Below are 131,013 nucleotides of genomic sequence, written 5' to 3'. Positions count from 1 at the left end.
AAGAAAGTCTCCTCTGCACCCCCTTTTTGTTCCTGTTTCTAACCTTCCCTAATATCTCTGCTGATCTCACAGCCCTCTTCTCCGGAGCAGTTCCCCCCTTGGCGTGCCACATCGTCATGCCACCTGGAGCACGTTGTGAACCTGCCTTTCAGTTTCCTTCCTGTGGAAGTTTGTAGAGCTGCAGAGTGTTGTCCACTCTCCCTAGGACTCCCATAAAAGCCTTCTGTGGCCAGAAGGTTGACTCTGCGTCAGAGGCCTATATCCAACAAGCTTTATTGTCCTCTTAACTATACAAACCAAATCCCTTTTCTGGCATGCTGTTTATGCCACGCACAGTGAAGCTATACTCGGAGACAGCGCATCCACAAAGAGAAGGTCACCTAGAGCTTGGATGTCCTGGAAGCAAGCCTTGTGATGGTGGGGTCGGGGTTTCACACGGAGACTTTGACGGTCTTGGCCGATACACCTGGAAGGAAGTGAGGCAGGCAGAGCCGAGGAGAGTGACTCACAGTCCAGTGCCACTTCATACAGCTCGAAAGGCAAGGTGTCTGCCTTTGAGAAAAGTGGGATGGGACATTTGACCTCAGCGTCAGCTTCATCCTGAAGGCGGGAGGAACCCTGAGCAATGCAATTTTTTTGTGAATAGAGCAAGGGACCCCCCCCCCAAGGGACACACTGACCAATCACCATCACATTGTCACATGCAATTGGTAAGTCTCCTCAGCCTGGTCAGGAGTGCATCAACTCCATCTGGGAAGACACCCGTTGTACACCGTGGAGCCCACTGTAAAGCAGTGGCTCCCTTTTCTGGCCACTCAGGGCCACAGTCACTGACGTTCTTCACACTAACAGACTTGGCCATCAGGTGGGTCCAACTGGGCTGGAAGCAATGGCTACCGCACTCAGACATCCAGACTCTGGTCCTCCCATGGCCATCAGGAACATGTCACCAAAGCATGTTTTTCAATGCCAAGAGTAATTTACTGCTCAACAGAAAGGGCATGAGCGAGAGCCCTGGGACACAGGCGGCTCCTAGTTTAGCCATACAAGTCTCCCTGCAGACTTTCCCAGACAGAGCAGCCCATGAAAAGGCTGATCCAACGTCTGCAAGGGGAAAGGGAAGAGCTTCCACTTCCATGGTGCCTCCCCTCCCCTCTGGAGAGCCTCCAGGTGTATCCTTGACTTGTGTCCAACCAGTCAATTTCCAGGATAGCCCCGTTTTTCTGGGTGGTTTCCACCTGTTTCAATTGAATTCGACAGTGGAAGAGCCCTTCCTGGGCCACTGTTGGGTAAAGAGGAAAGCCACAGACAGAAGATTCATCTGCTCATTGAACTATAAGACACTTGCTTTGGCTTGGATATGGGATGCCCCACACAAGCTCGTGTGTGACACGCTTGGTCCCTGGTGTTTCAGGTCTGAAGAAACAGATCCATGAAGGGGTGGAGTTCAGGGCCAGCAAGATGGACGAGCAGGTCAAGTTCTTGCTGCCAAGTTTGATGACCTGAGTTGGATTCCTGGGACACACATGGTGGAGAGAGCAATCCAATTCTTTAAAAAGTGTTTTTTTGACTTCCACACATGCATACATTCGAGCATATGCGTGAACATGAACACACACACACACACACACACACACACAAAGTAAATAAATGTAATAGTTTTTTAAGAGGTTAGGTCTGATGGAAGGCAATTAGGTTGTAAGAGTTCCACCCTCATAAATTATTAGGAGAAGGCCAGGTCTCATGAGAGTGGATTAGTTCCAAAGAAATAGGCTGTCAAACAGAAGTAACCCTAACCCCTCCCTTGTTTCTTGCTTCCTATTTCTCTACGGGACAGCTCTCATATGTTTCTGCCTTGCAATGAATCCCTCAGCAGGAGCCAAGGCTAACTTCCGTATCCTCAGGCTCCTGAAACCAAGAGATGAAATGAGCCGGGCGTGGTGGCACGCGCCTTTAATCCCAGCACTCAGGAGGCAGAGGCAGGTGGATCGCTGCAAGTCCGAGGCCAGCCTGGTCTACAAAGCGAGTCTAGAACAGCCGAGGCTACACAGAGAAACCTTGTCTCGAAAGACGAAAACAAAAAACAAAAACCAACAAACAAAAAAAAAAAAGAGAGATGAAATGACTCTCCTTCCTTGTAAAGTGCCCAGCCATGGGTACTGCACTGAAGCAACAGGGAAAAACAAACAAACAAACAAAAAGATTAGGGCAATACTTGCAGTCATAATTTTAATAACCTAAAAATGCATTTTAGTGTACGGCAGGATGAATGCCAATTTTACTCCCTTACTCAGCATCCACACTTTATCTCAAACACCTGGAGTGCTCTCATCCCCCAGGTGCATTTTCATGGTGTGCCCAAGTTCAGTGCACCTCAGTATCTGCTGACAAACAGACAAAGGCTTAGCAGTCCCCTTACCACCCATTGTAGGGTGAGCCCAGGGAGGCAGGCAGCCAGTGTCTGTGCTGTGAGTGCTAGTGTCCATAGCTACCAACCATGTTTTCAGCCTTTTTACAACTGCTTTGCCTCTTCAGCCTCTCAGCCTTGATGGTGACAAAGCCAGGAGAGATCCACCTGTGGGGAGTGCCTATCCACATTTTCTTGCCTTCTTTCCAACATTTACCCTTTTAGAATTCCTAGTGTCATTAAAAAAAAAAAAAGACCTCCTGAAACTTGAGGAACCCCTGCATATCCTAGAAATACTCCATCTAGAAATTCTAGAAAGCCACTCACTATAGCTGAAGGACCCCCCAGACATGTGGGTGTCTCGACAGCCTGATACACCTTTTGGCCTTCATCTGCTGCCAGGGCGCTGGACTGACAACATGAAAGAAATAGCCATCCGTCCCACCTGCCACTTGTTGGAGTTTTTTTCCACCTGTGGGGAACCACACACATCCTTTGTGCTTCCCTGGAGACAGCAGGTGCCATTTAACGTCTGTCCATTTGTGTCAGGCGTCCCTAGCAACTCCTCTATCAGGAGTGAGTAGTCTTACCGCTGACAAAACATTTACACTTCTGCCAAACCGGTCGTATTATAAACGGTTTTCTTACTGAGTTTGAACTGAGATTGATGAGGGTGAAGGTTATCCAAGGAGGAGACAGAATATGCCCTGTAGCCATAGGATTTTGACTAAAATTTGCAGGCAGCAGAAACGCATTCGGCACTTGAACCCTAGCCCAAAGCTAGAAAAGCTTCAGCCTGACCTAGCGGTGTCTGGGAAGTGAGTTCACGCTAGCCAGTGCTTTCCTGGAGCAGAATGCAGTGTTTTCACACTAGGAAACTGGGCGCGGAGAGTGACTGGTGTGTTCACTCATGGAAAACTTTGGAATGCTTTACTCCGAGCTCTGCTCCGGGCTTGGTTGGTGGTTAGAGGCCACTTGCAGGTCCTTGTGACTTACAAAGATTGAGGATGCTGAGAGGGGTGTGGGAAACAGGCTCCAAGAGTTGCCAGGGTACTTAGCTTCAGCAAACCTCTTCTTAGATGACCCATGTCTCCTGCTGTGTGTGTTAGGTGAGGGTTAGGGGAATACTCATTTTAATGGAGGCATCAGCTGATAGACTCTTGCTTCTTGCTTTGTGTGTGTGTGTGTGTGTGTGTGTGTGTGTGTGTGTGTGCTCAAGCACATGTGCCACAGCACTTGTATGGTGTCAGAGGACAACTTGCAAGAAGGGACTCTCTCCTTCTAGCCTGTGGGTCTTGGGGAGCTAGCTGAGAGGTCATCGGATTTGGTAGCAAGTTTCTTTCCCCTCTGAGCCATCTTACCATGGCCAGGACCTTAGGTTTGAATCAGAGAAGCAACACACTTACAGAGACTGCAGGGGCTTGGGAGTTTGTTGTTGTTTGTTTGTTTGTTTACTTGCCTAATGAAACACACAAATCAGCAGAGTGGTGGATGGCAGGAGGACATGACCTTATAATCCCCAATATGACTCCTGCAAACTGAACGTGTGGCCCTATCTGTGAGAGAAAAAAGACCCTACGAGTCTTGAAACTGCTGCCCAAGTGCAAATGGCATTAAGGAATTTTCGTGGAAAGAGCTCTTCAAATAAAAAAGGAAATGGAAGAAAGAAAGATCACCACACACTAAAGGATTTCAGAGCCAGGAGCCTCGCAGTTCCAGAACCTTCGCTCTGGAAATGCCATACAGGCTTTGATTTCAGTCCGTCTCCTGCGATGGTTACTGCTTTTCTTTCCTCAGAGCCAGTTCGTGAGGGAGAGCAAAGAAGAGAGAGGAGTGCAGAGTGGGAGGGGAAAGAGCAAGCTGGGTAATTTTCCACTGACTCTTGTAGCATCTCAGTACACATGTGAGCTCATGGCTCCTCTCCTTGGCTCCCCGTTGACCCCTGAGCGATCGAGCGAGCGATGGCTCCACGTCCTAGAGATTAGGTTTTATTAGAGACAAGGCTGGGGGCATGTCAACTGTGGCTTCAGGAAGGAACAGGTGCTGGATGGGGATCTGAGGGAAGGTGTCCTTGTTACAACCCTAGTGGGTTTTATGAGATCCTGTGCCGGCAAGCATCCCACAGGAGCAGGATGGTTTTGTAGAGAAACGAAGCCAGCCTTTCACACAGAAGCATTTATTCAGTGGAGAGCGAGCCTCAGGATTTCCCAGATAAGCCGTGGGAAAGGACTCAGAAGAGCTAGCTGACCAGAAACTCCTCAAGATCAGAGTTCATTTAGTTTTTGACAGCAAACAAAAGTGATGGTTTCAAGCAGTGGAGCTAAGCGCCCTCCCCCACTGGGCGCTGTCAGTTTACACAGAGCCACTGCGAGTCTGCTGAACCAATGATCAGATACCCGAGTGAATGAATGAATGAATGAATGAATGAATGAAGATCGGATACATGAATGAATAAGCCCAGAGCACTGCTGGAGTGCTAGGCTTGGTTCCAAGCATTGTATTCTGAAAGGCATCCTAGTAGGTTCAGAAGAACATAATTGGATTGGTGTCAGGATATAAAATTAACGCAGGGCCGGGTGCGGTGACTCACGCCTTTAATCCCAGCACTCAGGAGACAGAGGCAGGTGGATCTCTGTGAGTTCAAGGCCAGCCTGGTCTATAAAGCGAGTCCAGGATAGCCAAGGCTAACACAGAGAGACCCTGTCACTAAAAACCAAATAAATAAATACATAAACTAAAAAAAAAAAAAATTAAGGCATGAAGAAGAAAAAAAGCTAAACTAAACTGAAGAAACCAGAGGAGCCAATTAAGCTAGGAAAGTGAGATCAGAACCCAGACCTCAGGTAGAAGGAGGCTTGGACATTTTCTGTGCTGTCCCAGGAAATCCGCAAGTGGTCAGATTATTGATGCCTGGCAGCTCACTGGGCTGTGGTGGGATTTCTGTCCTGGGAAAGGCTGTTTGGTGAGGAGGTTGTAAGAAGAACAACCTGTGTACCAGGTACCCCTGAGATCCTGGCCCCTCCCCACTCCCACTCATTCTTACATACGATATGTATGATCATATTCATTTCCTCTTCCCGCCTACTCCCACCAGTTCCAGCCCCACCCTCATCCCCAGAAATCCATTTGTGAACCTTAAAGATTCATCTCTGGGGGTTAGAACAAGAACACTCTTGGGAAAATTCATGAATGAAACACAATGAATTACTCACTCCTAAAATGAGTAACTTTGCTAATTTCAACAGATTTGGGTATTTTTGTTTTGTTTTGTTTTATCAGAATAATAGAAAAAGGGGAAACACAAAACAAAGAGTTTGGAGACACCCGGGAAGGGGGGAAAAGAACCTCTCTTTTTCTACTTCTAAGTGTCATATACGTTTGGTTCTGCCTCTGTGAAAAGTAAATTCCTTTGTGTTACACTCTGGACCTCAGCGATTTTGCTCTTCTCTTGGAATCCCTTTGAGAGTGGAAATGTGCATCTCGTTGCCTGGGAAATGAGCATCCTGAGAAAGATCTGCTGCTGCAGAAGCAGAAGGGCATGCAAGGAGGGTGACATGTCTGCACTGCTTCATTCCCGATAGCTTCCCCGACTCAGAAGTGAGTCATCCAGGAATGCCGGGGGCAGGGGACAAATCTTTTCTTCACATAGACTAGGTCACGCTGTTATCTTACTTGATTACCAGATAAATATGTAATTTAAAACAAATGTCACATTATATACTATTCATTTTATATAAATAATATTATAATATGTATACTCAGCTGTGATTGCTCTAAGGCTAAGACAGTAAGAGCATAGACTTCCCTGCACATAACGTGGCATAAGGCAGCAAGTGTGAGTTGCATTTTGGAGCAATGGGGCACCCTGACTGTAGCTTCATAATAGTCATGTGACCTTAAATTGATTGAGACACAGAATCTTCATCTTCAGGGAAAATTAAGAGCTCCCTTTTTTGTTGTTGTTGTTTTGTTTTGTTTTTTAAGGATTTTATTTATTTTATGTAAATGAGTGCTCTATGTGCATGTATATTTGCATACAAGAGGAGGGCATTAGAGGGTATAGATAGTTGTAAGCTACCTTGTGGTTGCTTGAAAATGAACTCAGAAACTCTGGATGCTCTTAACTGCTGAGCCATCTACCCAGCCCCCAAAAGTGCCTTATTTGCAGAGGTTTTCTAAAGTTTAAATAAGCTAAAGCCAGCACATACTAGTCCACAAAGAACTGCCAGTTCACACAAGGGATCCCTTGAAGACAAAGCTGGCTCTCTGCCTGCCTTCCATTCCCTCCTTACTTTTTAAGAATACACATCCTTACAGATTTTGTGACAACCAAGAAAAGTTGTATCAGCATGCCAAATAATATTCCAAATTTTGCTTTGGTTTTGTGTGTGTGTGTGTGTATTTAATATATCAAAAGACCAATACTCCCTTGAAAAAAATCACCGTTGTAGAGAAGTCTGTGGGTGGGCAGATATATTTCAGAAATACTTGGGGAGGGGGGAATGCAGCAAAAATTATGACAAAGAGAAATGCATACAAGTCTCCCAGACATAGTCATTTCTCCTGGCTGAGCTATACCTCTATGGACATTTATTAGGGCCTTTCCCATAGGAGAAGGGCTCTGTCCTCTGAGTTTAAATCATTAGCTGGTGGACCAGAGACCAAAGCTGCTTGCCTCCATGCCCAAAGCTGAATGGTACAAATACAGACAAAGAAAATAAATCAACAAAAATAGCCAAGAGGCATTTCTAAACATGTCTAGCTGCAAAATTTATGGCCATTAGCTCTTGGAAAAAGGTCATTTCAGATAAGACAACTATTTATACAGAAAACAAAAATGAAACATATATTGATTGGTTTTCAGTGGACCCTCCCAGTCCTGGGAGAAGACTGTATGCCAGTGCTATATATATATATATCCCCTAAAGTTAGAACTACACAAAGGAATTCAGGAAAAACTGGCCGTAAGGACTTCATGGTTACATGGATTATCTCTTTTTTTCTCTATCATTGTTTTTATAAATTACCACAAATTATAAAATAAATGTTATCATACCAAAGACATAAACAACCTTTAAAAAATAATATTTGAAGCCAGGCATAGTGGTGCATGCCTTTAATCCCAGCACTCACAAGGCAAAGACAGTGGATCTCTGTGAGTTTGAGGACAGCCTGGTCTACAAAGTGAATTCCAGGACAACCAGGGATACACAGAAAAGCTCTGTCTCAAAAAAAAAAAAAAACCCTGAATAAATTTTATTTTTGATTATCTGTGTGGGGGAGTAGGGGAGGACATTTAAGTGCAGGTGCCCAAATAAGCCAGAGGACTCAGATATCCTGGAGCTGGAATTAGAGGTACCAGTCTGTCACCCAGTATGCATGCTGGGAATTGAACCCTGGTCCTCTGCAAGAGCTATGTAAGCTCTTAACTGTTGTGCATTGTCTCTAGCCCTGACAGAACATTCCCGAACTATGGCTTCCATAGGTAGACAATCTTTTCTATGGCCAAGTGGGAGGGCTGATACACAGAAAGGAGCACTGATCTGTGGCAGAAATTCTTCCATCAAAGAATGCAAAGCTTCTCTCTGCTAACAGAGGCCAGCCGCTGGACCTGCTTGAACATTGTATGACCTTGAGACACGTCCCCTCCTCTGTGCCTTTGCTTCAGGGCCTCTTTCAACTCTGCTAGTGTCTTACTTATCTTTCTTATCTCTGCGAAGCAATTTAGAGGAGGAAGTGTTTATTGTGGCTTGCAGTTTAAATGGGTAGAGTTCATCCTGTTGGGAGCAACACAGCAGTAGGTGGTTGCCTGGTTACAGCAGTGTGCTTGTGGGACTCCTAATCTCACATCTTAGTGTCATAGGAAGCAAGTGACGGCCAGCATGGAGACACTCTTGAAACCTTAATACTTGTCCTCAAAAAGCCAGGAGTGGTGGTGCATGCCTTTAATCCCAGCACTCAAGAGGCAGAGGCAGGCAGATCGCTGTGAGTTCGAGGCCAGCCTGGTCTACAAGGGAAGTCCAGGACAGTCAAGTCTACACAGGGAGACCCTGTCTCGAAAAACCAAATAATAATAATAATAATAATAATAATAATAATAATAATAATAATAATAATAATAACAGCAATAAGAATAATAAAAAATAAAATAAAAAAGATGTGTCCTCAAGTGACCTGCTTTCTCTAGCAAGGCCCCATCTCCTAAAGATTCCAATCCAACATGTCCTCTGGAGGGGGAGACCTGGTGGCACTCAGAGGAAGGATAGCAGGTTACCAAGAAGAGACTTGGTACCCTATGAGCATATACAGGGGGAGGAAATCCCCCTCAGGAACAGTCATAGGGGAGGGGAATAAGGGGAAAATGGGAGGGAGGGAAGAATGGGAGGATACAAGGGATGGGATAACCATTGAGATGTAACAAGAATAAATTAATAAAAATTTTTAAAAAAGAGTCCAGTCCAAATATTACCAACACTTACAGATCAAGGGTTCAAACATGAATTTGTGGAAGACACTTCACTTTCAAACCATGACAACTAGTCTATTGGGTGTAGTCTTGATTTACAGTCTTGAGACAGTGAGACCCTTTTCACAATCACAAAATTTACATATAAAATATTATTTAAGAAAATGTTTAGTCATTTATCACAACAGCTAGCCCACTATCAACTGAGTAAGATTTTTCCAATCTAAATGAAGAGTTTCACACAGCTGTTAAATAGCATCAAAGAAAAAGAAGAAAAAAGAGCATCAAAGGAAACAATACTTTATAGTGATCATCAACATATGGAGGCCTCTTTATTGTGATACATTTTGTAGATGCCGATGTAGATGATGGTGGTGTGATGTAGATGCTGGTGTGGTGCAGCTGAGGATGGTGTGACATAGATGCTGGTGTGGTGCAGCTGAGGATGGTGTGACATAGATGCTGGTGTGGTGCAGCTGAGGATGGTGTGACATAGAGGCTGGTGTGATGCAGCTGAGGATGGTGTGACATAGATGCTGGTGTGGTGCAGCTGAGGATGCTTGATGTAGATGCTGGTGTGATGCAGATGCTGCTATGATATAGATGATTGTGTGATGTAGATGATGGTATGATGCACATGCCAGTGTGATATTGATGATGGTGTGATGTCGATGCTGGTGTGTGATGCAGATGCTGGTGTGATGCAGGTTCTGGTGTGATATAGATGCTGGTGTGATATAGATACTGGTGTGATGTATATGATGGTATGATGTAGATGCTAGTATGATGTAGATGATGGTATTGTATATATGCCAGTGTGGTATTGATGATGGTGTGATGTAGAAGATGGTGTATGATGCAGATATTGGTGTGATATAGATGCTGGTGTGATGCTGGTATGATGCAGGTGCTGGTGTGATGCAGGTGCTGGTGTGACATAGGTGCTGGTGTGATGCAGGTGCTGGTGTGATATAGATGCTAGTGTGATGCGGGTGCTGGTGTGATATAGATGCTGGTGTGATGCGGGTGCTGGTGTGATATAGGTGCTGGTGTGATATAGATGCTGGTGTGATGCAGGTGCTGTGTGATGTAGGTGCTGGTGTGATATAGATGCTGGTGTGATGCAGGTGCTGGTGTGATATAGATGCTGGTGTGATGCAGAGGCTGGTGTGGTATACATGCCAGCTTGACTGAAGTTCCTTGAGAGCCATATAAACATCTCTCAAGCTATCGTTTATGCTGTGATAAGATCCATACTTTCAATAAGATGACTGCTAATTCCTTTTCTCTTGCTCATGAATGTTGGCTCTGTTCTTCAATGTTGGAACAAAATGGACTTGTGTTCCTTGAATTCGTCAAGTGTGATAAAGTTTTTGCACAGAGTATTCATGAGTGTGGTGGAATGGGTTGAGGTCACCACTCATGTATCACAATGATATGAAATTTTCAAACTGAATGTTTTAATTTAAATTGTGAGGTTGGGATGGTTGTTTCATTGCGTGTAAACCTCACTATCAAGTCCTCTGATTTTTTTCCCCCTAGATCCTTTTATTTCTCTTTCCTCCCCTCTCTCTGTATTTTTTGTATTCTACATCTTGAGAACACAGAGTCCCATGTTTAATTCTAGTGGGGCATATTGCCAACCATTTCATGTGTGTCTGTGTGTGTGTCTGTGTGTGTGTATGAGAGTGTGTGTCTGTGTGTGTGTGTGACTGCGTGTCTGTGTGTCTGTGTGTGTGGCTTTGGTTCACCCCTCCTTATGTTCTACCTTCTGTCCTAAGCAGCTTATCAAAATGTTTTTCCCGAAGCAATGCTATTTTTTCCTCTAAGAAGAATTCTGATACCCAATAATAGTAGTAATAATTTATTTGCATTACATATAAAGTTCAGTGTAGAAAAGCTTCCAGATGGAAAAGTTTAAAAAAAACCTATAAAAGACTTTCCAAGCAAGTCTAATGATGATTTTTAGCTACTGTGAGAGCTAGTTTCAGTCTGGAGTCACCTGGGAATAGGGTCTGAATGAGGAATTGTGTAGACTAGTTGGACTCTGGGTATGTCTGGGGTGATTATTTGATTCTGTTCATTGAAGTGGGGATCCTGCCCACCACGGGAGGCGTCACTCCCTGCTCAGGAGATTATAAACTAAGAGTGGAGAACACAAGCTGGGGGTGAGTATGTGTGCACCTGTTGCTCTCTCCTGACAGAAGACAGAATCTGTTCAGTTGTTTCAGACTCCTGCTCCTGTGACTTCACCAGCGTGAGGGACAGTAAGTAACCTGAAAGGCTGAGCTGAACAAGCCCTTCTATCTCCAGCTTGTCTTCGTCAGGGTATTTTACCACAGCAATAGAAGTGAAACTACAAACAGCTTCATCTGCTATACCGCAAATGACTAACTTAAAGTCTCCACGTAAGGATCTAAGCTTGATCTTGATGAGTCAGGAGGCATAAAATACAATGTGAAAGCAGAAGCCCAGAGGAGGTGACACAGTGATGAACTGAGAACACAGCTAGAGGACTGATGTTGCTTCGCCTTGAGGCTGAATACAAGTGACAGTGATCAGGACAGTGTATTGCTGGACAAAGAACAGAGACAGGTCAGCACAATAGCACACAGAGCCACATAAATGTCCCCCAGAAACATGGTCAACTGATCTTCAACAAAAGAACAACACAGGTAATTTTATGGAAAAGGGGGCTTTTCAGCAAATGGGACAGAAACAATGAGAAAGAGAGGGGGCTTTTTAACACAGTCATAGATCTACTTTTCACAAAGTTTAGCTCAAACTAGATCATAGACCTAAATATAAAATGCAAAACCATAGAACTTCTGCAAGAAAATATACAAGAAAATCTATACAGCCTCTGGCTTGTTGTTTTTAGATACCACATCAAAATAGTAACTCATGGAGGGGAAAAACAGATGCTATATTGCATTAGAATTAAAATTGTGTGCCCTGTGAAAGACGTGGCTAACAAATGCAAAAGAAAGCCACAGACTAAGAGAAAATATTCTATCATGTATATGGTAGGACTTGTGTCCAAAATATATGAAGAATCCTTAGAATTTAATGAGGAGATAAATAATCCATTTACAAATGAGAGGAGCTCACACTTGAACAGGCACCTCAGCAAAGATATACAGATGGCAGACAGGCACACCAAAAAAGCAGTAAATATCACTTGCCAGTAGAGAAGTGCCACGCAAAACAATAATGAAGTATTTCTATGTGCCTATCAGAACTTCTCAAATCTAAAAAGGTTACAGTATCAAGTACTGAAGAGGGGTTGAAGGAATAGAAACTTTGTTCATTGTGTGTGGTAGAATGCAAAAATGGGACCATTATCCTAGGAGGCAGCTCTGCATTTTCATACAAAGCTGGGCTCCCAGGTATTTACCCAGCGGACCTGAAAACTCACGTGCACACCAAAACATGCACACGAGTGTTTCTATCTCTGCAATGCCTAATTTCCAAAGAGCGGAGACAACCATGGTACATCAGTGTGTATGTATGTGTGTGAGTCTGTGTGTGTGAGAGAGAGAGAGAGAGAGAGAGAGAGAGAGAGAGAGAGAGAGAGAGAGAGAGAGAGATGTACTTTTACTGGGGATTAAACTGGGCCTCATACATCCTAGGCTGTTCCATTGAGTTTTATCCATTTTTTTTCCATTGAGCTATCTCGCAGTCCCCCTTGTTTATATTTAAGAAAGAAGATCACTGAATTGCCTTGGCTGGCTTTGGACTTACTCTTGAGTCTAGCATGGACTTGACCTGGCAATGTCCTGCCTCAGCCTCCCCAGTAGAGGAATTATGCACCTGTACCAAGCTTGGCTTAAATATGTTTTTAATTATTTAAGAAGGCAGGAAAGAATATTTACACTGTGAAAAAAGCTAATGGCATTATAGATCTATGAAACAGCATGAGGACAGAAACGCAGATCGAAGTGGCCTTGGAGAGAACGCAAACTGTCACGGCGAAGTTGGGGTGAAGCCAGAGCTTTAAAGAATGACCTTTTGTTTGTTATTAACATTGAGCTCTTAAAAATTAAAATGAATGTGCTATGTTAGAATATTAAAGAGTGACTATGGGAGATGCAAACCAGCTAGAAAAAGGAATATATAGAAGAGAAAATGATACAAAATAGTTTAGTGCAAAAAATTAACTTAAAAGCAGACAATTCCATAAAGGAATGGGGAGAGAGGTCTTGAAAAAGCTGTAAAGGTAAATAGCAAAATGACAAAAGGTCTTCCTCAGTAATTATTTTAAAATATTAAGTGGATTAAATGCTAGAATCAAAAGACAGACTAAACTAGGGAGTTGACTCACTTGGCAAAATGTTTATCATCTGAGACCCTGAGTTTAACTCCCAGGAGCCGCTTTAAAGAGCGAGGCATGGGGGCACACCCAAAACACACACCAGGACGCTGGAGGGCAGAGCCGAGGAGAGGGTGAGGTACGATGGCCAGCCAGCACTGCATCGTTGGTAAGGCCCAGTCTCCAAAAAGCAAGATAGGTGGCAACTGAGGAACAAGACCCAAGGTTGATTTCTGGACTCCACATACATGGGTATGCATATGTATACACTCATGTACTTCCATAAAACACGTGACTGTGGTGTGGTGGGGGAGGGGATAGGAACACAGAGTTCGACAGAATTGAATTAAGGAGACGACATGAGCCAACAGTTTGTTGTTCAGGAGGCTCATTTGAGATCCAAATGCATTAATAGGTTGAAAGTGAAAAGAGAGCACATGAAGGCCCTTGCAAGCAATAACCAAAGGAAAATGTCGATGGCTCTGCTAGCATCAAAAGAACAAGTGACAAGGAATATTATGTACTCCTAAAGAAGCTGATACAACAAGAAAATATAGCCGTGGTAAACAGTTATGCACCTAAGGAGAGATTATCAAAATGCACTGTCAACAACTGACAGGAGGGAGAAGCAGACACTCCTATGGTGATAATGCAATATCTAATGCTCTGTAATAGACAGAACAAAGACAAGGATGTAAAAAAAAAAAAAAATAGAGGATTTGTGTCCAGGTCAAGGCCAGCCTGGTTTGCATAGTGAGGCTACCTTGTCTCACAAAAAGGGTGGGTTCACTAAGAACCTACACCATCAAGAATAGAAGGGGGGGGGGGACATCCCTCAAGCTACAAAGGACCGTTAGGACTCCAGAACTCTCCTGAATAAAAGAATAAAAGAGAAATGAGTTTTTAAGTTTGAGTTGGAAGTATGGTTAGATGAGTCTAGAGGTCAGAGGCAGAGGATTCTGGCTCTGCAGGAAGGCTGGAGCCATTTAAAGGAAGGGGAGCTCTGTGACCAGAAGCATGGGACTGTGAGTCCAGAGGAACAAGGTACAAAGGCCTCAAGTAACACAAGCCACCTTCTACGCCTAAGCATCATATGTATCACTGGAGATGAATTCCATGAGCTAATCCTCTCAAAAATGACCTCAGGGAGACAAGAGCCCTAGGAACCGTAAACTCTGATGTTTATATTGAAAACTTGAGTCTTAGAGAGCATCAGTACTCTTTCAAAGGCCTTTGCAGACCAGGAAATGATGCAGCCAGGATTAGTCACCAATTTGCCTCTCTCCAGAGCCACCCTCGTCAACGTGACACTCTCTTGCTGAGCAGAAGAGCTGTAGTCTGACCCAGGGGACTTGTGAGTACTGGATTATAGGTCCAATATTTTTAGCTATATACCTCAGTGAGGCAAAGCAAAGCCAGAGTGGAAGGTTTATGCAAGATGGTGTCTTCTAACACCGAGCAGCACATTCAGCACCAACAAAACTTTTGTTAGTACCAAGCATGTGCTTGTGTTCTTTGAGGACAATGGTTCTATCATGAATTATCTACACAAAGTCCCTTTGTCATATAAGTGACATGTTTACTGAATGTAAACATTAGGCTCTGGGCATCTTTATGGGGGGGGCTCAATTTAGGGGACCATTATTCAGTCTATCTCAAGTGACACAATTGTGTTTTTAAGGGGTGTTTGTCAAGGTAGAAATAAAGAGAAAAATTAGGAAGCCATTCCACACATCCACTTGAGAACTGATGGCAGCTCACTCACTCCAGGACAGAAGCAACAAGGGTGGGAAGATGAAAAACAAAAAACAAAAACAAAAAACAAAAAACAACATGTGTCTGTATTTGGTAGTAATGTCACCTCTTGTTGTCTAGGACGAGGCGTGTAAGGAGAAAAAGAGTCAAGGTTTTCATTTGAGCCACCAGGAAGCCCGAATTCTCATTGGTTAGAGAGGGAAGACCATGGACTAGGCAAACGCTAAAGCGGTCAGGTTTGCACTTTGAGGGGCAATGTAAATTCAATATGGCCACACCTTTTCTCAGCCCTACTTCAAATTCTTTGCAATTCATTGCAAAGAAGGCTCCACCTTCATGAAAGTGAAGGCTGTTTCTTCATCTCTCAAGCCCGGGAGATCCCTGTGACTTACTTTGACCAATAGAAGGTGGCAGAGGTGACACTAAGTGGCCTTCAAGCCTAACCCTCCAGAGACCCTACAGTGTCTCCTTCGAAACTGTCTGGGGAAAGGCCACCTTGTGAGGATGCTGCTGCAGATGAGTGGAGCAGAGACTAGCATCTCACTGTGACCTTCCAGTTCAAACAGACAGCAGCCACCAACTACCACCTGGCCTATGCTGTCCTGGTCCATCCAGTCCAGTGGAGTTCTACTGGGATCAATCTGTTCATCTCTTTTTTTTTTTTCAACCTCTGTTCCTCATCCAACATTGTCTTTAAGATGTGTCTGCAGAGGACTGTAGAGACTATAGAACTAAACTGAAGACTTAAGTTCGATTCCCAGCACTCATGTAAACAAACAAAAAAATCATGTACTTCAGATACAAGGCCCAGAGGCCCCTGAGCTGGAACTGGCCCGAATGACTCCTCTCTGAGGGCTGTGCCAGGCGAGCCTCCGCTATGATGCCTGTGAACCACAACGACCAACATGGCCCAATGACACTAAGAATGCCGTAGTGACACGCATACCTTGCTGGTGGCTAACAACTCTCTAATTGGACTTAAAACCCGCAAAACAAGAGGGGCTGCTGAACTAGCCAAACTACTCTGGGTTAGTGAAGTCAAGAATCTTAGGGAACTTACAATTACCATGTTACTAAGCCAGAACAATCCCTAACTCGGCTGTAAATATCTGTCCTTAGACTCACAGAGAAGCGTAGTTCTCGCCCCTTATCAAGGACATGTCTCTTTGCCACAGATAGAAAATCGTTACAGAAAACCACAGCCAATTAAAACGAAGAGCCCAGTCCCAATGGGTACGTCTGTAAAACAACTCATCATTCCTAAGGCTCCGGGAATACTGTAGGGGAGGGGCCAGGAAGACTGTAAGAGCCAGGAGAGACTGTAAGAGCTGTGAGACTGTGCCTCCAAGGGCTGTCAGAAGCCACACCCAACGTGATTGCCTTAACATGATCGGGACAAGAACAACAGCCGTAGACGTGGGAAAGTGGACAGGGGAAAGCCTGCAAGGCCTCAACCGTACTGCAAGCAGCTAAGGGATGCTGAGAGTGACAGAGAGAGGTAGTCTTCCTCTGGGAAGAGCACACCAATGGTTATACATTACCAACTGGTCACTCCTGAAACTATGCATATAAATAACATTAAATAGATCAACAGGTCATATGAGAGAGAGAGAGGAGAGAGAGAGAGAGAGAACATTAACGACAGTTAATGAAAAGAGAGGCCATAAATTTTTGAAGAGAGAAAGGAGTGGTAAAAGCGAGCGTTTGGAGGGAGGAAATGTAAGGGAGAAATGGTGTAATTATATTATAATATCAATAATAATAATTTTTTAGGCCAGGCACAGTGGCACATGCCTATAGTTTCCAGGCTGGGGATGCAGACACCGGAGATTCCTGGGACTCCCTCGACGGCCCATTCCAGGTTCAGTGAAGATTCAAAAAGTAAGATAGAGTGTAATTAAGCATTCCTGCCTATGATAGTGTGAGTTTCTTAGGATGGACACAAAAAAGTTTAACTGCAGAGTTGGGGTACTTTGGTGATCTGATGACATTTGGCAGTGACCGATTGCTTTCTGAAGTAGCTTTTTATTTTTTATCTACCTGAAAAAAAAAACAACTCCTTGAATTAAAGAAAATCTTTATGTTCTGTTCAGTATAAAGGGAAAATACATACCTATTTCAGAGTCTTAGACATTTAAAACTGGAAGAATCTTTGAGGATGATGGATTTTACTGCTTTGTAGTGGCAGCCATCCACATGACAGGTCCAGTCATCCCTGGGGGCTACTTTGTTGCTCCTCTTAATCTGTTATTTGAAGAAGACAGAATTGACTGTCCTTGAGGAAAGCCCTCTTCCCAGGAGACTGTGAACAGCTAACGTGGAACCCATCCACGGAGGCCCAGGACAGCTTACTGCAAAACTTCATTTATGGTGCGGTCTTCTAACTGGGGCCATTGTTCTCCCAGCCTTGACCCTAAGCAAGTATTTTTGTGTGTCTCCTCAATGATAGACAAGAAATGCAGAGGCAGCCTTGGCAGGGTCATTCTGAGAGAACTTTCCAGTCCTGTGCTGGCCAAAAACTCAGCAACCAAGGTTAACTAACCACAACCTGGGATGTCCCGGGGGTTGCCTATTGGCTTGTACTTCTGGTCTCTTCTGAAGGAGGAATAAGATTTGATGAGGACCACATAGCCACCGCACCCTGAGAGTGGCTTAGTAAGTAATGTGAAGTCTGAGGCTCTACAGGCAAAGACTCCAGCAGAAGCAGCAGAGGTCCCAGATCACCACATGGGTCTCCAAGCTTCTTAAGAGTGTTCTAGAAACCAAGGACCCGGGAGACGGAATCAACTAGTTCCTACATGCCATTCTGGTAGGGTCAGAAAACAGATATTCTCTTACTAAGAAAGGGGGTGAGTGGGGAGGGGGAGAGAAGAGCCTGCTAGTCTTGGCTGAGTGTGCTGTGGTTTTGAAGGAGACACAGTAGGAGAATGAGACTCCATTTCACAGTAGTCAGGAGAGCTCTGCCTGCCGTCAGGACTGAGCTGTACCCAGAGACAGCCCATGTGCTTCTCAAAAACACTGAAGGATAGCAAGTGCCAGAGCCCTCAAAGGCTGCGGATAGGGGGCATCTGCATAAAGAGAAGCCCCCTGTTTCTAAGGCAGGCAAAGGAAGCCTGGGGTCGGAACTGTGATTGGAGAGTCTCTGAACCCGTCCACTCTTCACTCCTCTGAGGGACTAAACAGCCAGCTCAGCAGGTCATACACTCTGAAAAGTGTGTCTCCAAACTTCCCTTGCACTGCTAACTTTTCACAAACAGATTACACTTCTAAGCCAGCTGTGGTGACTCACATTTGAGGTTTTTTAATCAATTTTTTTTCATATAATACATCTTGATCATGTTTCCCCCCCCTCTTCCAACTTCTCCCAGGCCCTCCCCACCTCCATACCCACCCAACTTTATATCCTCTCTCTCTTTCAAAAAATTTTACACAAAAATGAAAGTCTAAGTAAACAATAAGACAAAAAATATGCCCAAATAAAACAAAAGGTTCGCAAAACAAAAACAAACAAAGAAGCAAAAAAAAGAACACCAAAAACCATAGAGATCCTTTTGTGTTGGCCAACTACCTTTGGACACGGGCCTGGCCTGAAAGCAGCTGATATACCCAGTGACACTCCGCTGTAGAAAACTGATTTTGTCCCCCACCCCATCCCCCACCCCCACCCCCACCCCCATTGCCAGCAGTTATCAATCGCAAAAAGTGTGTTGGTTTAGAGTAGAACCCTGTGTCCACGCCCCCTCTCAGTGCTGGAACTCCATTTGTCTTGAGCCCACACAGAGCTTGTGAGTCCTGACACAGTCCTTGTGAGTTCATACGTGTATCAGTCCTGTCTGGCTCTTACAAGCCTTCCACCTTCACTTCCACATAGATTCATGAGTCTTGAGGGGAGGGGGGGTGCTTGGTGAAGACATCCTATTTAGGACTGGGCGCTCCAATGTCTCTCAACTCTCAGCGCATTGTCCAGCTGAGGCTGTGGGTCTCTGTGTTAGTTCCCATCTCCTGCAGGAAGAGACTTCTCTGATGAGGTGGAAGGAGGCACCGGTCTATATCCAGCACTATGTCACCAGGAGTCATTTTATGGCTATGTTCCTTCAGCAGAAAATAGCATTAAGCTTTTTGCCTAAGCTCATAACCTGTCTAGTTTTAGGTCCTTGACCATTTAACAGTGTCAGGATGGAGCGGGACTTAAATTTGATCAAAATGTGGTTGTTTCTATAGCATCTGTGCTACTATTACACCAGCACATCTTGCAAGTGGGTCACTGTTATAGACTGCAGGGGTTATAGCTGGGTGATGTGGGTAATCACCCAGGAATAAGGAAGACCATGCCCCAGTGAGATATCCCATGCCACCAAGTGCCAGGATATGGTATATCCTTTTTGAACCATTGGTCCAAAGGGTGCCCATGGAACCCCACGCACAAACGTCACAGGCTATTGCCAAAGACACTGGCTTCTCTCTACACCCTGACAGTAAGTCCCCATTGCTCAAGATAATACTTACTTACGTCATCGTACACAGCGAAGTCAAGCTGGTGTCCAGCTAGACACTTCACACTATTGATTAGAATCCCGGGGCTGGAAAGTACTCTACATGCTACCAAAGAGAGAGGTGGCTCACACTTGTCATCTCAGCACTTTGGAAGCTTAGGCGGGAGGATTACTGTGAGTTTCAAGCTAGTCCTGGATGCAGAATGAGTTCCAGATAAGCCAGGACCAGAGACCCTGTCTCAAAAAGAATTATACATCTGTATGGGTATATAGTCACTGTCCTATTGCTGTGAAGAGAGACCATAACCAGAGCCACTTATAAAAGAAATCTTTTACTTGGAGAGTTACTTACAGTTTCAGAGAGTTAGTCTGTGATCATCACGGTGGGAAGCATGGCGGTAGGCAAGTGCTGGGACAGTACTTGCTGAGAGTTTCTATCTGATCTGCAAGATGGAGGCAGAGGCAAGGGAGAGAGACAGAGAAAAGGAGAGAGAAACAGACAGAGAGAGGGCCTGGGCACCTGAAATGGGCTTTTGAAACGTCAAAACCCATCTCCTCAGTGACACACCTCCTCCAACAAGGCCACAACTTCAGATCCTTCCTAAACAGTCCACCAACTGGGAACCAAACATTGACACATATGAACCAATACATTCATATAAAATCTAGATAGACAGATAGATAGATTTCTATATATCAATATATTATATATTATACATACAACAATTAAATATATATAAATTGCTCTATTTTCTGCTTTCTCTTCTTCTCCCTTACCTTCTCTTCTCTCTCTCCCTCTTTCCTCCCTCTCTGCCTCTTCCTTCCTCTACCTAATTAAATCTTTAATGTATCTTACCAGTCACTGATAAGTGATTCTCAGCCTATAGGAACATGGAGAATGTGAAGGCAAAGGTACAAAGGAGAAACATCAAAGTCACAAAGTCTGGCTACAGGACACCCCTTAGGAGTATCAGGTGGCAGCAGTCACACTGTGTGTTATCACCTTCCTAGAGAAAAGCTACTGAGTGGTTGGGTTTTTGTTGTTGTTTGTTTGTTTGTTTGTTTGTTTTTAGCCCCAGAATCCCTCACATATTCTTCATTTTTTTTCTTTCTGCTGCCCTTTCCTCCTGGTTTCATTTTCCGTCTCCCCTCTTTTCCCACAGCAAATTCCAACTTTTCCAGCTCCCTCCCAGTGACTCTCAGAAAAAGGAAGACGGTGGGGAAAAGTGCCCACAACAAGCTTTACGTTTAACCCAAGTAGAGTCATTCTGTGGTTGTGACATATTAAAAGAGAAAGGATACCTAGCTTGAGTGGGTTCCTGGGTCTGATCTCTAGCACCAAATAAACCAGTGATCCCAACACTCAGGCGTGGAGGAAGGAGGATCAGGAGTTCAGAGGTCATTCTCAGGCTGTAGAGGGCGTTGTCTCGGGTACCTGGGATCCAGCCTCAAAGACAGAGACAAAGGAAAAAGACTGGGGCTGATAGAGGGCAGAGGGGTCACCAACTGGTCCTGTGGCTTTCTTCCAGCCTGCTTGTGCTAATGGAGACAGACTCTGGGTCCCTGTGTGTCTCCCATTTCCTCTCCTTGTCCCTACCTTGAGAAGAAAGGGGAGTTTTGTTTTCCCAGAGGGTTCTGGGCTCATTAGTAATCTAGTCATTAGGAATGAAAGCAACAAAGAGAAATGTTTCAAGGAAAGGAGGCTGCCGGGTGTCCCAGCCACCTATGCCATCACCTTGTTATGTCATTCCATTCTCTTCGATGTGAAAGGAGGATATGTCAGCAACCCACATGGCCACACAGGGCAGTGGGAAGAACCAAACTGAATGTTATATGTGAAGCTTGAAAAGTATCAAGCTGCCTGCAAATAGATGCTCTTGTCAATATGAAGTGGCTGTTTGACGAGCCTCAGGAGAAATAAGTTCCAGAAAGAATCCTTTACCTACCAAAGAGTTTGTGAGCAAACCAGGAGACTGTAACACTTGGGCAGCATGCTCAAGGGTCAGGCTTCCATCTCCAGAGCCAGGAACAAAAGCAAACAACAGAAAGGAAACACTTCACTCGGGGCCCAAGTGTTAGCAGTACTGAAAGAGAAATTAGACACAAGCCATACAAGACACAGTAACATGTAACAAATTGTCTAGACAGCATGCATGATGGGAGAGGAGTAATCACTGTTTAGTTGCTGCAGAACCAGGAACTGTGCGAATAAAGAATGGTGAAGGCTAGAAAGGTTTATAACTTTGTTTTTGTTATTTAAGATAAGGCCTCATAATGTAGCTCAGACTGGTCCTCAACTCCTCATCCTTCTGCTTTAGCCTTCGTACTAATGAGATTACAGATGTGTGCACCACCACACCTAGTGACAAGGACCTATTGAAGAGACAAGACCTACGATGGGATGGATTGTGTCTCAAGAGATATGTTGAAGACCTTCCCTTCTCCCTGTCCCTCCAGTAACTCAGACTGTGACCTTCTTGGGCACAGGATCCTTGAGCATGTAATTCGGTAAGATAACACCACATCTGATCAGGATGGAGGGGGGGGGGCTAATCCAGTAGGATTGGCATCGTTTTAAGGAGGATTGAGAGAGATGTGGTGAGATAATGCCACAGGAAGACAGAGTCACACAGACAGAAGAACATACAGGTGGCATGGAATTTCAGATAGGCAGAGATTTCAAGATGTCCAAGCACCACCAGCAAACAGACAGAAACTAGCAAGAGGCCAGGAAAGTTCCAGATGGAGAGTTGGCCTTGACCACACCCTAAATTCAGGCTGCTGGCCTCCAGAGAGGGGGCAGGGCAGGTGAATGGGAGAATGTGACCTTGCATTCTGCTGTGTGTGATTCTTCGTAATAGCAACTACAGGAGAGAGCTACGTGGGCTGCCGTGGGCCTTCCTGGTAAGGTGTTCATAAGGAAACCAGAAAGGAGGTGACTCTTTGTGGAACACTACAACACAACACAGGGTGAGCTTCCCCGGGCCGGTTCATCCTCTCTTAGGATGCTGTCATACTGTTGGTGGGACTGGGCTCTACACATAATCAGAAGCTCATGATTCGCCTGATTATCGTCATGACTCTGCTGCCGCCTCGGGTATTTGGTTTGGCTGTACACACTCTCTTAAACTGACTTCTTACCCGTGATCTATTTACTGTCCGTGAAGAATCATGCTGACCCTGTTCCCGTTTGTTTTAAGGGGCGCTCTGCTTTCATGTTTATGGATATTCAGTTTCTGACCGGGAGCTTTGGCGAAAGCCGTTTGAAATAGCTTTGCAAGCAGCTCCCAAAACACTGTGTGCCCTGCCTGGCGCTCAGCACACTTTACTTCAAGGAAATCCTGTCCTTTGAACCAGTGGTTATGGTCCACTGGGCCAGAAACCCATCCTGAGAAAGCCCGAAGAGCCGGATTTACATGTCCCACTGTCTTAGGTCCAAGGTTGCCATTAGAGATAGTTAGGTAAACAAAGTCACCACAGATGTCCTGAATACATATTTACAGGATCAAAGGCTAGGGCAGGAGTGTTTCCCTTCATATAGGACTGTGTGTGTGTGTGTGTGTGTGTGTGTGTGTGTGTGTGTGTGTGTGTGTGTATTGTGCAAGCACGTGTGCATGCTAATGCATGCAAAGGCAACAAAGTAACCTCAGTACCACTTCTCAGGCGCTGTCCACTCTTGTTAGCCTGAGACTCACTCAGTGGGAAGGACTGGCCAGCAAGTCCCTGGATCGCCCCATCTATACCTTCCCAGAACTTAGATATACTTAGATTACAAGTGGATGTCACCATGTCCAGAATATTTTTGTTGTTTTTCAAGACAAGGTTTCTCTGTATAGCCCTGGCTATCCTGGGACTCGCTCAATAGACCAGCCTGGCCTCAAACTCAGAGATCTGCCTGCTTCTGCCTCCTGAGTGCTGGGATTCAAGGCATGTGCCACCACCACCTGGCAGAATTTTCTCTTTTAATATATAGATCTGGGAGATTGAACTCGGGTCCTGAAGCTTGCGATGCCAGCACTTTGCTGATTGGGCTGTCACTCCAGAGCTAGGCGCAGCTTTTAAAAATGGAGTTTAATTAGTGCAAGTGCACTAAGCAGCATTAGCCCATTTCTATGTGTTATCCAGGAATGTGTCATGCTTGTATCTGATCATGTCGCCCCATCCTTTGGAGATCTTTCACAGGATAGGATACAGGTAAAGCATTTAGGGTAGTGTCTAGCTTACAGTCAGTTCTAATACATGCTGGCTGGTGGCACTCAAAGGAAGGATAGCAGGCTACCAAGAAGAGACTTGATACCCTATGAGCATATACAGGGGGAGGAGGTCCCCTCTAGTCACAGTCATAGTGGAGGGGAGTAGGGAGTAAGCAGGAGGGAGGGAGGAATGGGAGGATACAAGGGATGGGCTAACAATTGAGATGTAATATGAATGAATTAATAAAAAATTAAAAACAAAAAAAAATTTTTAAATAAAAAAAGAAAGAAAATGCTGAGGGCCTCATGATGCAGAGGCCATGGCATAGAGAGCTTGTTCTCTCCTCTTCTTATGAAGCCACTAATGTGACCATAAAACCCTCACTCTAATGTCCTCATGTGACCCCACAGCTCCCCCAAGGCCACATCTTTTAGTACCACCAGACCATGAGGTTTCTAGCACTCTGGCCTGGACCTCACCACGTAGGTGAGGTAGGTTGACCAATGAGCCCCAGAGATTCACCAGCCTCTGTCTCCCAGCCCTAGGATTGCAAGAGCGTGTTGCTATACCAGGCTTCACCTTGCTTGAGTTCTGATGGGGCAATCTCATGACCTGATGCTTGCAAAGTAAGCACTTCACTGACTGAGCCATGCTCCAGCTGCTTGATGTCTGAATTCTGTGGAACAGAATCAACGGTCAGGAAATAAGTTGAGAATAAGAGGGGAGAGCTACAGACAGTCTGTTTGCCATTTCAAACATTTCCCAGAAGGAAAGAACTCGTAGACTTACTTAGGGTTAACTTGTTGGACTATTGACATGATAGCCTCATAAAAAGGGGTTTGTTTGTTCTCAACCCCATTATAGATAATTATCAGCAAATTAAAAGGTACAGCGATAAACCAATTACAAAGGAAGAGGTAGAAGAGCCATAAAATGCAGGCACAGTGAAGCAAAAATGATTCTGATGCCAGAAACAAATTGTCTTCTGCACAGATTTCAGTGGGTCCTTAGGCAGCTACTGTATTGGAAGTGACTACCACTGCAAGTTTCCATGAACGCCACCCTCAAAAACATCAATTATTAGTCGTGACAGCCCACCCCTCACCCTACCCCCGCCCAGACATGCCCACAAGCCAATTTCATCTAGTGAATTCTTCAATGGAGATTCTCTTTCTCAGATGACGTCTTAGATGGTGTCAAAGCAAACTAGGACGGAGCCTTTCTCTGTGTATAATTAATCACTAGAGCCCACAAATTCCCGAAGATTCTTGTGATGGTCCTCAAAGACTCTGATGGCTTCTCCCAAGTCCCCACTGTGCTCCCATCTCCTAATGTCCTTGCTCCTATCTCTGGCCCATGTTGAGCGTGAATCGTTTACAAATTAGCTTAACTTTGACATCCCACTGCCTCTTCTCTCTGATGCTCTCAACCTCAGGACTGACTCAGATGATACATTTTCAGCGTGTCAGTAGGACACTCTTTTTTGTAATTACCGTTGGTCTTCTTACAAATTCCTGTGAACACTCGGAGATTTAAAGATTCAGACACTTTGGTGGAGTGTCACTGAATGCTTCAGAATGACCAGAACAACATTTTAAAGGGCAAAGGGGGCTCATCATTTAACTTCACCACATCTGTGGAGTCGCCCTCTATGCTTCGCCTTCGCCTCCCACTTGCAACCTAGTTAGTTATAACCGTTCTCCCGATTCTTCCCAGTGTTCAGGGAACCCTCCTGTTATTTCTCTTCCACGTGTGGTAGAAAGATATATTTTCATCCCCCTCCCCTTAATCAGAGGTGATAGACAACAAATCCAACAGCTGGTTCTTTGCAAAGATAAACAGACATTTTGTATAGTTAATAGAGGAGAAGTGGGGGGAGAGACAGAGACACAGAGAGAGCCCCAAGTTAATGTAACAGAATCAGAGATGAGCAGGGTAATATCAGGCACTGAAGAAAAGCAGAACATTATCGGAATAATTTGAGAAACCCTACACGTCATGCAGTTAGAAAACCTAAGATAAGTGGGTGAGTTTCTAGATTCATCTGAAACATCAAGGTTAAACCAAGAAGAGATGACTCAAGCAGATCCATCCAAACAAGGAGACTGAAACAGCAAGAACAGGCCTTCCACTCAGGACCAGGTGGATTCACAGCAGACCCTGACAAAACTACCAAAGAATCACAACTAACACACATTACATTATTTTTTTAAAGTTTTTTTAACTATGTTATTTTATATTCACATGCTAAAAGAAAGGCATCTGATACTCCTCCGTGTAAGAAGACTCCTTACTATATAACGATCTGAGAGCAATGTTAAAACACTTCAAAATGTGCACATTGCTATGGAGTGTCTAAAAAGGACACCAATGGCATAGGAATGAATCAATAAATGGTACTGATTGAAATTAAAAAGCTTCTACATAGTAAGGGAGCTAATTACTAAAGTGAAAAGACTCCCTACAGATTAGAGAATCAATCTTTGCTAAGTTCAGATGGAATGAGAAATTGTTCCATCTCTGTATAAAGACCTGCAAAAATTAAACAAATAAAAAAAATCACACCAATAATCAATCAATGGGCTAATGAACTGAATAGTGAATTCTCAAAGGAACAAATTTCCAATAAATATTTATTTGAAAACATGCCCAACATCTTTAAACATCAGAGAGACATGCCTAAGAACAGTTTCTCATTAACATATATTGACTATACATAATCAATGGTTCATTATGACATCTTCATACATGTGCAAATGCTTCAGAATTCCTCTTACTGAGTCAGAATGGCTATCACCAAGAGAAAGAAAAAAAAAAAAACAACACCGAAACAGATACTGGTGAGGATAAATAAAAAGAATAATTGTTGCTGGCGGTAATGTAAACTTTTTTTTTTTCCGAGACAGGGTTTCTCTGTGTAGCCTTGGCTATTCTGGACTCGCTTTGTAGACCAGGCTGGCCTTGAACTCACAGCAATCCACCTGCCTCTGCCTCCCGAGTGCTGGGATGAAAGGTGTGCGCCACCACGCCCCGCTAGTAATGTAAACTGTTAGAGCCACTGTGAACATCTATGTGACAGTTCCTCACAACACTGAACATAGAACGACCATATGACTCAGCCACAAGACTTCTGCTGTATAAGCTGAAGGATTCTAAGTCAACAATGCCACACAGCCAAGCTACTGTCACACCGGTCATATTGACTAAGAACTGGAACCAACTATGCCCATTAACAGATGTGTGGATAGAGAAAATGTAGTATGTACCAACTAAAGAGCAAGCATGGACTGGTCCTAGGCCCCCTGCACATATGCAGCCGATGTGCAGCTCGGTCATCATGTGGGTCCCCTAACAATGGGAGTAGGGGCTGTCTCTGACTCTGCTCTCTGCCTTTGGATCCCTTCCCCCTAGCTGGGCTGCCTTGTCAGGCCTCAGTGGGAGAAGCCAAGCTTAGTCCTGCTGCAACCTGAGGTGCCAGGGTAGGTTGGTACCCATGGGGACCTCCTCTGCTCTGAGAAAGAGGAGAGGGGCAATGGAGTATAAGAGTGGGACTGGGAGAAGGGGAGGGAGGGGGCTGGGGCCAAGCCTTAAAATGATTAAATAAATAAGTGAAGAGAAAATGTGGTATGCACATATCATTGTTTTTCAAGTGTAAATAAAAGTAAAATTATATGTGTATGAAAGTGGATAGAGTTAGTTTTTTTAAAAGACTTATTTGTTTGTTTGTTTATTATGTATACAGTGCTCTTCCTGCATATACATCTGCAGGCCAGAAGAGGGCATCAGATCACGTTATAGATGGTTGGGAGGCACCTTGTGGTTGCTGGGAATTGAACTCAGGACTTCCGGAAGAGCAGTCAGTGCTCTTAACCACTGAGCCATCTCATAGTGACTATTATGTTAAACAAAATAAGACAAAGTCAGAAGGAAAACACACTTCTTTAAAATCTTCTTTCCTATATATATTGCATCCCAACTGCAGTTTTCCCTCTCCCAGCCTCTCCCCCACCTCCCCTCTCCCCCAGATCTACCACCCCTCCACCCCCATCTCCACCTGCACTCAGAAAAGACCAGGCTTCCCAGGGACTTCAATGCGGCATAACAAGCTATAATAAGACCAGGCACATCCATCACATCAAGGCTGGACTAGGCAACCCCAATAGGAGGAAAACGGTCCCACAAATAGGAAAAAGAGTAAGAGGCAGCTCCACCCCCACACTGCTCCCACTCCCACTCTTAGGATTCGCACAAGAACACCAAGCTATTCAGCAGAGGATCTAGGTCAGACCCCTCCAAGCCTCCCTGAACTCTGAGAGCCTCCATGAGTCCCCCTCAGTTGACACTGTGGGCCTGTTCTCCTGGTGTCTCTGACCCATCTGGATCCCCCGTTCCTTCTCCCCCCCCAACTCCTCAGCAGAACCCCCAGAGCTCTGCCTAATGTGTGGCTGTGGGACTCTGCATCTGCTCCCATCAGTTGGTCCATGAAGTCTCTCTGGTCTCTTTGATGACGATTCTGTTAGGCTGCAGCCGCAGCACACTCTGCAGCCAGGACAAACTGTAGGGTCAAGGAAGGTTTTGTGGCTGGGTTGGTGTCTCAGTCCCTCCACTTGATGCCTTGCCTGGTTTCAGAGGATGACCCCGCCCCATTACTAGGAGTTTTTTTTGTTTTGTTTTGTTTTGTTTTTTGCTAGGGTTACTCACATATATTCCATGTGAGTACATTGCCCTCAATTCCATTAGTTTATCTCAGCGTTTTCTCCCGCCCCCCCCCACATGATCCCTGAGGTGGGAACCTTGAGGGAAAGGGGTGAAAGGTGTTGGAATTCATAAGACATGAAAACAGAAGGGGGTCCAGTTGAGGAAAGGAAGAGGACCAAAAAATTGGAGGTATGGGATATAGGAAACGGCAGTGGGGGAGGAAGATGAATAAGAACAAAGGCACAGGTGTGTGTGTGTGTGTGTGTGTGTGTGTGTGTGTGTGTGTGTGTGTGTATGTATTTATGTATGTATACGTATGGATATAAAGATGAATATATACCATCATAGAGCTAATCACTCTGTATGCCAACTTGAAAAAATTGATAGAAGGAAAAGAACGCACACATGCACGCATGCACACACACACACACATGCACGCATGCACGCACGCATGCCTTCCCTCTGATGGTTTATGCCTCCGTGGAAGAGAGTGGTGTAGCGAGAAGCCACAGCTAAATGAAATCTCTTCTTGGGAGGACTTGGGGAAAGTAAGTGTTCCTAGGATCAAAACTTGGCTTCAGTTAAGTCAAGAGGGCAGATGGGATAGTGTAAGAAGCAACTGCAGTGGTTTTGAGAGGGTGTGATGGAACTTAGAGTCAAAGGGTAGACGTCTAGGTGACAGAGAGATGGCTCCAAGCAAGAAAATGGATGCAACTGGATGTAATCATGTTAAGTGAATTAAGCAAGTCTTAGAAAGACAAATATGTTTTCTCTTAGCTGTAGTTTCTTGATTTTATATCCATACACAAATATATATATGTGTGTGTATATATATACATATATATATGATACATATGAGGATGTATGACATTAAAGTGGAAGCTGAACTGTCTAAGGGGACAAAGGGACCTAGTGCAAATCAGAAGGAGGGTGGAGGGAACATGTTTCATACAATATGTACTTGTATGAAGATGTTATGTAACATGGCCATGTACAGTGGATACATATAGTGATTTTTTTTTTTTAAAGAAAACCTGGGGCTGGAGAGATTGCTTAGCAGTTGAGAGCACTTGCTGCTCTTGGAGAGGACCAGAACCCATATGGAGGTGGCTCACAACCCCCTGTAACTTCAGTTCTAGGGACTCGGCGCCCTCTTCTGGCCCCCACAGGTACTACGTGCACATGGAGCACATACCGACAGGCAAGAACACAGAAATACACATAAAGATAAATAGGGGGAAAAATATTTACATTGACAAAAATTTTACTTGTACATTATTAGATCCATTTTATTCATAATCACCCCAAGAGTGGAGCAATATAAATAAACTTTTATTAGCAAATGGATTAATAAACTGGCATATTGGCTAAGGCAATCTGGAAAAGGCAAGTCTGTAGAGATTGAGGACAGTTTGACAAGGGTTAAGGGCAGAAGGAGTAACCTGCAGTGCCAAGGCATCACAAGTGAATTTTGAGAAGTGGCAGCAGTTTTGTGCCTTGGATATTATGGTAGTTAGACAACCCTCAACCTAATTTTCAAAATCAGAGCTAAGACCAAAACAGTGACTTATTCTTATGCAAGTATAAAATTTTAATGTATATTAAACTTTTTACTTCATGTGTTCATCTCTTCAAACAATAAACAATACACACAATATCTAAGTGCCTTGTCATTTTTACGGCTGTGTTCACAGCTTATGGTCACTGTGCCTGAGCCCCAGGGAGCCAGACCACAGCCACACCCTTCCTACCAGCCTGCCAGCTTGTGGACTGCCCAGATGTGAGGTGCAAACATGAGGTCCGCGAGAAGGAGGAAGTCCCCTTTGTCTCAGTACCACCGTGCTCAGCGATGTATGTCAGAGATGACACCTGTTCAATGCACCAGGTAAACCCTCCACTCCTGTTCTTGGCTTCTTTCAGGCCGGAAGTTAGCTCAGGTGCCTCACCTGGCCAGCCTGTACATCCTGGGCACATCTCCTCAGGCCTCGCTTTCCCCCAAGCTATGTTTCAGGTTCAGTGGTTCTTCAAACACTAGAAGACACCTCTGCCTCGGCCCCCTCCTAGGAGGGTGTTCCTCACTTTGCTCAGGAACTTCCTGAAAAAACAGTGGGCGCAAATCTCATTGTTACAAATCACAGAGCATAATAAATGGGCAGGGAGTGCCTCGAAAAGTAAGCCCCGGGTGGTTCCCTCTACAACTTGAGGTCTCTTTTTGTAAAGGAACAACCTAGGCCCCTCCTGAACCACAAACAAGCACGCGCTCACATGCTTGCCAAGCCTTCCTGCTACCAAGTCCACCTTAGCACAAAGCATTTTGGGGGTGAGTGGACATTCAGGTGGATGTTAGAACCATTTCTAGGAGCCTTGGTCTGGCAGGAGCCTCTCTCCTTTCTGTTCCTCTTACCGCTACTTTCTACCCAGGAGGCCTCACAGATTCATCAGGACCCTACCCACAGAACATAGCTTCCCTAAAAGAGAAAATGGGACCATAAATCCATTGTGGAATAATACACTTAAAGAATACATATATATTAAAAAGAAATCACTAGATTGTTCGGACATATAGGAATGGACACTACCAAGGTTTATTTTCTTTCTTCCTTTTTCTTTCTAGGGTAGGGTCAGTGGCTACTGAACTTTTAATTAACATTTTAGCTTTATTTGTTTTTATTTTATGTGTTTGAGTGCTTTGCCTGCACGTATGGATGTGCAGTGCCTGAGGAGGCCAGAGGAGAGCATTTGAGCTCCTGATGTTGGAGCCACCAAGTGCATGCTGGGAACTGAACCCCTGTCCTCCGTAAGAGCAGCAAGTGCTCTTAACCACGGAGCCATGTCTCCAGCTCCCTAGTGAAGGGGTCACCTGGTTCTCAGAAGGGGTACAGTCCACACATGCACTGGGAATCTTTTCTTCCAGAGGTCTCCTTTTGGACCTCTTGTATATTGGACAGTGTTCTCCGCAGTTAGAGTAGACCTCTCTCATCACCCCCAGTCATTACCCCATATGTCACATCTCTCTCTGGAAGCACCCCCACAGATGGACCCAGAGAGGAACTTCACCAGTAACATTGACAACCAAAACAAATACAGAAGATGATGAGGTAAGGAGGGTGGAGCCTTCATGAATAAGATTACTGCATTTACAGAAAAGAGCTGAGAGAGACTCATTTTCCTTTCATGTGTAGATGAGGAGAGAGAGAGAGAGAGAGAGAGAGAGAGAGAGAGAGAGAGAGAGGGAGAGAGAGAGAGATGCATTTCTGTGAGCCTTTAGCAGATGTGACTCTGCTGGACCCCCTGGTCACCTTGAAACCCCCTAGCCACAGACTGGTGCAAATATGTTTCTTTTGCTTATAAACGTGTGACTGCAGCATGAACAGCCCAGTGCTCACCGTACACTACTTATTTTTCCACTGGTCCAAGAAAAAGGCTAGCTCAGGGAGACTGAAACAATCTAATGAGCTTTGCCAGCCATAAGTTCAGAAAGCTGTTTTATCAACTTCATAGGCCTGTGGGTGCCCTATGTTGGAGTCTTCATCTCACAGCAGAACAACATTTTAAAATTTACCCATTCGTCCCCATGCAATACAATTTCTGTGTGTCTGCCTGATAACTAGAAGCAGTTATCAAATTGATAAAATGTTTCGTATGCATTAACATGAAATGGTCATGAGTTTGGCTTTTTGTTTGTTTTCACAGTCTGAAACCCAGCTATATTCTTTTTTTGGTTTTTCATTCATTCCTATTCTCCTCTGTAAATCTGTTATTCCTAAGTGCTAAACCTCTAGTGCACAAGGCAAGCAACAGCCTTGTGCACAGGAACCCAGAAATGGACCCTTTCCAAGGCCCAGTCAGCTCAGTGTGCTTCAGCCAATGGTGCCCACACCTTTGAATCAAACAGAAGCCAGAGTTCTAATGCCTGTGGCTGATCTCTTGCACTTGTATTGTTCATCTTCCTTAGTGATACAAGCTTTTGAGCTGGGAACAATTGCCCCTTGCGGTAGCACAGAGGGAAAAAATAAAGCACAGAAATTCGTGAGGGCTCGCCCAAAGCCTCTTATACCAGAAAGCGGCCATTCAGACCCAAGCCTCCTGGCTACAAAGCCCAGAGCTAACACCTCACAATTCCTGCAGTTAACAGCAGACAGATCAGAGCTGTGCCTCCTGACATTTGGGGTGGCGGTGGGGCTGAGGAGATGGCTTACCTAGGAAAGTACTTGCCACATGTGCACAAGTTCAAGCCCCAGAACCATAAAAATAAAAAAATAAAAAAAATTAAAAAAAAACAAAGAAAGAAAGAAAAGAAACAGGTAAGATGTGACACTTCTACACTCAAGGGCTCAGTGGTCTGCCAGCCTAGTTTACTTGGTGACTCTGAGGCCAATGAAAGACCTTTTCTCAAAAACAAGATGGACATCAACTCTTCTAGTTTGCGTTCAGTTGCTGTAATAAGCACTATGACCAAAAGCGATCTGGGGAGGAAACGGTTTATTGTGACAGGCTACAGTCCCTCATCAAGGGAAGGCAAGACAGGATCTCAAGACAAGGAACGTAAAGGTTAAAGCAGACCCAGGGAGGAACGCTGTTTACAGGCTTGCCGCCTGCTTCAGCTCACCTGCTTTCTATGTACCCAGGACCACTTGCCCAGATGGCACTGCCCACAGCACGTTGGGCCCTCCTCCATTAGTTAGCAGCCAAGAATAAGAAAAAAAAAAAGTCCCACAGACAAGCCTACAGGCCAATCTGACAGAGGCGGCTTCTCAGCTGAGGGCCCCTGACCCCAGGTGTGTCACATTGACAAGCAAGACTAGCCACCACGACATCCACAGACTACCCCCAGAGGCTGTCCTCTGGCTTCCCTATGTCCACACGCACATACACCTGTGACAATACACACACACACACACATGTGTACACGAAAAAGATCAGCCTGTCTCAATGGTTACATAACGTTCTGCCACTCATAGCTCTCCTCGTCACATTTAGAAGCTGTTTGTTCTCCCTGGTCTATAATTTCTCACCCAAAATTTCCTTTCCAAGAACATCCAGATCAGAGCTGGACATGGTGGTGACACTTGCCTGTAATGCCAGCATTAGAGAAACTGAGGCACAGCCACTATTTTAAACCAGCAGCAACACCCAGTCCACCTCCACTGTGAAACCTTTCTCAGCCATGCAGTTCACTTACTTTAGGCTCTAGCTCCGTGTGGTAACATTACCATGTCAAGCACCAGGCAGCTCTTAAGAATCTTTTTTTTTAATATTTTATTAATTTATTCATATTACATCTCAATTGTTAGCCCATCCCTTGTATCCTCCCATTCCTCCTTCCCTCCCGCTTTCCCCCTACTCCCCTCCCCTATGACTGTGACTGAAGGGGACCTCCTCCCCCTGTATATGCTCATAGGGTATCGTCTCATCTTGGTAGCCTACTATCCTTCCTCTGAGTGCCACCAGGCCTCCTCATCAAGGGGACGTGATCAAATATGGGGCACCCAAGTTCATGTGAAAGTCAGTCCCCACTCTCCACTCAACGGTGGAGACTGTCCTGTCCATTGGTTAGATCTGGGTAGGAGTTTGATGTTTACTTCCTGTATTGTCCTTGGCTGATGTCATAGTTTGAGCAGGACCCCTGGGCCCAGATCTCCTCATCATAATGTTCTTCTTATAGGTTTGTAGGACCCTCTGGGTCCTTCTATTTCCCCATTCTCCCATACTTCTCTCACCTAAAGTCCCAATAGGATGTCCTCCCCTCTGACCCACTTTCCTGGTAAGTGAAGACTTTCATGGGACATGCCCCTTGGGCTACTGTCTAGATATAAGTGAGTATATACTATTTGACTCTTTCTGATTCTGGATGAACTCACTCATTATGATCATTTTAAGGAATATCAAATGGCTGAGAAACACTTAAAGAAATACTCAGTGTCATTAGTCATCAGAGAAATGCAAATCAAACTGACACTGAGATTCCATCTTACACCCATCAGAATGGCTAAAATCAAAAATTCAAGTGACACCACATGCTGGTGAGGATGTGGAGAAAGAGGAACACTCCTTGATTGCTGGTGGGAATGCAAACTGGTACAACCACTTTGGAAATCTATCTGGCGCTTTCTCAGAAAAAATGGGAATAGGGCTTCCTCAAGACCCAGCTATTCCACTCCTTGAAATATACCCAGAAAATTCTCCACCACACAACAGGGACATATGCTCAACCATGTTCATAGCAGCCTTATTCATAATAGCCAGAACATGGAAACAGCCTAAGTGTCCCTCAGTAGAAGAATGGATAAAGAAACTGTGGTACATTTACACTATGGAATACTATTCAGCTATTAAAAACAAGGAATGCTCTTAAGAATCTTAATCCCTCATGGGGCAAGGGGTGGAGGGAGGGACTGGGGGGAATAGCCGACCTGGGTTCGGTTGCCAACACACACATGATGGCTTACAAGCATCTGTAGCTCCAGTCCAGAGGATTTGATACTCTTTCCTGATCTCTGCTCGTATGTACATACATGCAGGCAAAATACGCATACACATAAAACAAGTAGATCTAAAAAAAATTTTAATTCCCCCATAGATCTAGAGACCTTACGCCGAACACAAGTCTAGAACAGACAACTGGACTTGTGTGCTTTCTTTTTTCTTCTTTCTTTCTTTTTTCTTTTTTCTTTTTTTTTTTTTTTTTTTGGTTTTTTGTTTGTTTGTTTTTGTTTGTTTTTGTTTTTTTTTGTTCGTTTGTTTGTTTTTTGGAGACAGGGTTTCTCTGTGTAGCCTTGACGGTCCTGGGCTCGCTTTGTAGACCAGGCTGGCCTCGAACTCACAGCGATCTGCCTGCCTCTGCCTCCCGAGTGCTGGGATTAAAGGTGTGCGCTACCCCTGCCCGGCTTGTGTGCTACATTCTATGGTCATCTCATGTGTATATCTTGTGTATACCCAGCTGGACCATCAACTTCTGAGAGGTCTCCTCTGGAAAGTCCCACTCACAAGGTAATCAGTGTGCAGCTTGTCATGGGCACTTGTAAAAAGTACCAGATGCTTCTCTTCTAGGCTGTAAGAGAAAGGCTGTGACAAATAACCAAGGATGAACTAAAAAACATTGCAAATACGTATGTGTATCTTACCATAGACAAGATTGACCCAATACAAGTCTCCTCAACAAAAAAACGTGTTAACCAAATTTTCTTTAGAAATTCTGTCACTTGAAAAAGAAAACTGAAAAAAAAAAAAGGAAAGAAAAATCTGGTACAACAGGGTATATATAGAGAAGAAGTGGGTTGGATTTGAGTGGGTTTTCCAGGTTGAGCTGCAAAAGATGAGGTGCTTGATTTTAGCATTAGTTGAAGACTAGATACCACCTTGTGGCCAGACATAGAAATTTAGGATTGAGTTGGGAGGCAAATATGAAATAGCAATCCATAAGGCACATATACTAACCATCCCAGTGAGAGCAGTGTATAACCAGACTGAAACCTCCAATACGAGCTGTACCACTCATCTGCCCTGAGGTGGTGTGGGTGTGGAGGAGATGCCCCTCCCCCCACCCCCCACTACCTGTGGCAGTGGAGAGACCTGACTGGGGAATCAGGAGAGCAGGCCCTGTCCCTCACCAGCTGCAGCACTCCAGAGAGTGGTCCCTGTATCTTGTCTGGGCAGCACAGTAGAGGTAGCCCTGGTGATGAGGGTGACCTCATGGCCCCCACGGCATGAGAGCAGAGCTGGTTCTGCTCCTTGTCTGCTGCATGGTAAGCCAGCTGGGGTAGGGCTGGAGAGCTGGCCCTGGTGGTATGGGTCTGACCAACTCACCTACTATCCAGGCCCAGACCCCAGGGCTTTGAGTTGGCCCACTCCAACATCTACTTCATCTATGAACTGCTGGATGTGAAAGGGCCAGTCCTGCAGATCCAAAACTACAGGATCTCCATGGCCCAGGGCAACAAAGAGGATATCTGAGAGGGGTCCCAGTGAGGATCCACTATTGTTTGTTTTTTGAGACAGGGTCTCTCTGTGTAGCTTTGGCTGTCCTAGACTTGCTTTGTAGACCAGGCTGGCCTTGAACTCACAGAGATCCATCTGCCTCTGCCTCCTGAGTGCTGGGATTAAAGGTGTGTGCCACCACGCCCGGCGGAGGATGCAGTATTGATGGTGTAGCAGAAGCCAGTGGCCTGGAACCAGACCACTGCAATGAATATTTACAAGTAAAGATGTGTGGACCAAAGGCTATACTGTGGGACACACTGTGACACACTACGGCTTCCACAAGATGTTTATTATGTTTTGTTTTGTTTAAATTTTCATTTGGAAGGGATGCAAGGTCAGACAGCGGACACAAAGGGAGGGACAGGAGATGAGTGGGATGGGGTGAGTGATGTGAAACTAAGAATCAATAAAAAGTTTTTTTTAAAAACCTCAAATATCTCTCTAATATGTATCCCTTTACAGTCATGTTTTTTGTTTTGTTGTTGTTGTTTTTGCTTTTCTTTAGTTTTGTTGGTTTTTCAAGACAGTATTTCTCTGTGTAGCCTTGGCTCTCCTAGACTCACTTTGTAGACCAGGCTGGCCTCAAACTGACAGCAATCCACCTGCCTCAGCCTCCCAAGTGCTGGGATTAAAGGCGTGGGCCACCACGCCCAGCAGCCACAGTTCTTAATGCACACACATTTGAAAGCCCCCTAAACTCCCTGCATTTATCTATGGATGAGTCCCGACTTCCACTTCCAACTGTGTGGATTTACTCATGACAAAAACTCAGAGGCAATGCTCCCGTCTGTGAAAAAGATGACACCACGCATGCTCCCGTGAAAATCAGGAGCAATACAATTTCAGTGTGCAGTATCTCAGGGGCAAAGGAATAACTATCAACCAACAAGTTGGCTCTATGAAACAATGAGGTTGGAATAATTCAGAACACTTTGATGGAAAAAGGATTTAGAATGCTATACAAATTCAGCAAAATGTACTGATAAATTTTTTGCACTTTCTAAACTGTTGTATTAGTAGATTTCATTTTCATGAGCCCTTCTGGTCAAATGAGCACTTATGATCAATTTTTAAAATCAGTATCTGGGAGCTGGAGAGATGGCTCAGCTGTTAAGAGCAGTTGTTCTTGCAATAGACCCAGATTTCTTTCCCAGCACCCACACAGTGGCTCACAAACATAATTCCACTTTTAGGGAACCCAACTTTCTCCTATAACTTCTTAGGGTACAAGGCACACAGTGGTATACATACATACATACATGCAAAAACTCATACACATAAAATATACCTAAATTATTTATTTTAGTCAACGTACTCTGTTAGATATCACGATGTTTTTGAACAAATGTGTCTTGTGGTTCTCTTCCCCGCCCTATTTCCTCATCTCTCCTCTACGCCCCTTTTTTTTCTCCCCACCCCACTCATGTGGGGCGTGGATACGATATGACAGAATCGATCCCACAGTCACATGTGTTTCCCTCAAATCCAATCCTGAGTGGTTACGATGCACCTGAAGCCTGTGAGGAGAACGGAGAAGTTGGTCCCAATCACGCGTGATCTGGGGGAGAGCCGAGAAATAGGAGCCAAGAAAGCGAAAGCAGGAGCCCTCAAGTGCGGTTACCGGAACACAGAAATGACCCGAAGGATCTCAGCCCCTCTGCTGCCACCTGCTGGCCCTTTCAGTACGCTCCCCCTTCCCTTCCGCGGTGTTTCTCAGCGAGCCCCATAGCCCCACCTCCCGAACCTCCTGTCTGTGAACTTTGTTCAGCAACTCAGTACCTGATATTCGGTTCCAGGCGTCTCTGCCCGCCTCTTAGCCACCCTTCTAGTACATGTCATTATGTCATCAAACTACTGAGGACAAACAACCCCACTCACCTGTGACTTCTGTCCCATGCTTTCTCCGAAGACCCTCAGCATCTCCCCCCAACCCCGCCCCGCCCCCCCCCCAGGCTGTTACTTAAGAATCAAACTTCTTGCAAAGGCAATACTATGATTTGAATGTGAGATGTCCCCCTGCAAACTCAAGTGTTTGAACACGTGCTCTTGGGCTATGGCATTCTTGGGAGGCTGGAGATTCTTTGGGAGGTGGAGCCTACCCGGAAGAAGGGGGTAGGGTTGCATCAAGAGTTCAAGCAGCTACTTCTTGCTCTTCACATCGTCCTAAACCGTGAGTCAAAATAAATCTATCCTTCATTAAGAGTTGCTTTAGGCGCAGTGGCGCATGCCTTAAATGCCAGCACTCGGGAAGCAGAGGCAGGTGGCTTGCTGTGAGTTCGAAACCAGCCTGGTCTACAAGGTGAGTTCAGGACAGCCAGGGCTACGCAGAGAAACCCTGTCTCAAAAAAAAAAAGTGCTTTAGCCAAGTATTTTATCACAGTGAAAAAATGAGGAAAAGGGGGTGAGGAAGAGCACAAGGATGGGGAGAAGCAGGAGGAGGAAGAGAAAAACGAGAGGGGAAGAGGAAACAACCAAGAGGCTACAAAGCCGGTCCTGTGGGTAAGAGGGCACATTGCACTTACAGGGGACCTCAGTTTGGTTCCCAGTACCCACAGTGGATGGCTCCCAACTGCCTGTGACTTCAGCTTCAGGAGAACCCAATGCTGCCTTCTGGACTCCAGGGGACCCTGAACTCATGTGTACATACCTGTCCCCCCTACACAAAATTGTTTTAAAATTAAAATGTAAAACTGCAGGCTAAATGCTGATTACAGCTTACTGGAGACAGAACTACCAAGCAGTGAGGACTTTGCTTTCTTCTCCCAAGTCACACTCCCTCGAAGGCTACTCCCCGCATTCAGGCATAGACCAGACTGGATACTCACTAGGTAAGAATTCTCTCCTCCTCCACGGGCCCTAGACACACACACACATACATGCATGCACGCGCACAAACACGCAGCTGAGTCTTGTGGACAGTACAACCTTCTCCGCTAAGACATCCATCCCACTGAGGGCTCCCCTTAAGGATCAGCGTCGAGGTCTTCCCAATAGAATAGTTAACCCACTAAGAGTCAAGCCAGGACATGTTAGCTGGGGGGGCTGGGAGGCTGGGAGCAGGGAGAGCGAAACCTTCCTTTTAAGGACTCTTTAGGGCAGCAGTTGTGGTATTCTGGAGAGGGCCAGTAATAGGAGAAAGGCCAGGAGTTAAGAGAGGCAGCACTAGCCAGGACCCCAAGGTGAAAACTAGCTTTATCCCTCTCTACAAGATGGGTGCTACTACACACCAAACGTGTGCTATGGGCCAGCCTGGTGCACTGTCCCCTCTCGGAGAAGCAGAAACCCAGATCTGTAGCAACTGCTAGTTTCTGTGGTGAACATAGCTCCGCTGGAGCAGATTACAAGTGCAACATAACATCCTGCATGGGAAGAAGTGCATTGTGAGGCCCGGGGAGCAGGCCGGAGCAGCGTCAACCTCCACCACCATCTTGGGGAAAGGGGACTATAGGGTGTCAAGAAGGTGCTAGAAACTGAACCCAGGATCTCTTGTACATGCTAGGCAAGCACTCTGCCACTCAGATTAGCCCTGGATCCCTTTAAACATTAAATACATTTATCTATTTATTTTAAAAGACTTATTTATTTCATGTATATGAGTGCTCTATCTGCATGTAGACCTACACACCAGAAGAGGGCATCAGATTGCATTATAGATGGTTGTGAGCCATTATGTGGTTGCTGGGAATTGAGCTCAGGCCCTCCGGATGAGGAGGTAGTGCTCATCCTCCATCTCTCCAGCCCTAAAAAAAGACTTTTAAATTATTTTCAGTTATGTCTTTGTGCATGAGAGTGCAGGTATCCATGGAGACCAGAGGCATCAGATTCCCTAAAGCTGCAGTTCATGGTGGCTTTAAGCCACCTATGGTGGTGGGAATGGAACCTAGGTCTTCAGCAAGAACAGTAGGTGCTTTAAATCACTGAGTCACGTCTCTCACCCACATACCCCATCCAACTTTTTTCTTTTCTTTTTTTTTTTTTTTTTTGAGACACAGTCTCACTAAATTATTGAGTAGCCTTTTTCTTTGTCTTTATTTCTTTCTTTTTTTTGGTATTTCAAGACACGGTCTCTCTGTGTAGCCTTGGCTGTCCTAGACTCACTTTGTAGACCAGGCTGGCCTCGAACTCACAGTGATCCACCTGCCTCTGCCTCCCAAGTGCTGGAATTAAAGGTGTGCACTACCACACCCGGCCTTGAGTAGCTTTAAACTCACCCTTTAGTCCAGGCTGGGCTTGAATTTGTCACCTCCCGCTTCCCAGGGAGCTGAGATTACAGGCCTGCACCAACAGGGCTGGTGATCTTCGTGTTCTACTAGGCCGTGTGGTCTATGAGGGCAGGACGTCTCATGCTTGCATCGCCCAGCTCCAGCATGAATTGTGTTCACCAGTTCCCGCACATTTGCTGCCAGATGCAGGCAAGCACGGGTTGAATGAGAAGACACTGAACCCGCCCCACACCCCACACCAAAATGCAGCAGCTCAGATAGGCAGTGGGTAAGAGGAGACAAGGCAGAAAGCTGCCCCCCAACACTGTCTGCCCAGCACCTTTGCCCACCTGCGTCCAAGGCTGGATCCCATTCTAACCTTGTACCTTTGGTAGGGACTCAGCAGTCATACTGGGCAGATAGTTGGTGGATGGAGTCCAGAGTTCTCAAAGCAAACACTTTTCCTTTCAGGCTTCCTCACTTACACCTTTTAGGAAAGTTCTTCTTCCTTCCTCCCTCCTTCCCTCCCTCCCTCCCTCTTCCTCTCCTCTCCTCTCCTTTCTTCTTCTTCTTCTTCTTCTTCTTCTTCTTCTTCTTTTTCTTTCTTTCTCTCTCTCTCTCTCTCTCTCTCTCTCTCTGGCTTTGGCTGTGATATTTTGGGAGCGTGAACTCTGGGGCTTTCTATCTAAGAGGTTCCTGACTGACTCTCCACATAGGTATGTGCAGAGAAAAAAAAAAAAAAACAGAAAAGAGCCATCCTTCAGTTCAAAGCAAGCAGGAGGCCTCCAGCCAGTGTGGTGTACATGAGTGCCCTCTGCTGGCCAGGTGGTGACACGCTTCCAGTTCCACTAGTTCCCAGCCTAGCTGTCCTTTTCAGTGAGGTCTCTCCTGTCCCTTCTGTATCCCCACAAAGACCACACAAGGCTTTCAGGATCAATGCTTTATTTTCTCCAGCTCCAGTGTCACAACTGTAGCAGCACAACAGACACAAATGCGCGTGAACACACTGCTGCTCCCCGTACTCAGAGGTCACAAGGCAAAAACAATCTGGACCACAGGCACTTTAAGACATTCAGAAAGTAACATTGGGCCACTCGTATCCCACACACTGTGCGACTGGCAGCGGCTCGTTTGTTGTTTACAGACACAACTATCCATAAATAAAGTTAAATAAAACCTTAACGGCGTAGCAGTTGTGTTGGAGATACAGCCCTGGGGTGACATTAGAGGACAATAGTTTTAAGAGTCAAGACAGAGAGAGATGGGGGCAGGGACCAACAAGTGCACATAAAAGTAGCTATATTTAATCCAATTTTTAAAAAATAGTCATGAATTAAGACTATCCCATTTTAAAAAGATCAATGCTTTAGTCTATAATAAATTAACACTCATTTATTAAGTGGTTGACTGTCACATGGCCTGAACACACACACACACACACACATACACACACAGCTAAAGTGTTAACATTGTACCCAGGTGGCATGGTCCATCCTCGGATGTCACCCCAAAGATGCTGATGATCAAGATAAATTATGACTCTATTAATCTGATCGATGGGGGCAAGGGAAGCGTTTTCCTACTTAGAACTTTGCGATGCCAAAAACCACAATCAACACACAGGCAACAGTGTGCATGGGGGTGGGGGTGGGGCGGGGTGTCAAGGACAGTACCGACTTTGGAGCCAAGGGTGAGAGGAGAGAAATGTGCTCCCGCAGAAGCAACAATTTTGCCCAATGCTTCACAACTTTTTCAGATACATCACTCGCTCAACCTTATGGTGACTGGATGGGACAGGTGGATTAAAAAGCTCCCCTCCTGAAAATCCACCAACCATCATCGGGGGAGAGCCAGGAATGGACCCCTGGACCTTAACTGGCCCTGACCAAAGAGGACACTCCAGCAGTAGATAAATGTAAAGAAAATCCAACAGAGAACGCTGCTTGTGCAGCAGGGTTAGCCACCAATGTACCAGAGGGCGTTAATGTTTACAATTTTATTTAAATCTTACTTTAGACTCTATGGTCTGATTTTCTTCTCCACTTATAGAATTTAATGCAACTCAACACTAGCAGGGTGAGGGCAGAAACATTTTCAGTGGTGATGGGGCACCAGCCAGCCTAGGACACCACTAAGTCCAGAAACCTGCTATCCCATGGTATGGCAGGTCTACAAGCAACCAGGAAGCCCTCAAGGAGCACATGTAAATACTTGAGGTGGCTCCCTCTCTCTCTGGCAAAAAAAAGGAAGCCAGCTGACTATCATGTAACTTCCCACAGCTGCTGGACAAAAAAAACAAAAACAAAAACAAACAAAGAAAAAAAACCCCAACAACAACAAAAAAACAAAAACCCATGTCCAAGGGGTAGCTCATGGTTCCAAGATGAAAATTCTCCAAGCACAGGCTGAATTACTCTCAGGCAGCGCAACCATCCATAGGAACTTACGGATCAAGCCTCCCCTGTGACAGGGAGCATGCTAGCTGTGGCTTCCTAATGAGACCAGGACCACCGAAATAAAAACACAGTGTGCTCACTCCTCATTCACAGATAAGCCAGAAAAGGGAAACTGAGTCCGTTCTGTCATCTCCAGGAGAGTAGCAGACTAGAAAGAAACACAGGCTTGGGTTTTCTCTCAAGAGAAAGTTTCTGACTCCACTTCAGAAAACGAAGCAGAGAAGACACAGGTTCTCAAGTGACACAGGATGAGAGGAGGCTACGGAGCAGCTCTGGCGGAGAGGCAGAGAGGATGGCAAGCAGGCTTCAGCCCTGACTAGAGGGCTAGCCTCAGGAAGGGCTAGCCTCAGGAAGGGCTAGCCTCAGTGCAGAAAGAGGCTGTGACGCGGGAAGGGCTGGAACAGGACAGGGGGCAGACGAGTGCCAGAAATATTCTAGCAATGACTTTCAAAGTCTCCAGACTGCAGGGAAAGTGGGGACTAATAAAAACACATACAGATCGGGTTAGGAGAAGTGCCTGAGAATGAGGTCACTACAGAAATCAGTCCTAAGACTGATTGTCTCTGATTTGCTAGGCAAATGGTGGCATTATTCCCAGTGCTAAGGAGCTGACCAGGGAGGCGCGCACTCACATCACTCGCGTGAAAGGTTAAGGCCAGCCATTCTTATTCTACTGGGGTCACTATCACACAGTACGGACAACCAGGCTGCCGAGTACTGTATGGGTGTGTCCAAATGCTCCAGGACCACTATTACCGGTCCTGGAAGTTTTAGGAAAGAAAGAAAGGCACACAGGGTGATTATACTTAAAAGAAAAAAAAAAAAGTCCAAGTAATAGATTAATTATTTTGACTTGACTTCATCGTACCTTTTCCCCCCCATGAAAAGAGAAATTCAAAATATAGACTTCGTATTTATTATTTTACATTCAAGCTAAACTCCCACGGGAGGGGTGCTATACACAATTTCAGGCCACAGAAAGCCATTTATTACTTTGGTGCCTTTTTTCCTCCTGTTTTGTTTGTTTGTTTGTTTTACTTCACACGATGGAAGAATTTTACTCTCTTATTTAAAAAAAAAAAAAACAGGTCCATTGCCCCAACTCTAATACTATTTATGGACATACACAAGCACACACAATTTCAAAAATCTCTATGTAGAAAAATAAAGGATAAACATTATCCACCTATTTGAGACTGGGTAATGGTACTTTTATGTACATAAACTTTTTCTTCACTGGGTCACTGTTCCCCTCTGCAGTGGGATCTAAAGATCGAGGGAGGAGAAGGCCACAGTGAGGCAGAAAGGCTACATTCCTTTCTCAAGGAAGGGAGGAGAAAAAAGCAATTTCTCACTCTCCCCAAGTTTTCCCCACCTACCACCACCTCAGATGTGTCCACAGACAGCATACTGATGAGTGGAGGCCGGTCCTCCCTTTCAAAGGCACCAGGGAATTGAAGGGCCCCCTGGCGTGAGCACCCTGCAGGACAGGGCCTGGGTGCAAGGAGGACAAGGGCGTGAGGCAGGAACAAAAGATGCTGGAACCACTTCCCACTGCCCCCGTTCCTTTAGTACGGAGCTCGATTCTCCAGCTGCCGCTTCGTGAGGAAGTACTTGAAGAACTCATAGACGGACCAGGAGATGGCGGTGGAAGGCATCTGGTAGATGACTCGAGCCTGGATACCTTTGAAGTAACCGGCAAGGCCATTGAGCTGGTACACCGTCCGGAAGGCATTGGCCATGCCTGACAGCCGGCCGCTGACATTGGCCAGGGAGAGCGCCATGTTCTCCTGTGTGTTGAGGAGGGTCTTGCAGACGTCCAGTGGGGTGGTGGCAGCCGCGGCCAGCGCACCAGCCAGGCCTCCCGAGATGATGTGAGACTGCGGGTTGTAGTCCCGGCGGGGGTTGACCTGCTCCTGCAGAAACTCGTAGGTGATGAAGTGGATGGACTGGAAAGGTACGTTCATGGTCAGCTGTGTGGTGTAACTCCTGTAGAAGGCCCCCAACCCCTCGGTCCGCCACACCGTCCGGATACAGCTGAGGGCTGACCGGTGTTGTGAGTTGTACATCTGTAAGCGTTGTTTCACCACTGTGGTCCCGGTGGGCGGGGATGGGCAAGCAGCAGGCAGGTGGTTGGTTTGGCCCCCATCCCAGATGGGAGTGGGATGGGAAGCCAGCCAATAAAGAGAAACAAGCATGTTAGAACACACACAACCGTTGACAGGAGCCAACACAGCACACGTACAGCCCCCAGCCAAGAAGCCATGGAGGGCCAGCTCCAAGCAGCCCACTTAACTCTCTTTCATTTTTATCTCCAGGACCCTGGGCCAAGAAAACGGGTGCTTCTAAAGAATCAGGCAGTGGCTTCAGGCTAGATTAGCTGGCTTGATCCCCAAAGTCCTCCCTAGCCTTCGACACACTCTTCCCCAAATACCTCCTTATTCCATCTATTTACAGTGTCCCTGAGCTGGGAACGGTGACCTACGCATTAATTCCAGCACTAAGGAGGCACAGACAGGTGGATCTCTATACGCTTAAGGCCAAGCCTGGTCTACACGGGGAGATCCAGGCCAGCCAAGACTACACAGTGAGAGCCTGTCTCAAAACGACAAGTCATCTGCCTTCTCGGGTTTTAATGTATATCACAGTGCACCTGGGACAACCCTAGGATCACGTCTGTCCAAGTTGAGTGGCGTCCCCCTAGGTGCAGATCCTGGCTTTAAGACAAAATAAATGAATGGTCCACAGGATCAGAGGAAATGACGTGTGCTCCATAGAGCTTTAATGGCACCCGCACACTGCCAGGCCCATCCCCGTGGTGTGCTCCGTCTTTAAATCAAGAGCAATGCCAAGTGGGGACGGGGGATGAGCCTCATGTAAGTCTTACAAAATATACAAACAGGGGGGTGGGCGGGGGAAGGGGGGTGCTGTTCAAAGTCAAGACCACCGGCTGCTCTTTCAGAGGGTCTGGATTTGATTCCCAGCACACACTGAGGCTCACAACAGTCTCTAACTGCAGTTCCAAGGACCCCCATACCTTCCTCTGGCCTCCGTGGGTACCATGGTACATATAAATACATGCAAACAAAACACTCATCCACATAAACAAAGGTAAGAATATAAACATCCAGGGCTGATAGCGTTTACTTATAATCCCAGGAATCTGAAGGCTGAGGCAGGGGGATAGAGATTTTAAGACTAGCCTGGGCTATATAACTCAGTCTTATTTTTAAAAACACATATATATATATATATATATTCTAAATAAAAAAACTCTTTGCTTAGTTAACATAGACCAAGTGATTTTCCTTGTCAGGTCCCTGTCTGAATAGCTTTTATTAAGAAAGAAAGAAAGAAAGAAAGGGTCCCAAGATATATACAGCTAGTTAGTCCCTCTATACCATGATTCTGTATCCACAGATTAAACTAACTATATATCAAAATAACCAGGAAAGAAAACAGTTTGTACTGAGCATATGCAGATCTTTTTCTTAGCATTATTCCTTAAGGGACATCAAACAGCATCCACTTACACTGTAATAAACACTAGAAGTGAGCCGGAGATGAATTAAGCATGCATAAGGTTGCAAGGTGGGTTATAAATACTGCCTTATTTCATAACAGGACCCCCGAAATTCAAAAGAAGTAAGGTAGCCCCCCTCAAAATGGCCACGTATTGATCTTACAAGTACACAGGGTTAATAATTCTATACATTCTCTTTTTCCTGGAAATTTTCCATAATCATTACAAATTAAGAAAAATATTTTTTAAATGGCTGGGTGTGACGATGTACGCCTATAACCCCCGGAATCAGGAGGCTGAGGAAGGAAGGCTTGGAGTTTGGGCTAGCCTGAGCCTCGGAGAGAGTTGCAGGGCATCCTGGGTTGAGTGGTGAGATTCTACATTAACGGGGCTGGGTGACGTAACTCACAGTGAATGGGATGGAAACAGTTCCCTCTAAATTGACCCCGGAAGCAATTCACAGGGTCAGATGTGTCTATACGTCTACTAGGCACACCCTTGAACACACAGAGCGTACAGAGGTAAAAATCATACAAAGCAATCCCCAGATACGAAGATTGGTCTCTAACTCCTCCTCACAGGATGCTGCAGGCAAGCTCTGCCTAGCTATTTCCACAGCAGGAAGCTCTTAAAGCCCCGATGCCCCCTGGCTTTCTTGACACTCCGCCGCCCCCCCCCCCCAAGCGCTGTAAAAGGGATGCAGTGCTCCAGCAGGCCCTGATGAAACCAGCCCTTGGCCACCTTCCTCCCCCAGCTCCTCCGGCCTGTCTAGCTATCCCGCACTGTCCCTCCCTGGGGACGCACTGTCCCTCCCTGGGGACGTGGGACATTACCTTCTGCTGGGTTCATTACGGCGTCGTGGAGCAGGGTGGCCATACTCCCAGCTATCCCTGCAAAACAAACTCCAGAAAATTACCCACTGACACCCGGCGTTCTGGGAAGTTCCTTGAACTTCAGTCAGAAAAAAAACTCTGGACTTGGCTTTCTAAGGCTCAAAAGTGCCTCGCAGCTCAGCCCAGGGGAGCAATATTTAAAGTCCCCAAAGAGGTGGCGGAAATGCTGAACTAAGGAGAGTGGCTAGCCAGAGCATTGCTATAGCATCTAAGCCTCAGAGGGTCTCTTTCTTCGTTCTTTTTTTTTCTATTGTAAGTCAACTGTGGGAAAGGTGAGAGCCCAGAAACCACACTCCAGGTGTTCCCTACTGCCTAGAGTTTAATTTTCTTGTCTCAAGCCTTCGGGTACAGAGAGCTCTGTGTGCCCTTAAGCTAAGGACACTGAAGGGGATAATGTCACCCATATGGCTGCCTTAGTGAACTCCAAGCACTCTTAGGACCGGCCTTGTGAGTGAACCACTTCATCTGAGGTCTCCTCCAACCTGGCTTTGAAAGCCAGAATCGGCCCTGGAATTTCTGCTTCTGGCTTCCCAGTGCCTCCCAGGGCAGGCAGTGCAGCTCATTACAATAGCCGGCGGAAGGTGGAAGGTGGAAGGAATGAGGGCCAGACTAGAGGTCACCTCAGGAAGGGACCTAGCAGCTCCCACCTACTGCACACATAGACACACACTCAGTTATCCCCGGAAGGGTGACAGCGACTACAGCACCTAGCACAATGTGGCAGGGATAGCACTGGGAAGACTCTAGTGTGGGACTGGGTTTTGTCAAGTCTCCTTTGAGGAGCTTGGCTCTTGGTGACTGAAGCATTTAATACAAAGGATGGTCACCAGCTGAAAAGCCAAAAGATATCAACAAAGCAGCCGAGTGCAGCTCGCTTCTAAGGCTGGCTGATGGTAGGTGGCTGGCTGGCGATGCCACCTCTGACGGTGCCACCTTTCTTCTGGGTAAAATAAAAGGCAAAGGACAGAATTGCCACTGACCACGCCCACCTCTCCACTGCCTCAGAATGAATTTTGTCTTTCAGCTGCTCTGCTTTCTAGTCCCTTCCCACCCACTGAAAAGTTCCGTTAAAAGTCCCGCCCCATGCTACCAACAGCCTGACCCATTGACTCCTGCCTTACATAAGAGCTGCCCACGAGTGCCCAATTCCCACCCACCCGCCCACCCTAGAGCAACCACAGGAAACTAGTTCAGCCCTGGCTTGCAGAAAGATGCGACTCAGACACACGGATGAGGCTGGGGGGCGTCAAAGGCCCGAATCTCCTGAAGCTTAAAGTGGGGAAGGCCTTCCGCAGTGGCACGAGAGTCCTCTGTCAGCATAAACCGTCTTGACCTTTCAAAGCTTAGTTAGATCCTGGCGCTGGAGAGACCTGATGTACCAGTTTTTAAATAGTCTCAAGGAAGCTGTCCTTTTCTGTTTTGGTTTGCATCCAGCATTCAAAAGAATTTTTTTTTTCCTATGACTGATCAGTAATTGTTTTGAGTGGTTTTTTTTTTTTAAGGAAAAAGGAAAAAAAGGAAAAAAAAAAAAAGACAACACAATAATCAATACCAAATAAATACCAAAACACCTCTACCACCAGCTTCCCCCAGAGAAAGAGGGGCTGAATAAAACGTGTGTGTGTGCATTCACGTGACCCTAGAGTTCTCTGTTCCTGAGCAAGCTGCTGCTGCTGAAGACGAAGGCTGCGGAGTCCCGGGGAGGAAGCCCCGGGGAACAAGCACTGAAGAGAAGAGCTTCCTAGCTCCAAACAAACGCTTTCAAAATACCATTAGCTAGGTGGCTGTTTCCTTGGTGGCTGAAAACATCATTTAAAGTCCTTTTCATGTTTTCATAGCAGGCAAAGTACATGGCGTGTGCAGGCCCCGCACCCATCATCATCACGTTCAGACCCCGCAGAGGCCTCCAGAAGCCTTCCGTGTGCACGATCCTCTTGAGGGCGCCATAGATACTTGTATACCGGGCTTTGGGATCTGGATTCAAACTCTGCATTCGTGTCTGCGGGAGACAGAAAATATGTATGAATAGGGAGTTAGTATGTATGATAAAGCGGAGAAGGACAACCCAGAAAAATAGAAGGGAGGGGGAAGGTTGGTTCTCACAACTTCTTAGTGAGGGAAAAAACTATATATGTATGTATGTATACACACACACACACACACATACATACACACACACACATACACACACACACATACACACACACACACACACACATACACACACACACACATACACACACACACACACACACACACATATATATATAGCATTCCATCGCCCATCAGTCTTCACAGCTTTGCATTTGGAAAGCCTCACGGCTCACAGAAAAGATGAGCAAAGACAGGAGAACAGGGAAACAGAATATGAGTTCCCTGCTGAGCCCTGCCATGGGTAAGCCGTGGGGCTTTCTTCTGGTGGAGCCTTTCGCCACTCCGGGCTTTGGGGGTCTTAAATGAAAAACCACATTTGTTATAAGCAAGCACTAAAATGATACCTTTGAAAACCCTCCATGAGCTCAGATTCTTGGCCCCCCACCCCCTCCGCTCCCAGGTCTCTTTGGAAGGGCTGGTCCCCACGAAGGATACCAAAACTCATGAGCATTCAGTCATGTATAAAATGCTATTAATGCTTACGACCCCTGCACATGTCCAGATGGTATCTAATGTAACAGAAGTGCTACATAAAGGCCTTGGATGAGGCTCTACTGGGAGAATGTTCGCCTATCATGCACCAAGCCCTGGATTTGAGCCACAGCGCCACATACATGAACCATGCACGGCCGGACATGCCCGCCATGGCAGCACTTGGGATATGAGAGAAGGGGCAGAAGTTCAAGGCCAGGCTAGGCTACACAAGACTCTGTTCTCAAAGAACAAAACTGGCAAGCAACAGCAAGAAAACAGCTAACGACAAGAAAGCCGCTGCCACCGCCAAAAGAAAGTGCAAGCAGCTCAGGGGCTAGCGGCAAGCCCTTGCAGGCTGAGCTTGTTTTGTATGGTTGCACACTTCTCTGTATATTTTCTTAAGTATTTTATTTTATGCACATTGGTATGAGGATGTCAGATTCCCCTGGGACTGGAGTAACAGACAGTTGTGAACCGCCTGCCATACGGGTGCTGGGAATTAAACCCAGGTCCTCTGGAAGAGCAGCCAGTGCTCTTAACCACGGAGCCATCTCTCCAGGCCCCGTTTTTCTGTATTTGTGATGCACAGCTGGCTGCAGCTTGCTGGTCTGGAGGAAGCCAAGTGAGTTATCAGCACCCTCCTGGTCTACTCTGGTTCCCAAGTCTTGTGCACCCTGCTATTCCCTGAACTCTGTGCTCTTACAATTATTCCCCAGGTCCTAACAGGAAGTCCCCCCAGATCCTCTGGGCCTCGGCCGTACCATCACCTCTAAGTAGCTTCTACACTATGCTTTTTTCTAAAGTAACACTCAATAAGTTCGGCCTCACTCTGACCTCTTCCCATGCACAGAATGCTCTCTGGGAGAATCAGCTATGGCTTTCCTGGCCTGCTGCCCTCCAACACTATCCAGTAGGAGAGTTAGTCTCATATTTCAACCTGGCTAGGCTGAGGTACCCAAATACCTGATCAAACATCAGTGTACTCTAGATGACTCTCTAATGTTTGCTTTGTTTTGTTTTGTTTAGATAAAGTTAACGTTTAAAGTCGGTGCCTGCTTTAGTCAGGTCACTTGCGTGCTGTTGTTAGCTGTCCAGCTTGCTGGCCTGCCCTGCAAGCTAAGAATGTGCAGCCCTCTGGCGTTGGGGGCCAGTTACTTAGACCAAATTTTTCAGCCTTGTTGTCTTTCTTCTCTTCTTTTCTCTTCTCTTCTCTTCTCTTCTCTTCTCTTCTCCTCTCTTCTCTCTTCTTCTTCTTCTTCTTCTTCTTCTTCTCTCTCTCTCTCTCTCTCTCTCTCTCTCTCTCTCTCTCTCTCTCTCACTGAGATTTGTGCACACATCCTTCTTGGCCTTTTCCTCTGGAGAGTCCTCTTTATCACATCAGTAGGAGATGCCTGAAACACCTACTAAATATGTTCCTTCTTCCTTCCTCCCTCCCTCCCTCCCTCCCTCCCTCCCTCCCTCCCTCCCTCCTCCACCCACCTCCCCAGCCTAGAGGAAGGGATCTTCACACTTTGGAGGCAGTAACCTTCCATTCCCAAGCACGACCATATATAACACTCGATTTATAAATTGGAAGTAATACAAAGGGCCTTGGGTTCCACTGTGGTACTTCTCTTCCACTTCCCAAAACAGAGTCCCACCTCCCACCACCCCCACCCCACTCCCCACCTGGCACTCTGTCGAACATTGTAAAAAAAAAAAAACAATAGCCTAAATTAGGGGCCGTTTTCAGATTTCAGAACTTTCTGGCCACTAAAATTGCAGAGAACATGGACACACTCTTGCCAACCAAGACCCAACAACAGAAGCATCAGTTACCACTGCCTCCGCAGCACGTATCATGTCCTCAAGAAATAAAAGCATCTTTAATGCTTAATAGAAAGGAAGGAAGGGAAGGACGAAGGAAGGCAGATTGTAAGGTCTGTAATGCTAGCTACTCTGAGGCTAAGAAATGAATATCCAAAGTTCAAGGCCATCTATCCGGGATTACACAGTGAGTTTAAGGACAGCTGGAAAACTTAGAGAGACTCTGTCTAGAAATAACAATGAAGAAGCTGTGGATACAGCTCAGTGGTTGAGCACTACCCAGTATGCACTTGGTCCAGCCCTCAGCACCACAGGAAAATAAGCAAGAAGGCTGCCTCTCAGTGCCCCTGGTAAAACAGCCAAGTTAATCGTAACCTTTCCAGAAGTTCTCCTTTCCCTCCCACAGGCTGAGGACAACATCTCTGGCCCACCCTGAGGAAGCTGCAGCATCTGGGTGGCCCTGAGAGTGGACAGCCCATGTTTTATATGTTGATTTTTGGTGTAATTAGAAAGTCCATTATAAGCAAACAAAACCAGGAGGAAGAGATAAGCAAGTGGGTATGACAACCAAAGGGATAGCGGAATCACCCCCAAAGTTTCAAGTAAATGAGGCCTTATCTTTCACCAGGCTGTCCTATGGCTGTTGGTGACAAAAAAAAATTCCAGTACAACAGATGGTGCAACGCACGGTTTGTGGCTCTGGGCCTTGGCAGCATAGGACTAAGAAGGATTCAGATCTCCTGGCTCTTGTTGCAAGCCTGGTCAGTCAGCTCATCTATCTCCTCCCTGAGAGTGGCTGGGGAAATGAGTGACGTCATGTCTATTTCCATCTCTGTGGTTAGTGATAAAGGCGTCACTGAGTCGGCTATATGAAGGGGACTAACATGGATCCAGGATATAATCCCCCAAAGAGCTGAGACACCATCACCCCCTAACCTGGCTTCGAGCTCTCATTCACGGCGAAGGACTCAGCACTGTACATGTACTTAATCCTGTGTACCCAACAAATATTTGTCGAATGAATAGATACAGGAACTGATAATGCAATAGGTTAAGGGTTCTCCATTTCCTGGGCCACCTTCCCTGAGCAAGAACCACGCTGTTGGGGACTAAACCCATCCTTCGCCATCTCCTGCACCCATCCATCCATTTCCTAACTGATGTCAAGTGGACAGTCCACCGCGTTCCTCAAGCTGTGGTGTGCCCAGCTGAACAAGCTTGTCCCTGAAGACGAATCTGAGCTTATGGAAAAAGAATGACTCTGCTCAGGCCTTGTGGAGGGCAGAGACCACACCCCCCCACCACGCCTCCAAGAGTGTCTGGGAAGAGACACCCCCCCTCCCCCACATGACTCCAAGAGCATCTGCTGTCTCTCCTCAGAGAATGAAGTACTGGCTTAGGCCCCGGGTTACCACCCTCCTTCGGCATTCCTGGCCTAGGGCAGGGTCCTGCCAGGAGTTACCATAACCGTTTATGGTGGATGACCTCCTTGTGGCCAAGCAGGCAGAAACCACAGAGCCGGGGCTGAGAACCGGAGGCGACGAGGTGAGAAAACAGGGGCATCCGGAGTAGCTGCTGCAAGTTCTCAGACTAGACAAGATGCCGGTTCTGACAGCCACAGGTGAGGTTCTGATCTGTCCTGTTACCAATCTGGTCCCCAGCGTGTGTGGTATGCAAATGAAAGGAAGAAATGATGCAGGGGCTGATTAGCAGAATCACCTGGGCAAGAAACTGTGGCAAGATCCACTGGGTGAGGGGGGGGTTACCCCCCCCCCAACACACATGAATTCAATTATGTTTTTAGTTCCTAAATCCCTCTGACGATTCCAATCACTGCAGGGTAGGAAGACCCATTAAAGGACGCTTTAGGCCTCGCCCATCACCCCCCCTGCCCATCACCCCCACCCCCCACCCATCCTACCCCCCACCCCCCCCACCCCCACCCATCCCCAACCACCATCTATGTTATTTTCTAATAACAATCTCCACAGTATGGGATTCACCTCTAGTCCTGTGAGGGGTTTGGGAGGTGGCTGAGGGATGGCAGTGGGCACAGTGCCGAGCAGGGTGACTAACAGCGGGGCCCACAGTGTATGCTTCAGAACCAACCTAAGGCAGCTTGCCCTCACATGCGGCTGTGCTCAGCTATAATAACCCACCCCCACCCCACCTGCAGAGCTCCTGGGGAACACATTAGAATGGCTGTCGGTCAGCAACTATACCTCCTTCACCCCCTTTTATACATGCAAGATCACCCCCAGGCCTTTTCCTCTCCGTGCATATCCTTGTCAGCTCACTGGACACAGCACCAGCAGGGAAGTCTGGGGTCGACTTTGCACCCCTCACCCCCTTTTCCAATAAAGGCGTGGCACTTATGCCAAACACTACTGAACCTAAGCGCGCCAATCTCCAAAGGAAAAAGCCAGTCAACTGGGCCTCTCTGCACTTGGGTGAATGTTTCAGCCCTATGGGGGCGTGATTTGATGACACTGAGTGCCACGGGTGTACAGCAGGTGGCAGTGTGCACGGAGCAGGCCCCAGTCAAGCCCTCACTAACCTAAGAGCAACCACCCAGGCCAGACAGGGGAACAGAAAGAGAAAAAGACTTGGGGAGCGGGGCTTGGGGTCGAGGAGAAAGGGGGAAAAGGCGAGTAACAAGAAGGGAAGAGAATAACCGAAAAAGAAGCTCAGAATGGCCCAGAGGTGACATGAACGCCATCAAAGCATCAGAGGAGAGGCTGGAGTCAGGCGGGAAAGGAGTGAGGCAGAAAGGATGCCAGGGATGGAGGGGATGTAATCAATGTGACTTCTTCTTTTAAATTTTTCAGTTAACTCTGTCCATAAAATGTAAACGCGAAAGCTGATATTCTTTATCTCACTGGCCAGAGGAGGAGAAGAAGTGAGTATAAGCAACTCCACGGGGGCACTGGGCTGATAGGAGGGGCCTACCCCCGTCAGCTCCATCCAGGCAAAGCAGAGAGTGTACAGCCAGAGGCTGAGGGCAGTGGATGATGGGGACTGGTGTTTAATGGGCACAGGAGTTCGATTCTGCAATAGGAAGCGATCTGTAGATGGGGAGTGGGGGTAGCTACAAGCAACGTGAATGTACGTGACGATGCTGATCTGTGTACTTAAAAATGCTAAAACTGGTTTTAAAAATGCGTAAAAGATGTGTGTGCGTGTATGCGTACATGTGGGTGGGTAGGTGTGTTTGGAAATGCACACAGTCCACAACAGGGGCATCAGAATCGTCACCTATTGTCCTCCGCCTATTCCTTTGAGACTAGATCTCTTCTTGAACCTGGGAATTTATATTTTCTCAGGCTGGAAGATTACAAGCCCCAGCCATCTTGCCTCCACCTCCCTCGGAGCTGGGGTTGCAGGCATGCATAGGATGATTGTCTTACGAAGTGCATGTTGGAATCCAAGTTCTAGAGCACATGATTGCAGAACAAATGCTCTTAACAACCGAGCCATCTCTCCAGCCTCAGCTTAAAAAATTGTTTAGACAGGGAAAATATATATCACATGTATAATACATACATGAGATAGATATGATCTATGTGTTATATATGAAACTACAAGTTTTAAAATAAAAAAAATGAGAAAGGAGAGAAAAATGAAGAAAATAAACAAATGAGGTTACATGAAGAAGAAAAAACACACACAAACACACTCCAGAAAAAGAATTTGCCTATCTGGGATGATGATGATGATTATACATTTATTTGTGTGTATTTGGGTATGTATGTGGCCAAGCATGTGCCAAGGTAAACATGCGAACGTGAGAGACAAACTTGTAAAGATTAACCCTCTCCTTCTACACAGTGGGTAATAGGGATCAAGCTCAGACCACAAGGCTCCATGATAAATATCTTTATTCACAAGACCATCCCCATCTGGATTTCTGCTCCTAATTTAGACCTAGCTCGCCTTTCCTTCCACTCAGTGCATGGTTTGAGCTGTAATTCCTACCTCTTAGGAATTCATTACACACATCAACATGTGGCAGGCTCTGAGAAGCTAGTTTTAACCGGGCACTTCCTAAACATGTGTCTTTGGCAGCACACAAAGGTTGGGTGGTTTTTTGGGTTTTTTTGTTTTGTTTTGTTTTTTACGTTTAATAAGCAGTTACACTTGGCCAAGCACCCTCGTGAAAACACAGCTGGAGCCAACAGGCAAACCTCTGAGGCGGGAAATACAGAAGGTATGCACGTGTCAGGGAGCCTTATGCGGGCCCCTGTAAAGGAAGGCTAGGGCGGTCAGTAGGGAGCAGTCTAGAGACACCAGGGAGTGTTGAGCAGCAGGTGCACTCCCAGCTGCAGCGGAGCTGTCTCCAGCCTCCTTCTGCACCACTGCCATTCACTCTCAAGGGGGCAGCAAACAGCAGAGTGCTCTGGGGCTCTGGCCTAGCTCTGTCAAATAGAGTGTGGCACACTCAGGCAGGCCCCCTTGGGAACCAGACACTCAAGTTATAAAAGGGATTTAGGGTAATGACACATGCATGGGCCAGGTTCCTTCCACAGGCTTCCAGAGAGATTAGGAGAAGGGCCATGTCTTTCTCAAACCCTCCCCAGGACGGAAAGACAGGTAGACCCAGCCTGTTCTCTTACCCGAGGGAGGGGGAGGAGGAGGGAGAGTGGAAAATGTGTGTGCTGTCCCAGGTGAGCTCGTGGATCATATAACCAGAGGCAAAGAGCCGTGGAGTTCAGCCCTGTCTTTAGATAAGAAACTGGGGACCCTCCCTGAGAAGCACCTTTGCCATCACCTGATGGGTGGGGAGAATGTGGAAGTTGGGGTTCAGCCCCAAAGAAAAGAAAAAAACCTGGAAGGAAGCCCTCAGATCTCCCTAAAGAGCCTGCTCAGGACGCTGGCCCAGCCCAGGGACCAGTGTGTCATCACTAAGCCACTGACTCCCTGCCCGACCCAGAGAAGCTGGCGACTTTCAACCTTCCATCTCACATTTCTCAAAAGAGGGTGGGGAGCGGACCTTACCTTGTTCAAAGTCCGTGTGGCACTTCCAGGATAATGTGAAAGCCAAGACCAACAGGGATATGGCCAGGGTACACAGGCTCCCAGGGCCTGGTGGGAAATACATACAACTTCCCGAGGGATCAAAGCAGAGCTAAGAATGCCTGACAGCCTGTGTTCCAGAGATGACTCTAACAAAAAGAGGGAAGGAGAGGCACCCAGAAAGTGCTAGAAAAAGACCGGACAGCTGTAGCTTCTATTGCCAGGGTCAACTTGGGAATACACAATCAGACAGGTAACTTCCTGTCTGAGACGTGTTACTATGTCCAGTCTCACACACACACACACACACACACACACACACACACACACACACACACACACACTCAGCTCATGCTCTGTACTGTGTTCCTGCCAGAGTGAGGGCTGAGGCTTCTCTGCAGACACACAGGACAGCTTCCACCAACAGTCACCCACAACACAGAGGATGGGGCCCAGGAGCCCACCCCAAGGTGAGACCTTCCCATGGCTCACCCCTACAGAGCACAACCCAAGGTCAGCAGAAAGAGGCTCCTCTGGCCAAGGGTTCTGTGGGAGGTAAAGTCTTCTGGAGTGAAACTATAAACTCACCCAGGCCTTGGAGAGTCATGTCCCTTCTCCTGGAATCCTCCTGAAGTGCATACTACAGATGTGCAACTCCAAGACACAAGGAGCAGCATGTGCAGTGAAGCCCTCAATACCCAGGCTCAAAATACAAATGCCCCTAACATAACAACACCCCAACACATCCACACCCAATAGCATCCCTAACTCACTGCTATCCCTAACTCACCACAATCGCTAACTCACCGGCATGCCTAACACACTGGAATTCCCTAACTCACCAGCACCCCTAACTCATCAGCCATCCCTAACACACCGGGCATCCCTAACTCACTAGCATCCCTAATTCACCGGGCATCCCTAACTCACTAGCATCCCTAATTCACCGGGCATCCCTAACACACAGGCATCCCTAACTCACCGGGCATCCCTAACTCACCAGGCATCCCTAACTCACCAGCATCCCTAACTCACCAGCATCCCTAACTCACCAGCATCCCTAACTCACTAGCATCCCTAATTCACCGGGCATCCCTAACACATAGGCATCCCTAACTCACCGGGCACCTCTAACTCACTAGAATCCCTAACTCACCGGGAACCCCTACCTCACTAGGCATCCCTAACACACAAGCATCCCTAACTCACCAGGTATCCCTAACTCACCAGGTATCCCTAACTCACCAGGTATCCCTAACTCACCACCACCCCTAACTTGGAACCCACACCCTTTTCATGCTGCTTCACAGAAGACAGACTCAACGGAGCTTTTTAATGGCCTCATCCTGGTCCTTTGAAATCCTGTGCAAGGAGCCACCAGCCAGCACCATTCTCACACACCCACTGAGAGTGAAGAGCGCACTAAGTCCTGAACACACCCAAGTTTACCCAAGGGCTCTGAACTCCAACTCATGCTTTGCTGTTTCTTAAAAGTTAATTTTTAAAATTAGCAAAGAACTTTTATTACAGCACTTACACACGTGAGCCAATACACGTTGTTTTAATTCATCCCCTGAGCTTTGATTTTATATCACCCAATGTAGAAACCACACACACACACAGAGGAAAACTGTGTCCTTTGTTGTCTACAGAGCATCAGAAAATGACTACCCCAAGAGTGGTCACTACACAGCACACATAATGGGCATTCCAGAACATGCATCCCACGCATGCTGACAAACCCCTCCTGAGAACCTCTAGTTGGGAGCAAACATAAAGGCTAGTGCACCTGCAGTACCAACCAAAAGGACAGAGTCACATAGAGAGAAGAAAGGAGGCCTGAAGGAGGCTGAAACCTCAGCAATGTCCCTGAAATTGCTTCAGGCGGCCCCAGGGTCAGGAGGCAGCTGAGAGAAAGTGGGTTCATGCACAAACCGTGGATGTTCTGCTCTTCACTCACGACCAGCAGGAGTTCGCTGTTCCACAGTCCTGCCTTCCTAGCTACCTATGACTGCAAAGTACCCTCACGCCTGCTGCTCACCAGGTAGGAACAATACTGAAACCTCCAGGGCCCAGTGGGGGTGCGTTTTAAGAATTACTACTAGTTTTGTCGTGTTGCTCTGCTTTGTTGGCGGTGCTAGGCACCAAACCAGGGCCTTGTGCATGCTAGGCAAACACTCTACTGACTAAGCTAGATCCCCAGGCGAGACCCTCACTGCCTCTGGAAACAAACTGTTTCACGTGTGGGATGGGATTCCACCTTGTCGAGGGTAGCAAAGCTCCTCAGGCCGCTTGAAGGACCCACAATGCAAGCCTGCTTCTCCTCCCATGGCCACGGCGGGGGGGGGGGGGGGGGGGGGGAGGGGGGGGGAGGGCGCACCATGGTACAAAGACTCACACCTCTAAGGTGGAAGGAGGCCAGAGAGAGGCCACTCAAGCTTCAGCTAGGAAAAGTGACAGGACATCAGGCTTTCGGAACAGAGCCATCACTGTAGCTCTTTCTATACTATTTTAATTTTAAGTCTGTGTTACTCTGAGAAAAATGTGAGGAAAGCCCAGTCGTGGAGAGTAAGGGACACGTGGACATGTAGGGGTGTTTGGGGAAATAGGACCATATGGCTCTATGGAGCTATCTGGGAAACAAAATCATGTGACTGGGCAGTGTGCAGGGATGCCCCGGTCCCCCAGGAAGGTGTGGGGAAAGGGGCAGCACCAGCCAAGACTCAGAGAAATGGCTGCAACATTACATGGGCATCTGAAAACGGCTGGAAGAAAGGCAGGTTAGGACCAGCCATGCAGAGCAGTGCCAGAACGGAGCCACTGAATCTGGAATTTAATCAGGAGGCTTTCCGTGCTTGGCTCTAGGTTGCTTATGCCAAGGACAGGATAGACCTCAGGAAACGTCAGACATTTAGCTAGGCAGGCGGGTTCCCCTGAATCAGAAGGCAGCCACAGTCAACAGAAGCCCTCCCTCCGGGGTCCCCAGACAGGTTGCCTGCTCTGTCCAAAGCTGTGGCCACTATGACATTAGACCACTCAGGTTTCTCTACCTAAGGCAGCACTTACAGTATGCCTACGGCTCCAAAATTACGGTTCTCATTCCTGACCCCAGGAGCCAGATTTAGGCTTTTCCCTAAAATCTTCTCCAGAAGGACCTACAGCACGCAGGAAAGGATTTAAAAAGTCCCATGCCTGGCCCAAGTCCAGTTTACTCAGGACACTCTCAGAACATCCCACGTGAGGCACACCCCAAGGATGAAACGATTTCTATATCGGCTCTTTAGGTGGGGCAGATTTCCCAGGATAGCCAAGAGCAGGGCTGGGATCTCATGGGTGCAACAGTGACCTCACTGGGGGACAGAAGGGAAACCGGAAACACAGGTCATCACTCCTTCCCACTCAGAACAGGGCCTCTAGTCCTGCCTCTGTCACTGGTAGACTCTGAGCCCTTTGTATCTCTACTTACCAAAAACACTAATAAAAACAAGAAAAGGAATGGCTAGTTATCCTCATTTTATAAGTGGGGAAGCCAAGGTAGTGAGCCAGGCAATATGGCTCCAAATTCCTGCCCGGTCCCCAGCATGCTCGTCTTCTGTGGTCACAATAAGTTACATGCCCAGTGCTGGGGAATGGGAGAGCAACGCCGACTGTCAAAGTCACCCAAAAGGTCTCCCAAGTTCAAGTCCATGCAGCCCTTAGTAGGCTCTGTCTATGCCCGGCCTGCACCAGTTCCCTCACAGGCCAGGTACGGAGCCACTGCCTCCGAAGACCTCATGGCCACACATCGCCAACAGAACTAGATCAACGCACCACACAGTCTCCTGAAAAAGAATCTGAGCCAGATGGCCACTGAGGTCAGGGGCAGGAAGGCTATCCGGGGGCATAAACACGTGCAGCTGAATGAGTAGCTTTCTCAGTCCATCTTCTGCTATAACAAAACGCCTTTGACGGAGTGTAACGACAGCAGTGTTTAGTTGGGGGGTGGGGGGCCACAGTGTCACAGCTCTGGGAATCCAAGAGTATACCCCAATATTTGGGGGGGCAGGGAGACCTCTGCATTGTGGAAGGCAGAAGGGCACATACATGCAAGGTGGTAAATCAGGCCAAACCTACTCTTATCAGGAACTCATCGCTCCCATGGTAACTGACCTATTCCCGGATCAAGGGCATTCGACCCGCTCAGTAGGTCAGAGCCCTGGCTGGTCTCAGCCTTCCCCTGAAGGACGTGTTTCCCAGCTGTGCGATAATAGCAGTTCAATTTCTTCTCTTTCTTGCAGAATGTATGAATGCCTTAGTGTTTCCACTGTCAAAATGTATGGTCTTAGTCTTCTTCCCTTCTTGCCCTTGGACAGGGCCAAAACACACACCCTGGCTACTTTGTGTGTAGCCTTAAAGCAGACTTCAGGAACATCGCCTACCGTGTGACCTTTTCGACCGAATCCAGCCACCAAAACTTCATGGTTTTCCTCAGGGGAGTCCAAGCAGCCGTCACTGGGCGCACACACTGCGGCCTTCTTGCCATTCTTGATGAGTTGCTCCTGACGCACTTTCTGACAGCAGAGTTTATACATTTGACGTCAGCCCCTACTTTTCCCAGCAAATTCTCACTGCATGAGAAGCACCTGGAAAAGGCCTGGCCTTGAGGGCTATGCCCAAGAGGGCCTTCTTGTATTGTTTATCACACGGCTTTGGACTCTGTTGGTGACTGGAGAACTTCCGGGCAGTACGGAGGCCATGATGCTTGCCCATCTTGCCAACGCCACAATTCAAAGAGCATCGGTCCAATGTCAACGAATTGTTTTTTAAACAGGATATTAAAACGTATTCAAGGGCTAATGCTTCCAAGAGACACAGCGTAGCTCCATGCTAATAAAGTAAACTTCTGAGGCCTGACTCAGCCAGTCTCAAGGGGTTGAGTGGCTTGTAAACACTCCATTCACAAGTAAGGACAAGACGTCAAAGACAAACTGGAGAAACAGCGTGTTACTTTCACAAAGCACAGGTAAGCTTGGCGTGCCACAGTGAAGAACGAATTTAACACAGGAGTCCCCATGCACGCGGCACAGGAAGTCTACCATGGCAGGGCTACCTTCAGAGTTTTCATTTGACTTCTGAGTTCTGCCATCCACAAGCCTCTCGCTTTGTTCTACTACGAAGGGAAAGTAACATAAAGCCAGCCAGGGATCTTACCCTCCGCCGGTCCTCCAACTGTATTTTGCAGGAAACCCAGAGTCTAGCGGAAGCCTGCTTCAGCCATCCCCACAAGGCCTGTCAGAGACAGCCACAGCTCTCGAGGTATTTCAGCCTGTCTGGGGACACTCTCCTATTAGATACCTCAGTGCCGTGAAGTTGGAGTTGGCTGGAACAGAGACGGGGTCAGGAGAGGCCTCATAGCCAACGATGGTGGCATCGTTCTGAGTCACTGGGCACACGGCTGGGGACAGTGGGACATGGAGAACAGGTGGAAGGTTGTTACCGGAGTTAGGACAGACCCTGAGCCCAAAGAAGGCCCAGCAACCTCAGTTCAGGCACCTGTCCTCAATGGGCCAATTAAAGAAACTACTAATTGGGGAAAGCAGAGGAAAGGTGATTTATTCAATATGGCCACGATGGGGAGAGAGACACAAGAGGTCCAACAGCGCCCTTTTCCATCTCCAGGGTCCTGCCGTGAGGTCTAGACGTAAAACAGATGATGAGCAACACACAGGCAGACGTGTCAGTCACTGCCTCAGCTCCAGGCTCCCGCAAGGCGCAGGGCGGTCTGACAAGTTGTCAGAACTGTGTGAAATCTCTTCCAGGGAGACAAGCTCCCACTCTGGCTGGCACTGGCCCTTCAGCTTTTTCCTTTCTCCCAGCAGGAGACTCCTGGGAGAAATCCCAATACCTTAGGCTGCATTATCTCAATAGTCTGCCAGCCAAAGGGCGGGCCCAACTTGGTTCCTTTGACTATCTTCGTTCCTGGCAGGGGCAGTTTCAAGTTCACCTTGCACTAATCGCCTTATCCATCAGTTGTAGAGTGAAAAGTGATTTGAGGCTGCGTGAGTACCCAGATCAAGATCCAAGGATACAAAGATGACACAGCCCTCCACCATCCAGACATCGGAAGTCCTAACTCAGCTCCGTAGCCCAGTAAATTACTTCACCTCTCTGGCAGCCCCTCCTGTCCATGAAGGGATGAGGAAACGGAAGCATATTGATCAGCTAGTACAGTAACCAAGTGTTTGCTAAGGGTCTGTCTCTGTTGCAGTTACCTGAGAGAGGGAAAGCCACCTCTGTTAATATAGATGCCTGGACTCCACCAATACTACCTTCACCTTGCCTGAAGGAATTTGTCTCTTAACTGGCGACAAGACGCTTGGCATACAGGGCTTCAATGACAGGTTTGAACAGAATCCCATTAGACTACAACATAGTTTGACAATAAACCACCCAACCACCCAACCACCCAACAGACTGCCGACCACAGGGCCCCGAGAGGAGGGTGGGGGTGGGGAGGTGCTCCAGGCCTCAGCATTGATTTACTGTCTTCTCTGACCAAGAGAGCTTCCTGTTAGGCAGCCTCCACTTCCTGATGACTGCAGACCCACTGGCCTGGGGCCTCCAGGCCAGCCTCTAGAGAGGCATCTCCTTCTGGCTTCTTCCTCCACCAAGTGTAACCTCAGGCAATGACTTAGCTCCTCAGCGTGTTTCCTTGTATGTGTGGGGTTCCCTGCAACACCTACCTTCTAGAAAGGCTATAAAGATTAAGACCTGGCAAGCAGTTACCTAATGCTCCTGGGTTGGTTTTTTATTTTGGGGGGGGGGGAGGGAGGGATTCCTAGAAACTGTCATCTGTGCTAATTCCTTCCTCCAACTCTCCTTGCTTGGAGAAGGATGCCCTCAAGATGTGTCCTGGGGGATGGGAGAGGACCCACCCATATACACTGCCAGCAGACTCCAGCAGATCTGAGGTGCCGTTCCAGTCTTGCCATCCCCAAAGGGATTCACTCACCGCTGTCCGGTGAGAGGCACCGACACGGCCACAGTCAACCCTCTTCTGTGTCATCTCTGAATGAAGAGATAGAGCTGCTTAAATTAACCCTGGTTATGTAACAAAGGAAACTCGGACAGCTAACTAGCATGATGGGGTGGGGGGGAGGGGCTGGGGGGTGGGGGGAGGGGCTGGGGGGGCTGTCAGTAATACCAGTTTACATGGGCTAATTAAAAAGTCGCCAACAAAAGTGCTCCAGGAAGTTCACTCTCCTGACCTCCTTGCTCATCTTTACCAGGTACTCAAGTTCCAGCCTAGGACGGGAGAGGGTCCTTGAGTACCAAGACCCCCCCTTTAAACTGCTCTATGGTCTATTATAACCAAGCTCCTCTCTGTGTCAAGCCCTTGGCCTCACTCAATGCCTTCCAGAGTATGGGGAAAAAACAGCCTCAGGGTGGCAGCCAGGTGAAGAAGGTCCAGATCAGCTGCAGGACTGAGCCCAAGGGGAATCCCCCTCATGGCCCATGGTCCCCTGGGGCCTCCCCATAATTACCCAGAGGTGGGATGCAGGTGCTCTGGCCTCTGAGGTCCTCTAGGGATGCACACCTGGTGCAAAGGCACAGCCAGCGCCAATGCTGACACCGTGGGAGTCACTTTGCCCAACAGACAGTCCTCCAAAGTGTTCTGGACATTTGGAGGCCTAAATTCCTGTGCAGCGCGACCACCACAGGGGCTCTGAGCAGTCACATCACCTCTCTTGGGCACCCACTAGCACAGACGCTTGACAGGTGGGTTCCTGGTGCTTTTGGTCATTATGCATTACAACTACAAGCTCATGTTGAATGCACAGCTGGGGCTACTCCTGTCTCTAAGGAGGCGTTCTGAAAGTCAAACACCAGAATCTATGTAACTGGTAGTGGCATCAATAAAGAAAAGTACACCAGTGTGTAAGAGAGCTTAGTTGAAGGAGGTTAAACCTACTAACATTAATTATATGTACACTGGACCTAGTGGCAGCTTTAAAATACCTGTATTTAAAAAAAAAAAGCCCACCTGGATAGGTATGGTGGTGCACATCTAAAATCTCAGTACTTGGAAAGTTAAGGCAGGAAGCATATAAGCTCAGAGCCAGCCAGGGAGACATATAGGGAGACATGCCAGAAAAAGAAAACCCCAAAGGTAGCCAGGCATGGTGGTACACGCCTTTTATCCCAGCACTTGAGAGGCAGAGGCAGGTGGATCACTGTTGAGTTCGAGGCCAGCCTGGTCTACAAAGCAAGTCCAAGACAGATAAGGCTACAAAGAGAGACCCTGTTTCGAAAAACCAAGAAGAAGAAAGAAAAATAAAAAGAACCAAAGGCACAGAGGGGTTGAAAACTAGGGGGGGGGGCAAACAAACAAATAAACTCTTGTGCACTTGTCTTAGTTTTTGATCTATTACTGTGAAAAGACAACCATGACCAAGGCAACTTATAAAAGGAAGCATTTAATTGGGGACTTGCTTATAGTTTCAGAGGGTCAATCATCACAGTAGGGAGCAGGGCGGCACGCAGATAAGCATGGTGCTGGAGCAGTAGCCAAGACCTTACATCTTATCCTCAGGACAGAGGCAGAGAGAGCGAGACTGGGCCTGGTGTGGGCTTTTGACACCTCAAATCTTCATTGACACACCTCTTTCACAACGAGACCATACCTCCTAATCCTTCCCAAACAGTTCCACCAGTTGAAGACCTAACAGTCAAATACATGAGCCTATGGGGGCCGCTCTCATTCAGAACCACTATTGGTAGGAATGTAAAAAAAAAAGGACACCAAAGCAGTTCTTCCAAAAGTAAAAAGCACAATTTTCAAGGATCCAGCAATTCCACCTTAGGGGATGCACCCAGGAGGACTGAAAGTAGGGCCTCAAAGAGATATGTGGATGGGAAGATACAGCTAAAGATAATGTGGTCTTAGCCATATAATGGAATACTATCTAGCCTTTAAAAGGGTGAAGTTTCTGACACAGGCTCTTTTATGAATGAACCTAGAAGGCATTAAGCTGAGCGAAATTAGCCAATTGCAAAGGGACAGCAATAACATGATTCTGGTGACAGTAGGCCCTTAAAGGAACAGAATCAAGAGGAGAATGGAGAATTCTGGGGTCTGAGGGAAGGAAAAATGGGAGTTTGTTATTTAAGAGGCGGGTTTTAGTTTTGCCAGGTGAAAAGATGCCTGGCCACATCATAAAGCAGAGGTACTCAACACCACTGAGGGAAAAGGCTTGAAAAGCGCAAGCGATGGCTCAGTCAGCGCACACTGTTTGCCGGAGAAGGACAAGAACGCAACTGCAACGCCCCACAGCCCATGCAGAAGGCAGGCACAGAGGCACACAGGTGGAGAAAAGTGGCTCCCTGGAGCTCTCTGACCTGACAGCCTAGCAGTGCCAGGTAAAAGAGGCCCCTCTCTCAAAAGCCAAGGCGAGGGGGCTGGAGAGAGGGCTCCGCAGTTGAGAGCACTTGCTGCTCTTGCAGGGGACCTGGGTTTGGTTGCCAGTATCCACATGGTGGTGTACATCTACGTGTAACTCCCGTGCCATCTCCTGATCTCTGTGGCACTCGGCACACACAGGGCACATAGCCATAGGTACACGTGGGCTGGCAAGATGCTCGCCATCAAGCGGGGACAATCCGAGTTTGATACCTGGGACTCACATGGTAGATGAAGGTCCTCGGACCTCTCCACGCACGCATGCTGCATCCATGTACATAAATAAAATGTATTTCAAAAATTAAAAAATAATAAGGCGAGCAGCTCCCTGAGGAACAAGTCAAGGTTGACTTCTGGCCTCCCCACACATGCACATACATGCACCCCACACAGGAACACACACAAACACGCGTGTGTGCGCGCGCGCGCGCACACACACACACACAGTTTTAAAAGGGGGGAAACAACATATTTTGTGTTTATTTAGCCTCAATTTCAAAAAGATATAACCTGCAGTTTGCTCCGAGGATATATCTTAGAGTTTGCAATCAGAATTCCCTGAGGTCCCCTGCAGCCCGTCTGAGAGCTGGCCTTTTGTTCGCTATCGGCATGGATCTCCACAGTGTCAGCCCCAGGACAATTTACTGTCCCTGGCCCAGGAGTCTGCTATAGAGGAAGCCTCATAAAAGCCAGGCCCAAGGACTCTCAGAGTTCTGCACAGGAAGATGAAATGCTCAGGCCACAAAATTAAAGTCCTGATCCTTCCACAGGCCAACCTGGCTAGATGACACAGCACTTCCTCTCCAGTGTGTGCCAGCCTCTTGCCACCCCAACAGACACCCTCCCAGAACACATCTCAGCTGTTCAGGCATGAGGGAACCAGCTATGTGTCTGTGTGAGAAAGTCTGGTGGCCCGAAGACACAGCCCTTGGCATCGATACCGAGGAAGGGAGAGAGCCCAGGATTCAGTGGGTACAGCTCGGTTGAAATCCACACCGGACTGGGAGCCAGGCACCCTGTGTGCATGCCTCTGACTTGGGTGCGGCCCTGCCAGCTCCTACAAGGCCAGCTTCCACACCCTTCAGAGGCCACACCTTCTAAAGCGTGCCCAGTGATTAGTCCATTAAACAGAGGGGAAAAAGCAGAATCCACAGCAATCCTGTCGCCAGGCTTTGCTTGCTCATCCCTCTACTTATAATTATACCGGGTGATGCATCCGTGTGTCTGTCTCCTGTAAGCATCGTCCATGTGCCTTACTGAAACTCTGTAGCAATGCCCCCAAGGAGTTGGGGGGCAGCGGGGGCTTCACCCACATGCACAAGGCAGGGCCTTGAGCCCTTCCCCACACTCTTATCAACAATGAATCTGTGTGCCCCTGAAGCCATGTGCCACATACAATTTACTCCTGATACTTTGGAGTAAGACGGAGTTGAGGTTTCTCTGAATGCAAACACAGCAGAAAAGCCTCCATTATGGGTGAGAGCTGAGGGTCACTAAAACCCTCTCCCTGAAAAGGAAGAACTAAAGTGTGTGAGTTAAACAGGAGATGAGGGACCAGGGTGAGCATAACTCCAAATTCGAAGAGGTCCCAGCAAAGAAAATGACATTGTTCTGCCAGAGAGAGATTTCCACAAACTACCTATTAGTGCCCTGCTGGGGGGGCGGGGGGCGTCGGTGGCGGGAGGGGGGGTCACAGCAGGGTATTGGGGGCGTCTCCTGGTCTTTGAGATATTTATGACCTAGTACAGGAGAAAGAGGAAACCCCAAATCATGTCCAAACTCTCCATGTCCTAAACAGAAGGGACTGTGAAATCAGATGCAAGGCACTTAATTTAGATTTTGGAGGGACGTCAGCACCAAGGCTGAGGGAGGTGAAGCTGGTGATGTGTAGGAGAAAGGAAGTTGCATGTGGCTTGGGATATAGTTCAGTCATTGCTAAAGCACCTGCAAAGGATCTGAGTCAGATGCCCAGAATCCACATTTTAAAAACAAAAACAAAAAAACAAAAAAACAAACAAAAACAACTAGTCATAGTGATTCACTCTTGCAATCCCAGCATTGGGGAAGAGAAGATCAGTAGGCCTGCCCTAATGGCTTAACCCTAATGTGACTAGCCTAGTGAGAGTCCGTCACAAATAGACAAGGTAATGCTAGCGGGGCTGGCACAGGCCTTTAATCCCAGCAATCATGACATAAAAACAAACAGATCCCTGTGAGTTCTAGGCCAGCCTGGGCTACATAATGAAATCCTGACTCAAAATAGCAACAGCACCAAGGCCGGGGAAGGTCAAGTACAGGAAACACACACAAGGTAGACAGCACCTGAGGAATAAAGGCCAGGATTGTCTTCCGGCCTCTATGAACACATGAGACGGAAAAGAAAGGGACTCAGGCACATGGTGTGTGGCATGTGGAACAGGAATGTGGATGAGTGGCTGAGGGGACTAGTGTCTCATAAACCTGCTAAGTAACAGGACAGGAGCTTGGGAGCACAGCGCAGGGACAGAGGGCCCAAGCGGAACTCCAAACATGAGACACAGCAAGGCATTTTATCCCCTGTACTGTGTTTCTGTTTGGTTCTGACCTTGGCCTTGAATCCAAAGAAGAAGGAAAGAAATGGAGTGAATGAATGAAGTGGGAGATGGTTCTTCGGTGTGGCCCACCACCCCCAGCCACCCCACCCCAGAGGGGCAATGCTAAAGGGACCTTGAGCTCATTCACTCTGTCATTCCGACACTGCTCCCCCCACAGATGCCCAGCCAAGCCCATCTGTGCTGCTGGCAGCAGTGGGCGACCTTTGATCATGCTAGCTGACCCCTGGATGACTCAGCTTCCTGGTGATGAACTTGTGAAAAGGTCCCCAAGCAGGAAAGAGTCAGAGAGCTATAAACAGGGCCCTCCAGAAACATCAGGAACATTCTCCCACAAGGTTCCAGGGCGAGGCTAGAGTCATTCAACGTTCTGGGGCGGCCCGAATGAAGGATCTGCGATCTTCAAGAGCTACTGGTGATTTCAAGCCAACAAAATAAGCTATAATTTCAAGGCGGGCACTCTGGAATTCAGGGACAAGGCAAGCCCAAAATGGGACATGAGCAGTTGGCTCCTCTCCCAGAATGCACTGCAAGCAGCCCTCCCTCCTAGTTTTCATCTCAAGGCAGAATTGCTCTGGTTGGGAGTCTACATTTATGGCCAAGTCTAAACAGAGCACCTAGAAGTCACACTGTCCTGAGGAACAGTGACATCATGAGTTCACACTTGCTGCTCAGTCAATGCACCCCTGGCCACCTTGCCCTGTAAGTAAATACAGGCTTCACTTTTCCTTCTTGGGGTCCCTCCCTCCCGCTGAGCTCCCTGGTCCCTTCTCTCTGGTTGCACTGACATGTATTCTCAACTGTGCAGCAGCTTCTGAGGACAGCCAAGTTCCATAGTAACTTGGTTTACAGGGTCTGAAAGGGAATTTCAAGAGCTTCTTTAGAATGTCATTGTCAGAAAATACAAAAAGCAAGAGGTCTGGGTCATGTCACCACACTGATTCGGGGAGGGGGGGGAGGCTGCTCACAAGCCTGAGGGGAGAACCCTACATTTGAGGGTCAACAGACCCCACTACTACCAGTACTCGTGGCGCTATGCACCCCATAATAGCATATTGCATTTTCAGCTTCCCCAACTCCAATCCAAACTTGAAAGGGTCTGTTGGAAGTAAGCAAGTAGCTAAGAGTTAGTCCAACACGTTGCTCTATTTATAACTGAACACCATTTCTGAGCTGACATTTTCAGAGCTCTAAGATGCGTGTCAATCTTCCATAATTCTGGAAGGGAGTTTGTTGATCCCTTACTCCCTTCCCAGAATGCACAAGTGCCTGGAACACAGATGTTTCTGGAAAAGCTAAGAGGTCAAAGAAAAAAAAATTGCATGGTATACAGTTTCACTAAGGGGGTGCTTTAGGGCTGTGGGGTAAATGGCTCCATGGGCAAAGTGCTTGCCACACAAGCTCGAGGACCAGAGTTCAAGTCCCTAGAATCTTCTGTAAATGCTGGACATATGTGGTGGCCCTCCTATAATCTCAGCAGGTAGGAGGTGGAGACAGTGGTTCCCTGGAGCAAGCTAGATTAGCTGAATCGATCAGTAAGCTCTGGGGGTCAATTGAGAGACCCTGCCTCGATATATATAATTCGGTAATTACAGAAGTCACCAGATATCAACCTCGAGCCTCCGTAAAAACACACTTGGATCTGGCAAACACATATGTGCCCACTCACATGCAAACATGCATATGTACACATGTATACCATATACATGGACAAGAAGGGGTGAGCGACTCCCGTCTTACACAGGTGCTTTCTTGGGCTCTACTTCAATCAGACTAAATCTTTCCTCCTACCACTAGTAACTAACTAGTCGACAGAGAACAGGGTCTGTTCCTAAATACAGTACCCAGAAAACAGGGCACCTCACAGCTACATGGTGGTGTGGTCAGTAGATCCATGTGCATGTTGCTGGATTGGCCTCCAGGAGAAACGGGACTCAGTTTCCATCAAGTGCATGATGTTTCCGGTGGTCTCCAACCCAGGGTTGATCAGCAGGGAATCCTCCTGCACTTGACCAGCCCAGCTACCTGCACTGAATAGAAGGAGCTAACAGGAAATGACGTCAGCCAGACCATAACCTTCCAAGAGGACCAGGAACCTCATAGGAGTCTCAGCCTCCAGAGCAAGCCCCCAGGCGACTTGGCTCCTGGCAAGGCACCCTTGCATCTTCACTGTCCCTTCTCAAGTCTCTCTTCTTCCAACCACCTGGGGCAGTAAAGGTCACTTAGGCAAATCCTAAACTTCATGGCCACTGCTGCTTTTACTGTTTGGAGAAACAGTGCCTCTGCACAGGGGCCTCACAGACCCTTTCCCTCCTTTTGAGGCTCAGAGTCCCTGAGAATGGTCCATCCCCTTCAAGGAACTGATGTAACATGCATCTATCCTCTCGGGCATCAGAACATCCATCTCACAGTAAGTAGCACTGCGGATAGTAGCCAGAACATAAAGCATCTTCACGGAAGACCTTATATCTCCCCAGGACTCCCCAGAACACTGCCATGAATTGAGGGGGGCAACAGATTAGAGACTACAGTAGCAATCAAACCCTCAGATTATGACTGTGGAAATCTACCTCTCCGTTTCTTCCTTGAAATGCACCTGGCTCACTTACATACCCCATGCACAGACACACACAGACAACACCACACACACACACACACATACACCAGCAACAGCAGCAGCAGCAATCTTTCAGGTACATTTTTTTTAATGTACATTGGTGTTTTGCCTACATGTGTGTCTGTGTGTCAGATCTTGGAGTGACAGACACTTGTGTGGTTCTGGGAATTGAACCCCGGTCCTTTTGAAGAACAATCAGTGCTCTTAACCACTAAGCCATCTCTCCAGCCCCTCAGGTACAACTTCTTAAAGCTAATTATCTACCAGCCACCGGGCACTTTTAATCCAGGCACCAGATAGCCAGGGGACATTGCTAACCACCTTGCTGTGTCCTGACAGAGAGCACCCGGAACTCAGGCCATGGCTGAGTCAGAGGCTATGTGGGCAAGTCTTGTGTCCCCAAAACTAGCACTCACCCCTACCTTCAGTTCCTGATGCCAAATACCAGCAAAAAGCATGAAGAAAAGGAGGTCAGGGGACCCTGAGACAGTGACACCCATCTCTATACAAGCAAGCTCAGAAATCAGGACAGGACACAGTATGAGAGACAGATGATCTGCGGGGAGCCCTCCCTAAGACATTCCCAAACTCATTTGCCTGGTGCTCCGGAAGACAGACTCAAAATTAGAATGGGGGTGTGCAATCACAAGCCTGAGCCAATGGCCTTGTGCATTCTGATGGTCACCCCCTCTTCCCTTGGGTCCCAGGTGAAGACACCAGCAGCCAGCTGAGGACTCAGGTGGGTAAGAAGTCACAGCCCAAGGCCACAGCTCCAGGGAATCTTACAGTCCCACAGGCACACGGGGCTGGCTTTCCCCCTTTCCCTAGAGCCATTGGACAAGAAATAGCATGGCGGAGCAACCTGCATAGAGTTTAAACGCTGTGCTCCCAGGCTAAGAGGGTGGCTCGGTGAAAAACCACTTATCATGCAAGTAGTGAGAACCTGGGTTTTTGATCCCCAGACCCAACATAACCTCAGCGCTTCTACTGCAAGATGAGGGGTGGAGACAGGGCAATCTCTGGAAGGTTCCAGGCCAGTTAGCCTGGTGTGTGCAGTGGTGAACAAGTGACATTGTCTCAACAATGTCTCAACAAGAGGGAAGGTAGGGAATCAACACCCAAAGTTGTCCTCAGACCTCTGCAGTTACTAAGGAGGAAGAAAGGGAAGGAGGGAGGGAGGAAGGGAGGGAGGGAAAGAAAAAATTGTGTTCTCTGCATGGAATGGCAATACATGACTTTAATCTCAGCACTTTTGAAAGCAGAAACAGGAAGACTGTGAGTTGGAGGCCAGCCTGTACTACAATTGTGAAAGCCCAGTTTAAATTAGAAAAAAAAAAACGACCACAGGGCTGACAAAAAAACGGCTGCATCATTTTTCTAAGATGCAAATGGACCAAACGGAAGATAGGCAAGGCATGACCACTCTTCCCAGTATCAGATGAGATGCCTACAGCACAAAACTCTTAACACAGTGCTAGTCCCAACAGGGCACTTTGACACTGTAGTGTGAAGAAGAGTTTTCAGACCACTCTCAAACCCAAATCTGTATGCTGAACGCTATAGCAGCGTGATGAAATGAGAAAGGGCCAAACTGCAATGTGTCCCAGAGAGAGAAGGCAAATGGAGCCAACAATGTCTTATGGCCATAAACCTTCATCCTCCGCCTCCCCATGCCTCCTTCCCGGAGCACATGACTGAAGATTTGGCCGTACACCTGAACCCCGCCTTCTGTGAAAAGACTTCTTGCTGGCACCCCGCTGGCCTCTGGTTCTGCCCTTCCAAGCTTGCTCTTGAGCTTCATCATGAAGGCCAACCCTTTCTGCTGATCCATGAGGACCCAGAACAAGAATGCTTACTCTGAATGCCCGTGTCTTCACTTCATACTGTACCTGACTGCCACCCTGCCTCAGTTTCCCACCCCAGCTCTGTAGCAGAAGAAGGGCCCATGTCCCAGGGCCCGTGAGTTTTCTGAAGCTCCATTTGCTCTCACTTATGAAAGGAAGAACAGCACCTCACGTCTCATGTCTCGGAAGGACAGCTAACAGGATGGAATAACAACACAAACATGCTACAGTGATCACTGTATCAGCAAGATTCCGCCGACGGACAGGCAACACACAGCCAATAGAGGGCTGGCATTCTGGCAAAAGCAGGTTCTCAGAAACGAGCATGACGCCTGAGGGTTCTGCAGGAGCCCAAACCAGGCTCTCCTCGCGGCATCCCGTGTACCGAGTCAACAGTTCTCTCATAGCAGCGTACTCTGAAATGTGTGTTCTTATCCCTGTTTTATACATAAGAGATGGAAGGCACAAGGAAGACTGGATTAGGTTCTTTCTGGCTGCAGAGCTGTGAGTCTGTCCCTAGAAATAAGTCTGAGCATCTCCAATCCATAAACACATTATAAACTCAGATATAACTTGTCCTTACTCTTTGGATGTTAAGGCTCACAAAAGCCATTTACTAACACGATCTGGCCCAAGGCTCCCAACAGCCTTGTCAAAAAGGTAAAGCAGATTTCTATGTGGTTCCATGAGAAAACCAGCTCAAAGAAATGACTTGCCCAACACTGAAGCTGGTTAATGGCGAGAGCAAGAATTAAACACTTACGGCTGTCTCTTGGTTGCGTGGCCTCAACACCAGCATAATCGGGACACGGACACACCTCTTCTGAGGCCCTGCCCACAGATATATCTCAGAAGAACCCTTCCTGGCTGTCCCAGTGGACAGCCAGACCTCAGGGTTCTGGAACTTTCTGAGGCTCTGCCCAGCCACGTCTGTTGGACCCAGCAGCTCATGGGACACAGGAACTGCCATCAGTGACACAGGCTAAGCTTGACCATCAAGGGACAGACATTTCCTAAACCTGTTATGCAACTGTTGCCTCAAGCAGGCTGGGATTTCTCCCAATTTCAACACATTTTGTTTTCTCTGCAAAGAAGACACCAGTTTAAGGCTGTGGCCCCTCAGTGACTAAGCCAACAGCATCCAGGCCTGTCTGGGATTACACATAGGGTAGGGGATATTTTCAAAGGCACCTCTGTGAGCCAGTATGGGCTTCTAGAATGACTAAAGATCACAGGGTGGGAACAGTCAAGACCAACCATCTCTGTCTCTATTCAACAGTGTCACCAAAGGAAGCCAGTGACCCTGTTCTAAACTCCAAGTTTAGGACATCAGCAATGGCCACTCAGAATCTGACAACTCCCATCTCATTCTTCCAACCCAAGCGAAAGTATTGCCTTTTGAGGTTTCTGCACCTTGAGCAGAGGTTGGAGTCAAACTGGTTAGAAAATATTAAATGAAAAATGCCAGAAATAATTTATATGGTTTTTTGGTGGTTTTGTTTTTTATTTTATTTTACTTTACTTTATTTGGTTTGGTTTGGCTTGGTTTTTTTAAACAGCGTTTCTTTGTATAGCCTTGGCTGTCTGGAACTCACTCTGTGGACCAGGCTGGACTCAACTCAGAGATCCACCTGCCTCTGCCTCCCGAGTGCTGAGACTATATTTATAAGTTTTTTTTTTAAACTGGTTACTTTTTAAACTGGTGTCTTATTATAACTGCTCTGTTTTTACCACTGGTTATTGTTCATCTCCTAAGGTATCTAATTTATAAACTACACTATATCACAGATGTGCTCTTCACTGTGTCTCCAGATATAGGCAGACTATCTTAGATTGCATCCCCACACGCTTCCCCAGGGTAAAGAGGGCTGCTGTACACATAGAAACAAGACTTTTTTCTTTAAAAGAAGCCGACAAACCCTTTCCCCTGCTTAGGGTCCAGTCGCAGGGAAAGAGCAAGCCTACTTTGGGAATGAAGCCCAGGAATTCTTCTTCTTGTAGCCTGGTGTTCTGTGCAAGGTGGAAAGAGGGGGCAATCAGCAAATATGGAGCAAGACCAGATGAAGGGACAGTCTCATGTCAACCGCCTTAGTTCTATTGCTGTGAAGACACACCATGACCAAGGCAACTTATAAAAGGCAGAGTTTATTGAGGATTTCAGACAGTGAGTCCACAGCCATGATGGCAGGGAACATGGTGGCAGGCAGGTCGGCGTGGTGCTGCAGCAGTAGCTGAGAGCGTCTATCTTATCTGAAAGTTGGAGGCAGAGAAGGAGAGACTGATCCTGAGGTGAGATGTTGAAATCTCATAGCCCATCCCCAATGACTTACTCTCTCTAACAAAGCCAGGCCCCCTAATCCTTCCCAAAACATTTCCACCAACTAGAGACCAAGCACTGAAATATATAAGCCCACGGGGGCCATTCTTATCCGATCATTCCAAGGCAGCTACTCCCAGGTCCTACTGAGGAAAAAAGGAAAGGACCTTAACAAAATTACTAAGGTAGTCTCTTTCTGTGGCCAAGCTACATGGTGATTTCAAAAAATATAAAGAATAAGACCAAGGCAAAGCTAGTGTGTGTTTAATAATGCAAGGTATTTCTGTTTGTTTTTCCTTCTGTTTGGTTGGGTCTTGTAGCTCTTTAAAACTGCCATGTCATGCTTTCATTCACCTGGCCAATACTCCAGGAAGGTCGTTCCAGGCCTCAATCTGGTGAGCAAGTGGGAGGAAGTGGGAAAGAAGGGTCACTGCGCCCATGGAAGCCACACACTCAGCATTATGTCTGTGAATGGGCTGTCAGGTGTGGGAAGACCCCGGTCACTGGGAATGAAGTGCAGGAAGGCAAGGCTACTCCTCACCAGCCACGCCCCCACCCCATCCCCCTCCTACCCAGGGTCTGTCTAGCACTGTGAAAACCAGCTAGATGAGCAATGGGAGCCAACCTTATCTTTGCAGCAGGCTCCCACGTTGACTGTCATAAATACCACAGACAGCCCCCCGCCACAGAACCTTCCCTATTGAAAACTACTGTGCCTGGAATCTGGGTCATGGTGTCTGACCGGATGAGACACACACACTTCCGGTGCCGCCACTCTTCTGATTGCAGATGGACAAACCTGGAGGGCTCGGAGGCCAGGTGCACAAGGGCAGCTATGAAGGGTGGTCTCTGCAGAATGGACCTCAGAAATCCACCCACCAAATGGTTACTAGCACCTGTTCTGGTCATGGAAATGTGGAGCTCAAAGAAACACAAGCCCCGCCTACCGGTGGTAGATGTTAAGTCACGTGACCTAGGTGTACTGTAAGGACTCAATCCTGTGGTATCTCGGTGCTTTAGTATCACCCCTCTTTGCCATTATCAACTCTCCATAGAGGAACAACCCCCTGTTTCCTTACAATGGGGGCTGGGAAGCAAGGGAGCTTGAAAGCCACAGACTGGAAGATGAGCCCATCTGGGGTCCTCGTTTCTCTGTAATCTAGGGAGAGGCGCTCTGTGGCAATGAAGAAAGCAAAGGCAGGCAGGTGGTCAGAAGCAGCCAATGGGCCTTGGGAGGGCAGACCAAGAGCTCAGAGGCCACAGGGTGCCAATAGGGACAGTGTTGAACTACTCAAAAAGGCTCAGCCAAGCAGTAGGCAGAGGAGTTTCCAGGATTAAGTGTAAAGAAGCAAAGGCAAAGAAGCTGGGGGCCTGACAGCGCTGCACCAAAGGTCTAAGGCATCAGACAGCAAGGCAGGCAGGTTCTGGGTCAACAAGGACCCCTGGGGGGGGGGCGCAACCAGGGTAGTGAAGGCCACTGATCTCCAGGGTGCGAGGCATGGGAGCGTGTGCGACTAGGTAGAAAGATCAGTTGGCAAAGCACTTGCCTTGCAAACATGAGGGCCTGAATCTGATCCCCAGAACCCAGGCTTTTATCCCAGCACTCAAGAGGCAGAAGCAGGTTGATCTCTATAAATCCAATGTCGGCTCAGTCTACATGTAAGTTCTAGGACAGCCAGGAGTACACATTGAGAGCTTGTCTCAATAAATGAATGACTAAAAAATAAATAAATAAATAAATAAATAGGGGGAGAGAGGAAGTGGAAGAGGAAGCAGGAGAGAGGGAGAGGGAGAGGGCGCAAGAGTGCTAGGTGTGGTGATAGGTTTGTGATCCCAGTGCTGGGGAGGCAGAGGCAGGCAGATCCCTGGGGCCTAGCTGAATCGGCAAGTTCCAGGCCAATGAAATCCACACGCACATGTATGTGCTTGTGTGCTTTCATTCACACACACACACACACACACACACACACTTGTGTGCTTTCACAAACACACATACAGAGAGAGGGAGAGGGAGAGGAGAGAGAGAGAGAGAGAGAGAGAGAGAGAGAGAGAGAGAGAGAGAGAGAGAGAGAGAGAGAGAGAGAGAGAACAGGACACAGATATACTGTCAGGTTGTGTATCCATAGAGGGCTGGAGAGAAGCAGATTGCCAAGTATCCAAGCCCTTGGTGGAAGGACAGTGACTATAGCCATATTTCTGAAAGGGGAGGAAGAAGAAGCAGGCTCACTGTTGGAGAGCATTCCCCTTGTACCAACTGCTGTCCCGAGCAATTGTAAGGACCTCACCCTCCCACCAACCAAGAGAATAGCGTCTTCTTTCTACAAGTGGGAAAACAGCCCAGACAGGCTAGGAAACTATTTCAAGATTACATAGGTGAGAACTGGGGCTCGCTGCCAGGCAGATGGGTGAAAGGTCCTCATACTTCCTGACCACTAGGAAGAGAGATGGACTTCTATAAGGACAGCAAAGGCGGATAGGAAAAGAATGGGAATGGAGGTATCCAGGTAGCCGCCTTCTCTGACAGGGGATGATGTCACCCAGACACTCCCACAGGGTCCGGCGAATATGATGTACGGAGAAGCAATCAACGGACAGCGGGGCCAGGAAAGAGAAAGCAAGACAGAAATTAGGGTTCCCGCTCTATAGATAAGGAACTCAGAAGTCAGGAAAGCTAAAGTCTTTGCCTCAGCCATGTGAAGCCCGACACTGGGAGGTGAACTCCAAGAACAGGAAAAGTCAGTCTAAGGTGAGCTTCGGGGAGTGCAACGAAGACAAAGCAGGAAACTGCATGGCCAGACCACAGGGCTGCCTCGTGCTGGGGTAACACTGATGGGGGCCAGACAGCTTCAGATTAAAAACAAACACCAATGCCCCAAAAGGAAAGATTGAGTTAAAAGGGAGATAGGAAGAGAGATAGGCCTCCAGAGAGGCCCGGACAGGCTTAATGAGAAGAGAGGGGAGGGGCAAGGAGGGATGAGGAGTGGGTAACTCACCCAGTGACCCAGCAAAGGCCATCATCTGTACCCGGAAGGCAGAAGTCCAGTAGCCATGATAGCTTATGCCTGTAATCCCAACAGCACTCAAAGGTGGGATGGACATGGGTTTGAGGCTAGCCTGGGCCACCTAGTGACTTCCAGGTAAGTGTCAATTGTGTCTCAAAATAATAAAAAAAAAAAAAAGGTGAGGCAGGGAAGTTCTGGAGAGATGACCTGCTAGGACAAGAGTTTGGTCCCCAGCACACATGTTGGGTGGCTCACAATCTACCTGTTAAGTCCAATTCCATGGAATCTGATGCCTCTAGATTCCTTGAGCACTTACACTCATGTGCACATACCCACACAAGCATATTTACATACATATACTTTTTAAAAAATCTTTAAACACATACATACATACATACATACATACATACATACATACATACATACATATATACATACACGCACATTCAAGGCAAAGCAAAATGGCATTAGATACCTAATGTAGGTCACTGCAAAAGAGACAAAATGCCTCTTCCAAGAAGAGGTGGTCAAGGTGACAAAGACTTGGCCAATAAAAACCAATAAAAAGTTTAAGCCCTGAACACCTATGTGACTTAGGAAACATAGCCAATTAAAACACACACACACACACACACACACACACACACACACACACACACACACACAACTCCAAATGCACAGTGAGCAAGATGACTCGGCAGGTAAAGTGCTTGATGCCGAAAGTTCCATCCCCCTGAAACACACATAAAAGTGGAGGGAGAGAATTGACTCTACAAAGCTGTCCCCTGACCTCCGTCCATGTGGCCACCCTACCATGATCGTGCCCACATTCCCATACCATACCCATGAGTAACAATAAAAAAATTTTAAAGACCTCAAATGCCACTCCACACTAAAAAGCTAAAATGTCAAAGTGTGCTGGCTAGTCTTATGCCAATTTGACACAAGCTAGAGTAATCTGAAGGGAAGGAGCCTCAAATGAAAAAAAGATTCCTCCATAAGATCTAGCTTACATAAGGCAGTTTCTTTTCTTTTTCTTTAAGATTTTATTTATTTATTGTATATGAGTGCTCTGTTTGCATGTATACCTGTAGAGCAGAAGAGAGCATTATATCACATTACAGATAGTTGTGAGCCACCATGTGGTTGCTGGGAATTGAACTCAGGACCTCTGGAAGAGCAGCCAGTGCTCTTAACCACTGAGCCATCTCTCCAGCCCAGCAGTTTCTTAATATTTTAAGAATTAAAAATGGGGAAAGGCTCAGGCCATTGTGGATGGTGCTATCCCTGGACTGGTGGTCCTGGGTTCTATAAGAAAGCAGGCAGAGCAAGCCAGTAAGCAGCACCCATCCATGGCCTCTGCGCCAGCTCCTGCCTCCTGGTTCCTGTCCTGACTTCCTTCAAAGATGAGCAGTGTTATGGAAAATGAAAGCCAAATAAACCTTTCCCTCCCCCAAGTTTCTTTGGGCGTGGTGTTTAATCAGAGTAACAGTAACCCTAACTAAGACCCTGGGCACCCACCTTTATCCCAGCACTCTGGAGGCAGAGTCAGCCGGATCTCGTGTAACTTTCAGGCCAGCCTGGTGATCTACATAGTGAGTCCCAGGCCAAGGAGAGGCTAAATAAATTAAATAAAGTTTATGTATAAACTCTGGGTGCTATCCTCCAACTGTTATGCCCCCTACCCAGCCTGTCCCCTCCCTCCATTCCCGGGCAGGGAAACGCGTGTTTGTAAGTCAAGTTCCAACTTTGCGATGGGATGCAGGCAGCGGACCCAGTCATCAGTAGTCATGAAAGAAAGGAAACACTGCAGTTGATGGGAATCCTGTTTTGACCCGAGGTCCGCTTATAACTCACCTGTCTCAAAAGTGTGTCTCAGTGAAAGGCCGGGAAGAGAAGACAAAGGGAAAGAGAAAGCAATATCATGTTGCTCCAGGGAATAGAGTAATTTGGGACTTCATGGCTTCTTGAACTGGGATCACCTGTCCTACACTTTGTCCTAAAGCATGAGGAAGTGGGAGAGAGGCTCTGGCAGCTGCTAAGCACTCCCTACCAGTCAGCCAGAAAGACTCAAAGGCTGTGGGGTGTCCCCGAAGGTAGCCCAGGCCCATGCCTCAGGCTGTCCCCCGCCCCGCCCCCCCAGAGACCCAAGAGAGCCACCTGAGAAGCTCTGGTAGCACTGTCAGCTCAGAGGGCTCACCCAGGGAGAGTTAGAGCAGGGCTTTTCCTGACAAGCCACTCAAAGAAGGGCTGTGAAAGGGTCAGCGGAAGTTCCCCCCACTTCAAATCTTTCCTGTTTCCTTTTCTTCCCTGTACTTACCAAGCAGACTTGCATGGTCTCTGCCTAATCTGGATGGAATTTCCTCCTCCACCCACCTGGCATGCTCCCTACACCATGGGCTTTTGCTTCCACCCCACGGGCCAGTCTAAGCCACCACAGCACTCCCCACCAGATAGAGGCTCCAGGAGTTAATGCTGCCAGGCCCAGGTTAGAAAGAAGCACAGCTGGGCAAGAGGTCGCAGACAACCCACATCCTAGATCCCTGGCGTACTAACCCTCTGTTGGTTGCTACAATCATGGGGGCTCTTGGCGCCCCACTGGACTGGCTCTTTTTAAATGAAGCATTCACATCTACCGCTAGCTGTGAAAACTAAGGGAAAGAGAAAGAGGTTGGAAAAACCGATGCAAGTCTCCCCCATAGGAACTTAAACAACTGTAGGCTATTACTACTGGGAGAGAAATTATGGACCATCGGAGTTTATGATGCTCTGACTTAGTCTTGCTAGGTAGCTCAGGCTGATCTCAAATTCTCCATCCCCCTCATCTCAGTCTCCAAGTGCTAGGATTCAATGCATACACTATCTGACCTAGCCAGATCACCCTGTCTTGGGGGAACATGACCAAGCAGAACTTCAACAATGTTTCTTCCTACCCAAACCATACCTGCTTATGTATCATACTGCCGCCAATCTGTCTTCCAAATGCTCAGGGCACTGCTAGATCAAAACCCACAGTTTGAAAAACACCAGAGACATTAAAGCGGCATTGGAGGTGGCAGAAGCTCAGTACTAGAACAGTAAACACCCATAAGCCCTCTTTCTGTACTTAGGACAACAAATCCAAGGAGCTCAGCAGGCTTTGAGTTGCAAAGGACCTGCCCTGGGTTCCACAGCTCACATATCCTAGGATAACAAGTCTGAAAAAAAGCAGATTGACTCAACACGCACTAACAATTACAAGTTTTTTTTTTAAAATGCTTTTCAAAAAACAAACAAACTTTTTTTCTCTCCAAGATACGATTTACATGCATTTGGTTTCAGTTGTAATAATTACCATGAAAGGACAAAAGGTGTGCCATAGAAGTGGGAGGAGGGGTTAAAGGTGAAGATGTACCCATTTTCCCCACAACAAAACAAAGGCACACATCCCTGCTTGAGGCCAAAGGGCTGCAAGCCCAGCCCCAGGGCTCATCACTCAATTACTCACTCTTCGTCATCCAAAATATTTAAGAGGGGCGCAACTGTGGTCTTCCCATGTGAAGCGTTTCCATGACTGGGGCATACCTGTGTCTCTGCCATCTCGGACACAGACAACTGGGATGCTCTATCCAGTTAGACTCTGGCCCACCTGCGCTGTGCGTCTAAGAACTGCCGAGTCAGAGGATCGCTACCGGCAGCCAGATCAGTCTCAGAACTACAAGACCTTGCTGACTGGCAACAAAAAACTCCATTTTGCAAGTGAGTCCCATAAAGTGGATACTTGCTATTGACAGTCAAGATAGTGCGCATGCACGCGCATGCACATGTGCACACACACACACGTTCATTCACTCTCACACACACACAGGTATATGCTCACAGCTCACACACTCACATACACACTAACAGCTCACACATTCATTCTTTCCCCCACCACACACACACACACACACACACACACACACACACACACACATTCATTCACTCTTACACACGCACAGGTATATGCTCACAGCTCACACACTCACATACACACTAACAGCTCACACATTCATTCTTTCCCCCATCACACACACACACACACACACACACACATTCTCTCTCTCTCTCTCTCTCTCTCTATATATATATATATATATATATATATATATATATATATATATATATGACTTATATCCTATGTATGTCCATCCAGAAATGGGAAATTCTTTGGAAAAGACTAAGTACACACTTGAAGTCTGGATCAAAACAGGAAGGTGAAAGTGTGGGAGAACTAAACACAAAGCGTACTGCTTACACAGAGGAGACAAACGCAGTGACTGTCAAATAAGAAGGCGTCAGGCATTGTTTCTAACCTTCAAAGTAAGCTAAAGTGATGCTTGGGCCAGAACCCATGGCAAAGAGGCACCAGGCCTCACAGGTGGAAGAGTTCCTAGGGTGGAATACCATCTCCAGTATGGCCTGTTCAAATTAATAGCTCCTAACTTTCCCCCGTCTCTAACCAGGATACATTAGACTGCAGAAAATGCCATTACATTTGATCTGTTCTTTCCTATACTAATGCCATCGAGTAATACGTGTCCCAGGCCTTTCTGAAGTGATTTTAAGAATCTAAGACAAATTTCCCCCACTCACTCCTCAAGAGAAGCAAGCAAGGAGTATGGCACGATTCCCCACTAGGACAGTGAAGGGACAGAAGTGATGCCTCAGGCCTGGTGCTGAGCTGGAAGACAGGCCTTGCCTTATGCCCAGTGTCTGTTCTCACTGGACTTAGCCTGTCCAGCCACTGACTGACAGCTTCGAAAAAAAACAAAAACAAAAACAAATATTCACACCTGCTCAGATAGGACCCGCATCAGCAACAAGGTACTCTTTCGTGTGTAAAGACCTAGATCTCTGCCTTACAAAATAACTGCCACTTAGTGAGGTCCCCCCAAGTTCCCCAAAGCACACTGGAGCGGAAGCCCAGAATTCGGGTGCCTACGCGTCAGAGCAAGCTCCTCTCTGTTCTCCTCCCCTGAGCCTTGGTCTATTCATAAATTAACTCCCAGAGATGCCCCCATGAGATGAGTTCCGCTTCTAAAAGTGCAAGGTCAGTACAGGTATTACTTCCTGCATCTCTCGCAGGGCCTCTCCAGGTCCAGCATAGGCAGCTCTACCAAATCTCACCTCTTCAAGTCGCCTCTTGACAGAAGCGCAAGCGAAACTACCTGGGAGAAGTGACCAGGTCAAACTGGAAGCCTATTACACAACCCATAGCCATATAGTACAAGTCTGTAGGTCCACCTCGCAGCAGGTGAAAGACAGCAAATGTCCCTGTATGTCCCACTACCTCCCAGTAGAACTGAGTGAGAAAGGGAGGCCTCACATGGAGCGTCTCAGATCTAGTAAGCCCAAAGACTGTGCAGCTGGCTCGCCCCCAGCCTCTAAACCACCCCCAGGGTAGCAGGCACGCGCCGGGGCCAGAGAGCGCAAGGCCGGGGAAGGGAGGGGTGTATGTTTCTAGGAGGAGCTCCGCGAGCGCTTCCCCGCCACCAGCTCCTTCGGAAGCCGCGCACGTGCAGCGCCCCCGCAGTCGGACAGCGCAATGCCACAGCCACCACTACGCACAGAGTGCTTACCACTTGTCCCCCGCGACCGCGGCGGGATACAGAAGTGCGGGACTCCCTGGCGGGATCTGGGGACACTCCCCCAGGGCATCATAGAAGGAGCGACAGGATTCTCTTCCCAGAGCCCATACTGCACGCGCCCAATCCCGGACAGACTCCTGGCCTGTCGCCGCGTCCCGGGGAACCAGCAGCGTGGCTTCACGACGCTGCCCCGGGCTGGCGCTATGCGGGATGCAAACGCGCGCCGCTGCGGCTGCTCTCCAGGCTCCTTTCCCCCACAGTCCTCCGCGAGTCTCACCTTCACGGAGTCCACTGGGTACATGACGGAGTGCTCCAGAATCCCGGCCATCGCTCCCGCTGTCATGTGGGTGGACACCGAGGCGCTGGTCGGTAGGTTCTCGTAGTCCTCCGACCCGGCGTCCTTGCTGCCGCAGCCGCCATCACGGCAGTCCCCATCCATCCTCCGGCCCGCAGCCTGGCTCCCCACGCCGCCGCGGCGGAGCTCCATCCGCGGCCCCGCGGGGCGCGGGAGGCGGCAAGAGGTGGGCAGAAGGGGGAGGGGGAGGAAAACTTCACTTCTTAAAGTGGGAACCTCCTCCCCCGGGTTGCAGCGGCTGACGCCATGGCGGGCTGGGGTGGAGCCGAGCGGCCCAAAGCACCAATGGCTGGAGAAGAAGAGGCCGGCCGTGGCCGTGCTATTGGTGCGCCGGGCAGCAGGCACCCACCTCCCTATGTGACGTTTCTGCCCGCTGCACATTTCCAAGCAACCGGACGGGGGCGAGAGCAGACATTGGGGTGTCCCGGGAAGTTGTACTACCTACGGGGTGGTGACCAGCTACAAGGGGCAGTCAGGTCCCTGGGGAGAGCCAACAGAAGGGATATGCGCAAAGCTGCAAGATCAGGACCAAGGGCTGTCCCCAGAACCCGTGGTTTTGCAGCCACTGGTCAGCCAGCTTTAGCATTCCTAAAGCTGGGGAGCTCATAGGAAGGGGAGGACAGTTAACTGGGAATGTCGATTTTGAAGCAGATGGTTGACCTTAGAGTGGTCATTGGAAAGGGGTGTTCTAGAATCAAGGACACACCTGGATATCAGTGGTTGCACCTTTTGTGCTCCTAGAGCACATTTCAGGGAGTCAACAGTTAACACTAAGGTCCTCCCTTCTAGACAGCTTTGCTCGGGGAGAAGGTAAATGTGTTTCTCTTCCGAAAACAACAAAGGGCTAAGTGTGTTCTGCGTGTTCTCTTGAAGGTCCAAGTCAAGTCCACCTTGTCCTGCATTGGCCAGGACAGCAGCAGCAAGGACAGCACCCTTCACTAAGCAACCCCCAGAGTAATTTTCTTTGGGTTTGTAAGATCCTGAGCTGATGTCACAGCAAGAGTGCCCAACTGACTGAATAAAGCTTTGCAACATAGACTGCCTGCCTTTGAAAGACAGTCCTTCTCAAACCATCCCTGCTGTCTCCGTCAATGAACTGGAGCCCAGGATGTTTTATGGTAGCTTAGTATTGCCTTGCTCTGTCTGAAGTTAAGAATAAAAACCAAAAAAACCAAAAAGCAGAGAGATCTGCCTGTTGGTGGGAGGCCTCTGTCTTTACATGCAGTCGGACTTAACCCAGGGCTGAGAGGCTGGTCGGCCTGCCGCCCCTAGGCCTCCCTCCCACATGTAGAGGAGACTTCTGAGCAGCAAGGCTGGGCAGTGAGATATGCAGAAGTCCAGGAGAGGATGTAGATACTGTGCCTGCCAAGCTTCAGGTCAGCACGTCCCAAGCAGCTCTCAGGGACCTGAGACTCCTCAGGGCTGGGCACACTCTTAAGAGGACAGTAAAGGTGTCAAAGCCAAAGGCACTATTTGCCAGTCTTGGGTAGCTGCCTTAGTAGCTTCCAGGTGAATCCTAAGACTGTGAGAGCAAATCCCTGTTTAACAGAGGAGACACAAATGTGGCTCCACTTTCAACAAAGGCGGGGCTTAAGAACTGTGGATCAGAACTTGCTGATACTGGCAGGATGTACTCTAGCAATGAAGAGCCTGAGGCAGGGGCATTGCCACTAGTTTGTGTATATGGTAAGATCCAGACCAGCCTGAGATCAATGTGAGACCCTGTCACATACTTTTTTTTTAAAGTAGACATCTTCAACCAATACATATGAACTCCCCATCCCACTTCTGGATTTGAGACATGAGGACCTGAGACATATAGAGCTTTTTTGGAATCATTATTTGTAGTAGCAAATACTTTCAAGCTATTTAAATAGTAAGTAAAAGGGAAATGAAGAAACGATGATGCGTGTTAGTGAAATACTACACATCCCCGAAAAGCTGTGGTTCTATTAGGCAATCACAAGGGAAATGATTCATATACTGTTGGGTAAAAAAAAAGCAAAGCCCAATCTTGTGACCTTTACACTAACAAAATGTCTGTGCACAGAAAAACAAAACAAAACAAAAAAACTCAAAATGACTTGTGTTGATGACAGATTACGGGCAACTATTTTAACTCCTGTTTTTCAGACTTCAGTTAAGACATTATTTCTGCCATTTAAAAATAAAAGGATTTGTATACCACCTCCTAATGGATGGGGAAACGTTTGAAATCTGCAACAGTGGCATTGGTGGAAGGAATTCAACTTACCAATGACTAAGAATATTTTTGGGGATTTTCTTTAATTAGAAAAGGTTCGTGGGGGCTGGAGAGATGGCTCAGAGGTTAAGAGCACTGACTCCTCTTCCAGAGAGAGGTTCTGACTTCAATTCCTAGCAACCACATGGTGGCTCAGAACCATCTATAATGTGATCTGACGCCCTCTTCTGGCCTGCAGGTGTACATGCAGGCAGAACACTGTACATATAATAATAAACAAATCTAAAAAAGATTCTTGCAAATGTGACTATGACTATAATCTTTGAAGAAAGATGGGTTTTAACTTTTTTCTTTAAAAATTCACTATGGTGCAGCTCTCAGCTCTCACCGAAGAAGCTTCTCTTTGAAGCAGATGGAGACCATTACAGAAAGCCACAGCCTGTCAAATTACAAAGAGCAACCAACCACGAGGGTACCCAAGCCCAACTGATACATCTACAACATAAGCCCTACACCTAAGGCTCACAGAACACAAAGGCAGAAGGGACAAAAAGACAAGAACCAGAGGACCAGGACATGGGCTGGGAGACCATGTCTTCTGTATGACAGGGAAGTGACACCCAAGAAACTACAACAACATGACTGCCTAAATGAGACCTGAAAATGACACAGTTTGTTGACGTGACAGCACGGATGGGGGAGTTCTCACATAGCTCCACTCCTAGATGAACTACAGGCAATTAATGGTTGCTAAGAGACAGGGAATCACTCTTCTCCAGGGATGAGCTCCCTGGTAGGTTATTCAGTCCCAAGAGGTCATCCTTAAACACATATGACCAACATGAAGTGATCTCAGCAGGTTGTATTTATAAGTGAATATGCATATATGTAATTATAAATACAATAATGAGTAAGAAGCTGGACCTAAAGAGATGGCTCAGTGGTTAGGGGCCCATGGCTACTCTTCCAGAGGTCCTGAGTTCAATTCCCAGCACTCACATGGCAACTCACAACCACCTAAATGGGATCTGGTGCACACATAATGTACATGCAAAGAAAGCACCCATATACATAAAATACATAAATCATTTTTATGAAGGAATAAGTGGCCATGATTTGAAGTGTGTGTGTGTGTGTGTGTGTGTGTGTGTGTGTGTGTGTGTGTGTTGGGAAAACTTAAAAGAGTTGGAAAGAGGAGGAGAAAGAGAAATGACATAAATATAGTACCTACATATGAAATTCATGTAAGATAAATATTAAAAACCAAAATATGAAAAGAATTCAAGTCATGCCCAACTGAAAATTTGTGGGGGACTTCTTTCTACTTCTTTATATACTGGACTGTGTAACCAATGCTTATCTTATGCTCACTGTATTGCAATGACCACATTTATAAGATGCCCTTGCAGCTAGGGGTCTAGATGTGCTGGTCTACCAATAGATGAAGGGGAAAGATCTGGAGGGCAAAAGTGTGGCCAGAACCATTTTCTGCTGCTCGCTGTTTTCTGCTCCCTGAGAAGGCTGCATACATCTCAGATAGGGGTGTTGGGGAGGGCAGTGGCTTCCCTCTGCAATAGCATTGCAATGTCTGGCCACCAGACACCAGATACCAGACACATGGTTATTGAGAGTCTTTAATGGCAGGAGTGATGGCAGCCTCCCAGTGCCTTCATGATAGCATCATCTATGACCTCCTGATGCATCACCCTCGGGGATGTAAGAATTAGCTGTTCTCTTGAGAAGCCATCTTGGCCCTGTGCATCTGAGAAGCATCCTCAGAGACTTATCCCTAGCCTGGAGCCTGCTCTCCACATCTCCAACAATGTCGTGCATAACAGTAGAAGGGCCTGATGGTGGAGGACTCACTCCTGGACATGGAGTCTGGCGGCCAGCCCTGCTCCTCCACTTCTGGAGGAAGGCCTGTTGGGACAAGGTACACATTCCTGCTCTAGAACCCTGTGTTTCAGACACACCTAGCAGAGAGGACGCTGTTCTTTCTTTGAAAGGCAGGAGCCCAGGAACCAAGAAACAGAAGATCGGCTGCTGAAAGGACACTCTCTCCAGGGTCAGGCCAGGAGACTCAGGGTGATGATTCTACTGGAGTCTTGCATAAAGTTCCTGACCGTTGAAGGCCTGAAGGTGTCAGCATGCCATCTGCCCCAGCTCAACTGCTTAGCTTAGAAAGAGGAAGTTGCTGAGCACGCAGGGTGCACAGCTTCTAACTTTGGCTCAGAGACCTGAGCCAGCTCTGATTCCACCATTTACTGACAATGAGGCTCTAGCCTCTGGATTGGCCTACTTCCCCCAAGGGCCACTGCTGAGGATATGTAACCACATATTCAGTAAAATACACTGGGAGGTTAAGAATGAAAGCAGCCACGTGCCAGCTAATTTTAACTCAAGTATACTCATTAAGAGGACCACAAATGCCGGCCGTGATGGTGCACAACTTTAATCCCAGCACTTGGGGAGGCTGAGGCAGGCAGACTGCTGTTAGTCCAAGGCCAACCTGGTCTACAAAGCTAGTCAAGGACAGCCAGGACTACACAGAGAAAGCCTGTCTCAGGAAAAAAAAAGACCACAAACACCTCTAAACTTATACAGTTCCATATACAGTCCCTCATAATTGCACATGTCTAGTCCTATAATCCCAGAATCCCTTGCTTTTCCAAGGACAGTACTATTTATAGACTCTTGCCCTGTGACTCATCCTCCAGGATGAGTTTTCCCAAGACACAAAAGAAGAAACAGACAAAAAGAAGAGGTGGGAGAGAACTGCCTCTGTTTACCAGGCTTCTTTTCATAGCATGTAGTGACAGGCACGGATTAAAGTGGCAAAATCCATCAGCTTGTTGAGGGCTGGGCCCTGTTAACCTACTGTACCTCTCAAGAGCCTGCCCTTTCTCCTAACTCGGCCACTCAAGCCCACACATCACCGTGACATGTGACATCAGCAAAGCCCAAGTGCTAAGAGATGGTCCTATTGTTCTGTTCTTGGGGATGCCTAATGCTGCATGACCTGTAGACACCAGCTTGGACCAATATTTTCTGCATCCCTGCTGTCCTTTCTGACACTCCAGAGCCAAGCCTCTATCAGGATAAAAGCCCAGGGTGGCCAAATGGGATGGGATGGCAGTGCAGTGCTGGTGTCAGGGGAGGCAGAGCAGCAAATGTACTATTGTCTGAAACAAGTCCTGCATGTGCCTTTGTGTGGTGGACCACAGGCCACCCACTGGCCATCACTGTGTCAGCTGACATCCATCATCTTTCCCCCTTCCAGCCCAATTCTACAAACATACTGCTACCTCCTTTGACTAATGAAATCTCTCTTCCCAGCTTCACAATTTAAATTGTTACCAATCCCCCTTCCCCCTCCTTCCCCCCCCCCCAGTATCAAGGTCCTTGTAGGAGTTGCCTCCTGCACCTCACTCCCGCATGGCACACTTTTCAAGCCTCTGCATGGTAATTTTTTTTACCCCTGCCGTTCTCTGTAGGTTCTCAATCTTAGAAGATTCACTGATGACTTCAATACCAAGTCAGCACCTGACCCCCAGCTCCTGTCACTGTCCTGGCGGGGATGGAGGGGTTCCACAGGCGTGCTTATATTTCTCCATTTTGCTATCAGGCTGTTGAAAGGATTCCCAAGATATAATAATAATAATAATAATAATAATAATAATAATAATAATAATAATAATAATAATAATAATAATAGAAAGGAAGGATTCCTAAGATGTTGGGATCTTCCCCAGGAGTCTCAGGCCAGTTGAAGGGAAAGGCTGGGGCCTCCGGTTCTGATTAGAAGAAGGGTCTTGCATCTCAGAAAGAGATTTCACACAACTCTACCACGTGTCAGGCCACCTTCCAGAAGAGACCAAACTGGGACAATGATGGTGGGCGAGACTGTGCTTTGTCTCTTGCTCTTTATGTCAGCACCCAGAGCATCAACTTGGGGAGGGAAGGGGCCCCCAGGGACCTCTTTGTTCCTCTCCCCAATGTGGTCACATCAAGTAGGTCTTTTTCTGCTTTTCACTATTAACTGTGACAAGAATGAATGGGGCTGTTGAAGACTGGTGGCCAAACCTAGCTTGATAGGGCTGCCAGGGCCCCAGCCCAGCCCCTAACAATTCTGGTAGTGTCCACAGCATGAACTTCGAGCTCCTACCTCTGGACATCCTCCCTCACTTCCCACTCTTCCATCCTACCTACTTGACCTCTTGTCCCTCTCTGGTCTCCTTCCTTCCCCGTGGTCCTCCTGCCCATCACAACAACCAAGCCCAGCTCAGTTTTACATCCTCCCCTAACCTGTGCCCCCAGACAGCTCCACCTGCATGTTCTACCATACCAGCAGCTCAGAGCTGATTGGTTGGTGTGTCTTGGACCTGCTATACCAAAAATGCTGCTAGGAGAACAGCTGGAAACAACAGATGTTTATTATCTTCTAAAGGGTAAAGTCTAAGGTCGAGGGAACAACAGGGTCTTACTCGCTGTGATAGCTGTCATAGAGGGTCCTTGCTGGCCCCTTGCAGCTTCTGGAAGCTCCCTGCCACATTGATGTTTTCAATGTGAGGTCAGAAAGCAAGAAAGACAAGGGAACCAGCCACTCCTCGGCGGCACTGGCCTGGGGAGCAAAGATCTCTAGTATAAGAAACCAGAGAGTCCACGTTCCGCTTATAATCAGGTCACTGAAAGGGTTCCTTCTTTGGGCTCCTCTTGACCACTGCTAAGAGTAGCTAAGTAGCTAAGGTGAGTGGCGGATTAAAGAATGCCAGGTGATCTCTCGTGGTCGTCGTGTCTCAGGGAGAGAGTTCTGACTGAGAAGGCAAAAAGGACTTGAAACTAGAAAAATCAGTAATTTTAGCTCTGGAAGCCAAATTACTTTAGATTCTGGAATTGTCATTCATACGAACACTGTGGCGTGGCCATGACTAATACCCCCGACTTCGTTTCTATTAATTGGGTAGAAAGGAGGGCATAGCTGGTGCTCACACAGCTTCTTCCTGTTACATAGGAATGGTATCCTCGTCTGGGGGGGCTTGGGGTAGTCTTTCATATCGGAAACTTTGGAGGATGCTGTCCACATGCCTTTTGGTGGTGTCCTGGACAAAGGATCCAAGTCTCTGGGACACAAAGCGGCTTAGGCAGTTAAGAAGACAAGACCCGAATGTCAGTAAGAAGAAGATGAAGAGAAGAGGTCCCAGGAAGGGAGCCAGCCAGGGCAGCCAGCGTCCAGCGTCGGGCCACAGGCCCCAAGAATCAGAGCGCTGGCCAAGTTCAGACGCTCGTTCTCGGAGTTTCCTTGCCGCATCTCGGACTACTCCAGACTGGTTTACATAGAAGCAGCACTCCTCCTGGAGGAAGAAACAGGTGCCCCCTTTCTCGGCGGTGAGGAGGTCCAAAGCTCTGCGGTTTTGGAGAACAACCCCTGCAAGTGAGTCTATTTGGTTCTGGAGGGTAGTGATAGAGGTGGCTATTTCATCCAGGGTCTCTGAGAGCGCCTTGGAAAGCTGCTGGAAGTAGAAAGTGGAGGAGGCCAAGCCAGCTATGCCTGTGCCTAGGGCAGAAGAGATACCCAGGCCTGCAAGGAAGGGGAGGAGGTGAGGGGACCTCTTTGGGCGAAAAGCTGAGGCCGAGGAAAGAACTGAAGCAAAGAGGGGGACGGGCACCGTTTGGTTATTGGGGAGGAGATCAATATCCGGGTATTGGAAGACAAGGGTACAAACGCCAGACCAGTTGGCTGGGAGACAGACATAAGTTGAGGTTCCACAGAGGAAAAACACCCCCGAGGAGTTGAGACAGAAGGCGTATGAGAACGTGAGAAGGTGTGAGAATATGTCTGAGGTGGCGTCCCAGCTCTCTTGGATAGTGATCTCATTTTCCCAGACGGAATATTGTCCAGACAGGGCAGCTCCTGTGAGGGGCTGGTAGTGGGAGAGTGGATAGGGGTCTCGGTGTCCCTGGAGTTTGACCTTGAAGTGGATAGGGTCCACTGACATAGTAATGGGGCGGGTTAAATTGTCCGTTTCAAATAGGGTAAGGTTATAGCAGGTGCCAGAGGGAGAGCGAGGACAGCGCATCCAAGGAGTGGCTGGGGAGGTGTGGCAGTATTTGATGTCTGTTGGGCAGGGATAGTAAGAGGGTTTTGAGAAGATTAGGGAGGGGGGTCCCGAAAAGCGGAGCGGGTTTTTCCACTTAGCATCTGGCCTTTTCATTGCTTGTTTGAACGGATGGATGGTGGACAGATCTAGGTTTTCATGACCGGAAGAAGGAGACATATGAAGGGTGTGGTTACAGAGAGAGGGAGAGAGGGTGCCTACAAATGTGGCGTAATCTGAGACCTTGAAGAGGCGGGATATGCAGAGAGGGGCCTGTGACGTGAGGAGAGTCTCAGAAAAGAGTGGTCCCCATAACGGGCGTTGGGCAGATTCGAAGAAATGGTCCTTATCAGGGTATATCACAGACGTCAGCCGGGTGATGATCGGAAATATGCCCGTTGAGCTGACGAGTTGAAGAAAAGCGATAGCCCTTCGGTCAGGATTGCGGAAGGAATAGGAGGCAGTCAGTGGGTGGGAGAGGCGGAGGTGCCTTTCAATCTGAGTAATAGGGAAAGTGCCAGAGAAGGGCTTGGCTGAGTAGGTAAGGTGAAGCTTCATGGCTGTGTCTGTCCAAGTGGACAGAGGGGCTGGCACTGCTAGGGACCGTTGGGTTTGGGTGGACAGGCAGACCCAGCAGTTGGAAAACAAGGAAGAGTTGCTATCCCGTAGGATGCGGTGAGTAAGGTTTATAAGAGGCATCCAGCTTTCGGGATAGGACAAGGAGTAGGGGAAAAGGACAAAACAGAAGACCCAAAGGCGTGTCATGGTGCTTTGGGAGTGGCCAGCGGCAGTGTGCGGGGGCGCAGACAAGCTGGTCCTGTGGATTCTTCAGTCCTGAAACTTGTTCGGTATGGGTGTTCAAAGGTGGCTGGTAAGTCGGGGTGGCTCCAGGCTCTGCAGACTGTGCGTTGAGAGGTCAGACCTATGCAAGAAGATGTACAAGTAGGGGGAAGGTCACCAGAAGAGTTAAGGGTTTTAGAGTTAGGATCTAGAGCTCTTTCAAGATCATAGTAATGTAGCCAGTGACAGCTGCCTTTTACCTTCACTGCTGTTGGAGTAGTCACACTTACCTGGTGAGAGCCCTGCCCAGAAACCTCAGGGTGGGCATAGGTTTAGGAAGGCATTTGTGAGCCAAATGATTGTAGAATGTGGCTAGCTAGATGCAAAACATCCAGACGTGGGGGTGAGGTGAAGGGAGAAGGCAGCGATTCGCCAGCTGTGCTCGAGTTCCGAGAGGCTGAGGTTAACGGGCTTCTCTGGGGAAGAACCTGAAAAACGGAAGAGAAAAATAGTAGAAGAGCCAGCGGGACAGCTTGGCTTTAAGCAAGAGCTAAGTGCTCTTCAAGAAGAGCGTTGGTGCCGGCCGTGGTGGCGCATGCCTGTAACCCCAGCACTTTGGAGGCAGAGGCAGGTGGATCTCTGTGAGTTGGAAGCCAGCCTGGTCTACAAATGGAGTCCAGGACAGCCAAGGCTACACAGAGAAACTCCGTCTAGAGCCACCACCACACAACACACACACACACACACACACACACACACACACACACACACACACACATAGAGGAGAGAGAGGGGGGGGAGAGAGAGAGAGAGAGAGAGAGAGAGAGAGAGAGAGAGAGAGAGAGAGAGAGAGGAGAGAGAGAGAGAGAGAGGAGTGTTGGCAAGAGCCCCCTTTCCTGAGGACTGGGGTCTATGGAGGATATGAAAAGAGTATTTGAGGCCTAAGGAGGGAGCCAAGCATCGAGATCCCTTAAAAATAAAAAAAAAAAAAAAAGGAGGTCCCCTGTCAGGTGGTAGAAATGAAAACAAGCCAGCGCAAGGAGTGATTTGAAATGGAAGGATTCGAGCAGCCTCTTGTGTCCTCTTAGATCTAGTGGGACAAGCCTCTGTCCATCCCAAGAGAGTGTCCACCAGCAGAGCAGACAGCAAGAAGGCAGCACATAGGGGAAGTCCATCTGCTAGTTCTGTCCCAGGAGATGTCCTGGGGCTTGGTGAGTAAGAAAAGGAGCGTGGTGTGGAAGGTCTGGAAGTAGAGACAGGTCTCGAGTAAGGTGAGCAGAAGTGAATTGCCCACATGGGACCAATGATGCAGGGTGGAAAGGGGGCGCTGATTCCTGAACAGAAAAGGGGACAATGGAATTTTCAAGAATCTTTAAGGATGGCTCGACCCTACCCCCAGATCCCCCCAACCCTCCACACACCCTACACCATCACACACACACACACACACACACACACACACACACACACACACAGGAGGTAGATAGGCTGAAAGGGCTGGAAAGATAAGAGAGTGAACAAGGAAAAGACAGACTCTGGGTGAGCAGACACCAGAGGACTGGAAAAATGTGAGGCGGAGGCCAGCGTTCCCTGTTTAATGAGAGTTTCAGCTTCTAGAGTTGCCTTTGGCTATCTGGTCAGAAACATCTTGGCGGCCTGTGCACTGGATGACTGATGCCGCCAGAGGCACACAGGCAGCCTGGAAGACTTGTCATTAGTGATCAGGGTGCTCTGTGAGGTGCAGCCTCTCTTGCCAAATGTGGCATGAGAATTAGACTGCGGTGCGTATATTTGGAATTGATGTAGACCGTAGCCTTTGGTTTCATGCTGGTGAGAGGGCCGGGAGAGAGCAACGAGCTCTGCTTGCTATGACGTAGTGGGAGGCAGAGGGGAGAGATCTTCCGGGGTGGGGTGGGGAGTATCATCTGCCACTGTGTCACAGCCTGCAGCTTGGTAGGATTCTTTAAAAGAGCCCCTCCTATGGGGCTGGAGAGATGACTGAGTGGCTGAGAGCACTTGCTGCTCTTCCAGAGGCCTAGAATTTGATTCTCAGAACCCATGTCAGGTGGCTCATAACTACCTGTGCCTCCATCTCTATGGGGTCTAGTGCCTCAGACCTCCATAGGTACCTGTACTCACATGCAGACACACACAGGCAGACATACACATGCAGACAGACACACACATGCAGGCATGCACATGCACTCACACACACACACACACACACACAGAGAGAGAGACACACACATGCAGACATACATGCCTACATACAATTACAAATAATGAAAACTAAATCCTTAAAGAAGAGTGCCCATTGATGACACAGAGGCCTCAGCAATGAGGACATCTGACAAGTGACTGAAAGTGGAGAGCAAAGAGTCAAGGGGGTGTGCAAGAGTGGGGGTCCTCCCAAGCACTAAGGTCTTCAGGAAGGAGCGTGGCTGTATGAAGAGCTTCATACCTTTGAAAGGTGACTTGGGGGAGTGGAGAGATAAAAGGAGTGAATGTGTCTATTGAACATGAAAGGGAAAGAAAATACATCAGCGGCTTATGATCCCAAGGAGACAGTTGCAGACAGAGACAGTAACGAAAAATGGGTTAGAGTGTGAGGTTTGAGGGCTTGCATCATTAAGACAGGAGCTTCTGGGTGTCTTGAACCAAACTCCCAACCCTATGCTACTGAGTCTGTTTAGTTGGGTGGGCTGCTATTTGGGGGCTGGGGGCTTTTCTCCAAAAAACAAAAACAAAAAAACAAAACAAAACAAAAACCTGACATAAGAAACCTAAGGCTAAGGAGAGGAATGTACAAACAGAACAACAGAAGGTTTGGAGGGGTGCAAAGCAGACAGAAGGGTCTCTTTAAGTTTGAGAAGGGAAGCTGGATATGTCTGGACTGGTCCAGAGGTTCTGAGAGAGTGCTACGAGTCACTGGATAAATTAGTTGGGTTAAGACGCCCAAAGTTGGAAATCCATATAAGAAAGTAACTCGCTAGGCCCAGAAAGGAATGGAGATCCCGTTTAGTTGTTGTTGTTGTTGTTCAGTTTTGTTTTGTTTTGTTTTCTGATGGAGAGAGTATGTTCTGGGTTACAGTTTTGCAGCTTTGAGGTATGCCACTGGAAGAGGGGGTTACAGTGAGGCCAAGGTAGGTCACCTGGGAGAAGACAATCTGGGTAATCCCTGGTCAGCTAGGAAATTCAGGAAACCGGAGCTGCATTGTAGAGAGTGGCCGTAAGGAGGGTCCTCAGAGGAGAAGGTTGTCTGCATGGTGAAGCTAGCAGGAAGGAGTTTGAGGCCTGGCAGATCATGAGGGGGGGTGGGGGTTGCTTACAGGCCAAAGAGATGAAGAATTGTCTGGAATCCTTGGGGGGAGGACTATCCATGTTAGCTGAGTGGATATCTGGGCATCAGGATCTGTCCAAGTAAATGTGGAAAGGTCTTGCCAAAAACAGGTGAAGAGGAATTAGTGAGATCCAGCACTGGGAAATGACAGGCGGAAGGGGGAAGGCAGGTTAGAAGGGTATAAGGATGGAGGATCAACAGGGGAAAAGAAAGTTACACCGTGGTTGGGCAAGTCTTGAACTAAGTGACCAGAGCCACCTGGCTCCCAGACGGCCAGAACAGGAGTGTTGTGGAGAGGCCTGGTAAGTCCCAAAGTGCACAGTTTCCAGACTCTGATAATTATAGGTTTAAGTTCCTTGAGGCCAGTGAGGGCAGGAGGGTTTTGGGCCTGGAATACAAAACCAAAACCAAAACCAAACCAAAACAATCACTATGGAGACATGATGAGGAGCAACTTTGTGGTAGGCAGTATCCCAGACTAGGGATGGATGGAGAACAAAGAACAGTGGAGGTGTTCTGGGACCCAGTAAGGTCTGAAGGAAAACTAAAAAGAAGGAATTTGCTGTGAAGGGACTTTGTGATGGAAAGATAAGAGAGGCGTGGACCTTTTCCAGATCGCCATGTCCCAGGAGAGTGGTCGGACAATTGGGAGCAGGAAAGGGGAAAACACAAAAAGTTACACAGTCATTGACCAGTCTGCTTAGCCTTGGTAACAATGACTTTCACTCCCACCACAGAGGAGGAGGTCCCCCATAAAGATCCAGCAAATTCTTGTAAAACTGAACAATTCACTTTTGTATGAGATTTTAAAAAAGAAAAGAAAAGAAAAGAAAAGAACTAATCTTACCAGCTTTGGACAATGTTTCCCTGGCTTGAGTGAGGATGGTGATGGTAGAAGCTGTTCTTCCTGGGGCCAAGTCAGTTGTCAAGGGTTGTCAATCCCAGCTGACTCACCAAGCTTGAGCCTGGTGTTTGGCGACCTGAGAGGATTTCCAGGGTCCTTTTCTCCCCCTCCTGGGGAGCAGGAATGAGCACCAGTTGTAGGCCGGGGCAGGTTCTTGCTCAGTGGCCTCTTTGAGCACATTTAAAGCAGGCCCTGGGTGGGCTAGCCCTAGTGAGGATGGTGGCCCGCCCCTGTCGGAGTTACCTATGATGAATCCTGGCGTAAGGCTACTGCCAGCATTTGGTATTCTGCCTGATCTTGTTTGAGTGAGTTTAAGATTCTCCTCTCTGTTATTAAAGACCTTCAGGTCAGTTTTGTAAAGTCTCTTTGAGGAGTATGAGGGCCATTCCTTTAATAGTTGGAGTTTTTTCCTAATGCAGGCACTAGCAGAGATAAAATGAAGGTGGAGATACAATCTCCTATCAAGGATCAAACCAGTGTATTTGGTCATGGGTTTGTTTGGGTAAGCAGGAGAAAAAGAAAGCTGGGTTTTCGCCAGATCCTTGAGTAAGCTCTTTCATTTCTTTCATAATTGATGGTCTTGGGGACAGCGTTTTTTCCATTCTTTCCAGGAGGCATGTAGCCATCTGAACTGCACAGCAGCTCCAGTGGTTGTCTGAAACTGCCACAGCACCGACTGGGCATGAAGACAGTTGGTATGTCCATGAGCTGCCATCCAAGTACACTCCCTGTCCTGGAGAGAAAGGGCAGAGGTCAAGGTGACAATGTCAGGTCAGGTCAGGTCAAAGGACATGTCAAAGCATCCTTTGTGCTGGGCGCTGAGCTGGAGACAAAGGCATCCACACACGCTTCCGGCTTGAACGTGCGACATAAAAGGGAATACAGACAAGCATGTGGCCTTCAGGGAGGCCAACCTCATGGAGAAGAATAAAGCAAACCTTGTCAGGAGGAACCGTTGAATGAGAACAGGTGTGCATGAGGCAGGGCAGGCACAGGGAGGGCCATAGAGGATTGGGGAGGCCTGTGGGGGAGGAAGGGCAGTAGTTTAAATTTCATGCCAGGCCTGGGGAGAATGGTCTCCTCAGAGAAGGTTGGGAGGAGGAGAATGGCCAAGTGTAAAGGTGCTGTCATTAGCCGTGCGACGGTGGTGGCTGGAAAGTCTCATCTCCAGGACCAAAGTCCAAGGAAAAAGGAAAATTGAGAAGGTAGTCATAGCCAGGCGGCGGCGGTGCACTCCTTTAATCCCAGCATCCGGGAGGCAGAGGCAGAGCAGATCACTGTGAGTTCGAGGCCAGCCTGGTCTACAAAGCAAGTCCAGGATACTCAAGACTACACAGAGAAACCCTGTCTTGAAAAACAAAAAAACAAAAACAAAAACAAAAAAAGAGGGTAGTCATATTTCGGAAGAGAGGGATAAAACTTCAGAAACCCTGCCGGGCTTGTTGGACCAGAAGGACCTGAAAGGTGGAGCAGAGACCCACAAAGGCTGATGGGAAACCTCGGCCTATTTACCATTGGTCTGGAGGACATTTTCAAGGTTCTTCTGAATCTGTCAGGCATGCTTTCCTCTGGCCAGCAGTAGCCCTTGTGGAGGGGATAACACACTACAACATGAGACAGTGAGACTCAACAGAACCTTTTAGTCACAAGGCTGACAACCACATGAATAAAAATGGCCAAGGCAAGTGGCTAGGCACTTCAGAGGCTGGCCGGCCATGGCTGAGAGGAACGAGAAAGGAGGCTTTTAGGGAAGCAGCATCCCTGCAGCCCAGCACCACTGCTTGGTGAGAGACCAGTCCTGAGGCAGAGCGGCAACACAGTCCCACGAGAACTCTCCATCCAGTTTCTCTATGTAACCAGAGGGTCCCTCTATGCTTACAGGCTGGGGTAATTATAGAACAGGAAGGGGAACAGGAAAGGGGGACTAATCCCCTCCCCTTCCCATGTTTGGCCATTGCTACAGGTAACTTAAGCATAAGGTGAGAGATGGATTTTTAAAAAGAAAGAAAGAAAAAGTCATCCATAGCAGCCATTACAGGGGCCACCAGGGTGGGAGGGCAAGAGTCTAGTAGTATCTTACATTGCTTCTGGAAGCCAAATCATTTTGGTTTGGGGAATTGTTTAACCAAAATGGGAGAGGTTTACCAAATGCTGTGGCCATGGCAAACACTGCAGCCCATGGGCACATTGATGTCCAGCTCCTGGGCAGCCTTCCTCTTGTGGTTTTCTAGCTCTTCTTGTAAGTGCATCAGACACACTGAACTTCGGGCCTACCCTATCCTCGCATGATCTTTTGTTTTGGTTTGCTTTGGTTTTCCAAGACAGAATTTCTCTGTTATACAGAGCCCTGGCTGTCCTGGAATCTCTTTGTAGACCATCCTGGCCTTGAACTCACAGAGCTCTGCCTGCCTCTGCCTCCGAGAGTGCTGGGATTAAAGGTGTGTGTCACCATGCCCAGCTCCTTGCATGATTTTACCACATACAAAGACCCTAAGGCTCATAGGTTCTGGGTGGGTGTGAATTTGGAGGAACATGAGTCAGCTCTGAACAGTGGGGTACAGGCAAGAATCCAAGGGAATCCAAGGGTCCCGGGATCCAATGCTGACTCATATTTATTACTCTTATCCCCTTTAAAAAGAAATGCTGGTCTGGGGTTGGCTCAGTTGGGCACAGTTCACTACAGTTCTGTTTCCAGACTAAATGCATAACCTTTCTCCACAATCATAACCTTTGCCCCTTTGAATACTAAGGATTGAACCTAGGGCCTAGCATTTAGTAGGCAAGTATTTTACCACGAAGCTAAGACCCCAGGCCTCTTTTTAGTTTTCATTTTGAGACAGAGTCTCACCTTTACCCAGAGCTTACTCTGGGTACCCTGAGCTTACTCCATTGTCCAGGTAAATCTTGACCTGCAGTCTCAGCCTCCCAAGCAGCTGGGATTAGTGGCTTGCACACTGACTTCCTCCAACACCATTCCCCCCACATTTTACATGATTTTTTTTACCATCCGAAAAGCTGGCAAACTTAGGATTTTCTGAATCTTCTTTTCTGCTGCTCAGATCTCAACAGCCAGATGTGTCTCTGGCCTCTGCGACACCATCCCTTAGAGCCACACTGATGCTAGAACTGGGCCAAAACTGAGCCGCTCTTGGGAATAAGAAAATGGCCTCATTAATCACTTCGGGACAGAAAGGGTAAACTGAGTGTCCTAAGAAAGCCAGGACTTAGGTCATCATAATCGTAGCCACTCCTAGCTTTTTATCTTCCACTATCTACCTACATCTGATATCTTCTTAGAAAGAAAAACCCATACACACCTCTACCCATCAAAACTGCAGCCAATATCCAGTTCCCGGTGTCAGGCACGTGGTGCATCTTCCACGAAGCCTCTCTGACCTCTTAGGAGGGAGGTGAACCCTGATTCTGGACTCTGCCTACCCCCCCCCCCAACTCCTGACACCTTCTGATTCAGGTGTGGCTTACCACTCCCAGCACATGTTCAGCTCTTTAAGGGCATACATAGAGTTGACAAGAAATACCTTTAATGCAATAAGATTCTTTGGGAAAGGAGCTCCACATTCCTGTATAATAGCCTTAAAGTATTGCAGGCATCTATGAATGTAGAGGGGGGAAAACATGCTGTGAGTCAAGTTTGTAGGTTCTGAATAGATTATGGGGAAACAAGACAGAAGGGCCGTATTTCATTCTTCCAAAGTCTATATTATGAAAGGTAATTAAGAGGCCACTTTTATTAGGACAGGATGGAGTACAAAACTGAGGACCTGGATGAGACCTAGGATGCAATCTACTTTCTATATCCCATTGTACAGGCCAGCAAAAGCAAGGCAAAGTAGAGTAACTTGTCCCCAAGTACAAAAGAGGTTGTTGGTACCAAGCTTCAGGTGTGGATTCCAACCCCTTCGTGTGCTCACTCTTCGTTTTGTTGTGTATTATTTTGGTTTTGTTTTCATTTCACTCAAGATCTTAATTTATAGCCTAAGTTAACCCTGAATTTACTCTATAATCCAGGGTGGCCTCTAACTTGATGTGATCCTCCTGCCTCAGTCTCCTAAGTGCTAAAATTATAAATGCGAGCCACTCCTACCTGGTCGATCTTCTCACCTCTGTAATAAACTCTGAGGCTGATAAGATTCCTTTAGTGCTGTCATTAGTCATGTCTCAGATATGCGCTCTAAAAATCAATAGTCACTATTCCCAACTCCGGCCAAGTTCACCTGACACAGCACATTAGAGGGCAGCCATGCTGGCTGACTTCCTCCGGAGGGTTTGCACAGAGGTTCTACATCACGAGGAAGACCAGGTGGCACAGGTACCCCATTTCCAGTGCTTCACACAGACAACTGGGCAAAGACGAGGTGCACTTTAGGAGAACAGAGACAGGGGCAGAAAAGTCAGAAGCACCCCAGGATTAAGTAAAGAAACACCCCTGCTTCAGGGACACTAGTCCCCAACACTGTCCCTGTGGATTCCACTCTGATATCCTCTGTTGTCTCTCACAGCTCCCAGCAGCTGATAGAGGGCGGCTACAGAGCAGCTCTGAACCCACAGGAGGGTATCAGGCAAAGGAGCCCTGTGCCACCTCCTGACAAGGCAGGGTTGAGTCAGTAGCAAAGACTCTAGGGTGATGGAGAAGGGCTAACCATGGTAACCATGATAACCATCTCCATAGTTCCCTCTGATATGGGGTATAGAACAGAGAGTAATGGTGCACACCTGTAATCCTAGCACTCAGGAGGCTGAGGCAGGAAGATTGTTACGAATTTAAGGCCTACTAGGAATAAATATAGTGAGTTCCAGGACAGCCCGAATTATAGTGGGAGCATATCTAAAAGAAAGAAGGAAAGAGAGAGAGGAGAGAGAGAGAGAGAGAGAAGGAGAGGGAGAGGAGAGGAGAGGAGACGAGAAGAGAGGGAGAGGAGAGAAAGAAAAAAATTGGTGGTGGCAGCTCAATTTCCAACACCCACACTCCAACTCCAAGGGAGCTTTATGGTCACCTGTATTCATGTGCGCACACACACACACACACACACACACAGAGAGAGAGAGAGAGAGAGAGAGAGAGAGAGAGAGAGAGAGACAGACAGACAGACAGACAGACAGACAGACAGACAGACAGACACATAGACAGAGACAGGCAGACAAGCAGACAGACAGATAGACAGACAGAGACAAAGAGACTTTTTAAAAAATTAATCTTACAGGCCAGGCGGTGGTGGTACACACCTTTAATCTCAGCATTTGGGAGGCAGAGGCAGATGAATTGCTGTGAGTTCAAGGCCAGCCTGGTCTACAAAGTGAGTCCAGGACAGCCAAGTCTACACAGGGAAACCCTGTCTTAAAAAAACAAAAAAAAATTTTCAATTAAATCAATCAATAAATAAATAAATCTTCCAAAACAAAAAAGGGCAAGCCCTTTTAAGTTCCCTCCTATTCCAGGTAGCTACTCCTCCACTTCTCTTTAAACTTTGTTTACTTGCAAAAATGAAAAAGAAGAGATATGAGAGAAGGTAAGAGAAAGGGAAGGCGGGAAAAAGACTAGCTCAGGGACGCCTAGGAAGAGTCCTAGACTCAGGCTTCCCAAGTGCTCCGCCGTGCTGGGGTGGCTCTGTTATCTGAGGTTCCCAATGGACTCTGCTCAAACCAACTGGGTGGCTCCTTTTCCCTCTGCTAAAGCTCCGGCTACACATACACTGTGAGGTTCTAGCTCTGCTTTGTCAAGTACAGGGTCGCCTTAATGTAATAAATATATCCTCTAAAATATAACCCAAATCTACCCAGCTGATCTAGATAGCAGAATGTTCTGTAGCAGTTTCCCCCTGGAAATCTGCCCACAAAGGACCATTTATCAAAAATCAGGGCAGTTGCTGAACGCAGCCAGCATGTTTAGTCTGTTTGTTAAAACTAACTAGCATTAATGTTTATACAGCCAATTTGGAAGACAGCCCAGCAGTGTCTGCTAAAGCTGAGCATGGATATAACCCACAACTCCACTCCCAACAGGAAACCACCAGAAACGTACACTTGATGCATCAAAGGGCGTGTGCATACTACTCAAGACAGTGCACCTGCCCAGCTGTGGGGAGACTATCTCTTAGCCGCTGAGACAAATAGAAAGGGAGGGACACTTTCAGCATTGCTGGGGGTCCCTTTGTCCTTTAATATGTCCACTTCATAGGTCTCTCCACTCCCACCAGTGGATGGTTGGGAGGCAGTAATTAATGGCAGCTTACATAGCTTTGATAACTCTCAAGCACTTTAACATCTCTTATCTCCTTCCCCTCTGAGGACTGTTATTAAAGAGTATGATGGAGACAATCAAGCCAAATAAATAGATTAGGTCCATGAGTATGTGCACTTAGTGAAGGCTGACTAAGGGGGACACTATCAGCAGGAAAGGAAGTGTGACGCCGGACTCTGACCTTGAACTGTTTCAGTTCAACTTTTGTTGATTTCATCAACTACTGGAAAGCGTCCCAGACTTCAGACTCACCTGCCTCTTAGAAGACACAGTGCTTCTTGCTTCTTGGGATATTAAAAAGTCTTTAAATTTGTTTTTTAAAAAGTAAGAGGTTCAGACTAAATAAATAGCTTGCTTAGTAGAGGGCTTGCATTGCACGCATGAAACCCTGGGTTTGGTCCCCCGGAACCGTGTTAAAATGCTAGGCATGGTGGTGTGTGCTTGTAATCCCAGTGGCGGGGAGGCTGAGACTTGGGCTCTCTGGCTAGCCAGTCCTGAATAACCAGTGAGCTCTGGGCTCAAGAAAGACCCTCCCTCAAGGAAGGTGGAAACAGCTGAGAAACAACACTCAGAGTTATCCTCTGACTGCCACATGCACAGGCACACACATCCACATGTATGAACATGTACATCCACACAACTATTTAAAAGCATAATAACAATGTTTTAAATCTATAAGACGTCCTCTTTAAATTCTAAATTAAGGAATGTGTTACGCAGGGAAAAGTAGTTCTGGACTGGAGGGACTTCACCTGCTACTGTGCTTGCGCAGGGTCCAGCCCGAGGACGCCTCTCCTGCCTCTCTTCAGCTAGGTGGATGCTGAGCTGCCTTGCGGTTCCAGTACAGAAGTTGCCTTCCCTAGGAAGCAATTCTAACCTCTAAGGCTTGCGTGCAGTAGCTCAAACCCTCAGTCTCAAGTCATTCACACAAAACACTCACTCCGCCTGTCAAGAGTCAAGTCAGCTTGATCTCAGCATAATACCTCCCAGGATTGAGTAAAGTGCTTGCCCTGAAAGCATGGAGACCCCAGCACCCATGTCAAAAGGTGGGTGTGCCTATAACCATGGGGGTTCGGGGTAGAAAAAGGAGGATCTCAAGAGTTTAATAGCCGGCCTAGCCAATCGGTGAGCTTTTGGGTCAGTGAAAGACTGTCTCAAAAAAAAAAAAAAAAAAAAAAAAAAAAAAGGAAACTAGTGCTAGAAGAGGAGATCTGACATTAACCTTTGACCTCCATATAGCATCCTTGGGTATATGCACCCCAGCACACACACAGCACATTCATGCACACACTACACAAACATACATTTACACACAGTACACTCATGCACACACTACACACACACAGTACATTCATGCACACACTACACAAACATACACAATAAATAAAGCCTCTCACTATACAATATAATTGCATTTCTTGATTCATACATTATTTAATTAGAGTGTTTGTGTTTATTGTTTGTTGGCTTCCCCCACCAATAAAGCATTCAGTCCTTGGGGGAAAGATTCTTTTTTTTTTCCACTGACATCTTCTAAGGTGTGTACACTGAAGGAACCTAACAAGTGTTCATTTTTAATAAAGGGGTGAACAAATCAACGAGAAAGAGCTAGGGCCTCTACTTTCATGCTTTCTTGTGACCCTGTAATTCTCTGATCCTAAGATTTGCTGGAGTGTAATTGACTGAGGTTAGTCTTTGCATTAAAAAAGATTCTTTTAATTACACACTTGGCCTGTGCATGAATCCAAGCTGTCATGTAATGGCTTACCAGCCTAGCCATTTCACTAGAATGCAAACCACAAAGGGTCTGTTTGCTGGTCAGTCTGGCTGGCTGCCATTCTCAGCACCCGAGCCAATGCCCTGCCTGGGCAGTGAAATAGCACATTTATGGAGGGCCAAACCCTCTTATGTTTTCAACACACCAGTTCATTTAATCTTCACGTCAGCCCAATGAGGTGGGTAAGATAAGGAGCTGGAAGCCCTAGGAAGAGAAGAAACATACAGAATGGTGCATGGTTAAGGGTGTAACTTAAATCCTGACCTAGGAAGTCTGGATCCAGAGGTCAAGTTCCAAGACACTACACTGATTGCCTTCACTAGAAAGCCAATAGAAAATGTTTAATGACTCCGTGATATGTAGCCAAAAGGGGGACACTATGTGAGTAAAGTGTCCAGATAAGAAAAGCTGTATCTTGAGCAGGTACAGGTCATCAAAGTTTAGGCTGATTTCTTCTCAATAGGAAATGAGAGGGTTGACATGAGGCTAAAGTCACAGAGGCAAATTGTTTGGAGGTTATGAAACAGTACAACTTCTAGCCTTTGAACAGTGGTGTGGGAATTCAGGCTCTCTTTTCAAATCTACCAATTCCTTTGGGAAGTAAACAGCTCTGAAGCTATGGGGCCTCTAAGTCAGAGATGGGCATTGGATGTGAGTCACAGGAAGAGCAATATCAGACCACTGTATGTATATGGGGAGGGGGTGCAAGAGAAGCATTCAAAACTGAGCGGTCCCCCCCAAAAGATAAGTAGATAAACCAAGTGTGGTCTGCATATCCCCAGAGAAGATGACTCAGCCTGCCAGAGGAAAGACACTCTGCCACTTCTACAACTTGGAAGAACCTTGACGGCATCATGGTAAGCAAAATGAGGAATTCAAAACAGACCAAATGGGGCTGTCAAGATGGCTAAGCAGGTAAAGGGGCCTGCTGCACAAGCTGGGCAACCTGAGTTCGATTCCAGCAACCTACCTAAAGGGGGGAGGAGAAGACCCAATTCCACAGAGTTGTTCTCTGACCTTCACCTGTTCGCCCTGGCACATGCATCCCCATGTCCACATAATGCATGGATGCATAATAGTAATTAATAACAGTTTAAAAGGACAAATGTTGTATGGTTCTACTTGTATGAGGTACCTAGAAGAGTCAGAGTTCCAGACATGGAGACAATTGTGGTTCTCAGGGCCTGAGAAGAGAGGGGAAATGGGCATCTGGGGCTTAGTGAACGGAGTTTTAGTTCGAGGAGATGGAATGTTCTGGCTAACGGGAGTGGTTGCATCATAATGTGAATGTGCTTAGTGTCACTACTATACATTTTAAAAACCACAAAAGTGATAGCTGTGCTATATGTATTTTATCACCAAAAAATTATGTCCTCTTAGGCATAAGACAAGAAAGTTGTTAAGTTCACAGCCACCCTAGGTTCTGTCAGAAGATCCTGTCAAAGAATCATCAATGTCACCATCATAATCACATTCCAGAGACTTGTTTCTCTCTGTAATCCCATGGCTGGCCTTCTGGTCCCATCTGTAAATCTGGAGCACAAAGCAGGCCTGTGGAAAACAGAAGTCTCCGCAGTGTGCCCACCCAAGCAGGCTGCTGAGGCCATAAGTCTGCAGCCTCACTCTGTGTGGTGTATTAGCAGTCACCAAAAAGGTTTGTTTGTGAACGCTATCAGAAAGGAGGTAACCATCTTGGGAACAGCCAAGAGCAGCTCACTCATCTGACAAATAGTACTTGAGCACTTTCAAAGCATAGGGCCTGAGCTGAGTTAAGATGGGTGTTGCCAGGCCCCTACCTCTTGGGAATCTAGCTTAGACAAATTTAAAGAGCACTTTGTTTCCAATCCCCCTGAATGTTAAGGCTATCATTAAAACTAACTAAGTGTAGGGCTAAAAAGATGGATCAGTGGTTAAAAGCATTGGCTGTTCTTCTAGGATCCAGGTTTGACTTTCAGAACCCACATGGCAACTCACAACTGTCTGTAACTCCAGTTCCAAGGAATCCAGTGCCTTCTTCAGCCCGCGTGGGCACCAGACACAGGGACTCAAGTGATGCACAACCATACAAAGAAAAATCAAATAAAATTGATTCAAACAATAACGGAAGCTTCTGTTGTGTGTACCAAACACGAGTGGGCCCTGAGTGAAGGGCTTCCTTCCTGAGCTCCAGCTCTGTCTTTGACAGGCACAACTTGGATGTAGGACCAAGAGAGCCACTAATACCAATGTGGTAATGCAGCCTGGCCACATGGATCCAGGTGAGAACTTGCCTAGAGGCAACTGGAGCATTCAGGTACACTGGAACCCAGGAGACAAATCCTCCCTAGGGCTCTGGGCAGTGAAGGAACAAGAGCCCAGCTGGGTTCAGAGGGTTAACCTTTGAGCGTAATTCTGGCTGGGAGTACCGGGCACACCCCACCATGGTTCTTAAAATGGCATCGAGGGAGCTGCCGGCCTAACCATCAAATGTTCGCACACCAGAGTGAGTAGCCCAGGAGGTTGAGGTTCCTCTAGTGAGAGCCTAGCCACAGTTATCTCCCATGAACTCACTCATCCTGGCTGCTTGATTAGTGAGAGGGTGTGTTCTGCTCTCAGGCCAGAGGCACATGTGTGAAGCAAGATGTGGCAGGTGCGTAGGATAAGCAGGGAGGGGCTGGCCAGTGGGACACACCCATCACTGAGCCGAGGGAAAAGAAGAGGTAAGGGTTACTTCTTAAGTGTGCTTTGATTATCGTGAAGGCTCACCTTGTGACTTTGACTTAAAGGGCACCAAGCTAATTCCTCACACCACGGCTAATTGAAGGTGCCAAGTGGTGACAACAGGACTTTCTTTTAATATGTCTCCAGGAGACGTGTTAGCCCCCCTGCAACGACTCATCTATTGCCATCTAGAAGGAGACATGGTGGGGTGGGAATAAAACAGCTCTGTCTCAGACTCACTGGATGCTCAAGCCTTGGAGAAGAGCATCTCTCCATCTCTCTGGACCACATTCCTGTCCTAAGTCTCTGGTCAGACTCATAGTGTCCCCCATCACCACCCCCTGCCACTGTCAAAGCTATGGATGTCTCAAATCTACTACAGCAGCTGGCCCTAGACTGAACTGCACCCCAGAGGGTCAGCTGGCCCCACCTGATGCCCTCATCTTGGGATCAAACCTTTGAAAAGGCACAAGGCTAACTTCCAGTTCTGCACAGTCCCTGCCTCTACAGATACTGACCAGGAACAGCACTGGTTCTCACCCATGATCAGATGAGATTTGAGAAGGACAACCCTGCCTGGTTCTGGGGTCCCTTTCCTCATCATGTCTCAGTATAGAAATAGGGCTCATTGCCAGCAGCCATTTTTTTAAAGTATTTACCTCTAAGCCTATGTTCGACCAATACATCATAGGAGCAACTGCATAGGCCTGTACTCTTTGAAATGAGAGTATTCCTTCTTTCCAAAGAGTGTGGAGTATTTTCATCCTTTGTGGTTTATTCGATCTGCCCCACCCCACCCCCCACCCCACCCCCCACCCCCACCCTGACAGCAGCCAGAGAGCCAAACCTTCCTGGACTCAGCGGTTTGGAATCTTTGTGAATCACCTCGCATCTGCTTGAGTGACACACAGGAGAAAGAGTCTTTACTTAACTCCTGCTCTGACTTCCCTTGACTTGTGAAGAGTGAGTGTCAGAGCAGCCCAGGGCCCCTGTACGACCTCTCTGGGCCTTTGGCAGCAATGTAATATAGATACACATCATGGCTTATGGAGGCTGTTACTGATCATTTTTGCAACTTGGGATACTCCTGCCTGAACCGTCTGAACTCCACGGCAGCTCCTGTCTGCCTCCTTAGAGGATTAATCACTTATAGACAGCTCACTCTGCGCAAGATCCCAGTGCCAACAGGAGAGCTTCCCACTTCCCAGAAGGCACAGTTTGACAAGAAAGGAAGCTGTCCTTTGCTTTCTACCCTCAAACCACTTGCTAGGCTTGAAGCCAGAGCTTCAAACATCACTGAAAGTCAGAAGAGAGGGGGGGCAGGAAGACAGAAATTGAGTGGGGGGGGGGAGGGAGAGAGAAAAGGAGAGTGGGAGAGAAAGGGAAAGAAATGGGAAAAGGAAATGGTCCAGAGACAGCCACGTGCACATGTGAGTTCTCTCATCTTGGCAAATCCTGGGGTGAGCCTTTCCTCGGGTTATTTTATGAACAATACCACAGTGTTGCCTTTTGGGCCCACGATGGTGTGGAAAGAAGGCAGGAGAATCCAGTGCAGACATTGGTCACCGGCCCTTAGAAATGCCTGTTTTACTGAGGTGAGCCAGGAGAAATCTCTGTGACTATTTCTGCTTTCAAATCCCTGAAATATGACAACAACAAAGGAGTCAAAGGCTAAACTCTTATTTTCTTGGGGGACCACTGCCAGAGTGCAGCCCGTGCAGCTGGAGTGTGCTGGAAGGCCATAAAGAAGTGGGACATTTAACAGCAAGAGGAGGCCAGCCTCAGCTAAATGAATCTTGGGAACAGTTTTCTATACTTCCACACACTGGAGCCTCCTATAAGTTTTCAGTGAAGCTTGGCACCCCTTGCCAACAGAGTTTGAGTCCTAAGTGGCAGGAGATAGGGAGCAAATAGTTAAGGTGATCTCACATTAACTCTTGTGAGAATATTGAAATTTTTAGTAATCTCTTCCAGCAGAACTGTTTTTTATTATTGCAAATGTGGTAGACAAAACATTGGGAACAATCTAGAAAATGTTTATTATAAGAAAAAAAAAAAGAACATGATTTTAAAAAAACAGTGGTTGTTCTATTCTCAAGAAATAGGTCTATAAATATTCATTCTTCTGGCCTCTTATATTAAAATAATTTTAATTGAGCAGGACATACATAAATGCAAACACTTTTTTTTTTTAAAAAAGAGAGACATTTATTTACAGAACTAACTACCCATAATCCCAAGCCTTTCTCCACCCACAAGACCAACTACTCTGGGGATATAGGTATAGTTCTGGCTAGAATTTTAAATTGTATGTAAGTAATTTATACTTGTATAATTGAATATAAATAAATATACTTATGCCTTTTATGTGCTGTCTAGTATTCCATTCTATACCACATTTTATTTGAGTAGTAGCTAGGATGGATTAATTTTTCTGCTTTATTTTGTTTTCCCCACTTGCTTCTATATCCAAGGCCTGGAAAATACCATGAGAAGGAGATAAACAGCAGGCTTTCCCTCAGAGTGCACAGTACAATGGGGGAGACAAGCATTATTTAGCCTAGCATAGAGATGTGTAATATATGGTTACAATTTCTTATTCCCAAAAACAGCATGTCAGTAAACAGCCTCCATGTTTCTTCCTGTGTCCTTTAAATTCCTCCTGGAGTGTATCATGAGCTTCAGGAAGCCGAAACTATCCTTTTTTTATTCTTTTTTTTTTTAATTGAGTCTTATATAGCCCAGGTTGGCCTGAAACTCTTTATCTCCCAGGCTAACCTCAAACTCTTAATCCTCTTGCCTCAGCCTCCCACATGTTGTCCCAACATGCAAGCATTTACAATTACAAGCATGCTTTGCCGTGTTTGTTTGTTTGCTTTTCTAGGTGGATTCTGGGTGTCAAGTTCCAGTTTCTTCAAGGCAAGTACTTTCCCACCTGAGCCTTCCAGGACTAGGTTTTGAGTTCATCTCAGCTGGTATGTTTCTGGAATTTTTTTAATTTTTAAATAAAAAAAAATGTTAAGGCTTGTGCTTGACTGGCCCAGTTTTATTCTGTCTTACAACAGAACGAGGCTGCTTTCTCTGCTCTATGTGGGAATGTGTATGCAGGCTTGGTGGCCTATGTTTAATCCCAGCACTCAGGAGGCAGAGGCAAGCAGATCTCTGTGAGTTTAAGGCCAGCCTGGTCTACATAGTGAGATCCAGGGAGCCAGAGTTACACAATGAGACCCTGTATCAAAAAAAAACATAAAACAAAAAACAAACAAACAAAAAAACCATAGAGAATGTTATTTACCTAAATCTTAAAATAAGAAAAATAATATATAATATAATTTATTAATAGTATATAGGCTAGAAAAACTGAAAGGAAACTCATACAAGTGGCAAAAGGCACAGCCAGTGTAGAAAGCAGATTTGTCATGAAACTTACAAAGCTAAGTTCAGGTCCTTTACCTGCCTGACGTCTTTCAAGGCCCTGTACGTAAACTTCAATTTCTTATTCTTTTTTTCTTAAAAGACAGTCTCCTCATCAAATTATGTTGGCCTCTGGCCTATCTGTATTTGGATGGTGGGGAATAAAGAAGAAGAGAGGGGAAAGAGATGGAGAGGGGAGGACAGAGAAAGGAGGGAGAGGCCAGGAGGGCAAAGAGAACAAAGCAGGCATTAGTGCCTAAATTCTGTGCAGATACACAAAAGTGTCTGTCTGTCTGTGTGTCTGTCTGTCTGTCTTGCTGTGTGTGTATGCCTTTGTGTGTGTGTCCTGTATGTGTGTGTATGTGTCTGTGTGTGTGTGTGTGTGTGTGTGTCTCTGTGTGTGTGTGTGTGTGTGTGTGTGTGTGTGTGTGTGTGTGTATCTGTGATGTGGGAGTGAGAGAGTGAGAGGGAAAAGGCTAGTACACTAAGGAAGTTCTGCTACTTTTCAGTATTTGCCCTGGGGTCACTGGGCAGCTTCCAGACACTTGCGGCTGAATGTGTGTTTACTGTAAACTGGAGGGTGGGACAGAGAGTATTTGAGTCAATTCACAGAAGTGGGTCTTGAACAGCCCCAGGCCTGGGAGAGAAGGGAAGTCACCTGACCGGGACAGTGCCAGGAGGGCTCCACAGCAGGGGGACAGTGCCAGGAGGGCTCCACTGCAGCTTCTGGGCATCTCTCATGCCCACATGCCTTTCCCACACAGAGGCCAGACTCGGGAGAACCTGTCTTAGAATGTATTTACTTTGTCTGCTCCATGAGGGAGCCTGATCAAGGGAAGGCTGTGTCAGCTTTGGATGCTGTCGAGGAGGATGGGCCACGGCACCAAGGACCCCTGGAGCCCGGCTCCGCTCTGGTTCTTTAACCATCCAAAGCTCACTTCTGCTCAAAATGTATTACTAAGGCTAGGTACGGAAGGCTGAGGCAGGAAGACCACAAGGTGCAGGCCAGTCTGTGCTATATAGGGAGACTCCATGTCAAAAATAAATAAATAAATAATAAATAATAAATAACTGATAATAAAGGACAGTTATTCCAACTTCAGCCAAATATCCATGGCAACCTGAGACTCCCTTCCTCAGCACCGAGCCCTGAACACCGCCACGGTCCATGGTGGCATCAAGAATGACTAGACACTGACCTGGGTTCTAGTTTCAAATCATCAAAGTGGTGCTGGGGCAGTTCTCACAGCTAACGTTAACACGTTGCCCTAGAGACCGGTTGTTGTTGTTGTTGTTGTTGTTGTTGTTGTTGTTGTTGTTGTGAGAAAGCCCCATCCTTGGCTGGCAAGATGGAGAACAGTGTTTGCTGCTGCTGCTGCTGACCTGCCTGAGTTAGAACCTCAGAGCCCCTGTGGGGAAGGGGGACAACTGACTTTAGAACCCCAGAGCCCCTGTGGGGAAGGGGGACAACTGACTCTCACAAGTTGCCCTCTGATCTTTTCTCATGTACCATGACATGCATATGCCCACACACATACATATCACACTACACTCATACACTTACTCTGTGTGTATGCAAATACATAAACAAACAAACAAACAAACAAAGGTAGGGAAAGAGGAAACGCCTGCCCACAATTCGGACTTCTTTGTCAGAACCTGAAAGTGTCAAAGTTGGTGAGCTACAATGCCAGATACACATCTAAAAAGGGTGTTAATTCATATCTACAAGTCAGGACATGAATGTCTGCTTTCCCAGCCTAAGGTAACAATAAGTGGTTTGCAGTACGCTTACTATTTCCCTTTTTTTACTTGCCAGTTGCCTTTATAGTTTGAAGAAGGCTACCTGCAATTCAGCAAAGGTCCTGGCTGGTTCTGAAAGATGAAAATACTGGTAGATCAAACTTGACATCACAGCAGCAAGAACTTTCTAGAAAATTAGACTGGAAGGGTTTTTGTTGTTGGTGGTGGTGGTGGTGGTGGTTGTTTGTTTGTTTGTTTTACACAGGAGTCTTTTGGTTAAATATATATCATTTTCATTTCAGATTTGGTCTTCCGTGGAGATGTTCTTCCGCTTCTGGACAATGGGCAGGGTGGCACACATCTGTATTTAAGCTCAGGAGGTCAAAGCAGGAAGACCATAGATTCCAGGCTGTTCGTGGCTACACAGCAAGATGCTACCTCAGAAAATTTTTTTTAAAAATTCAAAAGAAAGTTTTAACTGAGGAGATGGCTCAGTGGGTGAGACACTTGCCACCCGAGCATGGGTACATGAGTTCCAAGCTCCAGATTCTACCCAGAGCGCTCACCCGTAACTCCAGCTCTCCTATGATGAGATGGGAGCTGAAGATTTGCGAATCCCCAGGGGCTGCTCGGGCCAGCTAGCCTTGTGTAGGCAGCAGAAACTGTTAGAGACCTTGTCTCAAACAATGGGGAAAGTTAGGACCAACACTCTGGTCAACATATGTGTTATGGCATGTGTGTGCCAGCACTCATACACATCATGACACACATCAATAAACAATAATTAATTGACTGATTGATTGAGGAAGATTTTTTTCTGCAAAGACTACATAAATGTCTACGTATACCTTTTCTGCATCCATCTATAGCTTTACTTAGAAATTTTATTCTATCCTGAAGGCTGAGGTAGGCTTCAAGCTCTTTCTGGGGATCCACCAATTCAGAAACAAGCCACTTTTTAAAAAGTGACTTTAAAGGGTACCTTGTATACAGATTAAGTCCATCTAGTGTTCATTATTTGTTTTCTTTTTCTTCTTTCCCTTTTGCCCTTTAGCAGTGTTTCCTCCAGGAGCTGTGCAGCCCAGATGGCTTGTCCAACCCTGATGGCCCTCTTGAAGGAGGCCCCGATTCACCATCGCCCTTGATTTTTTACATTCTTCAGTGCTCTCAGACACCGCCTAACAGCAGAGATACTTTTATTGTAACATGTTAGGCAATCTCACTGTACTTCAGAGAGTCCTTGCACAAACCAGGATATCTGGAGACATTGCTAGGGAAGGGAAGGGAAGGTAAAAATGGGGAGCCATACCAGACTACACAAGGAACCAATGAAAACATCTGAAGCAGAACCAAACATGAAACTCCTCAGTCTGCCCCAAAACCCTGCCACCAAGACACAACTTAAAAACCTTCTGTGTGGAAGGGGACTGGAGAAAAGGGAAAGAGAGTGAGCTAGAGAATTTCTAAGAATGCACGAAAGTTTTAGCCAATTTCTTTTTTTGAGCTTCTAGAAGTAGATCTCAGAGAAAAGAGTTCATCTGCTGGTTGCCCTCTGGTAGTGGTTCTTCCGGTAGCCGTCCAGCTCCAGCGACTGGTCCAGCCCCAATGGCCCTCTTGAAGGAGGCCCTGACTCACCATCACCCTTGATTCTCTCCTTTCCTCAATGTGCTCATACATCACCTGATGACAGAGATGTTTTTAGTGCATCACATTGGGCAATCTCACTGTCCTTGAACGAGTCCTTGCACATCATTGGACAGTGGGGCTGTGTGCGGCCCCCGTGCTCTGGGATCTGTTATTATGCAGCACATGACTATAGGTCTAATTTTCTAGAAAGTTCTTGCTGGCTGTGATGTCAAGTTTGATCTACCGGTATTTTCGTCTTTCAGAACCAGCCAGGACCTTTGCTGAATCGCAGGTAGCCTTCTTCAAACTATCTACTTGAGCACATATTTCAGACTTTTTAACAACCTAGTGTCCCTTCCTAGAAACTTACAAAATAGCCTACCATTCCTTCAAAGGTGAAATACAGATGTTAACAGAGTCCACCTGATTGATGCAATACACTGCAGAATTTCATCGCATATTCTAAATACATCCATACTTTAATCAAATGCATCTGAGGCTGAATGCATCTAGGGCTGAATGCATCTGGGGCTGCATTTGTTTGGGGTTAGTGAACTCTGGCTTTAGCTCCTCTTTGGCCTGGACATTAGGCTCCATTTACATGTTCTACAGGGTGATTTGAACAGGGGCTGAGGAAACCATTTGTATAAAATACTTTCAAAGCCAAGAATAAAGAAGGGGGAAAGCCCTTGGCAAAACCTTAAAGAATCTCAGTAGGAGAGTGGTGTTCATGGATGGAGGGAGTTTCATGGCCCATGGAAGGAGGAGTCCTGCCAGTGATGAGCCAGTGCGCCTGCTCTTGTCTGCACTTATAAATCAGATAATCTTGTCTTTGTCAAGATCCATCTTCTGTCTCTATCCAATCTATGCACAACGGCAATGGACTCATGATACCCGTGGGTAATGCCTCTGGGGCCCTGGAAAGCCTAAGTCAGGGCCATCCTCGCCATGCACACAGGACTCTGGCCATGTCTCTCTCTCTCTTAGAACAACTGGCAATGTACGCAAGACTCAGGGTGCCCTGTGTACAGAGACCATGGTGAGCCCACTGCCAGAGCTAGGACTCTGGAAGGACAGACCAAGATGCAGGAGGTAGCAGCCACAAAACCTTTGACTTACAATCTTTCCTGCCTGGAAAATACACTAGGGCAATGGTGACACAGAGCTTGTGGGAGTAGCCAACCAATCTCTGATCTGACTCCAGGCCCACTCCACAGGAAGGACCCCGTACCCAACACCACTTGAGTAATAAAGAACCAGAGACTACACATAGCCCAGAGACTTAGGGTAAAACCAAACACTATAGGTCTTTTTTTTTAAGTGTCAATAAAATTATTGCTAATGATATTCTGCTATGATACTCATAAACCAGTGCCTTATCCAGTCATCATCAGAGGCTTTCTCTGAAAGCAGTTGAGAACAGATGCAGAGACTCACAGCCAGACATTATGCAGAGAGAGGGAGAGAGAGAGAGAGAGAGAGAGAGAGAGAGAGAGAGAGTGTGTGTGTGTGTGTCTAAGTGGGATGTCTCCATCAAATCTCTCCCCTCGGAGCTCAGGGAATCCAGAGGAAGAGGAGACAGAAAGATTGTAGGAGTCAGAGGCGGTGGGGGACACCAGAAGAAAAAGGCCCTCTTAATAAACCAAGCAGGACACAAATGAACTCGCAGAAACTGAAGCAGAAAGCTCGGGGCCTACATGGATCCACACCAAGTCCTCTGCGTATATATTATAGCTTTTAGCTTAGTATTTTTTACAGGATTCGTGACTGAGAAGGAGTGGGTCTCTGATTCTTGTAACTGCTCTTGGGATTCTTTTCCTCCTGTTGGGTTGTCATGTCCAACTTCAATACGATAGTTTTTACTTCATCTTATTTTATTTTGTTCTGTCATCTTTGGTTGTTCTCTCTTAGAAGCTTGAACTTTTCTAATGAGAGACAGGGAATGGATTCAGGAGTGGGGGCGAGGCTGGGAGGAAGAGAGGGAGAGGAAACTATAATCAGGATATATTACATGAGAAAAGAATATATCTTCAATTAAAGGGAAAAAAGAAAAAGATACAGAGATGGGGCTGAGGGAATGTTTCCCAGTCTTACTCGATCAGATCTCTCTTGCTGGTTCCAGATTAGAAAGATCAGGAAAATGAGCAAGTTGTTGTTGGCCTTGATCAAAGTCCAGAAGGAAGCCTACCTAAGGCTAGGCACTTCTGGATTCTGTTACCTATAATCCTGGCACAGATCACAGAAAGCTGGGTCAGCAAACTTAGCCCCTATGCTAGAGGGACAGAGTCAGAGAAGGAAGGAGAGGCAGAGACCCTGAACACCAGCACCTTCTCCGACTCACTCTTTGCCATGTGCCCAACCCCCTCACATCTAAATTCCTCCCAGAAGTCTTAGAGACGACGACCTCCATAAGTCCTCACAGGATACAAAAGGTATTTTGGAATGCGTCACACATATCCCTTTACACTGCTATTCTTCTGGGAAATTCTATCACAGACAAACTACAAAACAGCCTGCTTTTTCTTAACACTGACAATGCAGTAAAGCAGAGGGGAGGTGCTGAAGGGCTCTGCTGGCCTCCACTGGCTGGAGAGCCAGTCTCCCTTTGAAACCTGGACAGCGGAGCCCAAGGCCATGGTTATAAAAATAGATGGGGGAGTGGCATCATCCAGTGACACAGCCTCCTCATTGCCCTGTGACTCTCTCATGTAAAGGATATGTCTGGAGAAAGAGACTTAGTGCACCTTCCCTCCCTGTTCCCCACGGGCCGTGGCTCAGCACTGGCCAGGGGTGGCAATGGACTGTCAGCAGCGCTCTGCTACCCCTGAGGTCTGGATAGACGAGCAGTCTGTTATCTAACTTCACACCATCTAAGTGCCCCAAACTCAGTTCTTTCCTCATAGTGTTCCCCACAATGAAAAATGTACATCCTCACCCCCAAAGGACCAAACCTGTAAGGCTGGTTCCACAAAGCCACTGGGAAGAAGTATGACCTTTTCTAGCTCTTTCCCTGGACCAGTGGGGATGAGCAAAGCTTTTGAGAACACTGCAGTCCAGCTGGGTTTGACTTTCCTTTCTTTGCTGAACCTTTGACATTTGGATAGGAAGACTCCTGAAAGGGGAACTTATAAACCATCGAGTGGTTGAAATGTACCCCTCCCCACCACTTTCAAATGTCTTAGCAAATATAATAAAATAGAGAGCTGGGCCTCATACACCAGGTGCCTGAGCTCCATCTCTGGATCCCACATGAAACAGCTGGGCACAGGGACGCACACATGTAATTCTAGCACTGCAGAGGTGTAAACAGATCTTCTGGGCGACTTCCTGGCCAGTCTGGTCTTAAAGAAGAAAAAGGAGATAGATAGTGAGAGATGGCAGCCAGAGTTGTCTTCCAGCCCCACATGTATACATATGTGCAGCTATACACACACACACACACACACAGAGAGAGAGAGAGAGAGAGAGAGAGAGAGAGAGAGAGAGAGAGAGAGAGAGAGAGAGAGAGAGAGCGCAACCCAGGCAGCCTCCATGAGTTCATCCAGGAGCTAATTTTCTATCACTTGCCCATCAGCTGTTGAGCAGTGCTTCCCCTGCAATGATGATAATTCTAAAGCAAACAGAAGGCATCGTGTTGTTTTAACCCCAAAAGTACAGAGTGTGTCTCTCAAAGTAATACCTCTTGTTTTATATGCCACCTCCACGCTTGTGACGAGGTGCTCCGTCATCCGTCCCTCAAGGCTGCTGAGCTAAGACAGGCCTGTCTGCCCTGTGCCTTCACCATGCCAGAAACCTCCAACTCTTGATTCATAGTCTTCTTTTTTTTTTAAGATTTATTTATTTATTATGTACACAATGCACATCAGATCTCAATATAGATGGTTGTGAGCCACCATGTGGTTGCTGGGAATTGAACTCATGACCTCTGGAAGAGCAGCCAGCGCTCTTAACTGCTGAGCCATCTCTCCAGCCCTGATTCATAGTCTTCTAAGCCACTCCTCTTTGCAGGATCCTACTCTCGGGGCGCTGGTGTCTTAAAAGCAAAAGCTCAGACATAAGCTCAGAAGCTAGACAGGTTAGCAGTGGTTCTCAGCCTTCCTAATGCTTCGACTCTTTAATACAGTTCCTCATGTTGTGCTGACCCCAACCATAAAATTATTTCACCGCTACCTCATAACTGTAATTTTGCTGCTGTTATGAATTGTAATATACATATCTGACATACAGGATATGTGACGTGCAAACGCTCAAGGGAGTCATGACCCACAGGTCGAGACCTGCTGCGTTAGAATTTGTGCTCCACTGATTCCTAACTCTGTGATCCCGAGGAAGATGCTGTCTCTCTCCATGCTTTGGTGAGTCATCATATAAAAGCTGGATCAGTCAATAATGCTTAACCTCACTAGGACACTGTAGGGATTAAATATGTTATGATGCAGTGGTATATCCAGACAGTGGAATTACTCAGCACTGAAAAGAAGTGAGCTGGCCGGGAGTGGTGATGCACTTGGGAGGCAAAAGCAGGCAGATCTCTGTGAGTTCAAGGCTAGCCTGGTCTCCAAATTGGGTTCTAGGATAGCCAGTGCTGTTACACAGAAAAACCCTGTCTCAAAAAAACCAAAAGAAGAAAAGAAAGGAAGGAAGGAAGGAAGGAAGAGTGAGCTATCAAGTCTTTAAAAAAAGATGGAGGAAGCATACATATTATTAAGTAAAAGAAGCTAATCTAAAAAGTCTACATGTTGTATAATCCCAGGTGTGTAACATCCTAGAGTAGTCAAGACAATAAGGAAATAAAGTGGGTTCAGAGCAGCAATGATGCCACTGTAAGTTCGTCAGCTATAACAAAGGCAGCACTGGGGAGCTGGGAGTTGAGGCATCAGGTAGGGGACTATGAGATGTTTCAGAACCTTCTGTTCCTCTTTACTGAGGTACAAAACAGTCTGTTCAGTTAACAATGGGAAGCCCTTTGAACAATATCTGGCACGTTTGCTCTCGCTGCTCCCTCCTTAGGACATGTGCCACTTCTCCAAATTGACTCAACACAACAGTCACAGCCTCACTTAGGTCTCCATCACTGGGATAATGTCCATGAACAAGAACAACTCAGGGAGGAAAGGTGTTTTTTTTCTATTACAACTCCCAGGTCACACTCCATCACTAAGGGAAGTCAGAGCAGGAACTCAAGACAGGAACCTGGAGGCAGGAGCTGATACAGAGGCCATGGAGGAGTGCTGCTTACTCCCTTGCTACCCATGGCTTACTCAGTTTATTTTCTTATACTGTCCTGGACCACAAACCCAGAAATAGCATCACCCTTAGTAGGATGGGCCCACACACATCAGTCATTAATTTTTTTAAAAATGCCTTACGGGCCAATATGGTAGGGGCATTTTCTCAGTTTACTCTTCTCAAATGACTCTAGCTTGTGTCATGTTGACATAAAATTAGCAGTACAACCCTGCAAGAGACTTTCACCATAGTCTGGGGTACAATTTTTCCATAGTCTTTAAAAGTAGCAGCACTGGGGACCTCAGAAGTATTACAACAGAACAAGAAAAACATCCGGATTCAGCAACCATTAGCCTTGTTTAGGACAGGGAGAAATGAGAACCAAACTAAAGGACTAGAGATATGAGATGGGATTGGCTAAATCAGAGGCAGCACATGTGTATGTTGTTTTCCTATAAAAGGAGGCTAAACCTGTAGCTCCGTCGTGGGGTGCTGGCCTGGTGTGCATAAAGCTCGGGGTTTGAGCCCTAGCATCATACACACATATACATATTCTGTCTGTGTCTACCTGTTTTTCTGTCTTTCTGTCTGTCTCTCTCTCATTAATATGTCTTTTTCGTTCATATGAAAGAAGAAAGCTAGAAAAAATATGTAAAGGTGGGGCTGTGTATTTTTAAATTTTTGCTAGTATATACTTGTTAAAAGCACAACGATATACATCAAAATGCGTTTGACAGTTCTCAACAGAAATTATTTTGCTTTCTTTTTTGTGTTTTCATATTCTAATTGTTACTAAATGAGCATGTATTACTCATTAATGAGAAAAGACTTGTTTATAGGCGGGAGACATGATCACACACACATTGCTATTCCGACACACGAAACATATGAAAACAGCAGAACATTAAAGGGAGGCTGCTATTTTTAATTCTTCCTCTCAGAGCTCCGTACTCACAAGATGACTCAGAGAGGGACCCTGGCCTACAAGAGGCTTTCTGGCTACACAAGGTTAGGTGTTGCTGAATCCAGAGACCGGAGGCCACAAAGGCCACACAACAACAGAGCCTTTCCTCTCCCTGTTGACCACAGAGCAGCAAGAAGTAGCCCAGGAAAAGAAACGGGCCTCAGGGACAGGGTTGTTCAGCAGCCACCCCCAGCAATCTATAGGAACAGGAGACCAGCCATCAGCTGTGGTCCACAGGTGGCTAGGCCCCTCAGATTATGATAGGCCAGTGTCTCTTAGCAGCGTCGTTGGGGGACGATAGCCATCTGTTACGGAAGGGTGAGCCCTGAAGACAGATGTGGCCGTAAGTGATAGAAACCCAGCTAGCTGGGCAGGCCTGATCTACTTCCCTGATGAGTGTGTTTACAGCAAAACACAACAGAAACAACAAGTGGAGGTAGAGAAAGATAAGACGGTAGGGAGAGTTGCCAACAAAGTTTTTTTTTTTTCCGGGCAGAGCAGATGGAGTTGATGAGCAACCAAGAGGCTCACACAGCAGGACACCCCACAGTTCAGTGGATTTAGAAGTCATGCCTCCCCCCAAAAAAGTCATGGCCAAGAGTCCTTGTTTCACTCCTTGCCTGCTATGATAGGACTCAAGGCACAGTGTCTTCCCTGGCCAGTGCCTCCATAGGGCGAGAAGACCTTCTTACTTCAAGTAAGAGAGTGCCCAGCACTCTGCTAGATGACCACAGCCTAGATGACCACAGCCTTGATGACCACAGCTTAGATGACCACAGCCTAGATGATCACAGCTTAGATGACCACAGCCTAGATGAACACAGCCTTGATGACCACAGCCTAGATGACCACAGCCTAGATGACAACAGCCTAACTGACCACAGCCTAGATGACCACAGCCTTGATGACCACAGCCTAGATGATCACAGCCTAGATGACCACAGCATACGTACACTTGGATCAGTCAGGACAGTCACTAACCTGCCATTCATGCTGGCTGCTCCTGGGTCTATGTGAGGTCACAGAGTGGGTTTGGGGCTCTGCACCAGCTTCCTGTGCCTTGTCTGAATGAAGGAATGGAAGTTGACCTGGACGTGGGGAAAACTAGCTCTATCTGAGTGGCTGTCCCTTGTGTCCAGTCCTTCCTCAGGTCTATATAGTCCTGGAGGACATTCATAGATCTGTCCATTGGCCTCAGAGTCAAATGGGCTTTGGGTTCTATTTCTTCCAGATGGAATAGTACTCCCCACCCTACCCCCGCCCAGTCAAAATACTCTTTAAAATGCTCCAGGTGAGGCTAGAGAGATGATGGCTCAGTGTTGAAGAGTACTTGCTGCCTTTTTTCTTTTTTTTAAAGATTTATTATGTATACAGTACTCTGCCTGCATGTACACCTGCAGGCCAAAAGAGGGCATTAGATCTCATTATAGATGGTTGTGAGCCACCATGTGGTTGCTGGGAATTGGAGTCAGGACCTCTGGAAGAGCAGTCAGTGCTCTTAACCTCTGAGCCATCTCTCCAGCTCAGACCTGCTGCTTTTGCAGAGGAGCTTGGTCCCATTCCCAGTATCCAGACAGATCGAGGCTTTGATTGTACTCCTGTGGGCCTAGGAGGGTCAAGCAATAGAAGAATACAGTTTGATCTCAGAGACTCTAAATCCAGAGGATGTGATGGGAGTGACTCAACGTTGATCTCAGAGACTCTAAATCCAGAGGACGTGATGGGAGTGACTTAACGATCAGATCCTGAACCTGCCGTTCGATGTCGTTCTAAAAGATCGCCACCCCAAAATCCATTTAAACTACATTCTGTTTATCCTTTCCAACCTGGGCTGGGAACACGTGTGCAGTGGCACCCTTTGTATAAGAATGCCCCACTTAACCAGAATGTTCTTGAGGGAAGCCGAGGCAGCTAGGCCTTTCATAAATGACTCTGGCGATGTCCATGTGTGTCCTCCCAGGAGAGCATGAAAGAGAGTAGGAGACAGATGCTCACTGGGTCCTCAGTCTGCTTGAGAAACACCCATCCTGCACCTGCCATCACAAGCAGACCTCTACTTAACCCCAGAGCTACAGCCCAGATTGGCAGGGTGTTTGCTCTCCAGTGACCTAAGTCTCCTTCCAATGCCAGCCTCACAGACCTCCTCCTTCTGTCCCTGACGCCTCCCACTGCCTAACATCTCACTCACGTGAAAACCTGATGCCAGTGTCTGCAGTGGTTCCACTCTGTAAAAGCTTTGGTAGCAGAGGGAGTGGCCACTAAGACTCCCATCTCAACATGGGGCTGCAAGAAAACTGGAGGATCCTGTCACCAGGAAAATAGCCCTGCATGGCATGCTGAGTCTACAGCCATCACTCTTGTGCTGTCATGACCAGAGAGCTAAATGGACTCTTTGGCTGGCTGGCTGGCTGGCTGCTCTGGAAATCAGATGGATCTCTATGGAGCAACACCCGCAACTTGCACTGTCGACTGTGCAATTAAGTTTAGGGATTATATTGTTCAAACCCGTATTTACCCACAATAGAATTTTAGTCCAAATAGTCATTACTACAAATAGCAACTTGTACAGTCAGTGTTCGTTTCTATAAGCTAACAGGTGTAACACGCATTATCTTTATAAATAACAATGACCCACAAAGCACAAATAAACCCAAGAAAGATTTCAAAGCTGAAAGCCACATGACTACTCCTTCTGGGAAAATAAACAAAGGCACATAATAAACAAACAAATGAAGAATTATTTTTCATATCCAACTCAGCAGTTGATGTAAGATATTTGCCTTGGTCTAGCAAGCTGCCAATACCACAATGACATCAGCCCCTAGAGGGCCCAACGAACACCAGGGAAGCCAGGGGTACCTAGCCCTCCCTGGAACCGTCCCCTTCCATGACCCACCATGCATTCAGAAAACATGTATCCCATACCTGCATCCCTATGCTGGAAACAGGCTGATCCCGGGGGTTTACTTGCCATCCAATCCAGATGAAATACTGGGCACCGGGTTCTGTGAGAGAACCTATCTCAAAAAATGAGATGGAGGAGCCAGTGAGATGGCTCAATGGGACTGACAACCGGAGTTTGACGCCCGGAACTTGCATTGATATAAGGAGAAACCCAACTCCCTCTTTCCCTCCACATGTATGGAAAAGACCTTGCTAATAGTCACTTTATTATAAAGGACTTTCGAATCAAAGTTAGCCAGACACAAAGTCTACTCATCTCATTGAACTTCTATACAATAAGAATGGCCATTCTGAAGCTGTGGGGCTTCACACTAGATTTTACACTTCCATTGTCAATTACGTTTTGTGCTCTTATCTGTCACTCACTCTCTCTCACACACACACACACACACACACACACACACACACACACACAAAGCCATCACAGTTAACACTAGAAAATCAAATAGCTTTATAACTTCCTTTACAACTCATTGGTCCTTTACCTGCATTTCCCCCCATCACCACCTCTTTCTTCTCCTTTCTGCATGTTATATGATGCCTATGCATACATTAGTTTACATGCACACATATATACATTATAGGCTAGGACACATATATAAAGAAAAACATTCAGAGTCTTTTTATTTTTCTTACTTTCTTCCCCCCCCCCCCCAGACAGGGTCTTTCTGTGTAGCCTTGACCGTCCTGGACTTGCTTTGTAGATCAGGCTGGCCTTGAACTCACAGCGATCCACCTGCCTCTGCCTCCCAAGCTCTGGGATTAAAGGCGTGAGCCACCACTGCTCGGCTAGAATCTTTTTCTTTCAAAGCAAACTTCACAACAAAAATTCCACTTCTCTAACACAAACTTGAGCCTGCAAAGCCCGGCTTAATAGTTTTGGCTTTGATGTGTAACTCCAATGACTTCTAATTTAAGCATCTAAAAGCCAACCTAACAGTCTTGGCCTTTCATTATAATAAATTGCCATTGATTGTTTACACGTAAAAGGATTTTAAAGGTCTTTAAGTAGTTTTTCTTCTTAATAAATCATTAGTGTTGCATTTGCCTTGTATGGCTACCTTGACAAATTACCAAAACCGGTGGCTTAAAACAATGCAGCTGCTCAGGAAGGTAAGACGTAGGATTCTAAGTTCAAGACCCACCTCTGCTGCAAAATGAGTTTGAGGCCAACAGGGGAACTAAAACGTGAAAAATTTTAAGTGCAGGGATGCGACCCAGTAACAGAAAGCTTGAGAAGCACGTGGGAAGCCCTAGGTTTAATCCCCACAACAAAATCACAAGGAAACCAACACAAGCTATGGAAGCCAGAGTTGGAGAGCCGCCACTGGTTAAAGCCAAGACATCCACCTGGCCTGGCGGTCCCCTCTGGAGGCCCCAGGGAAGCAGGTTCCCTGCCTGGCAGCCACTGGCCTCGGCCTCCCCTCTCTCCAACTCAACCTGCTTCCACTCTCACGTTTGGCATCCTACTTTAACTTCTCCGCTCCTTTTTCCAAAGCCCAGTGTGCTGACCCTGAGAGCCAGCTCAGTCTGTATAGGGTAGCTCCACTACTTTGATTCCCTTAATTAAGTCCCACTTTCCAGTCCCTTAAGCCATCTGCAGTAGACCCCAGGTTGCCGGGGTTAGAAAAAGAGCCTCCTTGTTAGAGATTATTGTCTGTCTGTCTGTCTGTCTGTCTGTCTGTCTGTCTGTCTGTTTGTTTACTTACTTGCTTGCTTGTTTGCTTTTTGAGACAGGGTTTGCCTACATAGCCCTGGCTGTCAGGGAACTCACTATATAGGCTAGGTTGGCCTTGAACTCACAGAGATCCATTTGCCTCTGACTCTGCCTCCCAAGTGTTGGGATTAAAGGTGTGTGCCACCACACCTGGCAGAGGTCATTATTTATCCCAGTCTGATCTTCTTTATAGCAACGTTACCAAATGTCTTCTCTCAGTGACGGTAGAAAGATAATTAAATGTGGCAAGCCATAATCAGATGTGTATAAACTGACATGACTGTTCCCTGGTATGGTTAAGGGGGAAAGTGTTTGTTTTTTGTTTTTTGGTTTTTTGTTTTTTGTTTTTTTAATGCAGGTATGAAAGAGACAGAACAGTCAGAGGCATCTGGAAGAGTCCAAAGCAGAGAGAGAAAGAAGTAGACTGAACATGGCCAGCAGGCTGGACCTGGCTAGGGCTCTCTGCAAGAAACGAAGAATAGCAGGAGACAAAGACTAGAGAAAACAGTGAGAGAAGCAGGAGCAGAGCATAGAGAGAACATAGCAAGAACACCAGGGCTATAAGGAGAATGAGCACCTGGGTGTGCGGTGGGGAGCCTGGGAGCTGAGGGGAGCTGAGGGCGGGAGAGGAGGCGAGAAGGGCTAGGATGCTAGCATGGACTCTGAAATGTGTAACCAGTACTTGTGACACTGAGGGAGCCCGGAGACCAGCATGAGCTTTGATATGCTGATAGGCACCGCAGGTAGCCACATGTCCCTTCTGCCAGAGGTAAGGGAAATGACTCCATTCGGTTTCCCAGGAACCAGTTTCACAAGTTCCTGAGGAATGCTGGGTTTTCATCTCACCGCCAGAAATCCTCCTGTAGTCCGGCTGAGCTCATTTCTGGATGTACGCATTGCCTTTAGGAGTTGGGAGAACTGGAGCGCCCTTTGGACTAGCCGAAAATGCACTGGTGTTTATTAAAGGTGCTGGATGGATAAGGCAGCTTGAGCTAGTCCTGCTAAGGCACCATTGCCAACAGGTAGAGCCATTAGACACGGATGTACCTACTTGGGAATCCTGGCTGCAAGGAGTAAAGAGGCAGCTTGACTGCTCGATTAACCTGGGAAGCCATACCACCTGTCAAGCAATGCTACTCCTGAGTGGCTGCAAGCACAGTGGGGGGGGGGGGGAACAGTGGGGAGGGGGGTAGTAGGGTGGGCAGTGGGGGGGATGAGCTCAGACCCCGCTATGCTGCATGTGCTATGCTATATGCTATCTGTATTTCCTACTCCGTCTCTTGGGATGACATGAAATGTGTGAGTCTTTTTTAACTTTATAAAGGTTGAAAACAACACATCAACATAAATCCATGTTCTCACAAGTGATGAAGCAGACGAAGTTTCCCTTCCCATCATGCTTTCCTCCTAAACTGGGAGAGCTGAGGACTTGAGTGGAGACTGAGGCTGGCTTCCAGGCCATTAGGAGGGGTGAGTGGAAATGTGTGTGCAGACCATCTTTGCACGTAAAGAGATCAAGGGGAAGGAGGAAGGTGGGGGAAAAGAAACACGAAGTATGTGGCCTTATAGACTTAAGACAATAGGAAGGATGGGAAGGTGGCTGGTGAGATGGTGCTGTGGGTAAAGGGGCTGCCAGGTCAGATGACCTGAGTTTGATTCCCCAGGTCCCACACAGTGGAGAGAATCAACTCCCACAAACTGTCCTCAGATGCCACACAAAGGATGACACCTAAAATTGATCTCTGCCCTACACACACACACACACACACACACACAGAGAGAGAGAGAGAGAGAGAGAGAGAGAGAGAGAGAGAGAGAGAGAGAGAGAGAGGTACATGCACACCCACCCCTCCCCTCCCCAGCACACCAAACCTAAGGTGAAACACACACCAGGACTTCATCGGGTGCATCTGGGTGAGTCTCCAGCCCCCCTGTCTCTCCTAGAGCCCCATTGCCAATTGCAAGCCTTCTTGGATGTGAAGTTCAACTCTTAGTAAGAAACCGATTTTTCCAAGGGTGGAAGCTCTGTCTTGTTTCTCTGTTTTCTTTTCTGGCTGAGCTCTGCCATCTTTACAGAATGGTCCTGAGCTGGAGCCCTGCTTTCCCAGCCTTTCCATTAAGTGAGGCATGTTCGGAAGGCAAGTATGGTTTTCCTAAGTATGATGCTCTTGGGAAAGCCCTTTGTTTTGCAAATAAGGCAATTGGGCTTCACAGGAGGCCAGGCATAGGGCTCTTCCCTGTGTCCTTGGCAGTGGCCATGCCCACAGTGGGTTTCTATGGATACTCAGTGTCATACAGACAGCTGTAAGTGGCCTGTGAACCCAGCACCATCCCTAAGGAAACATGGGCCCCTTCTAGTTTCCATCCGCAGCTTTCCCAGGTAGGTTATCATTTCAAAAGCCTCCGAAGCACTCGTCAGTGTCTGTGTTGGCCCGGCTTCCCCTGCTATACCTGTGGATGCGATTCCCTGACGTATTTCCTCTAACAATACACTCCTCCCACAACCACCTGCTCCCCTGGCAGCTGGCTCTTTCAGTGTGTCAAGCCTATAACTTGCTTCCAGCTCAAGCAAGATGCTTGGGGGACCCGAGCGAGGGTACTTCAAGGCACAGCTGGGCCTGGAGATAAGAAGGGCCATGCCAGCAGCTGGGTGGGCCACTCTGTGGAAGGGTGGGGAGACCTGGGTGAGGCTCAAGTTCAGTGATGGTGACTAAGCTACAGGGGAGAGCCCCCACTGTGATGGGGGGCTGCCTGAGGTGGAATGAGCTGATAGAAGCCTCTGCTCTAGCTCTCTCAGGTGGTAGCCAACCCTAGGAGGGATCTCAGCCCTGAGCTAGACCTTTAGGGCCCAGGCTAGATGGAGATCAGTATGGTCCATATGATGAAGGGTGGCTGGGGAAGGCCCTGTTCTTGGGGGGGGGGGGGCTCGGGGCCTCTGAGAGACAGCAGTTTATCATTCTGTCTCCACCCAACCCTAGGAGGCTCTCCAGAGACTGATAAACTCTGCATGCCATGTTTTCAAATAATTGCACATTTGTTTCTGTTTACATAAGTGGTTAATGATCATTCTTGGAAAATGTTGACAGGGGAAAATAATATTCTATAGTTCGCCTAAGCCACACCAATCAAAATAACCTGTACTCTAGGTTTGTTTAGTGCATGGGCTTTTATGCATATAAGATGGCATAGCAGGACTTGGAATATAATTATATTCTATATTTTCTGACCACATAATACCTCACAGTCTGTCTTTGCTACAACAAACTTTATAGACATAACTTTCAGGTTGTCCTCAAAGACAGATCTGCCTGCCTCTGCCTCCTAAGTGCTGGGACTGAAGGTGTGCACCACCGTGCCTGGCAGCATAACATAATCTTAGAGTCTTCCTTTGATTTGGAGGAGGTGATACTTTCTCTGTCATTTCTATAGGGTCAGGCTGCTTCAGTTTTAGGTGGTTACAAATAAGGCCATGTTAGCATACTGTATTTTATACCTTCAATTACTTCCTTAGAGGAAATCTCCGAGGTGACATTCATCTACTTAAATCACATAAACATGTATAAGAACAAAATGCTTAGACCTGGAAAGATGGGTCAGTGAGTGGTTAAGAGCACTGACTGCTCTTCCAAAGGACCTGGATTCAATTCCCAGCACCCACATGGCAGCTCACAACTGTCTGTAACTCCAGTTCCAGGGGACCTGACACCCTCACACAGACATGCGTGCAGACAAAACAATGCACATAAAATAAATAAATTATTTAAAGAAGAATGAAATGTTTATACTGTATTAGACATCTTAAAATAGCTTCTAATTTTCTTCCTATGGATGTGTGTAATACATTCTCATTGTAAAATGTTAAAAAATATAGAGACATAAAAATAATAGAAAATGATTAGTAATCCTGCCACTGAAAAATGATAAGCTCTTTCCTATAAAGTCATCCCTTAGATTCAAGGTGGGTATGTGTAAAGTGTTCACAAAACCCCCCTGCATATTCCATACACTCTAATTCTCTTACAGAGAATGATAGCATGTTTTCCATAAACTAAGCTCATTGTCCTCTGGCCTTCAGATCCTCTCACCATGTTTAATGCAATGGAAACGCCATACAAATACCATAATATGTCCTTTAGGGAATAACAAGAAGAGATCTGTACATATTCAGTAGAAATACAACCCCTACCCCTGCATTTTCCATCCAAGGTTGATCGACTCCACAGACGTGAAGCCCGTGGATACAAAAGGCTGACATGATGGTACCTGCCTCTTCCCCTGCTATCCTGGAATCATTTAGTATGTGAAAAGTTGTACCTGCTTACTTTAATGTATTTTCCCACATCATTAAACATTCTCCTAAAACATATTTTCCTTTGTATGTGTGTGTGTGTGTGTGTGTGTGTGTGTGTGTGTGTGTGTGTATGTACATGTAGGAGTTTGGATATATATGTGTGGAGGTTGGATTTAAACAGTAGTCTTCCCAGATGGATCTCTTCCTTCTGGATCAGGGCAGACCCTGGATCCCAGAGCTCACCAATTCAGCTGGCCTAAGTAGCCAGGTAGTTCTGGGTATCCCGTTTTTCCCTCCCATGTGTTGGGTTATGGGATGGTGGGCACACATTTGTATAGGTGCTGGGGATCTAAACTTCAGTGCAATTGGGCATAATGACTTGTCACCCCAGAAAGGAGGGGTGGGGA

At 47.1% G+C, this 131,013-nt stretch overlaps 2 protein-coding genes and 1 pseudogene across 4 annotated transcripts; all 3 read right to left on the bottom strand.

Annotated features, from left to right (window-relative positions):
* Window positions 1-41,432: 41,432 nt before the first annotated feature.
* On the bottom strand, window positions 41,433-85,342 carry SLC25A37 (solute carrier family 25 member 37). Of its 2 annotated transcripts, XM_084768239.1 has the most exons (4): window positions 84,523-85,342; window positions 49,150-49,378; window positions 47,320-47,376; window positions 41,433-45,052 (listed from the first exon to the last, which is right to left on the bottom strand). In XM_084768239.1, exons 1-4 carry the CDS (start codon window positions 84,979-84,981, stop codon window positions 44,532-44,534), a joined length of 1,266 nt encoding a protein of 421 aa, XP_084624365.1. In that variant the 5' UTR covers window positions 84,982-85,342; the 3' UTR covers window positions 41,433-44,531. The 2 variants fall into 2 exon arrangements, with proteins under 2 accessions (XP_084624365.1, XP_084624366.1); XM_084768240.1 differs by lacking the exon at window positions 84,523-85,342 and having other exon boundaries at window positions 48,608-49,286.
* Window positions 61,032-61,653, bottom strand: LOC311589556 (small ribosomal subunit protein uS12-like; annotated as a pseudogene). Its single transcript has one exon. The product of its transcript is annotated as a small ribosomal subunit protein uS12-like (transcript).
* Window positions 85,343-91,250: 5,908 nt separating the features above from the next.
* LOC311589236 (syncytin-B) lies at window positions 91,251-98,305 on the bottom strand. The gene is made up of 3 exons (XM_084767531.1): window positions 97,866-98,305; window positions 93,969-94,166; window positions 91,251-93,820 (listed from the first exon to the last, which is right to left on the bottom strand). The coding sequence occupies exon 3, from the start codon at window positions 93,661-93,663 to the stop codon at window positions 91,807-91,809; it is 1,857 nt and encodes a 618-aa protein (XP_084623657.1). The 5' UTR covers window positions 93,664-93,820; window positions 93,969-94,166; window positions 97,866-98,305; the 3' UTR covers window positions 91,251-91,806.
* Window positions 98,306-131,013: the final 32,708 nt, after the last annotated feature.

This window comes from Acomys minous (assembly GCF_964271855.1).
Source record: "Acomys minous genome assembly, chromosome: 18".
Lineage (NCBI taxonomy): Eukaryota > Metazoa > Chordata > Mammalia > Rodentia > Muridae > Acomys > Acomys minous.
Note: the sequence above shows the minus strand (reverse complement) of the source record. Positions and strands in the feature narration are given on the sequence as shown.

Bases quoted from the DNA above. Each gene is read 5' to 3' on its own strand.
- SLC25A37 (XM_084768239.1), bottom strand. From the start codon at position 84,981: ATGTGCAGCGGGCAGAAACGTCACATAGGGAGGTGGGTGCCTGCTGCC. The intron at 47,377-49,149 runs GTATTTTGAAAG...TTTGTTTTGCAG, and splicing joins AAACAGCCACCTAGCTAATG to GGATAGCTGGGAGTATGGCC. The intron at 45,053-47,319 runs GTAATGTCCCAC...CCGGGACCACAG, and splicing joins CGTAATGAACCCAGCAGAAG to TGGTGAAACAACGCTTACAG.
- LOC311589236 (XM_084767531.1), bottom strand. From the start codon at position 93,663: ATGACACGCCTTTGGGTCTTCTGTTTTGTCCTTTTCCCCTACTCCTTG.